Here is a 121,896-nt window from a genome sequence, read left to right on the forward strand (position 1 = left end):
AGGGCAAAACCCGAACTCAGAACAATCTACATACATATACCCGTGAAAATTTACGAAAACATATATATATATATATATATATATATATATATATATATATATATATATACATACATATACATATCTCACATACATACATACATACATACATACATACATACATACATACATATATGTCACATGTTTTTTTGCTGAATTTGAAAATTAAGGGAGACTAGGATAGATCTATTTTGGCCTTATTTTGGCTTCATCAGCTAGCCATACCCACTGGGACTTGAACCTGCAACCTTTGCCTTGTAAGGCAGAGAATTATCCTCTAGGCTACAGTATCCAATCCCTTCAGCTCTGCACCAGGGAAGGGTTACATATATATATATGCTTTTAAAGGTTTGTTTATTTAAATAGTATAATCCAGGTTTGGCTTTAGTTCCCCCAAATCTTAAGTCTCAATGAGTTAATTCTATAAATGCTGCTTTTCTTAAGTCTCAATGAGTTAATTCTATAAAACCTGCCCCATAATTTATATAGTGTGATTTAATGAGTTTACTTTATACAGTAAATTTAATATTCCAGGAAACTACAGACCTATCAGCCTGACCTCAATACCAGAGAAGATTTTGGAAAAGATAATCAAGCAACAAATCAACGAATATCTAGAAGCAAACAAAATAATAATCAAAAGCCAACATGGGTTTGTCAAAAACAGATCATGCCAGACTAATCTTATAGCACTCTTTGACAAAGTAACAAAATTAGTGGACTAGGGGAATGCTGTCAATGTGGTTTACTTGGACTTCAGTAAGGCTTTTGACAAAGTAGACCATAACCTATTATAAATAAAGTAGAAAAATGTGGGATGGATAGCAACACCACCAGATGGATTCAAAACTGGCTAACCAAGTGCACTCAATGTGTAGTGCTCAATGGATCTACATTTACATGGAGGGATGTATGCAATGGAGCATTCCAAGGCTCTGTTTTAGGTCCACAACTCTTCAACATTTTCATCAATGACTTGGATGAGGGCATAGATGAGGAACTTATCAAATTGCAGGAATAGCCAACACTGCAGAAGATACGTACAAAATACAGAAGGATCTTGACAAACTTGAACAATAGGTGCTATCTAACAAAATGAAATTCAGTGGTGAAAAAAGTAAGGTTCTACATTTAGGCAAGAAAAACAAAATGTATATGTGGTACATTGCTCAACAGTAGTAACTGTGGGAGGGATCTTGGAGTCCTGGTGGACAACCATATAAACACGAGCCAGCAGTGTGCAGCAGCTGCCAAAAAAGCCAACACAGTTCTAGGCTGAATTAACAGAGGGATAGAATCAAGATCACGTGAGGTGTTAATACCACTATATAATTCCTTGGTAAGGCCACACTTGGAATACTGCATTCAGTTTGGGTCGCCACGATGCAAAAAGGATGTTGTGACTCTAGAAAAAGTGCAGAGAAGAGCGGCCAAGATGATTAGGGGACTGGAGGCTAAAACATGAAGAATGGTTGCAGGAACTGGGCATAGCTAATTTAATGAAAAGAAGGACCAGGGCAGACATGATAGCAGTGTTCCAATATTTCAGGGGTTGCCACAAAGAAGAAGGAGCCAATCTATTCTCCAAAGCACCTGAAGGTAGAACAAGAAGCAATGGGTGGAAACTAAACAATGAGAGATGTAACTTAGAATTAAGGAGGATTTTCCTGACAGAACGGTTGGTCAGAGGAACAGCTTGCCTCCAGAAGATGTAAATGCTCCAACACTGGAAGTTTTTAGGAAGATATTGGATAACCATCTGAAGTAGTGTAGGGTTTCCTGCCTAAGCAGTGGGTTGGACTAGAAGACCTCCAAGGTCCCTTCCAACTCTGTTGTTATGATCTTCTTAAATCCAAAGAATTGATTAGTTAGCAAATAACATCTTTAAAAAATGTTTGCTGTTGCAAAATGGCACTCCAAAAGCAGTTTTTAAAATCTTTCATCTTGAGACAATTATTCTTCAGAAATCAAAAGGTTCAGCATCCAAGTACTTGCATGCTGAGGAAAAGAGGATTAATTGCTTTGTTAAAAGTTGGACTTAAGATCTGTTGATGTTGGACGTTGATTGAAATAGTTGAAATATATCTCAGATTGTTACTGATTGCTCTATGCAGTCTTTCTTTTGAATCTCAGGTCACACAACAGGGAACCAGATTCAAAATGATTCACTCCCAGGTTAAAGTTTCCTCTACCCTATGAGGACTGTCAGACACTAACACATACAGAAATAAACCAATCCATTACACTTCATCTTGAAACTAATAACCTACTTTCCAACAAACAATTCGGTTTCAGGAAAAAATTATCCTGCAATCTACAACTCTATAGATTTAAATACAAATATAATAATAATAATAATAATAATAATAATAATAATAATAATAATAATAATAATAATAATAATAACAACAACAACAACTCTTACCTCAGCGTTGGAAAGCGAGCGGGCGGTGGGGGCGCTTCGCTTCTGCCTTCCTGAGGCGCTTTTTTGGGGCTCCATGTCTGGCGAGTTTCTGCCTTGCCTTGCCTACTTAACGCGGCGGGAGAGATGCTAATTCCCATCCCAAACAGTCCGTCTTTTCCCTCAGGAGTGGGTGGGCGTTTTGTCCCTGGCACCACGTCAGCAGCATCAGGAGGACAATAGATGACTAATCCCGCCAGAGAACAAGAGAGAGAAAGCATGAGAGAGAAAGAAAATAAGAGAGAACGAGAGAGAGCAAAAGAGAGAGAGAGAGAGGTGCTTCTTGAAGCATATGGTAAAAAGCACCCAAATAATAAGAAAAAACCCCCAGCCCACACCTGTTTTTGAAAAGAATAAAAGAGGAAAAAAACCCAGCCCTCAACTGGTTTTGGAAATGGTTCAAGTGTGTATACACACACACACGCATAAAGGGGGGAGAGAGACAGGGATGGAAAAAGAGGAGAAGTGAGAGGGAGAAGGAATGAGGGAAAAAGGGAGGAAGAGAGAGAAATGAGAAACATGAGAGAGAAAAGGGGGAAAGTACCCAGAAATGAGAGAGCGGTATAAATTTGAGGAGGGATGATTGATGATTGACTGTATTTATAAGAGGATGTTACATGGGATTGTATATATGAGGGGTTATTTATGTATGTGTGTGTGTGTGTGTGTGTGTGTGTGTGTGTGTGTGTGTGTTTGTTTATTTATTTATTTATTTATTTATTTATTTATTTATTTATTTATTTATTTATTTATTTATTTATTTATTTATTAGATTTGTGTCATTTTGGTTGGTGGTGTGCCCCAGGATTTTGTAAATGTAAAAAATGTGCCGCGGCTCAAAAAAGGTTGAAAATCACTGGGCTAGAAGACCTCCAAGGTCCCTTCCAACTCTGTTGTTGTTGTTGTTGTTGTTGTTGTTGTTCTTCTTCTTCTTCTTCTTCTTCTTCTTCTTATTATTATTATTATTATTATTATTATTATTATTTAGTGCTCTTGCTGACCTTAATAGGGACATTAAAATGACGGGTCAAGGTAGTTTTGATAATGGTAACTCAAATAAACGGGGTGGTTTGTGGTCCAAGATGAAGAACTTACTTTGGAAAGGGGAAATTGTGAAAGGCATTACACAACAGTCATACAAGAGGAACTATGTATCCATAGGGTTATCAGTGCATGCAACAAAGACATTTGCATGTGTAGGATTATCAGTCCTGCTGTGAAGCAAAACCAAGTACAGTATTTAATAGTGAGTGCCATACCATGTGCACTAATCAAACGGACAACAAGAAAGTAGGGGCAATTAGGCACACAGGTTATGTAAACAGCAAACACAGGGTCAATCAAAATGGACTCAAATGTCTGTACACCAATGCACAGAGTATGAAGAATAAACACAGTGAATTAGAAATTCAAGTAAATGAAGGAGGAAATGATATTGTTGCCATTATGGAAACTTGGTGGGATGAAACCGACAAATGTAATACACAGCTAGAGGGATTTAAATTATTTAAAAGAAATAGACCAAATAAAAGAGGAGGTGAAGTTTCACTATTTTAAAGAAATAACTACATCTCTACAGAAATAGAGCACAATAAGGAAAATTATCTTGAATGCATTAAAGGCGGGGATGACATTGCCATAGGTCTATACTATAGGCCACCCAAACAAACAGAGGAAGTAGATAAACTTTTTGCTACAGCTAACAGGTATGGAGGAAGCACATCATAATAGTAATGGGGGATTACAACTACCCTGACATCAACTGGGAGACAAATCTACATCAAGTAGAAGATCCAACAGGTTCCTAACAAGCCTAGCAGACAACTTTGTTTCCCAAAAAGTAGAGAAGGGGAAAGGAGATCAGCTATATTGGTCTTAATTCTTACTCACATAGGTGAAATGATAGAAGGTCTTGAAACTACAGGAACCTTGGGGGTAAACGATCATGAAAAATTGGAATTCAACATTATGCAAACACAAACAGTAGAAGAACATTGGAATTTAAGAGAAGTAATTTCAATAAACTTAGAGACAGCTTGGAAAGGATTCCATTGATGAGAATCCTCAAGGGGAAAATAACTCAAGAAGCTTGGGAAATTTTGAAAAGTGAGATTATAAAAGTCCAGTCTATCTGCATAAAGAACTCTCTGACAAATTGAAAGACAAAAAGGAGAAGTATAAGAAGTGTAAAAAGGGGGAATTAACTAAGGCAAAATATCAGCAAATAGCCCAAGCCTGTAAAGATGAAGTGAGGAAAGCTAATGAACAAAGGCTTGTGACAAAAGTAAAAAAAATAACAAAAAAAAGCTTCTTCCAACATATTAAAAACAAGAAAAAAGTCAAGGAAACAATTGGTCCATTACTGGGAGAAAGTGGCAAGGTGACAAGCAACAGGGAGAAAGCAAAACTACTTAATTCATTTTTTTGCATCTGCTTTTACACAAAGGGGAAAAACACTCCAACCTATCAAAAACACACCACAAAAAACATATTAGGAACACAAATTAAAACAGTGAAGAAAATGGTAAATGAATGCCTGTTTACCCTAGACGAGTTCAAATCACCAGGACCGGATGGATTATACCCCAAGGTTCTGAAGGAACTGGCAAATAAGATCTTAGAACCACTGTGCTATATTTTTCAAACCTCCTGGAGCACCGGGGAGCTTCCAGAGGACTGGAAAAGGGGGAATGGAGGAAACAAGGAAAACAAAATGCACAGGTACAGCATATGTGGTATAGATCATTTGAAGTGTTAATACCACTATATAATTCCTTGGTAAGGCCACACTTGGAATACTGCATTCAGTTTTGGTCACCACAATGCAAAAAGGATATTGAGACTCTAGAAAGACTGCAGAAAAAAGCAACAAAGATGATTAGTGGACTGGATGTGCAGAGGCCGAATCTAGCACGGGTGCGGGCATGTGCGCATTGGGGACATGGAGATGCATGCGCATCTCCATTTTTCCTACCAGGATGGCATACCAGACAGTCCGTGCAGCAGCCTTCTACTGCATTTTTGGTTCCAAATAGTACTTTTCCAAATATTCCGCCTACTCCAATAGAAAAAGTGAATATGTAGGGTTAGAATATGTATCTTGGGATTGAACTGTGGAATCCTTGGTGTTCTCTGAGCTTGGTTGTTTGCTTGTAGATGTTTCAGTACCCAATCGGGTAACACCAATAGTACCAACCTCATCTAGCCTATACGTCCTACTTACTGTCTTATCTCATTTTGCAGCATCCAGATTGTGATGCATTAGCAAGTTTATTCATGATGTTAAATCTATCTTATTTTCTAATTAAGGCTTTTGCAGATTCCTTGAGCTTCATAATTAGGGCCTATATGGAGAAGCAGGGTGAAGCAGGGAGTTCATGCATCATATCAAAAGTGGTTGCCTGTTGTTTATTGGACAATAAATTGTTCTAAGGCTGTTCATCCATTTCTGGTAGCATTGCTATGGTCACAAAGACTAATTGAATTCAGTTGTGCTGAGTAAGTAAGAGTCAGGCAAAAGTAAGCTGCTGTGAGGCACTTTTGACTTTGACAACACATACATTTGCAGATTTAATACAAATGAAGAAACTTAAGAGACTCGGAGAAAGAAAAATACTTTGTGCCATTAAGGGTTGTCAAGTCATTAATGGGCAAATAGAAATTATCCTAGACATTATTTAAAGTTTTCCAATGACATATTGAAACTGGATAATTGTAAGCATCTGGCTTTGAGTTTAAATTTAAAATGCATCAAACTTTCCTTACATCCCCCCCCCAATACTTACATACTTACTATATTACTAAAAATAAAAACTGATAAAGGTAGAAAGAGGTATTATTCCAGCAATTACAAACATGGTATTGAGAGAACCATAGCTTTTGCAGATGGACTCAGGTTAACGTTCTGACATCTCCTGTGCATGGGCACGGTGCCAAAAATTCTCAATATTTTTTTTTAAGCCAAAAACAAGATGGCAGCACAATGCAGGAAACTCAGCTTCTGCATATGCCCAGAAGAAAAAAAATGAGAAAAAAATGAGAAACCTCCCCCCCTCAAAAATTCCCCCCAAAAGATAGTGGTGCCCATGGACTGGCACCAACAGAACTGGTTCCATGATGTCACCATGATGTCACCAGCCATTTGCTACCAGTTCTATAGAACCGGTATGAATCGGGAGGAACCCACCTCTGCAGATGATTAGCAGATCACATCCATGAACACCAACTAGCATCCAGAAGACATAATGAAACTCCTTAATTTCACAACATATGGACAAACTTACCATAGTTTCAATTGGAAAACTGAGCATCCTAGATCAAACCAGGTCCAAAATGCTAGAGAATTCCTGGAATCCTGGCACTCTGATAAATCAACCATCAACAGGCACATAGAGATAAATGGCATCTACATATCATTTAAAAAAGAAAATCAAAAGGCAAAAAAGGAAACAAAAAGGCAAAAAAGGAATCAAAAAGACCAAAACACATTTTCATCAGCAATCAACCCTCAGATGAGCAGATATTAACGCCAACAATCAAGAATTAAACAATAGTACAATTAAAGACCTCCCACCAATACTGACAGCACTAGTAAAATGAAAGCAAACCCCACTCCCTAATCTGGCATTGCTGATGTTACCTAGTTTGGTAATGAAACATCTGCAAGAAAAAAAACAAGCTCAGAAGGCACCAAAGACCCCACAATATAAGTTAAAATCACATGATCTTTTACAATTGAATAGAAAACAATCACCTAAACATAAATTAAAAAGCAAGATAAAAATTTAACCACAACAATAACCACGGTAATGCCCTCTTTTAATCTTCTCTGTAATAGCCCGAATATATGTAGCTATTTCAACTATAAAGATGGCGGAATATCCATGCTTAAATTGTACAGATGTGCAAATGCTGTTAAATATTAAATGAGCCTTTTACATGACTCTCAAGGGACAGTAGAAAATTGTTCTTATGCTTTCTTCCAATCCAGTTCCTACCCCAACTGCTATTACTCATCCTGTATAGAAAACATCTTTGGAATAGAGGCAATTCCTATCAGGAATATTATACAAAAAGTTAACTATTTGGATGCTGCAATTCATTATGGACACCTAGGCCACACTATTTACTCATTTTGCAGTCATCTGCTATGAATGTGTGTGTGTGTGTGTATGTACACATACATACATACACAGTACATATGTGTGTGTGTGTGTGTGTACATACATAGTGATTGTACATACACACATGTATGTATGTATGTATTTCTATATTTATGTATGTATGTATATATACCCATATTTGGATATACCAGAGTGATTTGACAGAAAAATACATATAACTCTTCCATGGTACAAGCTAAGAGGAGAAGAACCTGTAGTTTAGAGGCTAAAGCCATTGCCTCACAAGGCAGACTGCAGGTTCAAATCCCAGTAAAGGTATGGCTAGTTGATGAGAGCATAATAAGCTCGAAATAGATCTGTACTAGTCTCCCCTTTTCATTATCAGCAAAAATATGCTATATGCACACATGGTTACATATTTTTGCTGATAAGTGAAAAGGAAGGGAGCCTACTGTAGATCCTTCGTGACCTTGCTATGGTCGTCAGCCAGACATACCCTTACTGGGATTTGAACCTGTAGTGTGCTGCATGCAAGGCAGGATATTAATCTTTGTGTTACAGGCTTGCCTCCGTATCAGCTTTTACCAGGAAAGAGCCATATGGTTGATTTTCTGTCGAAATAACCATAGTATCCCCAAATATGGGAGAAAGCAATTTTGCTTTTCTTTTGCCTCTCGGCTCCACCCAGAAGTCATTCCAAGGCAGATAATTCTTTTTTTATAGTTGGCAACTATAATTTTACATGATTACATATTTTTGCTGAAGTGAAAAGGAAGGGAGCCTAGAATAGATCTATTTCAGCATTGTTATGGTCTCATCAGACAGACATACCCTCACCAGGATTTGAACCTGTAGCATGCTGCATGCAAGGCAGGATTTGAATGCTACAGGTTCAAACCCACATATATATGTGTGTATATATTGAACAGAACAAGACCTAGAACTGAGGACTGAACCTTGTTTGGGACTGGTCTCTGTTAAGTGCCCCATTAATAATTACACCCATTAATAATTACACACTGAGGTCTATCCTTAAACCAGCTTCCTATCCACTGAACCACCCAGTGGTTAAGCCTTGGCATGTATAACTTTATGAAATTATGTAGAATTTTTATCAAATGCTTTACTAAAACTCAGAAAGGTTATGTCCAAAATATTTGTGACATAGTTAAGAAAGTCAGTCAGATTAGTTTGACACGTAAAGCAGTGTAGTTGTGCACTTTCAAATGTTTGTTAATCCAATTTTTCAGGAGTGATTCCATTAACTTCACTATTTACAGAAGTTAAGCTAACTGGTCTATAGTTTACAACGTCTCCTCTAGCTCCCTTCCTGTATATGGGTACAATGTTAGATGTTTACCAGTCCTGGATCTCTTCACCTGTTAGAAGAGACTGGTTAAACAGATCAGTTAATGGTCCAGCAAGCACACCTAGAATTTCCCTCAGAACTCTGGGATGAATACCATCCAGGCCCATTTAGAGAAAAAATAAGACTTTGGTCATCAACACTTCAACGATTCAATCAATAACTTTAAAAATATTAAATCCACTGTCCTTTATTCCATCTTTCCTAAACAAGATATACTACATTTGTTTTTCATAAAGAATAGTAATGTACTCTTCATTGGCATCCTAATTAAATATAGAGTATTTACACATATCCCTTATGCTTAAAATATAGAATATTTACAACATATTGAGATATTTAGAACTGCCTCACATATGTCTTTGAAACTTTAGAGGCTGGTTTGGAGGCTCCTTTGCTCTGGCCTTGATAGATAAGTAGCCACACCCAAAGAGACAAGATAAGGAGTAAGTTCCAAGGATGGCTTTTTCCAAGAAAGACTAACTTTTGATCAGGCACCCTAGTGAAGTAAAGGAAGGAAACTCATTATATGGAATACCACCGAAAGAGGATTTGGGTGAAGGAAGGCATTTGATAGGAGGGCTGAATGAAATAAACATATGGTATTTTGTAAAATGCATGGCTCACCCACCTAACAGTTTGCTGTCATCGCTCTTGAGTGAAGAATAGTTAACTTCATGCATTTGCCTGCTTCTTTCATCCCCATTCATTTGGTAAGAAACAAAATTCTAAGACTCTTTTCATAAAATTATTCACAAGAGAAACTTAATCCAATTTATTTTAGCAGCGAATATTGCAGTTTCTGAATAACAGTTATAGATTAAGAACCATATTCAATGTTATTTATATTATAAACTACAGTGGTACCTCTACATAAGAACGCATCTACTTAAGAACTTTTCTAGATAAGAACCGGGTGTTCAAGATTTTTTTGCTTCTACTTAGGAACCATTTTCTACTTAAGAACCTGAGCCCGGAAAAATTTCCCAGGAAATTTGAGAGCGGCATGAAGGCCCGGCCAGTTTCCTTTAATCCCGGCCATCTGGGCTGCCAGAGGAGTCTTTTGGTGGCACGTAAGGAGGCTTTGGCAGTCCAGAATGAACGAAACATTTTCCTTTCTCTGGGCGCTTGGACCTCTGCCAGAACTCAGAGAAAAGAAACGCTCCCTTCGCTCTGGGCAGCCAAGAAGTCACCACAGCTAAGAAAAGGCACCAGCTACAAAGCAAGTGAGTGAGAGAAGAGGGAAGCCCTTCAGCATGGGAAGGAAGAGGCAGCAGGTAGCAGCAGCAGCAGCAGCCAGTGTATGGGAGCCAGTGTATAGGAGGCAGCCTCGTGCCGGGTGTATTGGAGGCGCATGCCCCTCCTCGCCACCTCAGAGTTCCTCTTTTTTTCCAAGCCTTAAAGTTTTGGATTTTTTTGATTCCCCTCACCTCACCTTCTTCCTTTGGCAGCGACTCTCCTCCTCCTCTTCTTTCTCTTCCTCCTCCGACTCAAATTCCAAGCTTTTATTTCTTTCCTAATGGGTTTGCATACTTCCGAGTCTTCGGAGAGGGGTGGCATACAAATCTAATAAATTATTATTATTATTATTATTATTATTATTATTATTATTATTATTTTATTATTTGCTTTTACATTGATTCCTATGGGAAAAATTGCTTCTACTTAATAACTTTTCTACTTAAGAACCTGGTCACGGAACGAATTAAGTTCTTAAGTAGAGGTACCACTGTATTATCATGTTTTAAATAATTGTATTGCTTTTTTTAAATAGTTGCAATGCTGCTCTCCCACTCAAATTCTAATAGTAATCTATTCCTTTGGGTAGGGAAAAGTAATTAATTTTCAAAACAAGATGCTGATTTCTTTGTATCCTTGGAATAAAACCATCACTGTCTGCCTGTATTTACAATTTGCAAGTAAATATCTGTAATGCTTTAAATGCGTTAACCGATCTTAATTACTATACAGTATAGAATTCTGAGAATACCAGTAAATAGAAGAGCCCCTCTATCAAAACTGCCTTCCCCCCCCCCAAAGATGAGATGTAGCTTTCATTAGCATATTATTTATATTACATATTGTTATAAAGTCTATGTGAAGGAAAAACTATCTGGCCTATGGATTTATTTACCTATTGTATATTTTCTAGCTATGTCTGTTGTTTGCTGGTTCTTATAATATGAAAAAATGTGATATGTCTCAAGTGAGACTCCTATTTGTTTCTAAGGTCTACATATGAACTGAACACAGTATTCCAAATGTGGTCTCACCAGCACTCTATATAGCGGGATCATAATCTCCCTCTTCCTGCTTGTTATACCTCTAGCTATGCAGCCAAGCATCCTACTTGCTTTCCCTACCGCCTGACTGCACTGTTCACCCATTTTTTGACTGTCAGAAATCACTACCCCTAAATCCTTTTCTTCTGAAGTTTTTGCTAACACAGAACTGCCAATACAATACTCAGATTGAGGATTCCTTTTCCCCAAGTGCATTATTTTACATTTGGAAATATTAAACTGCAGTTTCCATACATTCTTATGGACCGTAAGTATCTGTCTGTCACTGGTGACTCTCTTGTCATGTCTCTGCAGTTTCCTTGGCAAAATTTCAGAAGTGACATGCCCTTAGGGCTGACTTAATGCAAGGGCCTGATGGGCACTTGCCCATGGACCACACAAGCATAGGGGTCCCATACTAATCTGTGTATGTTAAACCTTCAATGCACCTTGTATCATATAAATACAACAACATATTTATTACATTTTATTATATTTTTTTACTAATATTAACATGCAAATATATGATTAATTTTATCAACCATTTACAATTTATTCCTGTGAGTAGTTGCCGTAAGGGTCCCAGTACACTGCTTTTCCCAGGGCCCATAATGCTGTTAATCCTGCACTGACCTTCTTCCAGGGGGGTCCAAGTATTTCAGTCTTTGGTTTCTAACCTGGTGCCTTAATGCCACACTAAAATGGCACTTGTGGATTATATATGTGTAAAATACAAAATACATGCCTTATTGCTTGATTAAGGGGAGGGAGTCATGGCAAACCTTGAAGTCAATCATAGCTGTGGCTCTTAACTAAATCAGAATAGAGCACTTGAAATGATTCATTTAGAAGGGGTTAAAATGACGTGGGCAGAATGGACTAATAATTTTGAATCACAGCTTGGGTTTTCTAATGAGTTAGGATTGGAAGTGGGAGAGGGGCAGCATACAAGTCCAATAAATGAATGAATGAATGAATGAATGAATGAATGAATGAATGAATGAATGAATGAATGAATGAATGAATGAATGACATCTGTTCCTGCACTCGAAAAAAGTAGGATGACCCATACTGGTGACATGTTAAGCAGGTTCCTTATCCACAATCTTCAGAATCATAATATATCCTTATGAGTTACACTTAAAATAATAATGTCTGGATTAAATAATTTAAAGCATTGATTAACAATAACATTTTATAGTGTTAATGCAAGTTTAATAAATAGCTAAAATTGGGTTTTTTATTTTGAAAAGGTGGATATGATAATAGAGTGCATGTGATTGGATATCTCTGAAAACTTGTTATTCATGCATAAAAATAAAAATAACAAATTGTAAATGATTCAATTGTCTATTGAAAATCAAATCCAAGTTATAAGTTTTCACTGATTACATGTGCCTGGTCAAAACTCACAATAACGAGACAAAGCTCAAAGGACTGTGTTTTAGCATCTTATTTGACTTGTGAATCATATTTCTGCACCAGTGTTTGATTAAGTGAAGAATATGAATCAGTATTTTTATAGTTTAATTTTATTAATATAATTTTCTATGAGATTTGTAGTGAACTGTATGCTTCTTTTGTCATCTGAAGTAAAAAATAAGACATTTCAGGAAGATGAGTGAGACAATGAAACGGGAACAGTGGCTTTAAATTTTAACAAAAGATAGCTAAAGGTCCCGACAGGTCACTAAACCCCAATGAATCCACTTACTTACTTTGATGCGCATGAGTCATAGGTCCATATAAGATTGATGTATCTGAGTTATGCTTGCTTTATCTTTGTGAAGTCAGCCTTTGGGAGAATTACATTATTTAAGTCTTCTATAAATAACCAACACTAAATTTCTTTTGTTGGGTAAGAAGTCAATAATGTTGTTGTCAAGCAGAATTTTCAACTTAGCTTTAATAACCCGCAATATAAAGGAAAAAAACATTGGACTAAATTTAAATCTGGATTTTTGTTTTTAGTTCTATAATCCTGAAATAACCACAATAATTTAATTCAAAACCTTTAAAGCCAAAGCTGTATGCAAAAGAAGAAGGGATGGAAAGCATATCAGTCTAAAAAATATAGCAATATTGAAGAAGTGATATTTTTGAAATATTTATTAATATAGTATTGATTAATTATCTTATTCATCTAATATTTTATTATGGCTAGCAGATCTGAATTACAACAATCTGCATGAGTACTACTTCCCCCCCCCCCTTCCTTTGGCTCTAATCCTATGTAGTTTCTGCTCCGGTAATCTCACACTACTAACCAGAGCATACAAAACTTTCGCCAGACCAATCGTTGAATACAGTTCATCTGTCTGGAACACACACTGCATTTTGGACATAAACACTCTAGAAAATGTCCAGAGATACTTTACTAGAAGAGCCCTCCACTCCTCCACTCGCAACAGAATACCTTATGCAACTAGATTTACAATCCTAGGTTTAGAAAGCTTAGAACTATGTTGCCTTAAACATGACCTAAGCATAGCCCATAAAATTCAATTCTATTCTGCTAAATAGGGTATTATGCTGTCTGGGAATTGTACTGTAGTAGCAGAAACCATGTCAGGAAATGGTGTATTGAGATCACAGAAAAGAATTTTAAAAGATTTACAATCCTCCTAGGAAGACATGGTAATCTTCTTTGAGTTGAGCTATTGACTTCATAGAATCATCCATGTAGGGTTGTTTGGGGTTTGTTTTGTTTTTTTGTGTTAGGAAGACTCCAGAAAAGTTTTCAGTGTTTTTCCCATTTCTCAATCTAGTTTAAGATGATGGAATTTCCTAATAACCTTCCATCCAAATATTTTCCGTGCATATAACCTGTTGAGCTTTGCAAAATCATACAAGGCTGGTTAGGTCCTTTCTTCTAGCTAAACATTTGCAATAGATACGTACTGAGGAAAATGTCCATTTTAATTAAAATGTGTGAACCTATCTCAGTGATTTGAGGACAAATACATTATGTGAAGTAAACTCTTTATTTTCTTATTTTTTTTCTGGTTTCTTGGACATTAATTTGAGATTATGCTTCAATTAATGATGTGATTATCTGTTGACTTTTATAATCCTCCTGCTCCATAAACCACATGGGAAGCCTTTTAAAGCTTTTCATCTTGTTATAGGATGAGTTAAGCACCAGACATTAAAGAGTGAAGGGTTGCACTGAATAAAAGTGGCATACTACTGTATGGTTGTAGCCACAAGGCATTCAGAGATATTCCAAGATATATCGAGCTGCAAAGGGATAGAAAATATTTGAATCTACTGTTCCAACAAATTTATTGTAATTGTAGGGAATATGGTATACAGTGATCCCTCGATTATCGCGAGGGTTCCATTCCAAGACCCCTCTCGATAATCGATTTTTCGCGATGTAGGGTTGCGGAAGTAAAAACACCATCTGTGCATGCGTGCCCCTTTTCCATGGCCGCGCATGCGCAGATGGTGGAGTTTGCGTGGGCGGCAGGGAAACCCAGATCTTCGTCTGCTCGCTGCTGCTGCGGCCGCCCAGCAGCTGATCTGCTCGGCAGCGCAGCAGCAGCGAGCAGACGAAGATCGGGGTTTCCCCGCCGCCCACGCAAAGGGGAAACCCCGGCTCCTCGCTGATGCCCCCGCTCGCCCGCCCGCCCGCCGCCCGCCAGCAAGAGGGGGAGAGATAGAGAAAGAGAGAGAAGGAAAGAAAGAGATGAGAGAGGGAGGAAGAGAGTGTGAGAGAGGAAGAAGCAAGATAGAGAAAGAGAGAGAGAAAGAAAGATGAGAAAGGAAGGAAGGAAGAGAGTGACGTCATCGGGTGGGAAAAATCGCGATATAGCGTTTCGCGAAGATCGAGATCGCGAAAATCGAGGGATCACTGTAGTCTTAACCAGGAATATCTTAACGATGCTCATACAGGCAAATGACCTTTGGAGATCGATAAAATATTTTCAATGAATTGCAAATCAAGCTGTAATGCTAATATCATTCAATACTAAAAATGAAAGGCGAAATAGGGCAAGTCTGAAGTTTTATCAAATGGTTTGTATGATTTTGAGAGGGTGAGTATAAGATGCTAATCATTGAATTTATTTTAAGGTTGCATAGTCAGAAAACACGCAACATAAATGTGTTCCAAAAATATCACAAAGCATTGTTTTATGCTAATGTTAGTTAATAAATTTTTAAAAGTATATTGAAAAAACTTCCTATTGTCCTTGAAAGTGACATAGAAACCCTACATACAGTGGAATCTCGACATACGAGCAGCTCTACTTACGATAAGAGCTGGGAGGGGAGCGACATTTTTGTTCGCCTCCCGAGCTCACATTCGGGATACGAGCGCCAAGGAGCTGTCTCCTGAAGCTGAAAGCTAACTTCCGCGTTTGGCTTCAGGAGACAGCTCCTTGGCGCTCGTATCCCGCGTGTTTTAAAAGGTTGCAGCCGGCCTGGGGGGCTCGGGGGGGGTGCTGGCAAGCCCCCCAGGCCGGCTGCAACCTTTTAAAACACGCGCGCCGCTTCGCAGCTGTCTCCTGAAGCCGGAACGCTAACTTCCGCGTTCGGCTTCAGAAGACAGCTGCAAAGCGGCGCGCGTGTTTTAAAACATGGCAGCCGGCCTGGGGGGCTCGGGGGCTTCCCCCCGAGCCCCCCAGGCCGGCTGTGACGTTTTAAAACATGCGCGCCGCTTTGCAGCTGTCTCCTGAAGCCGGAACGCTAACTTCCGCGTTCGGCTTCAGAAGACAGCTGCAAAGCGGCGCGCGTGTTTTAAAATGTGGCAGCCAGCCTGGGAGGCTCGGCTGCCACATTTTAAAACACGCGCCGGCTGCCACGTTTTAAAACACGCGTGCCGCTTCGCAGCTGTCTCTGAACGCTAACTTCCGCGTTCGGCGGCAGCGGTTTTTTTTGTTGTTGCACGGATTAATTGACTTTACATTGTTTCCTATGGGAAACAATGCTTCGTCATACGAGCGTTCTGACTTACGAGCCTCCTTCCGGAACCAATTAGTCTTGTAAGTCGGGGTTCTACTGTACAGCAAATGGTCAACTACACAATAGTTTGCTAGTCCTGAATGCTCTGATTGCTAATTCAATTTTAGCTGAAGCACAAGGAATTTGTGATAATTTTTATTGTTACTGATTTGAAACTCTTAAAATCTAAGCTTTCTCCATATTCAAATCTTCTGAGGAGGCTGCTTTTTAGCACATATTTCAAGGCATTGGAGGATAAAATAACTCTATACTATGATACCCATCAATGCTGTGGCCTAGAGGTGGAGCTCTTGCCTCACAATCCGGAGGTTGTGAGTTTGATCCTAGGTAGAGGCAGATGTAGGATTACCTGCTTGGGCAAGAGTGTTGGACTAGATGATCTGCAAGGTCCCTTCCAACTCTGTTAATCCCTTCCAACCCTGTTAATTTCTTTACACAGGACTTACAACCATTCATTTCATTACGAGTCCACGGAAAGGGGCGGCATACAAATCTAATAAATAAATAAATAAATACATAAATAAATACATACATACATACATACATACATACATACATACATACATACATAAATACTGTTCAAAGTTACAATGGCACTGAAAAAGTGGCTTATTACTGTTTTTCACATTGTAGCATCCCCATGGTCATATGATCAAAATTTGGATGCTTGGTATCTGTTTATAATGGTTGCAGTGTCCCAGAGTTATAAGATCACCTTTTGCGACCTTCTGATAAACAAAGTTAGATTCACTTAACAATCATGCTACTAACTTAACAGCTGTAGTTCCCCTAACAACTCTGGTAAGAAAGGTTGTAAAATGGGGCAAAACTTAGTAGCAAAGGTTTTGAGCTTGACTGTGGTTGTGAGTCAAGGACTACCTGTACGGGATGCTTTTAAATAATTTTTTAAAAATAATTTAGTGTTTTGGTGATGCCATGGTGTATTGTTGTTGTGGATTCTAAAGATCGAGAGACAGGTGTGTTTTGATATCCTAGGCCAGTGTACTTGGCACCCGAGTCTCATAGCGAGGAGGTCGGAGAGGATGTGGAGTCAGAGACTGAAAGTCACTCAGGGTCTGTTACACCTCCAGAGGTGCCATGAGTGACTCAGGAAAAGAGGAAGAGCCTCTTCTCGATGCAAGAGTGTGCAGAAGTATTAGCAGGCAGGATTGACTGAACAGGAAAAGATCTTTGCGTGAATAGCTCTAACATATATAAGGGCATGTCTTGTGATGACTGAGTGCGGAAGTCAACTGTATAATGTGAATGATGGATTGATCTGAGTTGAATATGAAACTAATGGGTTTATTAGAAGGAACCTCTTATCTCTGGGCTGCCTGCCAATTCAAGACAGTACATTGCTAGCTGGGGAATCAAAGAAGAAATAACTATGAACTTTGATCTCTGTTCTCGGATGATAATTAGCTGGCACTTGTTGCTGCATTTTGAAAACCTTTCTGATTTATAAAATATTAGAATAATGTTTAAAACTTGTAAATTTTGGATGTGTGGACTTATTTCTTGAAGGGCTCATCGTGGGGTCAGATCAACTAGATGGTCAAATAAAGTGATCTTTTCAGGGAAACAATCCATTTATTCTGTAAAATGTTCAATTGTTGGCCATTACAATTGTCTACTCCCTTTTTTGTTTGAAACAAGACAGCTAGCCAATCAACTATTTAAATTTCCCAAATTCACAACTAGATAGATAGAATAGATAGATAGAATTCTTTATTGGCCAAGTGTGGTTGGACAAACAAGGAATTTGTCTTGGTGCATATGCTCTCAGTGTACATAAAAGAAAATATAGATTTGTCAAGAAACATGTGGTACTACACGTAATGATTGTCATAGGGGTCAAATAAGCAACGAGGAAACAATATTAATAAAATCTTAGGATACAAGCAACAAGTTACAGTCATACAGTCCTGAGAATTACATCCACTTCAACTCCCTCATTCAAGCCTGGTATCATTCTAATAAATACTCCTCCAAGCTGAACAGGAGCCATTAATGGGTGTGGAAACTAATTGGCAATTCAGCCAGCTATGAGCCTGTTTAACAGTATTATGTAGTGTTGTGGTTGGCTCTGGCCCAGCTCCTGCCCCAGGGAATGGGGAGGTGGATGCAGGGGAAACTTCAACATGTCACAGGCCTGTGTTATTGCCGACAGAATCAGTTCAGAGTTTAGTTTCCTTGGACGAAGAAGAAGGTGGGAGTGACTCGGCAGAGGAGGGCTTGGCACACAGCCAAGGCAGTCAATCTTCCTTATCTTCTATTGCTTCAGATGATGACATTTTGGACCCACGCAAGCGCAGAATTATGCGTAGAAGAGACCAAGTAAGAACACATTACAGGAAATAAGGGAGGCCACCTGTGTTTGGGTGGGGCTCCAGTAATTAGGGCTGCTGCTATAAATAGCAGCATGTGGGTTTGGCCATTGTGGAAGAATATCTGTTGCAGTTTGTCAGGAATCTTGTATGCTGGACTTTGTTGCTTTTTCACGCCTTTGAAACCAAAGCAGAGCAACGTGTGTGTGTCTCATTTTGTTGGAAGAAGGGGTGTGAAGTTTCTTCATAGCTGCTGACTAAGTACTTAATGACTGCTTAAGGGAAATTGTACAGACTCCCCGGTGGTTTTGGGAAGAGTGCTCTTTGCAATACAAAAAGAGTGCTTAGTTTATTTTGACTTTTGTGATAAAGAACATTGTTTTGAATTTTCAAACGTGTGTGTGTCTGAAATTTGTACCCTTGAATTTTCGGGAGGCTCCTATCAGAGAGCCCGGCAGAACATGTAGAACATATTTTACCATTATATGAACAAGTGGCATGAGGGTCTGTTATTAATGGGTAGAAAAATGCCTATTGAATTGCTGAAGACCTTGCCCAATATCAATGTCGAGCTGACTTTCTGAAACATCCTATTTCACAGCGGTTGGAATGGTTGAGAAATGTGCCTTGTCAACTTGGAACATTCATGAAATCCATCAAAAGCTTTGGCGATTTTAAAACTGTTGTGAGGAATATGAACTTTTTAGAGTCAGATGTATTTTATTATTTTTTATTTGAGTTTATATCATATCTTTCTCCAAAAGAGCTCAGTAGAATGCCTATGATTTTTCCACTCATTCCCAATCCCCATTTACCCTTACAATTACCTTCGAAAATTCACTGAGCGAAGACAGTAAAAGTCGTTTTTCTAAAGTTACTTATATCTGAGTGGAAATGTGAGCCTTGCTCTTCAAAATTCTAATAAATAACCATAATAATACATTCAAGATCAAGAGTGTATACAGTTTGGTACGTGTAAGATAAAAGAGCTATCTCTCCTAGTGTTTCCTTTCCTTAATTTTAAATACAAGCACAAAGGCTCTGAGAAAAGTACCCTTGAAATGGTGACCATGGCCAATCAAATTGCAATATACTATTGTTGTGTCAGTACTGGTATCTTTAAGCATATATCACCCAGCAATTTTTGATAATACCTTCTGGAGGCATTACTAACAATTTGAAAGCAGGTGGGTCTTCTTTCTGGGCAACGGATAGAACAGTCATATATTTTCTAAATAAAACAAAAAGACTTAATAATGAGAGGCATAATAGCAACAATGATTATGGTGAAATGCTAAGCCTCAGTGCCATTGCTCATCAGGATTTCACAGGATAATTATAAATTTACTTCATACTCTAACTTTGCAACATTACTTTCTTCTTCATATCCTGTCCAATGAAGGGCTACCAAAATTTTTACTACCACACTACGAGCGTGGCTTATGCAGGACACCCTGCATTTTCTTTCAACATCTTTCAGTGAAAATTGGGTGCTCCATTTTCGCTACCCCACTGCGTTCCCTCCCCCGTCTGGCCAGTAACCCACCCCTGATCCTGTCTAATAATCAAGAACTATAAATTGTAACTTTATTTTTCTGTTTCATTCAAAAACATCCATGACTTATCCTCATTCAAAAACATCCATGACTTATCCTATCCTAAAGAGAAAACCTCTGGTTTCAACTATGCAATTTTTAAAATCCTCAGAGTAAATATATGTCTCTGACAGTCTCAAAATGGATGAGCAGTGTGGTCGGGCAGTAGGAAAAGCAAGTAGGATGCTTGGCTACATAGGTAGAGGTTATAACAAGCAGGAAGAGGGATATTGTGTTCCCTTTATATAGAGCGCTGGTGAGACCACATTTGGAGTACTGTGTTCAGTTCTGGAGACCTCACCTACAAAAAGATATTGACAAAATTGAATGGGTCCAAGGACAGGCTACAAGAATGGTGGAAGGTCTTAAGCATAAAACGTATCAGGAAAGACTTAATGAACTCAATCTGTATAGTCTGGAGGACAGAAGGAAAAGGGGGGACATGATCGAAACATTTAAATATGTTAAAGGGTTAAATAAGGTTCAGGAGGGAAGTGTTTTTAATAGGAAAGTGAACACAAGAACAAGGGGACACAATCTGAAATTAGTTGGGGGAAAGATCAAAAGCAACGTGAGAAAATATTATTTTACTGAAAGAGTAGTAGATCCTTGGAACAAACTTCCAGCAGACGTGATTGGTAAATTCACAGTAACTGAATTTAAACATGCCTGGGATAAACATATATCCATTGTAAGATAAAATAGTATAAGGGCAGACTAGATCAGTGTTTCCCAACCTTTTTTGAGCCGCGGCACATTATTCATATTTTCAAAATCCCGGGGAACACTGAAAGGGGGGGGGCGGGGCGAGGGCTAAAGAAAAGTTTGGACAAAAAAACCCTCTCTCTTCCTCCCTTTCGCTCTATTTCTCCCTCTTTCTCTTTTCCTTCCTTCCCTTCTTTCTCTCTCTCCATCCCTCTTTCTTTCTTCCTCTCTTTTTTGCTCTCTTTCTCTCTCCCTCCTTCCCTTCCTCTATGTCTTTCTCTCTCCTTTGCTCTCTCTCTCTCTCTCTGTCTCTCTTGCTATCTCTTTCTTGCCTTTCTCTCTCTCTTGCTCTCTCTCTCTCTTTCACTGTCTTGCTATATGTCTCTTTCTTTCTCTTTGCCTCTCTTGCTATCTCTCTTTCTCTTTCTCTCTTTCTTTCTCTCTCTCTGTCTCTCTTGCTATGTCTTTCTTTCTCTTTCTCTCTCTCTCTCTGTGCCTCTCTTGCTAAGTCTCTCTTTTTCTCTTGCTATGTCTCTCTTTCTTTTTCTCTCTCTCTGCCTCTCTTGCTATGTCTCTCTTTCTCTGCCTCTCTTTCTTGCTCTGTCTCTCTCTCTGCCTCTCTTGCTATGTCTCTCTTTCTTTCTCTCTTTCTCTCTGTCTCTTTCTCTGCCTCTCTTTCTTGCTCTGTCTCTTTCTCTGCCTCTCTTGCTATGTCTCTCTTTCTCTGCCTCTCTTTCTTGCTCTGTCTCTCTCTCTGCCTCTCTTGCTATGTCTCTCTTTCTCTCTCTCTTTCTCTCCGTCTCTTTCTCTGCCTCTCTTTCTTGCTCTGTCTCTTTCTCTGCCTCTCTTATATGTCTCTCTTTCCTTCTCTCTCTCTCAGCTGACTGCAAGCGGGAGCCCTGACGGCGGCAGCTGGACGTGCTGCTGGACACCGTATATGCCAGGCCCGCAGCGCCAGCATGTACGACGTCTAGCAGCACGTCCAACCGCCACCGTCAGGGCTCCCGCTTGCAGTCAGCTGAGAGAGAGAGAGAGCGCTCCCTCTCGCCGCCGCCATCTCCCCACGACTGCCTGCGGCCACTGCGGCCGCCCCCGCCCCCCGCTCCCATCGCCAGTGCCCTCCCGCCGGGCCACAAAGGAAACTTGCCGTCGACGCAGGAGAAGCTCCAGCTGGGCGGGGCGCTGCCGGTACTTCCGTCTTGGGGCTCCCGCTCGCAGCTGTAAACCGGCTCCTGCTCGATGCTGCGGTTTTCGGCGCTCTCCTGCTGGGTCCCAAAGAAGGAAGGCGGGGAAAAGGCGCGAAGAATAGAGCTCTCCTTCTTTCTTCCTGCCTTCCTTCTTTGGCGCCCAGCAGGAGAGCGCCGAAAACCGCGGCATCGAGCAGGAGGCGGGGGACAGCTGCGAGCGGGAGCCCCAGGACGGAAGTACCGGCAGCGCCCCGCCCAGCTGCAGCTTGGCGGCACACCTGGCCATGTCTCGCGGCACACCAGTGTGCCGCGGCACACCGGTTGGGAAACGCTGGACTAGATGGACCATGAGGTCTTTTTCTGCCGTCAGTCTTCTATGTTTCTATGTATTTGAATACAAAATGTGCTAACTTTTTACCCATCTACCAGGCATGAAAACGTCTTGTTGTTCCCATTTCCAGTATAAATTTAAAGTGTATTTATATTGTATCTTCTGTTTAATTTCTTAAATGTTTAATGCTTCTTGTACTGTGAGCCACAAGTGTTTTTAGAGAAACTGTGGGTCAGTACTCTCAACATGGCGTTATTAGAGCTCCATTAACAATTTTTGTGCTTTTTATCAGCCTATAGTTGTTTGTTTAAAGTGAAATCTTGTCCCTCTTTAGATGTTAGTGCTCCATTGGCCTCTTTCCAAGTCTCTGGCATTTTTCCTCTCTGGAAGATAAAATTCAGTTTTTTCTACAGACTGTATCAGTGGATCCTCAAACCATTTGTAATGGTAAACATTGATAATCTATCTAGTCTAAAATTGATAATCTAATACTCTAAAAAGTATTATTATAGCTATAAAAAGTATTAATTAAGAAAGGTACCTTTCTTAATTAATACTTTGTATAGCTATAATAATACTTTTTATTCAAAACTTTGCTTTATTGTTTAAGTCCATTCATAATCCATTTCTGTTCGTTTGTAATCCTCAGTAAAATTTGTACCTTTAGATATTCATCCATTTTCTTCAGAGAGATAACACTTCCTTTAAACAAGCTGGAATAATATTGGTGAAATGCTTTTTGTATGTCCACAGTGTCTATTAATACTGTAACTTCCTCCTGTCATTTCATTGTCATTATCATTTTAATTTTTTTCTTTTTCTTTTCATAATGTAGATGCCAGAAAACTCAATAAGTTGCTCTACATACAGTAGTTCATTTTTACTTCCATTTCTCTTACTCTTATGATAATTGTTATTGTAGAAACTTAATTTATTGAGAAATACTTATTTTTTGGGAAATGTATTTTATTATTCTTTTCTCTTTATCACGTCAAAAATAGCCCGTTTTTCTTAACTCTTCTTGATTTCTCAGATGTGTTGTATACAATAACCTCAAAGACAATCTTTGTGTCCCAAACAATTCTTAAGTCAATAATTTAATATAAATTATTTTCTAAAAAGCCTTTTAATTTTTTTTACAGACCTCAATTATTGATTCTTTCTGTAGCAATGTATCATTTTGTCTCCATCTAAAAGAACAATTTCTTTTTTACACTCACAGGAGTATACAGTGTTCCCTCGATTTTCGAGGGTTCGAACTTTGCGAATAGCCTATACCACGGTTTTTCAAAAAATATTAATTAAAAAATACTTCGCATTTTTTTCCCTATACCACGGTTTTTCCCACCCAATGACATCATATGTCATCGTCAAACTAATAATTTTTGCAAATAAATAACAAAAAAATTAATTATTGTTAATAAATAATTATGTTTATAAATATCAGGATCACTAAGTGTCTTATTCAATGGTGAGTACCAGTAATAATGGTGAGTAAATGGTTGTTAAGGGAATGGGAAATAGTAATTTAGGGGTTTAAAGTGTTAAGGGAAGGCTTATGATACTGTCCATAGCCAAAAATGGTGTTTTTACTTCCACATCTCTACTTCGCGGAAATTCAACTTTCGCGGGCGGTCTCGGAACACATCCCCCGTGGAAATCCAGGGAACACTGTAATTCAAAAATTTATTTGGTAGTACAGTGGTACCTCTACTTAACAACTTAATTTGTATAATTTACCCTATAATAATAATAATAATAATAATAATAATAATAATAATAATAATAATAATAATAATAATAATTTATTAGATTTGTATGCCGAAGACTCCGAAGACACAGAAAAAAGCTCAGAATTTGGGTGGGAGGAGGAGGAGGAAAAAGAGGAGAAGGACAGTCACTGCCGAAAGAAGAAGGTGAGGGGAGGGGAATCAAAAAAATCCAAAACTTTTAATGCTTAAAAAAAATAGAGGGACTCTGAGGCGGCGAGGAGCACACACCTCCCATACACCTGGTGCTACGCTGCCTCCCATACACTGCGCCAAAGAGAGAAACCCAGGGGCAATGGCAGGAAACTGGCCGGGCTTTTGTACCTCTCCTAAATTTACTGGGAAAATTTTCCAGGCTCGGGTTCTTAAGTAGAAAATGGTTCTTAAGAAGAGGCAAAAAAATCTTGAACACCCGGTTCTTATCTAGAAAAGTTCTTAAGTAGAGGCATTCTTAGGTAGAGGTATCACTGTATCTCTATTTTTGAAATCATAGTAAAGAAATTCTTGAAAATCCATCCACTTTCAGATCACAGAGAAGGAGAGAAGAAGGTAGTGCTTTTTACTTATTGCATTTTGCTTTTTGCATTTTTTGAATTCAAGGAGAAGGGGCAGATATAACTGACTGTAACAGACAATTTTCAAACACAGACCAATCAGATTAGGCTGGGGCAGGATTAGACTGGGAAGTATAAAAGGCAGGAAAAAGCCATTTTAATTTGCACTTTCAGATCACAGAGAAGGAGAGAAGAAGGTATAAACCAAAATCAGCAAAGTTTGGTAACAATAGGGGTTATTGATTTTCTTGCTAAGTACTTGTATTTCAATACATTGTTAAGATGACTGGCTTGGTGCAGTGTAACAGTTGTTTGGCTGTTGTCTTCCGTAGTACCTTGTGGAACTTGGGGTACTGCCCTCTTTGCATAAGGACATCTAGGTTAGATGGCGAGATCTCTAGATTGCAGTCCTTAGTTTGTAGCTTGCAGTCGGAAGTGGAAAGATTGTCCCAGCCACGTGCTGTAATGCAGCCATGTGTCCAGCCTCCACTTCCACAGCGCCCCCCGAGGAGGAGGGCTGTGTGGACAACTGTTGGTTCAGGAAGATTGCGTGCAGTTGAGCAAAAACATAGCAATTTTGGTCTCTCTGTATCGAATTCCTATAATGTTCTTGCGGATTTAAATAGTAAGGATGTTGGAGATATTAGCAAGGTCCCTCAGGCAGAGAATGAGGGGATGTTCAAAGGGGAAGTTGTCGTAAATGTCACCAAACCATCAAGTGCAGTTAGAAATAAAAAGAGGACACATTTTCTTGTGGGTGATTCGACTGTTAGAGGTGTTGATTTGGGACAGAGCAAGGATGCGGTGAAGGTGCTGAGGTGTCTCCCAGGGGCCACTGTCAGCAGGGACAGGAGGCAGATTACAAACATTGTTGAGGCTGTGAGTAAAGGTAATAACGTTGATGTGGTGGTGCATCTTGGCACAAATGATTTGTCCCAGAGAAATGTTAATGTAGTAAAAAGAGATTTTCAATGTCTAAGTGTGGAGCTGGGTAAAATAACTGATTCAGTGACTTTCTCAGAGGTGTTACCGGTTTGTGGCCAAGAGGATAAAACAATGTGTATCAGAGAGTTTAATGTGTGGTTAAGGCAGTGGTGTAATGCTGAAGGTTTTGGCTATGTAAGTCATGATGTCAGTAGGTGGTCTAATAGGGAGTTGTTTAAGAGGGATGGTTTGCATCCATCATACAGAGGTACCCAGGTGCTCAGTGAGGAATTCAGAACTTTTTTGGACAGGCATTTAAACTAGGTAAAGGGGACAGAGATGTAACTGATGTGGGTGATTTCTGTCCCCGACCAATGAGGATAAAGCAGTTTTTGGAAGCTTATGAAAAGGGAGCTGCAAATGAAATAGATGTAGTTGTTGATGATAAGGGGCAAACTAATAATGAAAATAATGTTCTTCGGGTAATGTGCACGAATGCTCGAAGCTTGAGCAACAAGCTCTGTGAATTAATGGCCATAATATATAGAGATAATTTGGACCTGGTTGCCATAACTGAGACATGGTTTAAGGATTCTAATGAATGGGAAATATCCATACCAGGATATACACTGTATAGGAAGGATAGAATAGAGAGAAGGGGAGGTGGAGTAGCCATTTATATTAAAGAAAGTCTAAAAACAACACTAATTCAAAATACATATCAAGATCTAGAGACTCTCTGGATTTGCATGCAAAATAAAGAAGGTTCTGTCATTAGAATTGGGGTGAGCTATAGGCCTCCAGGGCAATCCGAGGAATATGACAACAAGATGGTGGATGAAATTACCCAAATGGCAGTAAAGGGAGATATTGTGGTTATGGGTGATTTCAACATGCCTGATGTTGACTGGAATATCCCCAGTGCCCTTACATGCAAAAGTAAGAATATAGTAGAGGCCTTTACAGGAGCAGCTCTGGCACAGCTGGTTAAGACACCAACTACAGGGGAGAATATTCTAGATTTAGTTTTTACGAATGGGAATTGGGTTTCAGATGTCAAGGTGGGAGAAAATTTAGGATGCAGTGACCATCTATGTTTGTGGTTTGATGTAAAAACTAATTGTGAGCAATCCTATAATGCAACCAAAGTATTGGATTTCAGAAAAACAAATTTTAATGCAATGGGGGAATATTTAGAAAATGAATTAAAGGGGAGGGATAAAATGGCAGGAGCGAGCACCCAGTGGACTGTATTAAAAAAGGCCATCTTAAAAGCCACTGGACTGTATGTAAGACAAATAACTAAAGGTAAAAGGAAGAAGAAACCGCTATGGTTTAGCAATGATGTAAGGGCTATAGTCAATGAAAAAAAGGCTGCCTATAGGAGTTATAAAGAGTCTGGAAGTATAGCTGATAGGGAGGTGTATAAAATGAGACAGAAGGAGGCGAAACAGACAATATATGCTGATAAAGCCTCAAAAGAGGAAGAAATTGCCAAATCTGTAAAGAAGGGGGATAAAACCTTCTTCAGATATATTAGTGATAAGAAGAAGAAAAACTGCGGCATCACGAAACTTAGTACCGGGAATAATACATGCATTAATGGGAATAAGGAGATCGCTGACCATTTCAATAGCTACTTCTGTTCAGTTTTCTCAAAAGACACCGTACAAAATAATACTATAGAGGGATATAGCATTGCTTCCAGCTGTACGGATTCAGCTCCAGTGATCTTAGAAGCCGATGTCTTAGAAGAACTTGAACGATTAAAGATAAATAAGGCAATGGGTCCAGATGGCATCCACCCCAGAGTTCATAAAGAACTCTGATCTGTCATTACTACCCCCCTGACTGATTTGTTTAACCAATCCTTGTTAACAGGAGAAGTTCCTGAGTATTGGAGAATGGCCAGTGTTGTGCCTATTCACAAGAAGGGCAGTAGAGAAGAAGCTGGTAACTACAGGCCAGTTAGCTTGACATCAGTTGTAGTTAAAATGATGGAGACTCTACTCAAAAAGAGGATAAATCAGCACCTAAAAAACAATAACTTATTGGACCCAAATCAGCATGGCTTTACTGAAGGCAAATCATGTCAGACTAATCTCATTGATTTCTTTGACTATGTCACAAAGGTGTTGGATGAAGGTGGTGCCGTGGATATTGCCTACCTGGACTTCAGCAAAGCCTTTGATATGGTTCCACATAAAGAGCTGATAGATAAATTAGTGAAGATTGGACTTAATCTGTGGATAGTTCAATGGATTTGCAGCTGGCTGAAGCATAGACATCAGAGAGTTATTGTTAATGGCGAGTATTCTGAGCAGAGTCAGGTTACAAGCGGTGTGCCACAAGGGTCTGTTCTGGGTCCTATTCTTTTTAATATGTTTGTGAGTGACATAGGGGAAGGTTTGGTAGGGAAAGTTTGCCTATTTGTCGATGACTCTAAAGTGTGCAATAGGGTTGATATTCCTGGAGGGGTCTGTAATATGGTAAATGATTTAGCTTTACTAGATAAATGGTCAAAGCAATGGAAACTGCAGTTTAATGTTTCCAAATGTAAAATAATGCACTTGGGGAAAAGGAATCCTCAGTCTGAGTATTGTATTGGCAGTTCTGTGTTAGCAAATACTTCAAAAGAAAAGGATTAAGGGGTAATGATTTCTGACAGTCTCAAAATGGGTGAACAGTGCAGTCAGGCGGTAGGGAAAGCAAGTAGGATGCTTGGCTGCATAGCTAGAGGTATAACAAGCAGGAAGAGGGAGATTATGATCCCGCTATATAGAATGCTGGTGAGACCACATTTGGAATACTGTGTTCAGTTCTGGAGACCTCACCTACAAAAAGATATTGACAAAATTGAACGGGTCCAAAGACGGGCTACAAGAATGGTGGAAGGTCTTAAGCATAAAACGTATCAGGAAAGACTTAATGAACTCAATCTGTATAGCCTGGAGGACAGAAGGAAAAGGGGGGACATGATCGAAACATTTAAATATATTAAAGGGTTAAATAAGGTTCAGGAGGGAAGTGTTTTTAATAGGAAAGTGAACACAAGAACAAGGGGACACAATCTGAAGTTAGTTGGGGGAAAGATCAAAAGCAACATGAGAAAATACTATTTTACTGAAAGAGTAGTAGATCCTTGGAACAAACTTCCAGCAGACGTGGTAGATAAATCCACAGTAACTGAATTTAAACATGCCTGGGATAAACATATATCCATCCTAAGATAAAATACAGAAAATAGTATAAGGGCAGACTAGATGGACCATGAGGTCTTTTTCTGCCATCAGACTTCTATGTTTCTATGTTTCTAATTTCAGAGGATCTATGTCTTTCAGAAAAGATGTATTCTCTTGTATTATCATTTTTCTGTCTCCATATATCAACCAGCCCTAAATTGTCCATCAAATGACAGAAAAGCTTTAGTAATTTGCCCTGGGTAATTTTAACATTTTTATCAGACATCCTACCCAGATGTGGGGAGATCACACCATTGTAATCCTAATCAAGTAAATTTTCTGTTTTACAATCTACTTAGGAAAAAAAGCAATGTCAGTAGCATATTTCATCTACAAAGAAACATATTTATTTAAATCTATTTGTCTTAACTAGATTGTGAATTGGGTTGACATATTTTGGTAATTACAGTATATATAAGTAAGAATGTTTACTCTACTCTATTTCTGTTTGGAAATATTTTTACTACTGAAAATGTGGGATAAGAAATTTACAGCGACATAAATAAAATGCCAAGTTTATTAATGCTATAAGCCAATTAAACCAAATAAGCGAACTAAAATGTAACTAACCAATTAAATATCCTAAGCATGCATCTATTCTGTAATTTTCCCAGAGTGGACGTAAGTGATCTCCCTAGCGCTTTCCTTGATATTAATGAGTGCTTGGCCTGGTTAGCGTAACAGATAGAATTACACCAATCAGCAATATAAAAATGGTACTGCAGCTTCTATTTTTAAATGGAATAGTTTCATCCTGAATTCTCGCTGCGTTAGTTTCATTTGGAAAGATTCTTATAAAATGTGTGGATTTATGACTGTAATGGATCCTGCTCATTATAGTCATAAGTTGTGGTGGTCCTCTCCTCCTCCCCCGCATCGTGCCTCACTTCACTTTTTTTTTTCAAAGTTCACTTAATGCAAGGAAAATTGAGTAATTGCAATTCTTATTTTCTAAGAATTATGAACACTTCCAAAATTGTGCCCACTTCCAGGGCGGACTCACACAGCTTCCGCATAGGAAGGCCAAAGAGTGGATCAGCTGTTTCTCTTTTCTAAGGGCAATATTCAGAAAAAAGGAAGCAAGATGTAATGGGGAGGACAGACTGGAACAATGGGATGAGGAGCAGGCCCAAGGCCCACAGATAATACAGCTGGGTGGAAGGTAGATCCAAGGGACTCAGCAGGGCAGGATGGTGGAAAAGATAGGTCGACGGGCTGTTGTATCATCCCTAGACCAGTCATAAGGGCAGGTGAATTGTCAATTGGCTGAATTTGTTGACATGACTGCGGAGATTCTATAACAGGCGTTACGTTCAGGTACAGGACATAAGTTTCTTCTTTCAGGGCTATCATAATTTCAAACAGTTGATGAATTAATGTGTTAGGGGTTATGACTTCCTGTATATTTACAATCTTTAAAGGAAGCAGTTGTGAGGTCCCTCCTCAAGAAGCCTTCCCTGGACTCAGCCTCATTGAACAAATACTGTCCTGTCTCCAACCTTCCCTTTGTACGGAAGGTTGTTGAGAAAGTGGTGGTACTCCAACTCCTGGCACCTTGGGAGAATTGGATTACCTAAACCCATTCCAATCTGGCTTCAGATCTACTACAGCATGGAAACTGTTTTGGTCACACTGATGGATGATCTCTGATGGGCCTGGTATAGGGGTCATTTCTCTATCCTGGTGCTTCTTGACCTCTCAACGATGTTCAATACCGTTGACCATGGTATCCTTCTGTGATGGCTAGTGGCATTGGGAGTGGGAGGCACCGTTTTACATGATTCTCCTCCTACTTCTCTGGCTGATTGCAGTCAGTGTTAGTAGGAGGACAGAGGTCGAGACCTAGGCCCCTCCTTTGTGGGGTGCCTCAGGGGTCGGTCCTCTCTCCTCTCCTATTCAATATCTACATGAAACCGCTGGGTAAGATCTTCCAATGACATGGGGTGAGTTACCAATAGTACGCTGATGATACTCAGCTCTATGTTTCCACCCCATGTCAGTTCAGTGAAGTAGTGGAAGTAATGTGCCAGTGTCTGGAAGCTGTGAGGGTCTGGATGGGAGTCAACAGGCTAAATCTCAACCTCAACAAAACTGAGTGGCTGTAGATCCTTCCTCCTAAGACTATTCCATCTGTCCGTCTTTGGTATGGGGAGGGGGAAAAGAAATTTCCCCCTCAGACAGGGTTCTCAATTTGGGTGTCCTCCTAGATCCACAGCTGAGGTTAGAGCAACATCTGTCAGCTATGGCTAGGGCTTTTGCATAAGTTCATCTTGTCTACCATTTGCAGCCCTACCTTGACCAGGAGGTGCTCCACACAGTAACTCATGCCCTCATCACTTCTCACCTTGACTATTGCAATGCGCTGTCCATTGGGCTACCCTTGAAGAGCGTTCAGAGATTTCAGCTGGTACAAAATGCTGTGGCACGTGCAATAATGAGTTACCAAGGTGTGCCTGCATTACTCCACCTTTACGTGAGCTGCACAGGCTACCAATCGGTCTCCAGATGCTATTCAATGTGTTGGTTATTATCTTTAAAGCCCTAAATGGCTCAGGGCCAGACTATTTATGGGATGGCCTCCTGCCTCGTACCTTGCTGCAACCAGTAAGGGCCCAGAGTCGTCCTTCTTCGGGTCCCTTCCGCCAAATAATGTCAGCTGGCGGGACCTCGGGGAAGAGCCTTCTCTGTGGTGCTCCAACCCTTTGGAATCAGCTGTCTCCAGAGATCCATATTATCTGCACCCTACCGGTCTTCCAGAAAGCTGTTATGACCTGGCTTTTCCAAGTGCATACTATCTCCATCCTACCAGTCTTCCAGAAAGCCGTTAAGACCTGGCTTTTCTGTCAGGTCTGGAATCATGAATGACTGAATGTATGCATGGTTTTTTAGGGTGTTATATATTTTATTGCATTGTTGTTTATTATAGTTGTATTTTTACTCTTTTAGTATTTATAACTATTGTTAGCCGCCCTGAGTCCTTTTGGAGTGGCGCCATATAAATGAACGAATGAATGAATGAAGAATGAATGAATGTTCCATTAAAAGTGACAAAAGTTGGCTATCCTGAATATTCTAACGGTCCCATCAATGAGGAATGTACATCTGGTGGGACCATAAAAAGGGCTTTCTTGATAGCACATCTTCATTGAGATGTGATTTGCCCTCACCCTGTTGCTTTTCCAAAAGTCCTAAAACATGGCTTTGTCAGCAGGCCCTGGGGGGATGAAAATGGAGTCAATCAAGAGGTAAATTTGATTGGCTGCTGCCATGGGGATGGTGGGGGGGGGAGGTAAGTCTATATTGATATTATTTTTAATGCAAGCTGCCTAGAGTCACTTATGTGTGATTTGGCAACCATATCAATTTGTTAAATAAATCAATATTAAACAAAATTTAAGTTCCAATATCTCAGTGTTTAAGACACAAAATGTACTGATCTGAACTTATAGCTAAAGGAAATTTCTGTCATAAGGCTATCACATTCAAATGGTAAAAGTCAATTTTCCTTGAGATGCTTGAATGGGAAGGAAATCACTTTTTCCCAGCACCATCCTAGACATTTTCAAAATTGTTATAACGGGGGTGGGAGGTGGGGGGAGGAGGGGGTGGGGGGAGTTGGTTTAAAAAAGCCATTTGATTCTTACCGCATAGATACATTTTTTTCTGCTTTTACGTCTAGATGAATTATAGTTAATAGTCTTGACAAGTATAAAGCAGATCACATTTTTCAAGTTTCATCCTTCTAATATAGTTGTGCTGGCTGATTTTCTGAATATAAGTGCTATCTCTTTAGTCCCTTGATGTTGCTCTCAAATGCTCAATAATAAAATCAAACATGATCTAGATAACTGCTACAGGCAGGATGACTCACAGCTCTTTGACACTGAGATTTCTATTTTACCTCCAGTTACTTAGCAGTTCAATGAACCCTGCATCTCTGAAGAATTCAGATATTTGTGCTCTAAAGTCCTTTAAATGATGGGGGGAAATGAGAAAAATTACTGGTGTAATTTTGTGACGTGTGCTATGTAAAGCTGTGTTACTTATACTGCCAAGAATCAATAATGATTGCACAGATAATACAATGTATTATATGCCTTGATCAAATGCAGAAATATCTTTAGAAAAATCACCAGAAAACTTGCAAAGTTTCTGTCTTTGGATCAGAAAAAGCGTAACTTAATCAGATATTATATATCCTGCATTAAAGAATAAATTTGAGGGAAAGATAGACTGATGAGAGATATTATTTCAGTAGTGTTGTGTTTGTTACTACAATGTCTATTTTGTCTTATTTCACAAACATATTTGAATTGAATATTCATTTATCCATAAATCTGTTAATCAAGGGAATATCACATTGCATATTTAGTGTTGAACTGCTTATTAAATATTCCTTTTATCATCAAAAATGCTTTACTTCCATCATACATTGCTTTTACTCTATTTAGAAATGGATTTGAGCGCCATATTAATTTCAATTAATTATTTCCATCCCGGTAATGGTTTCTTCTGAAGTTAACATATTAACTAATATGTTAATATGTTAACTAAAATATCACTGGCATGCATAAGAGAGTAAAACTGGTGAGATGGTGGTCACAGCATCAAGATCAAAGCCTTGTCCCTTTGCTCGTGTGCAGAATAATACAAACAATATGTACAAAAGGGATCATGATATTGTGATTGCTTTCTTGCCTGTTTTGAAATATGCACACAAGCATGCATACACACAGGTACACACAAACCCCTATGACACTATGTTAATCTGGTATTCTCACACTTCAGTTTCATCAAATTTTATTTCACTACCTTTGTGGTAATGAATTCACTCCTTTTTTAGATATGTATCCCCCACATTGGAAAACATTTATTTTATTCCTATCAAGAATCATACTGATTTTCTCTTCTACTTTTAATTTTAAACAGTCCTTGCTCTTTTTGGCTACATTTTTCTTCTCTATATGCACATTACACAATAGCTTTCCATGCTTTTGCACCAATCATATTCCTTAAGTCTCTTTTCTCATTCACATTCAATCCCATTATATTACATTATATTATATCAAGAATCCTTCATCATACCTCCCATTAATGTAAATTAGTACTTCTGTGGATTTTGTAATGTTCTTTTAATTATAACAAACATCATTTACATCATTGTTCTATATATTAATTTTCAATTCATTTTATTTGAAATTATGTTAAATACTGTTTCATATAGAACTCGCAATTATTCTTTTACAGTGGTACCTCGAGATACGAGTTTAATTCGTTCCGGACCTGGGCTCTTAAGTCGAGCAGCTCTTATCTCGAACGACTTTTCCCCATAGGAATTAATGTAAATAATTTTAATTGGTTCCAGCCCTCAAAAAACTCACAAAGTTAGTCTAAATTATGCAGAAAGACATGTTTTTAATGAAGAAATGTACATGTACATATAAATGAATAATGAAGTTTCTTTCACTTAACTTGTAAACTTTCTTAAACTTTTAAATTTACATATGTTCAACTTCTCTGCCACCCAATCCTGTAGGACAGAGGTCCCCAACCCTTTTTGCACCAGGGACCGGCTTTAAGCGATCAAGAGAGGAATGGGTGAATGAATGGACGGAGGGTGGGAAGGAAGGAAGGAAGGAAAGAGGGAAGGGACAGGAACAGAGGAAGGAAGCAAGGAAACTTATGAAAGGGGAGAGTAAGAGAGGAATGAGTGAAGGGAGGGAGGGAGGGAAGAAGGTGGGAAGGAGAAAGAAAAGAAGAAATAGAGGAAGGGAAGGTAAAAGAGAGAAAGAAAAAGAGCAAGAAAGAAAGCTGCAAGCACCCCCCCGAGCCCCCCAGGCCGGCTGCAACCTTTTAAAACACGCGCGCCGCTTCGCAGCTGTCTCCTGAAGCCGAACGCGGAAGTTAGCGTTTGGCTTCAGGAGACAGCTCCTTGGCGCTTGTATCTCGAATTTGGGCTTGTAAGTAGAACAAAAATATCTCTCCCCTCCCAGCTCTTATCTCGAGTTGCTCTTAAGTAGAGCAGCTCTTATGTCGGGGTTCCACTGTATTTTTATTTATTTCACTTTCTTCCATGTTTTTCCAAAATCCACTTTTACACCACTAAAAGTTGTACACTCTCATCAACCTTGTATCGTTCACTACATCTCTCAATCTTTCATCACACATAATCAAATCAATCAAATATATAGATGTATGCTTAACTCATGGATTTGAAGTAGATTTTTAAAAAGCAGATGATCACCAAAGAATTTGAATTCTCATTAATTCTTGTTGTTTCAAATATCACTTTTTCTTTACCCTCCCTTGTTATTTCCACCATCCATTCATTATTGCCTAATAGAGTCACTCTCCTCATCATATTCATTAATAATATACTACATAATTTCATCACTGCCACCCAAACACATACCAAAATCAAACCTGGTACTAATAAACAAATTTACACCAGTATAGATGGTCGGAGTGGAAAATCTAAAAGTCAGTGTAAACATCAGGTACCATGGGCTGATCTGGAGAGCAGTGTTCTATGTATTATCTGTTGTGGCTCTGGAACAAAAGAACAAATAAACAATTATTCTAATTCTTTAAGTACAACATTGATGAATCCAATTTTTGTTAATTTAGTAAAATAAGTGTCTGATGGAATAAATTCCATTATCTTATAATTCCATTATCTTATAAATTCCATTATTATATTCTACTTTACCAGCTTACATATATTTCATAAGATAGGCCCTATCTATCAATATCTGATAGAATTTGCAAACACATATTTCATAATTTACTGCAATCCAGATCCACTGGGATAGTAATATAATTTCAATTCAGATAGAAGGTGCCATGTTAAAGAAAGCTGATTTAAATTATCAACTTTATAAATTCCTTCTGGATTTAGCCTGCTATAGTTCTGGGAAGCCAAAGCAATCTCATATCGATGTTAATTTGAGATTATTTAACTGATGCTGTGTTCTTATTTATTTATTTTATTTATTTATTGGATTTGTATGCCGCCCCTCTCCGTAGACTCGGGGCGGCTAACAACAATGATAAAAACAACATGTAACAATCCAATCCAATACTAAAATAACTAAAAAAAAACCTTATTATAAAAACCAAACATACATACAGACATACCATGCGTAAATTGTAAAGGCCTAGGGGGAAAGAATATCTCAGTTCTCCCATGCCTGATGGCAGAGGTGGGTTTTAAGAAGCTTACGAAAGGCGAGGAGGGTGGGGGCAATTCTAATCTCTGGGGGGAGTTGGTTCCATAGGGCCGGGGCCGCCACAGAGAAGGCTCTTCCCCTGGGTCCCGCCAAACGACATTGTTTAGTTGACGGGACCCGGAGAAGGCCCACTTTGTGGGACCTAACTGGTCACTGGGATTCGTGCAGCAGAAGGCGGTCCCTGAGATAGTCTGGTCCGGTGCCATGAAGGGCTTTATAGGTCATAACCAACACTTTGAATTGTGACCGGAAACTGATCGGCAACCAATGCAGACTGCGGAGCGTTGGTGTAACATGGGTATATTTGGGGAAGCCCATGACTGCTCTCGCAGCTGCATTCTTCACGATCTGAAGTTTCCGAACACTTTTCAAAGGTAGCCCCATGTAGAGAGCATTGCAGTAGTCGAGCCTCGAGGTGATGAGGTTCTTACACGGATTGTAAAGATCAAATCCCATTAATATACTGGGACTTATTTTTGAGTCCATATGCTTAATGGATGCAGAACAAATAACATAAAACTGTGACTCATTATTTGTTGGTATATATACCATGAAATAAATGTTACTTACATAATCTTAGTTCCCATTCTCACAAGGCAATTGTCTTTGCTCATTACTCTGCTGGCTAAAAATTCAGTTTGTTTTCATTTTCTCCAATTGCTTTGCTTCTATGTTCCTAATGAGTATGACTGTGGTAATACTTGAAGAACAGAAGAGTTCTATTTGCTTTCTTGGAAGGTCTGTTAAAGGCTCCCAGTGTTTTCATTACAGAACTGCAGTAGAGATGAAGATCACAAAAGTATCTTTTCAGAATACGAAAAAAAAGGGAACAAGAGAAAAACTTTGGCAACTACTCCACAGATCACATCCAAAGTTTCAGCAACTGCCAATCTAGGTTGTGCCCAGTATCTATATACAGTGGTACCTCGAGATACGAGTTTAATTCATTCCGGACCTGCGCTCTTAAGTCGAGCAGCTCTTATCTCGAACGACTTTTCCCCATAGGAATTAATGTAAATAATTTTAATTGGTTCCAGCCCTCAAAAAACTCACAAAGTTAGTCTAAATTATGCAAAAAGACATTGCAAGAATAAATGTAACTTTACTTATTAATAAGATGATAAGCTGAGAGCTTTCCTTCCCTTCCTCTTTTTACCCAAAACAATCAACATGGCAAACTTTTATTTTTATTCATTAAACTGTAGTTATTTATTCAACTTCACTGCCACCCAATCCTGTAGAGGGAGGAAAGAAGGGAGGAAGGAAAAGGAAAGCAAGAAATGGAGGGAGGAAAGGAAGGAAGGAAAGAAAGGAAGGAAGGAAGAAAGAAAGGAAGAAAGAAAGGGTGAAGGGACAGGAACAGAGGAAGGAAGCAAGGAAACTTATGAAAGGGGAGAGTAACTTCACTGCCACCCAATCCTGTAGAGGGAGGAAAGAAGGGAGGAAGGAAAAGGAAAGCAAGAAATAGAGGAAGGGAAGGTAAAAGAGAGAAAGAAAAAGAGCAAGAAAGAAAGCAAGCAAGAGAGAAAGAAAGAAAATGAAAGAGAAATAAAAATAGAGAGGGAGAATTAAAGAAATGGAAGGAGGGAAGGAAGGAGAGAAAGCAAGAGAAAGAAAGAAAGCAAGAGAAAGAAAGAAAGAAAGAGAAAGAAAGAAAGAAAGAGAAAGAAAGAAAAAAGAATGAAAGAGCAAGAGAGCAAGAGAGAAAAAGAAAGAGAGAGAGAAAGAAAGAAAGAAAGAAAGAAAGAAAGGCAACTTCAAAGAAAGGCTCACTGAGCATCTCTCACTCTCTCTCTCTTTCTATCCCTCTCTTTCTCTCCCCCCTCTCCCCCCCTTTCCCTCTCTCTTTCTCTCTCTCCCTCTCTCTTTCTCTCCCCCCTCTCCCCCCTTTCCCTCTCCCCCCCCAGGCCGGCAGCGATGTTTTAAAACAGCCGCGCCGTTTGCGAGCTAACTCCTGAGGTGCGGAAGTTCGCCTTTGGCGTTTGGGCCACTCGGAATGTGAAATTCAAAACAGCGTTCAGATCCCCCCACCCCCAGCAGAAGCCAAGGACCCCCAGAGTGGGGCGGCAGGGGAGGCGACCGCCTCTCCACTCACCAAGTGCCGGGATACGAGCCGAGAAGAGCCGGGCTGGCTTACTTTCCTTCCTTCCCGTGCTGATGCAGAGCCACTCGAACAAAGCGTCACGCCCCCCTGACGCTTTTGGCGGCAAAAGAGCCCAGCGTCGCTTCGGAAGCCGCCGAAAGCATCAGAGGGGCGCGACGCTTTGTTCGAGTGGCTCTGCATCAGCGCGGGAAGGAAGGAAAGTAAGCCAGCCCGGCTCTTCTCGGCTCGTATCGCGGAGAGGGGCGGCATACAAATCCAAGTAATAAATAAAATAAAATTAAAAAATGTCTCTCCTCTCCCAGCTCTTATCTCGAGTAGCTCTTAAGTCGAGCAGCTCTTATGTCGGGGTTCCACTGTACAGCTATTCTTGTTTTGTTGTGTCCAGTAACTTTACATGGTTTTTACTTCTTTTGATACAGAAAGTTCTGCCATCTGAAATGTGTAATTCTTATTAGGGTACCATTGGCTCTCTCATGCTGTAGGTCTTGGCAGCTGAGTGAACTATTTTCTGGCTGAGCCAGTTGACAGCAAAGCCAGGTTAATCTGCTGCTGAAGTAGAGTAAGCAAAGAGCTCACTGCTCCAAGGTCCCTTCTCCTCAAATTCACTTGATCTGATAAGCAGTTTGTCCCAACTCAAGCAGTCAGATAACAATATGCTTCCCACAATTAACTGTCTAAAGCTACTCTTTTATTCTGATGTCAAGGAAAGCCTTCTTTTTCCACCCAAGGAATCATTATCCCCTTGACTATCCTTAGGGAGAAGAATGAAGGACCTGGTGCACAGTGAGTGAGTTGTTCTTTAGACAGCTGAGCCAGGATTTACTACATTTTATCAATCCTAGAAGAGAGGTACTGATGTGCATATAGTTTACACTTACCCAGAACAGACCATCTCATCCTTGGATGTCCCAGAGTTCTGCCTGTGATTGGTTTCTGGGCTGCAGTACGAAACTTGCATGTTGGCTGCAGAGAAGGTGGAATGTATGGTCCAAAGCTTGTGAAAGGAACTGGTGGGGAAAATTAAATTATGTTATGGGAAAAACAGTTTGTCATTAAAAGTTGTGCTTTTGAAATTATTTCCACAAAGTGTTAATTCATTTCCTCAAGATAAAGTTCTGAGATGTTCGATCTTTTTAGATGTTGTAATGAGATAATGAAGGAACAGTAAGCTCTGGGGTTGATTTGTGATCAATGTGGGGTCTGCAATGATTTCACCTTCCTGTATTTCCATCAAAAATGAAATATTTTCCAGTAGAGGCATATGTGACAAAATTAAAAGATTTTCAACCTTTATGCAACTTGCTTTGTGCTCCAGAGGAAAGAAATATTTCTGTTTCAGCCAGTGCGGGCTCAATTCTCTCCCCTAAAAGTATGTGGGAATCTGCTGCATGCTGCCCCTATATTTAAGAATTAATTCAAGGATGGTCAAGCTGTAATCCTCCTTACTCACAACCCTCCAGTTCAGTAGGTATTTTAGTAAATATTTAACAATTGGTTCAATTGGCATGGTTGTTGGCACACTTGCTACAGAATAATTGATTGGGGTACAGGTGTGGTATGTTAGCTCCACTTTCAGTCACACAAAACTCCCCAAAATTTAACAAGTGGCTCTCACAAGCTGGTACAAGTTGAGCTGGAAATATCACTGCTCCTATCTCCTCATGATTGGTTTGCCTTAATTGTGAACCAGTAGTATAAGTGGGTTGAAAACTGTGTAATGACAGCCTCTGGTTTAAATGTACCAATCCTCATCCATGGTGTATGAAAAGCAGTAAATTTCTATAATTCTCAGCCAAGCAGCTACTTCACAATCTTTAAGCAATCTCTTTCTAAAGTAAGCATTTAACAGAAATGAGGACAGCTGCAAAAGACGGTGGGGAGTGGTGGAAAGAATTGGGGCACTTAGAAGCATCCTCCTTAATTTAAGTAAGGAGATGGAGCATTTAGCATGATTAAGGACACCAGTCATAGTAATGTTACATTTATTAATTGGTTAAAAAAAGCCCATCCATTGAATAGAACAGGACTGATGTTGAAGGATAAAGAATATTGGGGAAATGGAGGAAGATAGAGCTGTCCATGAGAGCTTCTGTCCCCACCTGTCATGGAAGATATTAGGGCATTGTGTTGCCAGGGCTGGAAGACAAGAGACCTGCCAATGTTTTCCTTCTGGCAGTATAAATGTCTTGAGTCATCTGCAGCTGAGAATCAGACATTTTAGCCATTTGACTGCATAAGCTTTCTCCATTTACGGCAGTATGATGATGAGCCCCACTTCTAGTTACTTCATGGCCCTGCCATTACTGTAGTTTGATAAGAACAGATTAACAGAGTTGGAGGGACCTTGCAGGACATCCAGTCCAACCTCCTACCCAAGCAGGAGAACCTTCATCTGCCTCTACCTAAGATCGAACTCACAACCTCCTGAATGTGAGGCAGGAGCTCTACCTCTAGGCCACAGCAGCTGGGTAAGAGGATTGATGTGGTTTGCCATTAGCTTCTCCTTGAATTTTTTAAATTTTCCTGGCTAACCTACAGGGTCAATCTCCTGTTAGACTGCTACCCAAACTAGCTGCCCAATCCAGCCAAATCTCCACCTGTTGAAGCAGTCTTCCTTTATGTGTATATATTATATTATTAATATTATTTCTAATGTCTATTCTAGGCAATTTAAAGTAGCAAGAGTCAAATAGTCAAAATGAGATAATAAGAAATTATTACTGGAATATTTTCTCAAAAATCTTGGCTCAAAAGAAAGTCTGCCTTCTTTCCAGAAAGGGAAAAGCTTGGATGATGAGAACAGTTTAGAGAAATTGTATTTCATAGCCTGTCTATGCCATCTTTCTTTGTTGCTCCTCCTTCTCTATAAAACCACAGATGACATTTCTTTGGTCTCACTGTCCCAAATGTATCTCTCTCTCTCCCTATCAAAACTGACTACTGCAGTAAACAGTAGTGTGATGGCCAAAAAAAAAAAAAAATACAAGGCAAAAAAACCCACATTACTCCAATAGCTAAAACAACCTCTAGACCAAGTGCAGTATACCATCACAGGAAGATGGCAATTAAGTAAATTTTAGGGATATGCTAGCATTTGACTATTGTTTTATTTTTTATTTTATTTATTTGTCAAACATGTATAGGATAGTAGTAGTTTGTATAAATGTAAGTAAAAAGTAATGATAAAGGAGAGCAGTAGGACAGGGATGGTAAGCACATTGGTGCGTTTATGCACACCCCTTACAGACCTCTTAGAAAAGGGGGGGAGGTTAGAATGCAGACAATCAAAGGTTAAAGTTTTGGGGGTTTGGGGAAGATTGTTTATTCACTTTTAGAAGCTCTTTGCTATGGAGGGGAGGGGGGAAACAGTGATAGGATGCCAAAAATTTTACTGCCATACTATGGGTTTGGCTTATTTTGTGGTTGTGGCTTGATGGCCATATGACCGGGTAGGATGGCTTGCCAGCCATATGACCGGGGTGGCTTAAAGGCCATATGACTGGATGGGAGTGGCTTACCAACCAAGATAAGTTTTCAAATATGTGCTTGGACTCTTTCAGTTGATTAAGTCACATTATTTGAATAACCACAAAAAGGACAAATGATAGATATTACTATATTATTGTTTTGAAGAGCACAGTAACATTTTAAGATTTTATACTGAACCTACACGGTTCAGTATGATAACAGATTAGGCAAGTAGCTCAATTTTCTTTAATTGCTGTACAAATTCAGTTCTAGATAATGATTAAAGCATCTATGGGTAAAAACATACTATTTAATTATTTCCTATATTAAAAGTAAGGTACTAGAGAAGGACAAGAAAAAACTAATAACTAATAAGTATTCAATTAATAGTGCATAAACTTACTACCCCCACTGCGTGCCCCTTCCTCCCCGGGGGCAGCAGCCCATTACTGGGGGGAAACCTATTTCAACTTTGGAAGAGCCATAACTAACTAATAGTTTTCACCACAGTTGGCTTGGTTTAGGACGGGTAGGCAAAGTTGGTTCTTCTATGACTTGTGAACTTCAACTCCCAGAATTCCTGAGCCAATCATGCTAGCCCAGGGATTCTGGGAGTTGAAGTCCACGTGTCACAGAAGAGCCAACTTTGCCTACCCCTGGTTTAAGGATAAAGAGAGCGGCTTGAAGCCCAAGACCAAATTCCAAATCCTGGAAGTTAAAACGTCCCTCAATACCGAGCCCACCAAGACGACGCACCCTTCAGGCGCAGCTTTTCCTTCGAGAGCGCCCCCTAGCCTCCGGCTCTAGCAACTACCATTTGACCCTCCCCCCAGCAGCATGCAAGGAAGGAAAGCGGGCGCGCAGGTCACGTGCCTGGAGAACTCTCCGAGAAGCAGCCCGGAGCGAAGGCGGTTTAGTGCTGAGTTCAAAACACGCGCCCGAAGTCGAAAGCAACACACGCTCGGGCCAAATTCCAAAACGGACTTGCTCGCTAGCAATGAAAAATCACTGCAGGAACGGCAGCGCACCAAGATACACGGGAGCGATTACGTTCGCAAGGCAGGGGAGACGGGAAACCCTCCGGCTTAGCTCGCAAGCCTCTTCCCGCTCTTCCCCCGCGTGTGCGAGGGCCTCTGCTCCTCTCCAGACGGAGGGCGGTGGGTGTCCTCCTCTTCAGTCCACCCCACGAGCTCCTGCTCTCCGGCCGCCGCTTCCAGGCGTTCCCCGAAATGATGGACAGCTGAGGATCCGAGGGCGGCGAGCTCTGCTACTAGAGCGGAGCAAAACAACCCTACTTACTTAGGCGGGGAAAGAGATCCGGAGCGCTTCTTCACTCTTGGCGGGTGGGAGAGGAGTTGATTTTTTTTTTTTAACCAGGCGCCTCTCCCGCCGCCCCCCTCTCCCATTTCTCTGTAGTGATTGCAAAGAGAAGAGGGGCGGGAACCCCCGAGCAAAGCAGCGGATCCAGAGCCGTGGGGACTGGGATCTCGCGTGTCGCCCGGCCTCCCGGGGCAGGGAGCTCGTCCGGTTGAGCCTTCGGATTCCTTCAGCTTTTCCGCCTCCCCCTCCCTCGCCGTTCGAAGCACGTAGGAGAAGACCGGCTTTCCCTCAGTATCGCAGCCACGCGTTTCGCGGAAGGGGGGGACCCTCTTTTCCGAGGGGGGGAGGAAAAACAAGAGCCCCCCCTCAACTCCTCCTCCGCGAGCGGACTGTTCTCGGCGCTTGGTGGTGGTGGAGCCAGCAAAAAGGGGGAACTTCGTGAGGGAAAAAAAGATCGGCTTTCTTCGCAAAACTTTGTTTTCAAAGCTGCCCTCCGCCGGTCGCGGTTTCTGCTCCTCGTTGTAAAAAAAAAAAAAAGGAAGCGCAGCTACGGCATCCTCCGGGCGAGACGCGGCCCGTTCCGCCCTCCAGGGTAAGCGGGGTTTCTAAAATATCCTTTTTTTATTCATTTAAAGACAGTTTCAACAGCCGCCGCCGCCGCCGCAGGAGAAACAGAAAATGGGGGTTCCCGCCTCGGCTGAATAGCTTGACGTTTCCTCCCTCTGCACCACCAACTCTCTTTCCGATTCTTTGAGGATTTCTTAAACCGAGGCGGGGTGGAAGGAAGCGCCAGTTAGAGCTGTACATACTTTTTTATTTATAATAATGCACCGCTTGGGAGAGGTGAAACCTGCCTGCCTAATGGGAAGTTACATTTCAAATCAAGGCTTTGCCATCGCGGAATATGTTTATCCTGTTTCTTTTTATGTTTTCTCCTCCCCAAACCTAGGAAGTTAAGAGAACTGCTTTGACCAATACTTTATATGGAAAAACAGGCTACTTAACTCCCTCTTCCACTGACCTCATCAATTTGAACTTGCTGGAGTGGGAGGAAACTGGCAGAGGGACCATGTGGGAATGGGGGGTCACTAAAGCACTGTTGTTGTCTGATTTTTTCCTCCAGATACGCAGATTGTGAGAAAGAGCTTTCATTTCCTCTGGTCGTGATGCTAATCCGAAAAGTCTTGCTCTTCCTTCAGTGCTACTGGCCTTCTTTGCTGCTTCACTGGATGCTCCATCCTATGTGGGGCTTCATTCAGGTAATGGAAGAACTGGGGTTTCCCTCCCACTCCCCTTGGCCAGGGTGCATTTCTCAGGCTTAGTCATTGACTGAGTTCCTACGCCATCCTCGACTTCTGCAGAAAAGTACTTCACAAACTGCTTAATGAAATTACTTTGGCGACAAAATATCGGAATGGTTTCAGAAATAAGGTGCAAAAGTGTCTGTTGATAGTAAATTCAGTTATTTCCAGGGTAGAGAGAAGAGCTGTTATATGATTTTAGCAATGTTGTTGTACTTTCTGTCCACGCATCCCTTGCTTTCAATTCTTTTAAAAAATTGCACCATATCACATATCTTTGCACAGCTAATAGTGTGGAGTGGAAGCTGGTTGACAGATCTTGATCAGGCTGTTAATTTTTAGAAGTGCCACAAGTTTCATATTTGTCAGTACAACTGAATGTGGTTATTACTTTAAAAGTCATAGGTTTTGAAGATAAAAGAAAACTTTCTCAAAATCATTGCTGATTGGGTTAAGAATATTTGAAGTGCTTGGTACTTTTGTTACTTCTCAAGTGATTCATTCCACATATCTTCTATTGCTGCACTTAAGGCTTTGTGACTTAATATGTCAGAGAAAGTAGGATTTTGAATACCAGTTTTGATCCTTACAAATAAGCGTCTAAACCTACTGTAAGGAGGAGCAGATTTGCAACTATAGCAGCAAGCTTGGATGATGTGACTGAGCACAGATGAGGAGAGTATCCTGAAACTACTTTCACATATTTCTGTTCTGGCATTTGCACCCCTCCCCTTCCAGTAAAGCTGTTGTTTGGACTATGGTGTTGACAGTGGAGGCACCGGAAATCAATCTAGTATGTGTCTTTGGCAGTGAAGATAGTTGTACTTGTTCCTTGGTGTCTTAAATTGCTCTTCTATTTGCTGCTTTGCACTTGAATGGTGAAGACCGATGTTAAAGCTTCAGGTTTACCACAGTCATATGCAATTTGGTTTTGTTGATTATAATAATCCATTTTGTTTTCATGTAGAAATCAATGAGAAATGCATATTTACACCCTATTTTTGAACAGCAGTTCAAGAGAACATGTGCAGTGATCCCTCCTCCTATTGATTCCCACCACAGCAGCACTATGAGATAGGTTGAGTTGAGAAAAGGCACCTGACCCAAAGATGTCTAATGAATTTCTCTGGCTGAGGTTGGTTGCACCCTGGGTCTTCCTCTTCCTAATCTAAACACTAAACTGGCTCTCTTTTAGGCTTAAGGGAATTTGGCTTGATTTAATGGAAAAGTAATTAGTAGTATGAATCCTAATTAGATTTATTCAGATGTAATTGTCATTGAGCCCAGTGACACTGTAAACTAAATATGATTAGGCTTGCTGCCTATGTGGTGTTAAAGTACCAACTGCGATTCTAGGCACACTTGTCTGAAAATCAGATGAACTGGATTAGATTTATTTGCAAATAAAATTTCAAAGGATTGTATAAAGATATAAAGAGAAGGGAAGAGGGCTCAAGAAGGATGGAAATAAGATAATCAGACCTAAAACTGCCATCAGAAAAGATTTTCTAATACTTCAGTTGATGTTTGGAGTGAAGTGGAGAAGTTGTTTTTTGTGTCAGGGAAGTGTTTCTGAATAGAGTTTTAAATCTGGAAAATGTTTGGGTTGATTCAGTTATATTTTATTTGACCTAGAAAGTTCTAAATATTTTAAAGTTTACAATGTTCAAAAGGAGACTATGGTTAGAAACATAACCTTTGGAATAAATTATATGAACCCCCTATCTAATTGTTTTAGAATTTATTCTTTATTAATTGATCTGTATGGCAAATGGCAAAATACTTAATAATTGAACTAAGATAAATTAGATGCTGTATGTGGGTAATGTTACTTAGGGAAGCTCCCATAACTGTATCACATATTTTTACACTCCAACATGCGCTTTTCAAATAAATATGTATAAATACTTATAAAACCACTTCTGGCATTCTTCCATTGATTTTAGGCTTTGTATATATAATTCAATTCTAATATATGTTGCATGAATCTATACATAGATAGTATTATATTGCCTTTATTTATGAACAATGCCTGTACATTTTATTTTAATTCTATTCCTGGATGCCCTTCACACTTTATGATAAATATTCATTGTTAATGCAATAAAAATATGGAGGATTATCTCAAATTTTCTAAACAAAATCCAAACCTCTAAACTATAGCATTGGTTGCCTCACTGAAAGGATGCAAGTTACAATATACAAGGGATCTAAGTCTTCCCCAGCATATTTAAATGCTCAGTGCTCAGTGCCTACAAAATTCAGTTTGTTCATTTGGAGCAGCACTTGATTGTGTTGACAGGAAGACGTCTTTCTAAGACTCATGACAATAGTGGCAGTGTGTACACAAAACAAAGTTTTCCAAGTAGCCTAATTTTATTAGCATTTTGGCACAAGATCTGATGCAACTATGAATTGAACACAGACTGAGTCAGCTTTGTCAGCTTTCTGGTTTCAGTTTGCCATGCAGTTTGACCTTGATATTTATATGTGGTGATGACTAGTGATCTTTATAAATACATATAGGGATAACGGTAAAGGCTTCAGTTATGCTGACAGTGTTTAATTCTTAATAACATCAGCAATAGTAAAGTAGCTAGCTGTTCAGAAATGAATCTGTTAGTAAGTAGGATACCAATAATCTATTTCAGGCAGCAGCAGTGTAGCTCGATTAATTGGAGTTGATTCTTTGCTTATAATCTGGCTTGATCTTGATGGGGTCACTGATACCTTGAGTACTTACAGGACATAGAAAACTTAAGTTTTAACGTGGCACACTATAGGTGTTAATATTGAAATTATTTGGTTTAACTTTCTCTCTGTTGGTCTTTAGATCTATCAGTTGTCCAACTGCTAAATAAGATCCTCACTTTGCTGCCTGTGATGCTTTAGAATATGGGTGGCTAAATTAGCTTATACTGTATAATTGAAAACTGGGCATGTTTACAAGGCAGATATAATTATAAAAAATAACTGCTTTTTTAAACCAACTACCCTTCAATCAATCATTAAAACTTACATAAGCTACTGTTATATAAGCTTTGTAGGTTATACTCATTATACAAAACAATAATATATTGAATTAGGTAGGAAAATCAAAGTATTTTAAAGTACACAATATGGGACAGTAACTGTTTTTATTTGCTTTTGTGCTTCTCCAAGTGCACACAGAGATGTATATTTTTTCTTGTTATCAAGAAAACTATGGTGAAATGTCTGTATCAACAGGAGACAAACTCAGCTGACATGAGGAGCCTTTAGTGCTATGCAAAAGTATTAATGGCATAACTTTAATGGGAATGCATACAGTATTTGGGCTTGCCTTCATATTATGCCTGGAAGAAAAGTACTGTATTTGCATTAGATTTGTGAAATGTTGTGATTTTATCAGCATAAGCATTTTTTTGGTTCATGTTGGATACCAAAATAAAATTAACCACCATACAATGTGAATTTGTGAACTAGATTCCTGTAAAATATAAATGACAGATTATCCCTGAGGTGCATGTACATATACATACAGGGATTATCCCACCAGAGGTGTGTGTGTGTGTGTGTGTATGTATCTATGTATCTACCTATCTCCTATCTATCTATCTATCTATCTATCTATCTATCTATCTATCTATCTATCTATCTATCTATCCATCCATCCATCCATCCATCCATACATACATACATACATACATACATACATACATACATACATACATACATACCATATTTTTGCTGATAATGAAAAGGAAGGGAGACTAGTATAGTCTGTTTCAAGCTATTTTGCTCTCATCAACTAGCCAGAGACGGAAAAACACATACACGTGGATGGGTGTGCAACATATTTTTTCTGATAATGAAATATATATGTACACTGCCCCCCCAAAATAAAGGAACACTGAAACAACACAATATAACGCCAAGTAAATCAAACTTCTCTGAAATCAAACTGTCCACTTAGGAAGCAACACTGATTGATAATCAATTTCACACGTTGTTGTGCACATTCAACTTTGTACAGAACAAAGTATTCAATGAGAATATTTCATTCATTCAGATCTAGGATGTGGTATTCGAGTGTTCCTTTTATTTTTTTTTGAGCAGTATAACATACACACACACACATACATGCCATACATACATGCCATACATACATACATACATACATACATACACACTACCTATGTATGTGTGTGTGTGTATGTATGTATGCATGTGTGTATATATATGTGGTATGTCCAGCTGACAAGATCATAACAAGCTCAAAATAGATCTATACTACTCTCCTCCTTTTCACTTATCAGCAAAAATATGTTACACACACACCCCACACACCATGGTACTATATGTATTATCTTTCAGATCAATGCTATACAGAATTGTGCGATATTCTTGATGTTCCACTTGAATAGGATACACTTTGATTAAAAAGGGGGTCAAGGACTGAATGCTGGTGGCAGGCCAAAGTTTCTAACTCCACATAATTTATTTCCCAGATGCTATTTGTGGCCCTAACAGCTTGCTGTAAGCTTTCTTTGGTGAATCTCCAAAAGATTTCTGTTCCCTTTTGCTGAATGCTAGGAGCCACCATGCTTTATAAAATCGAAAATATTGATATATTTTAAAATGTAACTGAGCATGTGTTGCTTCTCCTTCCATTGTTTGCTGTTCTTTATTGCTGCTCTTTTATGCAAACTTCATAATCAAGAACATATTTGTTATTTGGCAAAATTAAAAACATTAGAAATATTAAACACTTTAAAATGTGATAGTGACAAATGTGGTATTTTCCGTTCATTCATATCAGTTGAAAATTCATTTAAGATTACCAGCAGGGAAAGTCTGCAGTATATAATTTCTGTTATAGATACAATAATATGAAAAGAACAACAGGGGGCAGAGAATGAGTTTCATGCTTAATTTTTAGGTAAAATGCAGCTCCATTTCCTTCAGCTTTTAAAAAGGCATAACAGAGAATTTGAATCAGCACTAGGTTTGATGAGATCTTGGACATGATTTATTTATTTATTTATTTTATTTTATTTGTCAAACAAGTATAGTATAGTACATATTAACATAACATAACATAAGTAGATCGTAGTAATAGAAAGGATAATAAGATAATAAGTCTGTGGAGAGGGGTTGCATACAAATCTAATAAATAATAATAATAATAATAATAATAATAATAATTTTAAAAAAAAGACAGTAGGACACGGACATTAGGCACATAAGTGCACTTATGCACGGTCCTTACAGACCTCTTAGAAAAGGGGAGAGCTCAACTGTAGATAATGTAAGGTTGAAGATTTTGGGGTTGGGGGAAGCAACAACAGAGTCAGGTAATGAGTTCCAGGCAGTGACCACTCTATTGTTGAAATCGTATTTTCTGCAGTCAAGTTTGGAGCGATTTACATTCAGTTTATATCTATTACATGCTGTTGTGTTGTTGTTGTTAAAGGTGAAGTAGTCACTGACAGGGAGTACATTATGATGTATGATTTTATGAACAACAGTTAAATCAGTTCGGAGACGACGTAGTTGTAAATTTTCTAGATTTAGTATTTGAAGTCTGGAGGAGTAAGGTAATTTGTTACGTGAGGAGGAGTGAAGGACTCTTCTTGTGAAGTATTTCTGGACTCCTTCGATTGTATTAATATCTGATATGCAGTGTGGATTCCACACAGGTGAGATATTTTCTAGAATAGGTCTGACGAATGTTTTGTATGCTCTGGTTAATAAATCAGTGTTTCTAGAGAAGAAGCTACGTAAGATTAGGTTTACAATTCTTAATGCTTTTTTGGCAATGCTTTGGTAGACTCTTCCAATGTTACATGGCAAAACCAAACAGTGGAGATAGAAATTAACAGTGATAAGCAGTCATGTAATGAATGATGGTGAAGATGGCTGATGGAAGATGATATTCCATAATTCAAGTTTGCTTACATTCTGTGGGGCTATTACCATTTCAATTTTATAGATGACTGAATTGGATTCAATACTTCTCAGTGTAGGCATATTCCTAGAAAAATGGACTACAATAAGTATCAGTTATGGAGACTAGGAGTAATGATTCAAAAGTGCAAAGGCAGCAGTTCATCTTCCCTACCCAGCATTAAACTATATCATAAATTTACACAGATGAATTTGGATCATATACTGGGCCTGTTCTATTGCAGAGATGCTGAAAGCACTCACTTCCATTTTAAAAAAACAATTCCTTGTTACTTTGAAATCCATTGAGCTTCTCAAATTTCCCTTTTTTCCTTCTTTCATGTAGTCACAAGAAGTACAGAAGAAATGTTCCTTTTTATTTATAATAACCATAATAACCAAACTCCAGACTGTCTTTTCTGGCCAAATTTATCTCTTGTGTCACATATTTGGCTAGTCAGGAAGGGCTGCAAGTGTCCCTACCTTTTATGATATGAAGAGATGGTGTCCAAGACTGGGATGTGCTTTTTGATACTTTGGAGAATAGCTTCACTCCCTCTTTCTTTGTGGCAAACCCTGAGATATTGGAACACTGCTAACGTGTCTCCACTAGTCCTTCTTTTCATTAAACAAGACATACCGAGTTCCTGCAACCGTTCTTCATATGTTTTAGCCTGCAGTCCCCTAATCATCTTTGTTGCTCTTCTTTGCATTCTTTCTAGAGTCTCCATATCTTTTTTACATCGTGGCGACCAAAACTGAATGCAGTAATCCAAGTGTGGCCTTACCAAGGCATTATAAAGTGGTATTAACACTTTGTGCGATCTTGATTCTATCCCTCTGTTAATGCAGCCTAGAACTGTGTTGGCTTATTTTGATAGCTGCTGCACACTGTTGACTCATAAATGGTTGTCCACTAGTATTCCAAGATCCCTCTCACAGTTACTACTTTTGAGCAAGGTACCACATATACCGTACCTGTACATTTTGTTTTTCTTGTCTAAATGTAGATATTGAAGAGTACTGGGCCTAAAACAGAGCCTTGGGGGTACGCCACTGCATACTTCAGTCCATGTAGATGCAGTTCCATTGAGGACTATATATTGAGTGTGGTTGGTCAGCCAGTTATGAATCCATCTGGTGGTGATGCTGTCTAACCCATATTTTTCTATTTTTTTCTAGTGGTAGATCATGGTCTACTTTATCAAAAGCCTTACTGAAGTCCAAGTAAATTATATTGATAGCATTCCACTGGTCCACTAATTTTGTCACTTTGTCAAATAATGCAATAAGATTAGTCTGGCATGATCTATTTTTGACAAACCCATGTTGGCTTTTGGTTATTACTTTGTTTGCTTTTAGGTGTTCAGTGATTCGTTGCTTGATTATATTTTCCAGAATCTTTCTTGGTATTGAGACTTATAGGTCTGTAGTTTCCTTGATCTATTTTTCCCCTTTTTGAGAGAATGTCTCTATAAAAAATTCAGATGTTATAAATCTTCAAAAAGAAAAATGTGAACATGAGATAGTGTAACCTTGCTTTTATACTTAATTATATGAATATTAGTTAAATGAGTGCTTCTATCCAAGGATCATTTTCCTTTCTGGATATTATCTTTTTATTATCATCATCGTCATCATCTTATTTCTCTTCAGCTTGTTGTTTGTTGGGATATTGCTCAACAAAATGGAAACCTGGCAGCAAATTTTCAGGCTTAAGAATTCTTCTTTCTGGAAAAAATATGATTTATGCTATTTGGGAGGGAGGTTAAAATGGAAATAGAAATACATTCCCTCTCCAAATCATTCTAACCTTAAAATACCATTTGGGCAATTCCCAACCATAGTAAGCTTTATTTACAATGCCTTTTTACTACTACATCATTTTTGATGGTTACTGAAATCAACAATACACTACCACATGTTGTCAACTACCCATTATAAATGAAAGCATGCTATTAATTGGTTAAGTCATTACTTGGGATTTGACATCCAAAAACATAGAGGATATTTGCCATTGAGGAAGTGTGTGAGTGAATGTGTGTGTGTGTGTGTAGTGGGTGGTGTAGCACAGTGGTCCACAAAGTGGGTGGTACCGCCCTGTGGGGGACAGTGGGATGACTTAGGGGGACACTAAGAGGCAAGGGTGGTGGCAGGAGAGCACTAAGAGATGCAAGGGAGTGGCAGGTGGTTCGCCATACTGGTAAGGACAGCTGGCTGGCAATGGCTGGCAAATTGGTTTTGTCCCCACCTTCCCTGCCATCTATGTCTACCTAATCGCCCGCTCACTGCTTTTCTTGCCACACTTTCCCCAACACTCAGTGCTTCCGCCCACCCCCACCCCCAGCCTATATAACTTGTTCCCCTTTGCCACACGGACATTCGCTTCGCTGACGCATCGCCTCTCCAATGCTCCAGTAGCTGATCGTTCAACCTGCCCCATCCAGTCTCTGCTCTGCAGCTCGCCTGCCTGAAGCACTGCGCCCCTGATCTGCCTGCCAGGTAAGCCTGCAAAGTCATGGCCTACCTAGCTGCCCCTGCAACCCCCCACTATCCTAGCCTGCCTTTCCTACTCCATTCCATGTGGCCTGCAGCCTTCCATTAGGTCTTCATAGTATCCCTGTGACAAGCTTGCGTGTGGAAGGCAGGAAAGCATGTTGGCACAGTGCTGAAAAGGGGTAGCAGCCTACTCCCTTCCCCCCAGCCCTACCATGCTTAGCGGCCTTCCAAACAGCCTTCATGGTGGTCCCCCATGCCCGCTTGTCTCCCGAGGTCAGGATCCAGCCTGGCCCGGCCAGTGGGTGGGCAGGTGTCCCTTGGAAATGCAGATGCTGAGGCGGGCGGGCACATGTGCAGCAGCCATTTCTGCAAAGGCAGAGCCCCCCTCCCCCTTTGCAGGGCGATCCAAAGAAGGGAGGATGCTACTACAGAAAAGGCCGTCTTCAACCAGCCTTCTGTTTTTGCATATCAGTCCAGCCAACCGGATGAGACAACCCACTCTGGCTGTTATCTCCTCCCACTAAGGAGAATGGTTTCATTATACGTATAAGGGTGATGTGGTGGTTGTGTGGTGCTGTGCGATATTATAAATCACTAGTAAAGAAAAGGCCAGTTTCCTGTAAGTTGGGTTCACCACTATATGACAGATTCAAACAAGTCAAAGTAATCTTTATTATTTTTATAACTATTCTGCTTTGAAGGCTATATTGAACATGTCTTTAAATGTGTCTTTGCATTTTAAATGCAAATTGTAGCTGCAGACTGAAGTAATTATTAGGATTGTAGCAGACAGAGAGAAAGAGTAACAATGAATTAGCTTAATCCTTCCTCACAAAAATGGCTCCTGGGGCCTGCTATTGCACTGAAAGAAAATCCTTTGTTGATATTGAAAGAGTTTTTTTCCTTTAGCAACTAAAGCAAGTCCTTTTCCTCAGGACTGTAGCAGCTGACATTTGTATCTTTTAAAAAGTACATATAAAATATCTTCACAACTACCTGTGTTTCCCCCCAAATAAGACTTTGTCTTATATTTTTTTGAACCTTGAAATAAGTGCTTGGCCTTATTGCCATGTACTCAAAAGCCCAATAGGGCTTATTATCAAAGGATAATAAAGGATGTCTTATTTAGGGGAAAACAGGTTAATTCAAACCAGGGGAGAGTTCCAAATTACCTCTGTCAGTTTGCTCCCTCCCGTGCCACGTGGGTATTCCTCAGTTCACATGCAGTAATAATTAATAATAATAATTAATAATAATTTATTAGATTTGTATGCCACCCCTCTCCAAAGACTCGGGGCGGCTCACAACAATAATAATAATGTTACAATGGAAACAAATCTAATATTAAAAAACAGCTAAAAAACCCATCATTTAAAAACCATGCAACACACCCATACCATACATAAAATGTAAAAGCCTGGGGGAGGTTTCTCAGTTCCCCCATACCTGGCGATACAGGTGGGTCTTAAGTAATTTGCGAAAGACAAGGAGGGTGGGGGCAGTTCTAATCTCTGGGGGGAGTTGATTCCAGAGGGCCGGGGCCACCACAGAGAAGGCTCTTCCCCTGGGGCCCGCCAAAACGACATTGTTTAGTTGACAGGACCCGGAGAAGGCCAACTCTGTGGGACCTTATCGGCTGCTGGGATTCGTGCGATAGAAGGCAGTTCCGGAGGTATTCTGGTCCGATGCCATGTAGGGCTTTAAAATTCATTACCAACACTTTGAATTGTGACCAGAAACTGATCGGCAGCCAGTGCAGGCCACGGAGTGTTGGAGAAACGTGGGCGAATCTGGGAAGCCCCACGATAGCTCTCGCGGCTGCATTCTGCACGATCTGAAGTTTCCGAATACTTTTCAAAGGTAGCCCCATGTAGAGAGCGTTGCAGCAGTCGAACCTTGAGGTGATGAGGGCATGAACGACTGTGAGCAATGACTCCCTGTCCAAATAGGGCCACAACTGGTGCAGCAGGCGAACCTGGGCAAACGCCCTCCTTGCCACAGCCGAAAGATGATGTTCCAATGTTAGGTGTGGATCGAGGAGGACGGCCAAGTTGCGAACCCTCTCTAAGTGGGTCAATAATTCCCCCCCCGGGTAATGGACAGACAGATGGAATTGTCCTTGGGAGGCAAAACCCACAGCCACTCCGTCTTATCAGGGTTGAGTTTGAGTCTGTTGACACCCATCCAGACCCCAACAGCCTCCAGGCACCAGCACATCACTTCCACTGCTTTTAATAATTAAAAAAAAACAAAAAAAAGATGGCGACCACATGTACAGTGCTTCTGCGCATGCTCAGAGGGGGGGAAAATATTTTTTTTAAAAAAATTAATGGTAGCACCCATGGACCGGCACCAATTGATCAGGTTCAGTGACATCATTGTGATGTCAACACTGGGTCGCTACCAGTTTGGGTGAACCAATCCGAACCGGGAGGAACCCAATCCTGGTTCAGACTGTGTACACAAGCAGAAAAAAGTGAGCCAGGAGTGAAGGAAAGTCTTATGGAGGCACTTGATTAAATACTGCTATTCTCTTTCCCTTAAGTTCAAATTAGTTTCATGGCACAATGTAATGCTAAAGCAAAAGAGTCTACATTTGGTGGAAGAAGTGTTGGGGGAATGAGAAAAGTCAAAGTGATTGCTGCAAAGGCTCAGTCATAGACGCCATCTTGACTTTTGTGACCCACATTCTGCATTGTTTCTTACTACTTGCACTCATCAGTTAATAAATAGTGGCTTCTTTTTAAAACATCTTAAAATATTTGTCCTTTCTACTATTAAATTTGTACTGATGAAGTGTAAGATATTTTTTTAACATGGTTTGTTTGTTTGTTTATGGTTCAAAGCACTATTTTAAAGACTATTTTTTACATGGCTCAAAACACTAATTTAGAGTTTTCATTGAGATAGCATTTACCACTTGATTTTCTCTGTCATTCTTTCAACTGGTTTGCACTGGAAACAGTACAATAACTAATACAGTAATACCTCGTCTTACGAACTTAATTGGTTCCAGGACAAGGTTCGTAAGGTGAAAAGTTCGTAAGATGAAACAATGTTTCCCATAGGAATCAATGGAAAAGCCAATAATGCGTGCAAGCCCTTTAGGAGAATCCAAAATATTAAGGCTTTAAAAAAAAAAGCGGTGGCCAGCCAAAGCTGAGGCAAACATAGTGGGGGGAGGGAGTCCCAACGAAGCAAGGTGAAAAGAGCCTCTCTTGAGCTCCATGAGTCCCTGCCTCCCGTTTTTGTCCCCCCGCCACTCTCCTCATCTCCCCCACACCTTTCTCCTCCCTTGAGCTCCATGAGTCTTTTCTTCCCGTTTTTTACCACCCCACTCTCCTCATCTCCCCCACACCTTTCTCCCCCCTTGAGCTCCTTGAGTCTTTTCTTCCCGTTTTTGTCCACCCCACTCTGCTCATCTCCCCCACACCTTTCTCCTCCCTTGAGCTCCATGAGTCTTTCCCCCCCGTTTTTGTCCACCCCACTCTCCTCATCTCCCCCACACCTTTCTCCTCCCTTGAGCTCCATGAGTCTTTTCTTCCCGTTTTTTACCACCCCACTCTCCTCATCTCCCCCACACCTTTCTCCCCCCTTGAGCTCCTTGAGTCTTTTCTTCCCGTTTTTGTCCACCCCACTCTGCTCATCTCCCCCACACCTTTCTCCTCCCTTGAGCTCCATGAGTCTTTCCCCCCCGTTTTTGTCCACCCCACTCTCCTCATCTCCCCCACACCTTTCTCCTCCCTTGAGCTCCATGAGTCTTTCCCCCCCATTTTTGTCCACCCCACTCTCCTCATCTCCCCCACACCTTTCTCCTCCCTTGAGCTCCATGAGTCTTTCCCCCCCGTTTTTGTCCACCCCACTCTCCTCATCTCCCCCACACCTTTCTCCTCCCTTGAGCTCCATGAGTCTTTCCCCCCCGTTTTTGTCCACCCCACTCTCCTCATCTCCCCCACACCTTTCTCCTCCCTTGAGCTCCATGAGTCTTTTCTTCCTGTTTTTGTCCCCCCTACTCTGCCCAGCAGAGTGCCCGTTTTTGCGATCCTGGGATTCCCCTCCTGGGATTTCCCTACAGCATTGCAAAAATGTGGAAGTCAGGAGGTGGGGTTTCCCATGGAGGGGAGCCTCAGGGGATCCCAGGATCGCAAAAACCTTCGCTTGGCTTGCAACGAAAGTCCGGAGGCGGGGCATCTCAGTGGCGGCGGCGGCAGGTTCGTAAGGTGAAAAAAGTTCGTGAGAAGAGGCAAAAAAATTCCGAACCCTGGGTTCGTATGTCGAAAAGTTTGTATGATGAGGGGTTCGTATCACAAGGTACCACTGTATAATTAATCCTGTTAATAATGATATGTTATAGAATTTTATCTAAAGGGGGATTGCAGAGTGCAGGAGTTTTATGAACAAGTTGAGAGAGATGCAGACATATTGGGTGTGCAGTCTCAGCTGGCTGATTTATTCTAATAGTGAGCAGAGGTGGCACAGTGGGTAGAGTGCAGTTCTGCAGGCGATCTGCAGGTCAGCAGTTCAAATCTCATCACTCAAGGTTGACTCAGTCTTCCATCCTTCTGAAGTGGGTAAAATGAAGTGGGTAAAATGAGGACAAGGATTGTGGGGGCAATATGCTGTCTCTGTTTTTAAAATGGTGGTATTGCTAACATGTTGTAAGCTGTCCTGAATCTAAGGAGAAGGGTGGCATTAAAAAAAAAAAACAAATAAATCAACAAATAAATAAATAAATAAAATATAGGATGAAATTGAGTATCTGCCAAGGGTTCACTTTAAAAAAAATGTCCCAAAGCCCCCTAGCTATTGTCATAACTGTTCCACATTAGCGGAAATTTGGCATCGCTCGCCAAACCAGCAGCAATGACCGGCGGTCCACACTCCTGAACCAGTCCTCCAGTTACAGCAGATTGCAAAAAAATCCCTCTGTGCATGCACAAAGGCTTCTGCACATGTGTAGAGGGTCATTTCAATTAGTCACACATGAGTGAACTGAGCGGGCACACAAAACATGCACTTTCATTGAGACGCGAACCAGTGACGAAGGTAAATAGTACACATCCCTGCTGTTCCAGTATAGGAGAATCCTCATAAACATCATAGTAACCCCTTTCGGACCCTCATAATTTATTAAAAGTCATAAGCACTCAGTATTGCACTTCACATCAACAGGTGGTTATGCCTTTTAATAAAATGTGTGAACAGGCTACCTGGCTCCTGGTTTTTGGCCTGATAGACTAAAAGGGTTAATTAGTCAGTGTCAAAGATGCTAGGACAAAATGGTAATTGTTGGGTAATGCAGACATCTCCCTCAGAATACCCCCCTAAATCTGTCAAGAAGTTACCATAATTTTGAAGGAGGTACCCACTTGGCTGTTCGCACCAAGGAACATGATTAAATACCCAGGAAAGTTTCATACCTGTTTCATTTAATTTAGGGGGAGGAAAGGATAGAGAAACCAACTTTGAAGGAGGAAGGCCATGTACAACACGGAGGGGAAGAAAGACAGTTGTGGATAAACATTCAAAATGGCCGACTTAATTTAGCAAAATGAAGGACAGGTTCTTTATATAAAACGTAATTAAATAGTGAATTTTGCTACCACCACATGGTTACTAGTTTTAAAAGGAGTTAGGTAAATTGATAAAATAAGGCTATGCACTGATATTCTAATAGTTACATATGGCACAAAGTAATATAAACTGTTTATTTTTTTTATTTTTCCCTCTTTATTGCATTTTTACATCTCAATAGATTATATTGTTTCTTTACAGTGATATTTTTAGAGTATTAATAAATAGTAGTAATAATAATAATAACAACAACAACAATAATGTTAAGATTTTGTTAGTTGAATAATTCAGAGTAGTGTTTTTAAAGCATAGTCCTGATTCTCCTGGGAGTCCAACAAGACCTCAGTGGTCTGCAAATTCAAATTATTTGCTAAATTGAAAAACAGTACAATATTAAAATCCCAACAAATGTTCATGAGAAGTGATAGTGGCAACCAAAGTGTTAATTTAAATTTTTAATATGAAAAAACAAATATAACCCAGCTAAACAAAAGCTTCTTAGGGATCCTCCAGAATATTTAAAAATGAGAAGGTCCTGAGAGAAAAAGTTTTAAGAAACATTGATTTAGAATATTAAATATAAACACAACATATTCTGTCAGTATTAATAAGTTTAGGTTATCACTAAAACAGCCATAAAACTATTCAACTTTTTATACAGGAAAATTTCTAAGATAATATTAAGAAAAACACTACTACATATTACTGTATAGCTAAATAATTGTTGAATAATAAAGATTTCAGTGTTGACTGTTGAATGCATATTAGAGTCTCTCTCTCTCTATCTGTATATATATATATATATGTATGTATATGTGTGTATGTGAATATATATATATATATAAATGGCCCTGGGTTGGGCCTAGAGGCAAAAAGGAACTATGACGTTCCTTCAATATACCAGGGTGATCCGACATAAAAAAACATATAGCCCCTCCCTGATACAGAGCTGAAAGGGATCAGATCTGGTGGCCTAGAGGTTAATTCTCTGCCTTACAAGGCAGAAGCTGCCGGATCAAATCCCAGTAAGGGTGTGGCTAGCTGATGAGGCCAGAACAAGGCTGGAATTGTGCCATCCTAGTCTCCCTTAATTTTAAAAATTCAGCAAAAAAACATGTGATATATACACACATATGTATATACACACACACACACATAGAGAGAGAGAGAGATAAATAAATAAAATAGAATAAATTTATTGAAGATTAAATACCAAATATTATTGAAGAAAAAGAAAAGGGGAAAATTTACTAGGTTTGTAAATTCTTCCCCGCTCTTTTTCTAAATACATCTGCTAACTTGGAGTACTGCGTTCAGTTTTGGTTGCCACGATGTAAAAAAAGATGCAGAGACTCTGGAAAGAGTGCAGAGAAGAGCAACAAAGATGATTATGGCACTGGAGGCTAAAATATGAAGAACTGGGTATGTCTAGTAGGGGAGACATGATAGCAGTGTTCCAATATCTCGGGGGCTGCCACAAAGGAGAGGGACTGAAGCTATTCTCCAAACCAACTCGGAGTTAGACAAGGAGCAATGGGTGGAAACTAATTAAAGAGAGAAGCCCCGAGTCTCCGGAGAGGGGCGGCATACAAATCCAATTAATTAATTAATTAATTAATCAAACAATTAATTAATTAATTTAGAACTAAGGATAAATTTCCTGGCAATTAGAACAATTAATCAATGGAACAACTTCCCTCCAGAAGTTGTGAATGCTCCAACACTGGAAATTTTGAATAACCATTTGTCTGAAGTTGTGTAGGGTTTCCTGCTAGGCAGGGGGGTTGGACTAGAAGATCTCCAAGGTCCCTTCCAACTCTCTTATTCCATTCTATTCTATTCACCATATTGTACCCAATATGTAAAGGTCAGTATGAGTATTTCATTTTCACTTTCATTTCAGCTTCATTTAAACAGAGTTTCTGAATGAATGTGGTATTGGCCTTGATGGATATTAGGTAGTTCCCAGTCAGTCAACAAAGTACGTTTATTTAAAATATTATAATTGAATAATCAAACTATATTGTCAGCAGTTGATAATTTGTTAAGCACAACTATGTGAATCACAATAAAGGAGTTCAGTCAGAACAAGTTTGCAGTGGAACAAGTTCAGTATTATTTCCTCTGGTAAGAAATGTCACCGAAACATCTAGGGAGCAAATTCTAATCAGTAAGTAAACACACAGTTATGGCTTCATGCAAAAGAATTCTTCCTTTAGCAGTAAGTTAAATGTATTCTGTTTATATACTGTGTTTGCTATTAGACATTAAAGGTCAAAATGAGCTATATGATTGGGAACAGACCTATGTTTAGTAAAATCTTTCATTAGAAGGAAGTGCTATGAGGCCTTCTTATCTACCAAAAGTGGAGATACCTTATGTGTGCGTTGTGTGTGTGTGAGAGAGAGAGAGAAAGAAAGAAAGAAAGAAAGAAAGAAAGAGAGAAGCAGTAATAGATACTATGAGTCATCATGCTTTGTCAGATTTCTACAATAATGTACAGTATATTCAGTTTTAAATAAAGAAGCTGGCATAGAGTTTTTTCCCACTGTTTAAAAATTAGCAGAAACTGAATATCTATATAAGATTGTGGAGTTGGAAACAGCCACTTAGGCCATCAAATCCAATCACCCTCTCAGTGCAGAAATCCATATTAAAGCTTCCCAGACAGATTGCTGTTTAATCTCTTCTTAAACACAGTTGAAGTTACTCCACTACTTTGGGGGGTAACTGGCTTCATTATTAAATTCTCTTTTTTTAAAAAAAATTAAAACAAAACACACATATAAAAACACACAAACATAAAACACACACATCCAGGATGATTTACATCCCAATTTTTGTCAGAAGCACATTCGGAGCTGTATACATTTTTACATTAATTGAGAACATTTTTGTCTATATTTACTGTAAATACTGTACATTTCATAAGAAAACAAAAATTCAAAAAAGAAAAGAAGAAAAGACATAGAAAAATCTAATTTCAATTAAAAAGATAAACAACAATTATTGATCTTTTGAACTTTACAATTTATTTCACTTAATTAGCTATTTCTTTGTTTTAACCCATTGTAGAATTTATCTCAAATTCTATAATAATCCGTTTTCTCTTTCCCTTGTAATTTTTTGGTTAACATATCCATCTCGGCACATTCCATAACTTTTAAAATTATAATTTCTTCTCTTGGTAGGTCCTTGCTTTTCCATAGTTGAGCATATGTTATCCTAGCCCCTGTTAGAATATAGATAATCAAATACTTATCTTTTTTTTATATATACTTTATTAAAAATCTCTAATAGAAAAAAATCTGGCTTTTTCTCTACTTTCTCCTTTAGAATTTCTATTAACCATGTCCTTATCGTATTCCAGTAGGTTCTTGTTTTAGTGCCCATTCACCATAAGTGAAAAAAGGATCCTTTTTCTTTTCTCAATTCCAAAACAACGATCATACATTTGGAAACATATTTGAAATTCTCTGGGATGCTAAATGCCAACGGTAAAATACCTTGCATTGTGTTTTTTTAAATGTATTTGACCTGGTAATTTGCCAGTTAAAGGACCACACTTTTCCCCATTTATCGAATTAAATCAAATATCCAAAATTTCTTGCCCAGCTGCTCGTAGTTTCTTTAACTATCTCCACCTCCATTTCATAGTTGATTAAAAATTTATAAATTTTACCAATTAGTTTTGTATCTGTTCCCATGATTATCCTATCCAGACCATTCTTTTCTACTTGGAACCCAAGTCCTGCCTTGTCTTTTTGATATATATCCTGTATCTGTAGATATGTCCACCAATCCAAAATTCTCCCTTTTTCTTCTAATTCTTCTTTTGTTTTTAATTTGAATTGCTCTTTCAATAATTCTTTATAGTATTTATAAAGTATCAAAATTAAATCAGGCCTTGGATTTATGCTCCCAGCTTCCTGCATTAAGAGTGAAGAAACTTTTTGTATAGGTTGTACTTTTTCAGTCTGTATTATTTGTAAGGGACATGATATTGAAGTGATGGCATCACCAAAGATGTAGAGTAAAAAAATTAAATTCTTATTTATTGATTGATTGATTGATTGGAGTTTGAATAAGGGATAGGGCAAAAAGAGTCTACACCTATTTCAACCTTTAAAAAAACCCCACAACCCTCCCCCAAACTTCTCTACTGATAAATACTAATATTAACAGCCCAGTTTGGAAGGGGGGGGAGTAGGATTTGGAGCTCATAGGATGTCCAATTAAATATTTGGCCATGCAAAATTGTACGGAAGATCTAATACTCAAATAATAAAAGAATATTGTCATGTATCTGAAAGTATGTCAGTAATATTTTGTATAGAACAGATAATAGGAATAAATTTCAGAAAGCAGTTTGCAATTGAAGTGCCACTTAGCAATGGAACAAGTTACTCCCAAAGATGGGTGTGTATTACTCTCATTGCAGGTTTCAAGCAGAAGCTAAAAAAATATGTATGCAGGATATCTACTCTTTCACACTTTCTTAGAGAGAAGGCAGGCTCATCCATTGTAGAATTAACTTATTTATTTATTGGATTTGTATGCCGCCCCTCTCCGTAGACTCAGGGCGGCTAACAACAGTAATAAAAAACAGCATGTAAATCCAATACTAAAACAACTAAAAAACCCTTATTGTAAAACCAAACATACATACAAACAAACATACCATGCATAAATTGTAAAGGCCTAGGGAGAAAGAATATCTCAGTTCCCCCATGCCTGAAGGCAGAGGTGGGTTTTAAGGAGCTTACGAAAGGCGAGGAGGGTGGGGGCAATTCTAATCTCCGGGGGGAGTTGGTTCCAGAGGGCCGGGGCCACCACAGAGAAGGCTCTTCCCCTGGGCCCCGCCAAACATCCAATTGTAGAACAACTCCTAGAATTCCTCAGCCACATCTACAAGTTTACACATGTTAAAGCTGCTGAGGTTGAGAAACACTGATCTATACAGCATTGTAGAGTTAGTTACTATTTGCATTACTATTTGCTTTGTGTTATGCCACTTAGCTTCCATATTTCTGTCTACAACAGTCTCTACTACACCTACAATTTTATGTATAGTATGATAATTATTTGCTGTGTAAGTGAACATTGTTTAGATATAATACTGAGATATGGTTAAAATTAGCCATAAAATACAGTACCTCAGTTGTGTGGCTTGTTCCTGCTTTTTTGAATTCTGCTTAAGAGATGAATACTGTATTGGCAGTATTCAAACAATGCTTCAGAGTACTTGAGGGCTCCCTAATGAAATGGCTTTTTTAATTTACCTTAAGAGAAGGACTGGCACACTCTTTATGAATAAATTTGGTTTCTCTAAGTTTAGTAATAGGTTTCAACATGCAGTTTTAAAGCACTGAAGATTTCTTACATGTAGAGTTTCAAGTTACATGTAGGGTTTCAAGCCTGCCATTTAAAAAAATGCCTATCTTACCTCAGATACTTATGATATAAAATGTTACCTCTAAGGGATCAAAGGAAAAATATTTTAAATTCCTTCATCTGCCCATGTGATGATTTGCATTGTGGCAGGGTACTAGTAGAAACATAGAAACATAGAAGATTGACAGCAGAAAAAGACCTCATGGTCCATCTAATCTGCCCTTATACTACAGTATTTGTTGTATTTTATCTTAGGATTGATATATGTTTATCCCAGGCATGTTTAAATTCAGTTACTGTGGATTTACCAACTACGTCTGCTGGAGGTTTGTTCCAAGCATCTACTACTCTTTCAGTAAAATAATATTTTCTCACATTACTTCTAATCTTTCCCCCAACTAACCTCAGATTGTGCCCCCTTGTTCTTGTGTTCACTTTCCTATTAAAAACACTTCTCTCCTGAACTTTATTTAACCCTTTAACATACTGGTAGATTTCTTAAGCGGTTCCTCCTCCTCTTTTTTCTCTCCTTGAATAGAGGAATGCACAGCTGTATGTATAATTTTGCTGCTGTATATATCATCAAAGTAATAGCAGTGATTTCTTTTCAATGGATTAATATTATAGAGTAATCATATAATGAGCTAAATAAAATAACTACAAGATTAATTGCTAATATTCTTCATGTTTTCTAACTTTGGGCAAATGGAGTTGATATGTATGTGTGTGTCTAATTTCCTATTGAGTCATGCATTAGTTTCATACTTCAGTTTAGTAACATACTAATCATAGTACAGTGATACCTTGTCTTACAAACTTAATTGGTTCCGGGACAAGGTTCTTAAGGTGAAAAGTTTGTAAGACGAAACAATGTTGTCCATAGGAATCAATGGAAAAGCGGTTAATGCGTGCAAGCCCAAAATTCACCCCTTTTAGATTAGATTTAGATTAGAATTATTGGATTTATATGCCGCCCCTTTCCGTAGACTCGAAGGGAGCATCAGTGAAATTGCAGCATCGCAAAAACACTCGAAACCCCACCTCCGGAGCTCTGTGTTTTTGCGATGCTGCGATTTCACCGAGGCTCCCCTTGCTGGGAAACCCCACCTCCGGACTTCCATTGCCAGCAAAGCGCTCATTTTTGCACTGCTGGGATTCCCCTGCTGGGATTCCCCTGCAGCATCACAAAACCACGGAAGGCCAGAGGTGGGGTTTCCCATGCAGGGGAACCTCGGGGGAATCCCAGCAGCACAAAAACGGATGCTTCGTTGGCAACGGAAGTCCGGAGGCGGGCATCCCAACGGCAGTGGTGGGTTTGTAAGGTGAAAATAGTTTGTAAGAAGAGGCAAAAAATCTTAAACCTCGGGTTTGTATCTCAAAAAGTTTGTATGATGAGGCGTTTGTAAGATGAGGCATCACTGTACTGTATTTGGCAAAATAAAAACTTTAGCAGATTTTCATAAACTACTTTAGATATTGATTGTAAAATATTGATTGTATTGATTTGGCTCTCAATACAATCAATATTTTATAACCCAACAAGAAAGAAACAGACTTCAGAGAATAATTAGAACTGCAGGAAAAACAATTGCTACCAACCTGCCTTCCATTGAGGACCTGTATACTGCACGAGTCAAAAAGAGGGCTGTAAAAAGATTTACAGACACCTCACATCCAGGACACAAACTGCTTCAACTTCTATCCTCAAAACGGCACCACTATATACCAAAACAACTAGACACAAGAATAGTTTTTCCCGAACGCCATCACTTTGCTAAACAAATAATTCCTTCAACACTGTCAAACTATTTACTAAGTCTGCACTAGTATTAATCTTCTCATTGTTCCCATCACCCATCTCCTCCCACTAATGACTGTATGACTGTAACTTGTTGCTTGTATCCTTAAAATTTACATTGACTGGTTCCTAATATGATTTGATTGCTTATTTGTACCCAAATTATCATTATGTTTTCTACTTATGATTCTTAACAAATGTATCTTTTTTAATGTACACTGAGAGTATATGCACCAAGACAAATTCCTTGTGTGTCCAATCACACTTGGCCAATAAAAAATTCTATTCTATTCTAAACTATTTAAAAAAATAGAGGAACCTTAATTCTGCTATCATGTGGTCTTTACGTAATCCTAAACATGTTGATGCAATTAAGTTCTGTCTTCAGAGTTTTATAAACGTGCATCATGCTTCTTGCCTCACTTTCAGGAAGCACGGCTGAAAGTTGTGCAGTATACCCATTGTGGTTCTCTTTGTATTGTCATTGCCTTTTCCCAAGAGTAATGACTGACAGCAAGCAGCCTTCTCAGAGTGATATCCTTCTAATGTGTTATTGGCTGTGAGTTTGGGAAGGGCTCTGTACCTAGAAAGTGTAAATAACCCTATCAGGAATGAAATCAAAACTAATCAGCTGTACGTCTTGTGAATATATTATTCAAATATATTATGCAAATATATACAGTACTTACAAACAAGCAAAATAAAATTAGGACTGTATAGTAATAGATTCTGGAGCTCTGCCATAAATATGTCATCCAACTTACAAAATGTCAGTTGATCCATGGTGTGAATTTTGGTTAATTTATTGGTGGAAATATATACTATAAAATAGAATGGGGAAAACAATTTTCATTTTTTTCCCAGGTGATATATGAATGTGAAACAACAAGCATAGTTTAGGACCAATAGTGCTAACTAGGAAGCAACTCTTCTATCTTTAAAATAGGGCCTGCAGTTAATTTTTATATACATTAATTTTTTTTAAACTTATTGTATATACTTGTGGCTAAGCCAAGAATTTTAGGTGCCAAAATACATCCCAAAAGATGGTTTTTGGCATATCCGCAGGTAGGCTTACTTGCTAGTATATTAGCAAGATACCCATCTAAAGATACCCACATATTCCTATATACCTGTGGATAAGCCATCCATGAATAAGCAGACTCTCCAATTTTTAATCAAACTACCATGAAATATGTATCAATTTATCTGTGGGTGGTTCATTTTTCATGATATTTTTGTTAAAAATTAAATGGTTAGTTAGAATAGAATAGAACAGAATAGAATTTTTTTTTGGCCAAGTATGTATTGGCCAACACAAGGAGTTTTTCTTTGGTGCATATGCTCTCAACGTACATAAAAGAAAAGATACATTTGTCAAGAATCATGAGGTACAGCATTTAATGATTGTCATAGAGTACAAATAAGCAATCAGGAAACAATCAATATTAATATAAATCGTAAGGATACAAGCAACAAGTTATAGTCATACAGTCATAAATGGGAGGAGATGGGTGATAGGAATGATGAGGAAACTAATAGTAATAGTAATACATTTTATTGATTAGGTATTATTTAGGTATACAGGCAGTCCTTGACTTACAACAGTTTGTTTAGTGACCATTCAAAGTTACAACGGCATTAAAATAAGTGACTTATGACCATTGCAGCAGATCCAAGGTCAGTGACTTAATGATCATTTGTTTAGTGACTGTTTGATGTTACAATGAAATTTTAAAAAATGACTTCATGACTGTTTTTTCACCCAACTGTTGCAGCATCTCAGAGTCATGTGATCGTTTGTGAATATCTCCAGGACTGCCGGGATATCATGTGAATATCTCCGGGACCGCCTTCTGCCGCACTAATTCCAGCGACCAATTAGATCCCACAGAGTTGGCCTTCTCCGGGTCCTGTCAACTAAACAATGTCGTTTGGCGGCTGCCAGGGGAAGAGCCTTCTCTGTGGCAGCCCCAACCCTCTGGAATCAGCTCCCCCCTGAGATTAGAACTGCCCCCACCCTCCTTGCCTTTCGTAAACTCCTTAAAACCCACCTCTGCTGTCAGGCATGGGGGAATTGAGACATCTCCCCTGGGCCTATACAATTCGTGTACGGTATGTTTGTGTGTATGTCTACTTTAATAACGGTTTTTTAAATGTTTTTAAATTATTAGATTTGTCTTGAATTGTTTTATTGTTGTTGTGAGCTGCCCCGAGTCTATGGAGAGGGGCGGCATACAAATCTAATAAATAAATAAAAAAATTTATGACCGCCTGACAAGTCAGTGGGGAAGCCAGATTCACTTAGCAACCATGTTACTAACTTTACTCCAGTAATCCGTTTAATAACAGCCGAGGTGGTGCAGTGGGTAGAGTGCAGTGATGGGCTACCAAACGTTTTACTACCACACTGTGGGAGTGGCTTATGCATTTTGTTTCAGCATCTTTCAGTGCAAATTGAGTGCTCTTGGGTGGAGCTCCATTTTTGCTACCTCACTGTGTTTTCCCCCATCTGGGCAGTAGCCCACCCCTGATTATCTGCTATATAAAGTGTATGTACACGCACACAGCTCTTCTAAAATTATACACATTCAACCTCATTTACTGCGATAGGAAAAACATACTCAGAGCCCAGAAGGGAAAAAAAGGGGGGGGGAATCAAATTTTTGCTACCGGTGCTGTGTACCTGACCAAAATTTTGCTACTGGTACTGTGTACCTGACCATACCCGTAGGAGCCCATCATTGGTAGAGTGCAGTACTGCACGCCACTAAAGCTCACTGCTAGATTTGCAGGTCATTGGTTCAAATCTCATCCCCGGCTCAAGGTTGACTCAATCTTCCATCCTTCCAAGGTGGGTAAAATGAGGACCTGGATTGTGGGGGCAATAGGCTGGCTCTGTTAAAAAGTGCTATTGCTAACATGTTGTAAGCCACCCTAAGTCTAAGAAGAAGGGCGGCACAAAAAACCAAATAAATAAATAAATTGTGGCAAGATTGTTGTAAAATAGGGTAACTGCTTAGCAAAAAAAACCTTTGGGCTAATTGTGGTCCTAAATCAAGGACTAGCTATAAAAGAAAATTGGGGGAGGAAACTATTTTAGAGCAAAAAGGTAAGGCAACAGAAGCTATATGGCCAAATTGGGAATATCAAGCCATGCAGAAAGTAATTCTTTTTTTCCCCCAGTGGCAAATGCAAGAAACTTTACCCAGACTGGGGCTGTAGGGGAGACAAAAGATTACCATCTATTTCCCACCACAAAACCTATTCTGATTCTTATCAGAGAACTATGCCCTCCATTTACCCAGTTACAAATTCACTTCTTAGAATAGAAGATAAAATTCTTTATTGGCCAAGCATGATTGGACACACAAGGAATTTCTCTTGGTGCATATGCTCTCAGTGTACATAAAAGAAAATATAGATTTGTCAAGAAATATGTGGTACAACACTTAATGATTGTCATAGGAGTCAAATAAACAATGAAGAAACAATCAATATTAATAAAAATCTTAGGATAAAAGCAACAAGTTACAGTCATACAATCCTAAGTGGGAGGCAAAGGCTGATAGGAATGATGAGAAAAAACTAGTAGAAAAAAAGTGCAGACTTGATAAAAAGTTTGACAGTGTTGAGGGAATTATTTGTTTAGTAGAGTGATGGCGTTTGGAAAAAAACTGTTCTTGTGTCTAGTTGTCTTGGTGTGCAGTGCTCTGTAGCGACGTTTTGAGGGTAGGAGTTGAAACAGTTTGTGTCCAGGATGTGAGGGGTCAGTAAATATTTTCACCGCCCTCTTTTTGACTCATGCAGTATACAGGTCCTCAATGGAAAGCCGGTTGGCAGCAATTGTTTTTTCTGCAGTTCTGATTATCCTCTGAAGTCTGTGTTGGTCTTGTTGGGTCACAGAACCAAACCAGGCAGTTATAGAGGTGCAGATGACAGACTCAATGATTCCTCTGTAGAACTGTATCAGCAGCTCCTTGGGCAGTTTGAGCTTCCTGAGGTGGCGCAGAAAGAACATTCTTTGTTGTGCTTTTTTGATGATGTTTTTGATGTTAGGTGACCATTTTAGGTCTTGAGATATGATAGAACCTAGAAATCTGAAGGTCTCTACTGTTGATACTGTGTTGTCTAGTATTGTGAGAGGTGGAAGGATGGAAGGGTTTCTCCTAAGGTCTACCACCATTTCTACAGCTTTGGGTGTGTTCAGTTCTAGATTGTTACTGTCACACCACAAGGTTAGTTGTTCAACCTCCCATTTGTATGCGGATTCATCATTGTCTCAAATGGGGCCAATCACTGTTAATTATATCGTCTGCAAACTTCAGTAGTTTAACAGATGGATCGTTTGAGATGCAGTCATTGGTGTATAGAGAGAAGAGAAGTGGTGAGAGTACACAGCCTTGGGGGACCTGTAATTGTACAGGTATCTGATGTGATTTTTCCTAGCTTCACCTGCTGCTTCCTGTCTGTAAGGAAGCTTATGATCCACTTACAAGAGTTTTCAGGTACCGCTAGCTTGTATTCTTGTATTCTAGAAAGTAAAAAAGGAATGAGAGAAAGTGGAGAACACAATGAAGAGTTTAGAAAGAAATGAAAAGAATGCTGTATTCTGTTTCCCCCACAAACAGAAAGCTACTATATGAATTGAAAAGAAGTTTAACTTACCGTGTTTGAGGGCGCCATGTATACAAATGTGAAAAATGAATTGTGGACTAAGTTATTAGACATGGACCTGATTGTTCAAGTATTGAAGAGAGATAATCAGTTGAATGCTTGTTCATTCTTTGCAGATTACTCAGGGCGAACTCCAGAAGTCATGTGCTAAGCCTCTAGTAGAGAAAGCTACAGATAATTGCCAGCATATCTGCCAATGCAGACCACCTCCATTACCACCACCGCCACCTCCACCGCCGCCACCAAGGTTGCTTGGGGTTTCATGTAAGTAGAGGTTACCACTATTTCTGTTTATATTCAATAGGAGCATCTGAAAGATGATTAAATCACTGATTGGGAAGAAGACAATATTTATTTAATGGGTAGGTAGTAATATCGTTTTAATGCAGAATGGGGAAATAGTCATGGCTCAGATAAATGTTGATCGTTTAAAGCTGTTTCCTTAAACATGCAAGTTAACATGCAAATCCTTGAATAATGCCACATGGCAAGAATGCTGTGCAATGAGGATTCCATGATCTAGCATGTAAATAAGTTTATAATTTCCCCGTCTTATATTCTGTCAAATTTAATGTTACACACAGCTTTGGGTGTGAATCCATCTCCTGGAGGAAATACAGTAGATTATCTAAACCCCTTCAAGTCAAATTTCAGCCCTGGATGACTTGTATTTACATCATCAGTATGTGAATGATGTCCAGTTATATATCAAGTCTTAAAGCGGTCAAGATTGGAAAACCCTGGTATAGAGTACCGCTTCTCAAATAGTGATGGAAGTATCAAAGTTCCCTTACATAATCTTTCTGCTTTAAGAGACCCACTTGATATTAGTTGGATTGAATTGAAAATGCTAGTTCTCATGTTTAAAGGATCTGGGTATCCATAGGATCAAATTCTCCCTATGGTTTCTCTCCATGTGGTAGCATCAAAAAGGGTAGGCTGTCTCTGGTTCTCTTCTCTTAGGCATTGTCATCTCCAGGGGCCACGGAATAATACATCTTTTTCAATTTTAATCACCTCGTTTTTGGAACAGCATATTTCCCAAGATAGACAAACTCCCATTAACATAAGGCTTCTTAAGAGAGCCCTGGAGTGGAACTATTACATGTAGGTTTTTTTGTTTGTATGTTTGTTGATGCTTAATTTTCCTCAGTGCTGAAGGTTTTATAATTGCATGCTGTTTATTCTGATGCTTATCTTTGATTCTGTAAGAGGGAAATGGAAGTTGCTCAGGGTCCTTCTATGGCAGGGCTGTCAAAACTCCTGGTCCGCAGGCCAGATGAATCATGTGCTAACCACACCCATGCCCGATTTAGTAAAGAGGGAAAAAGTCCTGATATGTCATGTGACGTTGTCATGACGATGTGAGTTTGACACCACTATTCTATGGTAAAGGAGAATTATATAATATTTGGGAATTTCTATCCAAGTCTTATGATATGAGGTGACTATTTAATCTTAGGTTTATGTAAATAGTTTTATCTTCCTAGGTCAGTGATGGTGAACCTTTTTTTTCCTCGGGTGCCAAAAGACTATGGGCATGTGCTATTGCACATGCCCAAGTGCCCACACCCATAATTGGAAGTGGAAGTGATGTGCCGGTGCCTGGAGGCTGTTGGGGTCTGGATGGGTGTCAACAGGCTAAAACTCAACCCTGACAAGATAGAGTGGCAGTGGGTCCTGCCTCCCAAGGACAACTCCATCTGTCCATCCATTACCCTGGGGGGGAGTTGTTGACCCCCTTGGAGAGGGTCCGCAACTTGGCCGTCCTCCTCGATCCACAGCTGACATTAGAGCACCATCTTTCAGCTGTGGCGAGGAGGGCATTTGCCCGGGTCCGCCTGGTGCACCAATTGCGGCCCTATTTGGACCGGGAGTCACTGCTCACAGTCACTCATGCCCTCATCACCTCAAGGTTCGACTACTGCAACGTTCTCTACATGGGTCTACCTTTGAAAAGTGTTCAGAAACTTCAGATCGTGCAGAATGCGGCCGTGTGGGGCTTCCAAGATCTGCCCACGTTTCGCCAACACTCCGCAGCCTGCACTGGTTGCTGATCAATTTCCGGTCACGATTCAAAGTATTGGTAATGACCTATAAAGCCCTACGTGGCATCGGACCAGAATACCTCCGAGACCTCCTTCTGCACGAATCCCAGTGGCCAATCAGGTCCCACAGAATTGGCCTTCTCTGGGTCCCATCGACTAAACAATGCCATCTGGCGGGACTCAGGAGAAGAGCCTTCTCTGTGGCGGTCCCGGCCCTCTGGAACCAACTCCCCCCGGAGATTCGAATTACCCCTACTCTTCCTGCCTTCCGCAAGATGTTGAAGACCTATCTATGTCGCCAGGCATGGGGGAAATAACTATCTCTTCCCCCCCACACCTTTTTTTCCTGACTGTAATACACGAGAATGGTGTGATTGTGCAGTAATGATTGTTTTTAATATCTATGGGTTTTAAATTTTGATTTTTAATTTATATTGGATTTGTACTCTGTATATTGTATTGTTGTTGTGAGCCGCCCCGAGTCTTCGGAGAGGGGCGGAATACAAATCTTCTAAATCTAAATCTAATTCAATGCCTGAGGAGGGCGAAAACAGCTTCTCCCACCCCCCGGAAGCCCTCTGGAGGCTGGAAACGGCCTGTTTCCTAACTTCTGGTGGGCCTAGTAGGCTTGTGTTTCGCCTTCCCCAGGCTTCAAAGCCAAAATAGCTCTCCTAGAGGCTCTGTGTGAGCCAAAAATCAGCTGTCCGGCACACACATGCACATTGGAGCTGGGCTAGGGGAGCGTTTCACGTGTCAGCAGATATGGCTCCAAGTGCCACCTGTGGCACCAGTGTCATAAGTTCGCCATCACTGTCCTAGGTTAATTCTAGATTAATAGCAAATGTAGTATGCAGCTACTTACTAGCTTCAGGAATGCTGAATAGGTATTTTAAAAACAAGCAAAAAGGCCCATTTTATTCCAAGAAACCTCTGGAATGGTTCAGATGATTGTCATTCACATTTAGGAGAGTTTGGGATTTAAAGTACGTGGCTAATTCAGCCCTTTTTTCAATACATTTTTGTTGCCTGCCGCTGGGACTTATTTAGTCTCTTGCAAGACCCTGGATCTCTGCCCGTGTCTAAATGTAATGATATCATTACTGTATTTTTCAAAGTATAAGATGCACCAGAGTATAAGATGCACCTTAGTTTTGGGGGAGGAAAACAAGGAAAAAAGGCCTCTGCCACCCAGCAATTTGCCAAACATCAAACAGCACTGATTATATACACTGTTGTGTATTTCTGTGTATGAGTGCCTCACCCATAGAAATAGCAAAGAATTGGAGAAATGTACATTATGGCAGCATATTAATGCCAGAAAGGTTTCTTAAATGTAATCACAATAACTCCTCCCAATTATTTATATAGATCTACTCCAAACATGATTAAGTCGGGATTTAACTCAGCTGCTTTATCTTAATGCTAAACAGGACATTGTTACATTTCAGACTATAGTTGTACAGAGCTGTTAAAATTAGTGTGGCTTTCTTGAATTGTACATTATTCTTTGATTCTTAAAAGAAGATACAATAGCACTTGGCTTATTCAGATCAACCATTTATTTTTAAAAGCTTCTTTATTTTGTTAAACTGTCTAGACTAGAACAACATAAAGCAATCTTTTCAAAATAAGTCTCAGTTTGAACATTCTACAGACATTTATAATTATTGACTGATCTCCTTGCATCCAGTTCAGCAGAAAATAAAAATCTGTGTGCGATTTGCCTCCTTGTAGCTAATTTCATTTTCAGTTTAGCACGTGGCCTCAAATCAGCTGAGAGTCGGGAAGCTGATAGTGAGTTGTTTGGCTTAACAGGCAATGTTCTGTTTGTTGCAAGGAGGAAAATTGCCGGGGGGCAGAAGCCAAAGGGTGGAGGTGGCTGGGTCTACATTTGGTGTATAAGACGCACCTATTTTTCGGGGGTGAAAAGATGCGTCTTATACTCTGAAAAATATGGAAAAAATATGGTACTTACGCCGCTGGAGTGGTGCAGCAGGTAGAGTGCAGTACTGCAGGCCACTGAAGATGACTGTAGATTCTATAGGTCAGCAGTTCAAATCTCATCATCGGCTCAAGGTTGACTTAGCCTTCCATCCTTCCAAGTTGGGTAAAATGAGGACCCGGATTGTGGGGGCAATATGCTGGCTCTATTAAAAAGTGCTATTGCTAACATGTTGTAAGCCGCCCTGAATCTAAGGAGAAGAGTGGCATTAAAAAAATCAAATAAATAAATAAATAAATAAAATTTCAACTTGAGACACGATTTGCTCATTTTGTTAGTAAAAATATAAAATATATTCTGATAGTATACTATGATATCATCTATATATTAGCTACTGCAAGTTGTTGTATTGTTTCAGAAGAGTTTGTTTTAACTTCCAATTTTTAAGAATTTTGTGAGAGCATAAGAGAAAATTCTACAGCCAGATTCCCACAGAAAAATGCCTTTCCTTTCCCAGATCTTAACTGATATGCAGGATTATATGGGAGACAGCAATATTTTACTGTGGCATTTCAATAAACATCTTATTTAAAATATTAGATACGTATTTTTCCTTAGAAACATAGAAGACTGACAGCAGAAAAAGACCTCATGGTCCATCTAGTCTGCCCTTACACTATTTCTGCAAGATAATTCTTTCTACAAGATAATCAGTTGTCAGAATTGAAAAATCTAAATATGTAAATTATACACAGACATAATATAAAAAGTGTTTGAAGTCTTTAGAGACCTGAGTTTCAGGCCTGCTCGTTCCAATAGTCACTGTACAGGAGAATAGATATATATATGCCTAATATAAAAAAAGCAACATTGAGAATTCGTTGGGAGACAATCTTATCCTCCCAGGATAATATTTTATTTGTTCCACTCAAAGTGGCTATGCTTCAACAAAAAAGGTTCCAAAGGGACACTGCAGTGCAAAACAACTAAACCAGAATTTATTTGCATATGTAATTGGATGGTATTCCAGCACAGATGAAATGGGAATTATCTTTCCTGCTATGGAAAATGGTTGTCCTCTTTTTGATGTCTGATTAACATGATAAGAAAGGCAATACAGTGATACCTCGTCTTACAAACGCCTCGTCATACAAAATTTTCGAGATACAAACCTGGGGTTTAAGATTTTTTTGCCTCTTCTTACGAATTATTTTCACCTTACAAACCCACCGCCGCCACTGGGATGCCCTGCCTTCGGAGGTGGGGTTTCGAGGACTTTGATGTTTTTGCGATGCTGCAATTTCACTAATGTTCCCTTCGCTGGGAAACCCCACCTCTGGACTTCCGTTGCCAGAGAAGCACTCGTTTTTGCACTGCTGGGATTCCCCTGCAGCATCGCAAAAACACAGAAGTCCGGAGGTGGGGTTTCCCATGGAGGGGAGCCTCATGGGAATCCCAGCAGCGCAAAAACGGACGCTTCGGCTGGCAAAAGGGGTGAATTTTGGGCTTTCACACATTAATCGCTTTTCCATTGATTCCTATGGGAAACATTGTTTCATCTTACAAACTTTTCACCTTAAGAACCTCATCCCGGAACCAATTAAGTTTGTAAGACAAGGTATCACTGTATATTTAATATTTATTTATCTAATTTATATTACTGTCGATCTCATCAAAAGCAACTCTTTTGAGCTTTTATCCTATCTTTAAATCTGTTAGTGAGCAAGTCTGATTGTGTTTCATTCCGTGGAATCTGCGGTAGGAAAAGTTTGAGCTTGCCTGAGGTTCTGTAGTAAAAGCCTCCATTTAAAAATCTCTACATCTGGATGTTTTTTCCACTGTACTCTTTTTTTGTTTATATTTTGGTTATTTTCAAGGCAGAGATTCTGGGCATCCTGCCAGCTCTACCATTTATTTTTAACACAGTACATTTTTTCCAAGTAGTAATGTTTGAAACTGTCTTGTAATTTTCAGTATAAGAAGAGAGATGAAACCACTGTGCCTTCCCTTTTGGGAAATTGTCAAGTTACTTGAATTTCTTCTTTTACTTTTACTTATACAGTGGTACTTCTACTTAAGAATGCCTCTACTTAACTTTTCTAGATAAGAACCGGGTGTTCCAGATTTTTTTTTTGCCTCTTCATGAGAACCATTTTCTACTTAAGAACCCGAGCCCGGAAAAATTTCCCAGGAAATTTGAGAGCAGCACAAAGGCCCCGCCAGTTTCCTGCCATTCTCCCTTTAATTCAGATCATCTCGGGCTTTTCTGGGCTGCCAGAGAAACCTTTCGGTGCTGCTTAAGGAGGCTTTTGCAGTCCAGAGTGAACGAAGCATTTTCCTTTCTCTGGGCACTTGGAGAGGGAGTAAACCTCTGCCAGCACCCAGAGAAAACAAACACTCCCTTTGCTCTGGGCAGTCCAGAGCGAACAGAGCATTGTCCTTTCTCTGGGCGCTTGGAGAGGGAATAAACCACTTTGCTATGGTGACTCCCTCACGCTGCCTCCCACACACCTGGCGCAAGGTTGCCTCTCGGAGCGTCTGGGCAAAAGGCAAAAGGGGGCGCTTCGCCCTGGCTAGGTCATCTCGGCTTCAGCCAAACCGAGGAGTCACCACAGTGAAGGAAAGGCGCCGGCTACAGAGCAAGCAAGCGAGAGAAGAGGAGAGCCCTTCAGCATGGGAAGGAAGAGGAAGCAGGTAGCAGCAGCAGCCGCCTTTCTGTCAAAGGAGTGGGAGGTTCCCCCCTCTTGCCCGCCTGGGTTTCTCTCTCTGGTGCAGTGTATGGGAGGCAGCCTCGTGCCAGGTGTATGGGAAGCACGTGCTCCTCCTCGCCACCTCAGAGTCCCTCTTTTTTTTTTAAAGTCTTAAAGTTTTGGATTTTGTTGATTCCCCTCACCTCACCTACTTCCTTCGGCAGCGACTGTCCTCCTCCTCCTCCTCTTCTTCCTCCTCCTCCTCCTCCAACCCAAATTCCGAGCGTTTATTTCTTTCCTAATGGGTTTGCACACATTATTTGCTTTTACATTGATTCCTATGGGAAAAATTGCTTCTACTTACAAACTTTTCTACTTAAAAACCTGGTCAAGGAACGAATTAAGTAGAAGTACCACTGTATATACTTCCTCTTTTTCTCTTTCTCTTTTAGGATTCTTTTTGTCTCTTTAATAAATTGTCTCTTTAATAAATTTAAGAAAACTATAAAAAAGTCCTGGCTTTTGAACTTTTACATGGAGTCTAAATTTGGTTTCCACTTGCATATTATCTGCACACTTCTCCTTTGGACATTAGAAAATTCACAAGCAGTTTGTTATTTCAACTTCAGCTTTAGCTTCAAGGAGCTATCAGTGGTTATTTTAAAGTATTATGTTAAGAATAGTATATGCAATAACATCTGTAGAATTTAATAAGTAAGCAAACATAGTTAAACAACACTGTTAATGTGTAAATGGAGACAAAGCAGTGACTTATTTGTGGGATGTGTTTTCTGTATAATAATTTCATTTTTTTGAATTCTTTAAAGGCCTGTTATGTTATTTTGGTTAATTAATGAAGTCCAAAAGGAATTATATCATTAGCTAGGATTTTACTTTATAAACTATAATTGAACTATTTTTTCCTCTTTATGTTTTTTCAGAAGGAATTCATTTTGCCTTTAGTATTTAGAATTCAAAGTCTTCAGTTTCAGCCAATATCATGGACTTAAATTGTTAGTTATTTGTACTTGAAGAAGTGCCAGTGTTTTTTTAAAAAGGCATTTGGCAACTGTTCCAGTACAAAGTGTACTGTTTTGTGTGTTTACCCTGAAATTTTATCTAAAAGAAAGCTTAACTTGTCAACCATCCCAAAAGGCCGATTTTATTAAGGTCCAAGAGTAGTAACTTTGGGGGGGGGGGGTGTTTAAATTTTTTTCCCCTCCATACAAACTTTTTCAATACATTTCAAAATACCTTCATATTACAATAAAAACAGTATTGAATTAGTAAAACAAATATAATTGCCCCAAAAAATTATTAGTTCCAAATTAATTAATTCCGGTATTCATCGATCCTCCCAACCTTGGCCTCTGCTTTTGTCATCTAGATATCTAATTTTCTTCTAATTTAATTTAACATTAATTTCCTTTTAACCTTGTTAAGCTAAACATCCTCCTGCAAATTCAGGTATGCCATCATGCCTGCTCCTCCATCTTAAAAATTCTCCAAACCCCTTATTTAAAATAGACTTATCAACTATAAAGAAAAAAAACAGATTATAGTATTAAGAAAGAAGAAAACTATTAAAACTAGAAAAATCAACAAAACAAAGAATATACAAAAACAAAAAAAAACAGATATTAATCAATCCATTATTTTAAATCCTCAATTCTTAAGCATTTATAATGATATTATAATCATGTGATATTATTGTAAAAGTCTATCAAAACTTCAATATGTAAATAATACCTTTCCACATTTGTTTTTCTATTATTTCATTCAATATAATAATTGTTCTGCCAGCTTATGACACAAGCCTTCAATTAAAGGTAAAAGTAGCCAAAACAGACACACACGCGGGAAAATGCAACAATAGTTTCTTTATCCAAAGAAAAATAGAAGCAAAACTCCCTTTTTAAATTCAAAGGGATTTCTTGTAAAAACAAAACACACTTGAATGCAGTGAGATAACAAAGACAATAAAACTCCAGTAAATTATCCAGTAACTGTGAAATTTGTCACAGCCACTACTCTTCAGACGTTGTAAAACTCACTATGATTTATGGTCAAAGTCCTGAAATCCAAACAGAGTCCTGAGAACAATCCTGAACGGCAAGTCAAGGTCCACAAGTACGATCAGATAATCTTCCACACTGTGAGGCCGGCACGCTGCCCATTTAACAGCAGCCCTAATTACTTGAACCCCACCCAACCACAGGTGGACTCTCTTATCGCCTGTAATACTTTTGAAGCCGTTCTCTCCTATGCATAGCTCTATGCATGCATGGGTCTATCATTGTTTCCTCATCAGAGTCTATCGAAGATAATGAGAACTGGCTTCTTCCTGGGCTGTCTGCCAGGCCCCCCTCTTCCATCTCACAGACACTTCCTTCTTCAGATGATAATTCACTGGCCGACTCTGTCGGCAGCAAAACAGGCCTGTGACATTTGGATGTTTCCCCCACATCCACCTCCACAGTCCTTGGGGCAGGAGCTGGGCCAGAGCTAACCACAACAATAATCAGTTAATATTCAAAAACTTATCATTTCTACGGAGTCTACGGCAAGGGGTGGCATACAAATCTAATAAATAATAATAATAATAATAATTTCATTATCATTAACTTTTACCAATCTTTTGCAATTTCAATAATCTAAATAGTCTATCTATTCTACAGTATTTCTATATACTTCTATGTTTTAATAAAATTTCATAAAGTCATACATATCTTAAAACAACACCTAAATGTATCTAATTACATCATTCCATAATCAATGCATATTTAATAATCTGTCATCCCTCCTCACAGTGCCATCTTTGCAAACCCCCAAGGAATTTCTTTCTTATCATTTTGTAACCCATTGTTTTCTCCTTTCCTCTCTTGAGTATCTTTCCAAACTTTTTTTTATTTCCGTTCTAGTTCCTTTTTACTCTGCCTATTCCAGGATGTCAGATCACATCTATTCTTAGTTTTATTGGTGCTTATTTTTTTTATACTCATCATCATCAAGAATGTGACCCTCAACTCCCTCTTCAGTCAAACCATTTTCTGATTCATTTGTCTTTTTGCATCCCTTGCCCTCCACTTTCAACTTATTAAATATGAAATCGTCTATCTTACCAATATTATATCCTTTAATCTGTCCCTTTTGAAAGTGCCCATCTAGTGACACTTTTATGTTTTCATCCTTGTTTCCCTGTTAGGAATGAAAGACGTTGCCGCAGCGTTAAAAAAGGGAGGGTTTGCAGTTGACGTTGTTGGAATTTATCATTCAGTTTTGGAGAGAGACTTCGATGCATTGTGGTTTCATGTTTGCTTTGGATATCTTTAAACATTCTCACAGTCAAGTAGTGAGTAATTGGCTGACGTAAGCCAGAAAGGCTCCTGTTCCTGGCTTGAGTGATTAACTCTGACATTTTGGACTAATAAACTAGCATTGCTCTTGCAGTCGTAAAGGCTTGCAGCCTTTTGTACATAAAGAAAAACCTTTTTGCTTTTTCCCAAGCCTGTGAGTGTGTTTGTGTTTGTATAATTGCCTCGTTTTGGGTGGCCCTGCGGCCAGGAAGAACAGTTTCCATCCATAAAGAAGTCTAATATGGCTGATTCCCTAGTTCTATTCTCTACTTTTGGGGAGATGAAAGTTATTTGCTAGGTTTGTCAGGAACTATTAATCCTCCATTTGTTGCAGAATTTGTCTTCTAGTTGATGTTTGGATAGCTAAAAAGTCCTCTGTTCCTATTGTGATGTGCTTCCTACATATCTTAGTTAACTGACTAGCAAAAAGTTCATCTATTTCCTCTATTTGGTTGGGTGGCCTATAATATACCCTTATGGCACTGTCATTTCCCCTCCTTTTATATTGGCTTAATGCATTCAAGATGGTTTTCATCATTGTTCTGCTCTATTTCTGTAGAAATGTGGTTATTTCTTATATACAGTGCAACTCCACCTCTTTTTAAATCCCTCTAGCTGTATATTCCATTTGTGAGTTTCATTCCACCAAATTTTCATAAAGAAAAGACAACAACAGTTACAATTTTATATATACTTACCTAATGCAAATATTATTCCAGGATGCATATAGTATTTTTAATACATGTGTGATATTATTTATTAATTGGATTTATATGCCGCCCCTCTCCGAGGACTCTTAGTTATCTTTTTAACATAGTGTTTTTCTCTGTAAGTTAGTTCCATTTTTCATTATACTTGTCTATACAAATTTTCGTTCAGTCCCCAATCTTCCCTTTCTAGTGGTGGAGAGAATGGTTGCACAGCCCCTTCAGAGAACTTTGGATAAAGCAAATTGTCTAGCCTCCTTTCAGTTGGGATTCAGATCTGGGTTTGGGACAGAGACAACACTGATCTCACTCAAAGATGACCTCTGGCAGGAGTGGCATCCATACTGGCTCTTCTTGACCTCTCAGCTGTGTTTGATCCCATTGTGGGCTGATTTGGGGAATTGGGTGTCTATAGTAATGTATTGTGCTGATTTTCCTTCTTCTCCAGGCCAATTCCAGTTTGTTTGTTTATTTATTAGATTTGTATGCCGCCCCTCTCCGTAGAGTTGGTGTTGGTGTTAATAAGGGAGAGAGATCCAGTCTCCAGCCCCTACTGTAGGATGCCTCAGGTTTTTAGTTCTCTCTCCTCTTCTGTTAATATTTACATTAAGCCACTGAGTGAGGTGATTTGTTGCTTTGTGGGTGACATATCATCAGTATGCAGATGACACCCAGCTTTATATCTCTACCCCAGGCCTCTTAAGTAATGTTCAGTTATAGAATATTAGAAGGTATTTTGGAGGTCTTCTAGTCCAATCCCTGCTCAAGCAGGAGACTTTTTGAGATGGTGAACCTATGGCACGCATGTTAAAGATGACATGCAGAACCATATGTGAGGGCACACGAGACTTTTCCATGTTTCAGCTCCAGCGCACGTATGCACTGGCCAGCTGATTTTCAGCCTTGGGAAAGGCTGTTTTGTCCTCTGGATGCTTCAGGGAAGCTTCCCTGAAGTCCAGGAGGCAAAAAAGTCCTCCAACAGACAAACCAGAATTTCAGAAAAGCAAATTTCCAGTTTGCCCTGTTTGGGCATTTTTTTTTCACCTATCGGCAGTGGTGGGTTCCTACCAGTGCGGTCCAGAGTGCCACATCGGTAGGAACCCACTGATGACACAATTTTCAGCGATTTCTTTTCTGGCGTCTCCTGAGAAGGAGCTTCTCAGCTGTGCTTCAGACAAAGAATAAAGGTTGGCATTAAGACAAGGGCGGGATGGAAGGCTTCTTCCAAGATGGAGACACTGGAAAAAAATCTAAAATTGCATCTTCAGTACAATAAATAGAGAGGCTTCAGAAAGGCCTGTGCGCATGCGTGGGGGGGCAGCAGGTGGGGGGTTGTGCATACGTGGGAGTAGGGAAGGTGTGTCGGCACACACACCTCCTTTTGGCACGTGAACCGAAAACGTTTCACCCTCACTGCTGTGTGCCATTTCAGACAAGTGGCTGTCCAGTCTCTTCTTAAAAAGCTCCAGTGATACAGCATCCTCTTCAGGCAAGCTCTTGCACTGGTTAATTGTCCTTCCTCACAGTTAGGACGTTTCTCCTTAACTCCAGGTTGTTTCTCTTCTTCATTAATTTCCATCCATAGTTTCTTGTCTTCCCCTCTGGTGCTATGGAAAATAAGTAGACCTCCCTCTGCTTTGTGGCAGCCCCTCAAATACTGAAACATTGCTATCATGTCACTCCATGTACTTCTTTTCTCTAGAGTAGCCCTATCCAATTTTTGCAACCGTTCTTCATACGTTTTAGTCTCCAAATCCTTAATCATCTTAGTTGTTCTTCTCTGCACTTTTGCCCAAGTCTCAATATCCTCAATATTCTCACCACCGGAATCCAGGTGGTGGCCAAACCTGGCTTCTGCAATCCAGATGCAGTCTTACTAAGATTTTATAAAGTGGTACTAGTACTTCACGTGATCTTGGCTCTCTGCCTCTGTTTATGCAAGCAAGCATTGTATTAGCTTTTTAAGATGTTACTGTACTCTGCAAGCTCATATTTAAATCATACAAGTCATGGATTTCCTACCGCTGTGTCTGGAGGCTATGGGTTGAAACGGGCTCTGACTCAACCCTAGCAAGATATTTGGATCCTGCAGAGACAAGATTTTTCCATCTTTGTTTCTGGTTGGGGACTCAGACAAACACAAGCACAATGTAGAGATTTTTCTACACTTGCAGGTTCTGCTTGAAGAGTAGATAGCAGCATGTCTCAGAGAGCCTTTACACACCTTTGCGTGGTGCTCCAGTTGCACCCATTCCTAAACCAGGAGACCCTGCACACAGTGACTCATGCTTTTATAATATCTTGTTTAGAGTACTGCATCATCTTCTAGTCCGACCCTCTGCTCAAGCAGGAGACCCTATACTCATGATGGAGAAGCTATTGCCACAGGTGGTACGCAGAGCCATATTAGAGGGCATGCGAGACGTTGCCCTATGCCAGCTCCAGCATGCATCCAACCCCTCACCAGCTGATTTTCGGCCTTGAAGAAGGCCTTGATTAGTTTCCATCCATTGTTTATTATCTTGCTATCTGGGCCTTTAGAAAATAAGTTGACTTCATAAGAACAGAAGAAGAGCCATGCTGAATCAAGCCAAAGCCCATTGAGTCCATCATACTGTGTCACACAGTGGCCCACCAATTGTCCATGGGGATCTTGAGCAGAAAGAGAAGGCAGAGCCCACCCTTTCCCTTGACCCCCAACAAATGGTACCCAAGGGAATCCTGCCTGCCTCATCCAACATAGGGGAGGCACATGGACATCTGTTTCAAGAACCACCGATACACTTGGCATCCATGAATCTGTCTAATCCTACCTCCTCTTTCCTGTCTTTTCTTCTCTCCCAAACTGTATTTTAAATAAGCATTTTACTTATTGGTCTCCAACGAAATGCTGCTCTTGTCTTTTACTGGACAAGTATATTGGATTGAATTGATTAAGTTGATTAAATATTTAATTTAATTGTAAATGTATTCTCAAAATTGAAGAACCCCGTAGAAATTTTCTAAACAATTTATTTTCTGAAAATATTTTCCATATATAACACATTTAGTTTTATATATTTTCTAGATTTATTCTGATTGTGCTTGTTTTATAATAAAGATCTATGTCATTATATATGAATTATTAAATCTTAGGGAAAGCATTTTTCTTTTACATTGTATTGCAGTCTATTATACTCTGACTCACCGATCCCATGGGATATTACTACCAATGTGTATCGTCTCCTATTATTTCCTCGTTTCTTTAAACAAATGCTCTGGATTTCACAAACTTCTGTAGTTTTCAACAGGAGTTCATTGTTGCCTCCCTGTCCGACATCTCTGTGGTGAATTCCTAATGCATAGGCAGATACTCCAACACAAAGCTTAATTATTGGTTTGGGTACCTCGCGATATACTGTATGTGCAGATTATCTGAAAGGAAGGGGCATATGCATGGAGGTTGGGGTGTGTGTGGATGGATGGATGGGCTAGATAGATCAAATAAATAGGGGGGTAGTTCAAATGTTCGTTGAGTGGAATGAATTTTTTTCTCTCTTTTGATCTCTGTTTAAATAGTTACATTGAATTCTTCAATTAGCTTGCTTAGAGTTGTTTTTTCTTCTTTTGTGATGCTTATTCCATTTTGGTTTTAAATGTTTCAATTTAAAAATGTTTACCCTGTTTGCTTTGTTCAGATTCTTCAGAGAAAGTTATTGATGAGTCAGATGCTGTTGATTTCTATCCAAAGTAATCTTTAGACTCTCCTGGCAGCAGGAATAAAGCACTGTCTCAGTCCAGCTATACAATAAATGGATCTTAATTGGCATAAGCCTAAACCCTTTAGAAGCAAGATCCAAGCCATTGTCCTCATCGTCCCCTGCCCGTACAGACTGTTCTGACAGAGTTCTTTAATTGTTTCAAGCATTTTTTTAAATATGAAAAATTATGTCATATTCAAATTCAGTAAATAGGCTTATGATAGGAATCCTTTAATCATTGAAGTGGTAAAGCTAAACATTTACCAAAACATTTACTGCAAAAAATGTAAATCAGAGTGAATGTAGGTCTTTTTTCTTTTGGAGTTTTATGGTAATGCATAGGTTATACAGATTTTCCCCGTTTAAGGAGTTTAAAACCACAATGTCCCATCATTTCTGTCCAGTCAATCCTTTTTGTTTTGGAAGATTGTTTATAGAATTGGCTAGTTTGAAGAAGGGAAGAAGAATGGTATATCCCACATCATCACAGGAAGGAGAATAATATAATCCTTTTGGAAAATACTGTAAAAATAAAAATGAAAGCAACAATAGAAACAACAGTAAAAAATCAAAGCAGTATCTCATTCCCTAGTTACTATGTTGCATTAAATTAAATTTTCCAAACTGGTAGACTGAAGATATTTTTAAAATATTTAAGCATTTCCCTAGATTGAATTTCTTAACAAATAAAAGCAGGCTTTGGATTTGTGTTGGTTTTTCCCCCCAGAACATGTATTAAATTTAGTTTCAGAACTTCTGTTACTTGTCTTTTAGTTATCACCCAGTCTGGTTCATGGTTCATATTTAGCAGATCAGTTTCCGAAGAGTGACAGCGGTTGCAGATAATTTTGTTATATTGCACAAGTTTCCTTTGTACTCCATAAAGAAATTATAATAAGGCCTTAAGAAAGAGTAATACTTAGCTATACTGCTGGAATATCCTTGATGGCTATTAGATATCTTTGAGTTTCATAAGCCTGTAGGAGTAGAATATGTTCATTTTAAATTTTTCTATGAGCAAAGACTTCTTTGAAAAATTAGAATAGTTAGAATTAAATAGTTAGAATTATTCTGTGACATCATTCAGATAACATCAAAAGAGAGGTACTAAATCATTTGTAAACTGCCTGAAAGCTTTGGCATGTCATTTAATAGATAAATCACTGGTCCTTGTACCAGTGTTGAGAAATCTAGTCAATTGTTTGGGGATACAATTGTATTATATTGTCTATCTGATTCCCTTCCTCCCTCCTTCCACTCTTCTTTTCCACTTCTACTATCCAGGCAATGTCTCTTTTCTGAACTGTAAAGCTCTTTCTCTTAAAATTGTCAGCCTTGCACTTTTAGATAACATAGCATTTATCCTTTAAAAAGAGAGAATGAAAGTCCACGTATCATTCATTATATTTATTTTTAGATCTAACATGGGGACTTTCACTGACAAAAATGGAATCAATGGATGTCAAAAGTATACTTTTAATAAATGGCTTCAGATTTGTAAAAAGATTGCGGCACTACACTGCTACCCATTTGGTAACAGAATTGCAAAATTAATGTCATGATTTTACTTGACAGAATATATTGTTTAATTCAGCTTTTCCCATCAGAGGCTATCCAGATGTGCTGAACTGCTATTCTTTACATTCAATCAATGGAATCACGTTCATAAAGATTATTGGGATAGTAGTCATATACAGATGGTGGGCACCTTGCTGGGAATTGATTAAGGCTTTCCTGGTTTGTTCTTTTTGATATTCAGAATGAATGGCATGCATAATTTTCTAATGATCTTTTAGGATAATATTATGTATTAATGTGCATTGATTCCAATTTATGAAAGAATATCCAGTCTATGCTAATATACCATGTTTTTCAGAGTTTAAGACACAACTTCCCCCCCCCCCTGAAAACTTTTTACCTGAAAATTTGGGTGAATGTAGCGTTTCCCCCCCCCCCCAGCTCTAACAAGACGCTAATGATCTTCCCAGCTCTTATGGGCTTGTAGGCTTTTTTTCATTGCTAATCACTCCAAAGAATTTTTTTCCAGCCCTAATGGGGCACTAATGATTTTCCTAGTCCTTACCAACTTGCAGGCTTTTTCGTTGCTACTCTTTTCAAAAATGTTTTTTTCCAGCCCTTTGCAGGCTTTTTTCATTGCTACTTGCTTTGAAGAATGTTTTTTTCCAACCCTAGCCAGGGGATAAAATAATGTGCTGAAGCTGACCATACTAAGGATGCTAGCCAGATGAATACCTGGTAGACAACCCCCCCCCCCCAATTTTCCCCCAGCAACTAAGGTGTGTCTTACACTTACGCCTTGTACTCCAAAAAATACAGTAGATTTCTGAATGGATATCCATTCATTTTATTATTTATTTATTTATTGGATTTGTATGCCACCCCTCTCCGTAGACTCAGGGCGGCTAACAACAATGATAAAAACAGCATGTGACAATCCAATAATAAAACAACTAAAAACCCTTATTATAAAACCAAACATACACACAAACATACCATGCATAACTTGTAATGGCCTGGGGGAAAGAATATCTCAACTCCCCCATGCCTGGCGGTATAAATGAGTCTTGAGTAGTTTACGAAAGACAGGGAGGGTGGGGGCAATTCTAATCTCTGGGGGGAGTTGGTTCCAGAGGGCCGGGGCCGCCACAGAGAAGGCTCTTCCCCTGGAGCCCACTAAACAACATTGTTTAGTCGACGGGACCGGAGAAGGCCAACTCTGTGGGACTTTACTATTTATATATAGTTAATTGGCTGGTACTTGTCTAATTCACAGATCAGCACTCCATAATATTTTACTGAGTAGTTCTGAATATGCTTCCTTGAACAACAGGTCAACTGTATCCAATAGACTAGTTTTAAAAGCATACCAACAATTTTATATTGGGAAATATCTATCTGCAGCCTGTATACTCACAATTTGAATTATTTGATCATTTGTAAGATCTTCATATAAATAAATGAGATTTGTCTTAATTGAAATCCATGTTAACTGTTATTTAATTGTTTTCATTAGGTAGTCCAACAAAAGAAGCAAATAAGTAACACTGATCTTTAAAACTATAAATTTATTTTTGAAAACTAACTCAAGCTCCCTCAAACTTTCCAGCAGTGCTTACTTGATAATAGTTATATGCAGTAAGTTATAAATGCTTAAGTTTCAAACATAGCTTTATAGGTATTTATAGGTAATCGGTATAAAACTCTGAGACACCAATGGTAAACTTCAGTCTGTAATTTAAACTATATTGCCTACCCATCCTGTGGGATCATGGTGATTCAGCAAAGGGGATCCACTCATCCTGGGAACCTTGGATGTCGTAATGTATGGATATAGTATATGTGCAGATCTAACAATATGGCCTTTTGTAATTGACTAATGGAAATTTTGTCAATACACAAGTGCCACCCAATTTTGAGGGGGAAGTGTATGCCATCCAATGTGCTGATAACCATTGGGACCACTAAACAACTGATTTATGCAACCATTTTTCAATTTTGATTTTCAGAGCTTAATACTTTGTGATCTCCAATTCTTTGTCTTCTCTTCTGCTAACTCCTGGGATTGCCACATCAGTTATCTACCCTTTCTTCTTTTCAACCACAATTAAATCTGATGTGTTATGTCCAAGGCCTTTATCAGTTAGCATTTAAAAATCCCACTATATTTGAATTGCTCATTTTCAATTACTTTTCAACTGTACGTTCCCAGCAATTTTTCATTACTGGCACTTTATAATTTTTACATATATTCCAGTGAATCATTTTGGCAATTGTGTTGTGCCATTGCTAATTATTACATGTTGTCTGATTCCTATTTTTCTGGGTGGTTGCTAGGAATTTACATTATTCAAGTTCCATGGAAATTCCACAGAAAAAAATAAAAAAACATGGAAGCTTATATTTTTGTAGTATATAAAATGCATTTTTACCAAAGTCACTGCTTTCCTTCTATATGTTAAATTACAGATTTAACTATTATGAATATGAACTTTATTAAAAAAATTCCTGACAGTTAGAATAATTAATTTGTGGAACAGCTTGCCTCCAGATGCTGTGAATGCTCCAACACTGGAAGTTTTTAAGAAGATATGGGATAACCATTTGTCTGAAGTGATGTAGGGTTTCCTACCTAAGCAAGGGGTTGAGCTAGAAGACTTCCAAGGTCCCTTCCAACTCTGTCATTCTATTCTAAAAAGGTTATTGAATGTGAGAAGGTTCTGCCCAATGTGTCTATTATTCCTTTAAAACAAAGATTGAAATTCTTGGGAAAGAGAGATTTCTCACAGAGAGCCCAAAATGATACCGCATTTTTCCCATTACATTTAAATTGAGAATAAAGAATTGTCACAACAGAGAGGGTAAAATAATTTCGTCCTGTTTAATCCCAGGCCAAGGATTACATCATAGAAAATCTTTAGGAATATTGGGGAAGAAAGCAACTTGGCATAGCTGTTATGTTTTTGCTGAGGAAATAACTACATCTCTCTAGGATAAAGCTCAGCTTGAGGAATGATTTTTACTCTTTTGTGGAATGCACAAAATTTTCTGCACAGTTTGTCTTTCTCTCCACAAACCTGTTTGGGCTGAGACCTATTATTTTCTGGATGTAAGCCCCCAAAACCCTAGCAGAGGAGCCAGGGTTTTTTTTGAATGCCTAACACTGATCTGTCTTTTCACAAATAATTGTTTCAATCTGGTGCCCTGTGCAGAATTGTTCATTGTGAGCCATATATTGAAAACCAAAATGCTGTTATCAGTCTTTCCTCTTGCTATAAAATTTGATCTATGTCTTTCATGACTGCCAACTGCATTTCCAAGGGTCAGAGACAATGAAGCGAAGCTGATGTGATGACATTCTGGATATGCCAAGGAGTTGCTGAAGTGCATTCATGAATACTACATAAGACACATATATTTAAAATGATCCCCACTAATACAAATGTTAAAGATACATCATTTCTTTAAAGCTGAATTCATTTCTTAGATGGCATACGTTCAGATGGCCTTTGTCTTTTTATTTGGCCTAAAGCATATTTAGACAATAACAGAATTTATAATAATATGTCAATTATAATTCCTCCCAAATAAATATTGTTTAAAAATTGCCCAAATATATGATTTGTGCTATTTTAAAGTATATTTTGTGTGGCATATCCATAATGTTATAAATAAAATATAATATTTGCCCTGAATAGGGCCAGACAATATCATTATTATTTGTCATAAACAGAGAACTTGGTGCCATGAAGGATGATTTGATGTTTACCAAGTCATCTTTTTTGGGCCATGGCAACTTCCAGGAATATCTTCTGTAGAAGATGCCACGGTCATTCACTGTCCTCTTAATAGACCATATATATTTGAATTTCAAAAGTGTAATTGGTCTGAACAACTAGTAAAAATAAATGGAAAATGGACTAACTTTATAAGGAGAAAACTACTTTTTATGTATGCTACAAAAAAATAAAATATATTTAACAGTACAAGTAGTTTGGGGTTTACAACAGTTCATTTAGTGATTATTCAAAGTTACAAAGGCACTGAAATAAGTTACTCATGACTGTTTTTCACACTTAGGACCACTGCAGCATCCCCCATGCGCAAAAATTATAATCAAAATTCAGATGCTTAGCAACTGACTCATATTTATGATGGTTGCAGTGTCCTAGGATCATGTGATCTTTTTTTGGTGACCTGACAAGCAAAGTCAATGGGGAAGCCAGATTCACTTAACAATCTTGTTACTAATTTAACAATTGCAATGATTCACTTAGCAACAGTAGCAAGGAAATGAATAAAATGGGACAAAATTCACTTCACAACTGTGTTTCTTAGTAACATAAATTTTGGGCTCACTTGTGATTGTAAGTCAATTAAAGTAATCTCCCGAAGATACTATTCCTGAAAAGTAATTAACAACATATGTTGTTTCCCTTTAATGTTTCACAAGAAATTAAACCCTCTTTGGGAAACAAATAATATATAAATACCTTTTATACCTGTGATGGCGAACCTATGGCACGTGTTGCCACCTGTGCCATATTGGAGGGCACATGAGACTTTGCCCTGTGTCAGCTCAAGCCCGCATGCACGTCCTGGCGGGCTGATTTTTGGCTTTGGGAAAGTCTGTTTCACCCTCTGGACGCTTCAGGGAAGCTTCCCTGAAACCCCAGAGGCGGGTGGGCTACTGCCCGGACAGGGGGAACACAGTGGGGTAGTGAAAATGGAGCTCCACTCCAGAGCACCTGATTTGCACTGAAAAATGTTGAAAGAAAATGCAGGGCATCCTGCATAAGCCATGCCCACAGTGTGGTAGTAAAACTTTTGGTAGCCCTTCACTGCCTGGAGGCAAAAAGATCGCCCAATGGACAAACTGGAAGTTCAGAAAAATGCACTCCCAGTATACTGTTGTGCTGTCTTTTGCACTCCGGAGGGTTCAGGGAAGCTTCCTGAAGCCCCGGAGTGCAAAAAACAGCACAATGGGCAAACCGGAAGTGCATTTTAGATCACCTACCAGGCTTTAGTAACACATATATGGGGGGGGGGACGTGGGGGATGTGTGCGCATGCTTGGGGAGGAGGGGAGAGGTGTGGGCATGTACATGCATGCTAGCACACACACACACAGCCTTTTGGCACGCGAACCAAAAATGCTTTACACACTCCCCTGAAAAATATTTCCCACTGAACTCAGGTTTAATTTTAAATATATAAGTTCATGAATTGGGTTTGATTGGGACAGTTTTGGATTCAAATCTCATATAAAGACCTGTAATGTGTTTTAGGCAACTAATTATATAATTGTCATAAATTGATAAGGACTAAATTCAGTAGCCGTGTTTATGCCACTTTGACCTTCATAATAGAATGAAATAGAAATAATATTTTAGTTAATACGGTATCAGTACAAATACACTTTTTAGAGCTGAACCCCTTCTTTATATATATATGGTTTGGAAATCCTAATTTCCAGGTGCTTTAAAAAGTGACTAAAAGAAAAGAACTTAACAAGAGTTTGGGGAGTAGGAAGATTATCCTCAGAATCTCTGTAAAGAAGTCTCCACATGCAGTTATTGTAACAGTGGTTGCATGATTTGACATTTATGTTTGATGTGTTTCTCTTCATTGGGTTTAATATGTTGATATAGCAGCATGATTTTACTTGGTAAATCAAAGATTGGTTGTTTGGCAGCTGCTAAGAAATGGGACTTCCATCCATATTAAGACATTTTAATTTCTGATCTTCAGGTGTTTTACGAGTTAGAGATAAACCTTTAGCTTAGTCTTCAGAGAAGGGCAGCATACTAATCTAATAAATTGAATTGAATTGAATTAGTGCCACAGCATGTGTTTCATTTGCAGAAAGCATTGGCATCTCCAGATACGTCTTGGACATGCTCTTGCTGAACCCACCAGAGCTATTGTCAATAGTTTGTATATCATGTTATGCCTGATTTGGTTAACAATAGTGAGCCACAATTCGCTAAATATACTGAGCATATTAACCCCCACCTCACCCCTCAAAAATCCAAAGTCATAAACCACAGTGGCTGGACTCATACAACACTCAAACTAAATGTTATTTACATTGAGTTGCATGGACCAGTGAGAATTTAAGATAGCTTTATAGCAGTTAGCTACTGCTGAATTCAATATAATATATAGCGAGAAAACACCATAGAGTTTATTACCTGAGGTAGTGGAGAATGTTCTATGGCAGTGATGGCGAACCTATGACACAAGTGCCACAGATGGCACGCAGAGCCAAATCTGCCGGCACGCTAGCCATTGCTTTAGCTCAGCTCCAGCACGCATGTGCACACCGGTTGATTTTTAGCTGTATGGAGTCTCTGGGAGGGCATTTTTGGCTTCCGGAGGGCCTCCGGGGGGATGGGGAAGGCATTTTTGCCCTCCTCAGGCTCCAGGGAAGCCTCTGGAGCCTGGAGAAAGTGAAAAATTGGCCTACCGGGCCCTACAGAAGGCCCCTGAGGGGACAGGGGAAGCAGTTTTTGCCCTCCCCAGGAATTGAATTATGGGCGTGGGCACTCGTGCAGGCATGATAGTGTGTGCGTATGCACTTTCGGCACCCAAGGGAAAAAAGGTTTGCCATCACTGTTCTATGGTATCAACTGACTTTCTTGGTAATTTCCTCCTTGCTCTTGGTTAATAGAGCTCCTCAGATCATAAACTTTGTGTTTGGTGGGACTCAATTAAGTGTGTTATCTTTTACAGCTCCCACCGTTCCTATTTGCCCTGCTGCAGCACCCTGGCCAAGTCCAGCTATAATCATTGCCGCATGCTGTGCCATACCGGTGTTCCTCTTTCTAGTTTTCATCATTTGCTACAAAGCCATAAAAAGGTAAGACTGTGTTAGCATACTGAAGCTTGATGCTACAAGATGAGCTGTTTCCTGAATATACCAGCATGGAGATGCTGCAGTGTTGCAGATTATGCAGTTCTTTAAAAGGAATACCATAGTTACAATTTCTGAATTTACTGATAACACACGCACACAGAAGTTTTCCCTTCCTTCCTTTCCCTTCCCTTTCTTTTCTAGCTCATAAATCTTAGACACTGTTTTCAATAATTGAAAGATCAGAATAATCAAAAATAAGAACAGAGCTATTGATTTTAGGATGACTTGAATGTACAGGAGGATAGAATGAGACCTCCTAGTCCCGAGGGAAGAAGCTGCAAGTTATTTGGGAGGAATATACAGCACCACAAGTGCCTCTAAGTAAGTGGTTCTCAACCTATGGGTCGCAACTCCGTTGGGGGTTGAACAACCCTTTCACAGGGGTCACCTAAGACCATTGGAAAACATGTATTTCCGAAGGTGTTAGGAACCGAGACATCATTCCTCTATCCATCTCCAGGTGGGTCCACCCACATGAAAATAGACTAGTGCAATGTCTATTATAGATGTCTATTATATGTCTATAATAGACTAATGCAATGTCTATAATAGACTAGTGCAATGTCAATGTCTGTATGTTTGTATCAAATGATTTTGCTGATTTTTTTTAAAATAAGGGAGAATAGCTATATCCTTACTGGGATTTGATCCTATAGGCAGAGAATTAACCTCTGGGCCACAGGATCAGATTCCTTCAGCTTTGTACCAGGGAGGGGCTATATGTTTTTTTCTGTCGGATCACCCTGGTATATTGAAGGAGCGTCACAGTTCCTATTTGCCTCTAGGCCTAACGCAGGGCCATTTCAAGGCAGTTAATTTATTCATAGCCGACAAACTATATTCTGTATGTATCACATGTTTTTGCTGAATATTTTTTAAAATTAAGGGAGACTAGGATAGCACTACTTCGGCCTTGTTCTGGCCTCATCAGCTAGCCATACCCTTACTGATATTTGATCCTGTAGCTTCTGCCTTGTAAGGCAGAGAATTAACCTCTAGGCCATGGGAACTGTTCCCTTCAGCTTTGTACCAGGGAGGGGTTATATGTTTTTTCTGTCGGATCATCCTGGTATATTGAAGGAGCGTCACAGTTCCTATTTTTGCCTTGTAAGGCAGAGAATTAACCTCTAGGCCACAGGATCTGACCCCATGGCAACCTGAGCATGCGCAGGAGCAGAATTTCCAGCACTGCACATGCATCACCATCTTGTTTTGGGCTTTTAAAGAAAATTTTAAAAATTTGCATTGCACATACATGTGTGTGCAAAGCACAAGTGCACCTATGAGGCGCAGCCACGCAGCACAGGAGGAAGTGGACCAGCAGTGAGGTAAGTTACAACCCACCCCTGAGACTTCTAATAATTTTATTATTTTATAGTTGAGGGTCACCACAACATGAGGAACTGTATTAAAGGGTTGCAGCATTAGGAAGGTTGAGAACCACTGCTCTAAGTGGTTAATACTGGCGGAAGGAAGGAGGAGAGCCCTAGCATGGGCTGCTCCAATGCGGTCTGGACTTTGTTACAGAATACTGGAACAATGTTAAGTTATGAGAGCCCCAACTTCACTGGAGTTGTATAAGAACCAGGCATAGAGGAAAAGCCTTCACTGAATTAGAAAGTGCTACCTGTGCCCTCTAACTGGAAAATCATACATTATAACTTTGTGTGCATTTATTTTTTTCCCCACTTGCACACAAAATTAGCATATGTGGGAAGTTCAAAACAAAGTAAAAGGTATGTATCTCTATCATTCAAAGCCTGCTGAGAGAAGTTAGGTTGTGATTGTTTTTTGTGGTATGTTTGACTTAAGTGAAAAGAGCATTTTACTGTTTCACTAAATTCTTCCCAAAAATGCTCCATTAAGCAGTTTCCTCAGGCTATTGGCAATAGCTTCAGTAGGCTCTATTAACTATTTGTGATTTTTAGGGAAGTAACATTTCCTCCAGTTTGATCTTTCAGTACAACAAATTAAATTGTAAAACTTGGTGTTGGTAGAATGAACTGTAATGCTTCATTTTGCATATATGGAATTCTATTTATTCCTATTCCTTTAAATTAAAGTTTCTTCTAAATGCAGAGAAACTTCTGATTTTAGCTATTTTTAACATAAAAATTAATATATAGTTCGATACTACTGTCTTACAATCTGAAATGGGACTGTCTGCTGTCCCAATTCAAGATTTCTTCACCTCATCCTGCTCTTATATACATACATTATAAACACATATTATAGTAATAGCATTTAGACTTATATAACACTTCACAGTGCTTTACAGCCCTCTCTAAGCGATTTACAGGGAGCAAGTATATTGTCCCCAACAATCTGGGTCCTCATTTTACCAATCATGGAAGGATGAAAGGTTGAGTCAACCTTGAGCCTACTGAGATTCAATCTGCCAAACTGCTGACAGCCAGTGATCAGCAGAAGTAGCTTGCAGTACTGTACTCTACCCATTGTACCACCAAGGCTCTTCAGTGGATAGGTTATTAAACTTAATGGTTTTTTTAATTGAAATCAAAATATCCACCCTGTCGATCCTACTTCAAAACACAGACACATAAAATTAAAGCCTAGAATATTTTGAATTTGGGTAGCCTTCAGAGCGGAATTAAATTTTCTTAGTAGAATTCTTGCTTATATGAAGCTTTCTATGCTTTAGCAGCCTGTTTTTAGTTGAAAAATGGGAATTGTTGCTAGTACCATTAAACAATCACTAACCTCTTTCAGGTCACCCAAATGTATATACTATTCTACATTCTTCATATCACCTTATATAGATCACATCTTATTCTGACAGAATACTGGCAGTATTAAATGTTCAGTTTGTGGTTAGTATTCAGTCTATTTCAGATGTAGTTCTATCCATTTTTTGTAGCACTTTGTCTGAAATAAAGCCAGAGATTGAACTTAATCAAGATTTAGAAAGTTTCTTGTGCACTTTGAGTTAGAGACATTAGATTATCTAAGGAATGGAGAGATATCGCTGCAGTTCAATTATTTTGCAGCAAAATTTAGTGTTATAGCCTGCCTTCAGTTGTATAGTTCTTATTCACGACAGAATATTGACTCACTTGGGTATTTATGAAGCAATTAAAACATTTTTTATTTAACAAGCCTAAAGGGTCTGAGGTGTTGAATATGTCATTCCTTCAAGGGAGTGTTGTATATAATTTGACTGTTTTCTAATGACTGTATTTGTTGAGTTGTATTCAATAATTTATGTTCTTAATATTGTGTTCAATAAGCCACTCAGAATCAGTTTAAGACTAGAGTGGCATATAAACCTAAAATAAATCTTGAGGCACTGGGGGAACAGTATGGAATGCATAAACCATGCCCAGTTGCCCAGTTCAGATTTTAGTTAAAATAACAAGAAAGACAATATTTGTAGCTCATGTCATATTGTTGGAATTCTTACAGCTTATTTTGAGGATGTACTGTACTGTACTGCACTGGAAGGAGAGTCCAACATGGGTAATTCCTCTAGTCTTATTGGTAGGGACTGAGTTTAAATTAACATATTAATGAGGTACTGCCCCCTAGCTGCCCCAGGAAGTCAGTTTTAAAAAACTCAGTCTAGTGTAGGGATGTTATGAGTTTGCTCTCCAATAAATCCAGATTTGGGTTTGTGTAAGGTTATTTATTTCATTGATTGTATGTATTATATGTATTAATGTTATCTTACTTTCCAGGTGGTGCAGGATGGGGTCTCTGCCCTCCGCGGGCACCACCCCCAACAATTTCCCCTTATAGGGCATCTTCTCTCCAAGAGAACTGTCCTGGGGAATGGGATTTCAGCCCTTGGTCACTGGCCTCCGTGGCAAAACATGGCTGCCAGCTTAAGGTGGGGGGGTCCATCTCCCCCATTAGGAGGCTGTAACCACATCTCGAGAGGAGCACAGCGGCAGAAGACAAGCCCCTCAGCTGTGTAATTGCCGTGTTGTCAAGGATTCCTCACCGCCCTGGAAAGCCCTCTGAGAGCCGCGTCACAGCTGAGCTGATAGCAAGATCGACATTTGGATAACAACCCGGAAGCGCGGAGGAGCTGAGTGGCTCCGAGAGCGTGGGAGTTGAATAGACCGAATCTCGGGAGGCAGCTGGGAATGCTGCCGGTCGGGGCCATCGTGGCTGTCATTTTGGGGCAGGCGAATTGCGCCCAGAAGGATTTGAGCACGCACACCATTTTGGCCAGAGGTTTGGCACAGAAAAAACACCTGGGGAGGCTAATGCGCAGGCGTGGTGCCCCCGGTGGACCCAAGCCGCCATTTTGGCGTGGTTTCTCCCAGGAGACAGGAGGGGCCTTGGAGGGCGAAGTTCACGCCATGCCTCTCAGCTGTTTGGCGCGAAAACACCATCTTGCACCTGCGCAGTTGTCATCCAGAGCTGATTGTCCATTCCAAGAAGAAGGAATCGTTTTGCCACTGGCTGCCAGAGACTTATTAGTCCACCTTACGGATCTGTCAGTACTATGGAAAGACAGGAACCACTGGGAGAGAGAGCTGCCCCCTCCCCCGCGGCTGCCAAACCCAAGGAGAGGGCCCACGCCAGTAGGGCAAAATCTAAGGCTTCCTCCCTCAAGGAAGCAGAAAATAAAATAAAGGCCCTTGAACAGAAACTTGAAGTAGCCTTACATCCAGTTGCCCCAAACCCCTTGGGCCTATCCCCAACAGGGCCACCATTTCAGCACACTGCCACAGCCTCTGGGCCTGGCTTCCCCCCAGACCCTCGTGAGACCAGTGGGATCTGCTACAGAAGGAGACTGGTCTCCTGACCGACATTTACACCCCCCCCCCCACCAACTTCAGCAGTCTTCTCACCTAGCCTCAGGCCTGGAAGACCTAGACCATCGAGTCACCCCATGCACAGCAGTACTATTTCTCCAAGGGGCATCCACCCTCCAGCCACGTTTACGCCCACTGCTGCGGGATTGCGGTCTCAACCTGATACCGGGCAAGGTCTACCCCATGCCCTACAGGACATGATAACAAACGCCTATTCCCAAGGCATGGCGACGGGGGCGCAACAGCATACTTCCCAATACCTCCGCCAAATCCAGTCCAGAGACCTGTGGACAGCACCACCGCCCCCTTCAGGATTAGAGGCCTTGGCAGAGGAACCACCTCCGGAGGAGGACAGCGACAGGGACTATGACTTATCAGAAGATGAGACAGCTCCTGAACAACTGCCATTTTCCGGTCTAAACACATCTAATGTCCAGTTAGAGTCTTCGGGTGGCTTTGGCGGCGTCCTTCAATAGGGTGTCAATCATGTAGATCCAAGAGATGTAGGCAAGGCTGGGGCCTGAGGATGCCCGCTGGAGACAGGACCTGAACAAGTTAATGGCCATGGCAGAATTTTCCGCTGATGCCACTTTAAATGCAGCAAAGTTCTCCTCCAGGGGCATGGCAGCCACGCTGTCTTAGCGACGCCTTCTCTGGTTTCGTAATTAGCAGGCGGACATGAAGTTGAAATGGAACCTGGCTTCAGCTCCATTTCAGGGATCCGACCTGTTTGGGGAGGCACTAGAACCCGTCCTTATAGAAGACAAGAATAAACAGAAGGTCCTCCCTAGGACTCACAGACGGCAGGAACGCCACGCTACCTCTTACTTCCGAAGGCAGCCCTTTCATTGGGAGTCTTCCTTAGGCATAACCCAGCAACCGAGGTCATATTCCCCGGGTCATTACAACCAACTCCCCTTCCAAGGTGATAGATCCAGCTTTCAAGACAAAGCTAGAAACCATCAACAGTCAAGATGCCCCTTCAGAGGCTCCAACCAGAGAGGCTGCAGGCATAACAAGTGACTCCTCCGGGGCACTCCCCATAGGAGGCAAACTTCAGTCCTTCAGTGCCTCCTGGGAGACTACATCTTCAGACAAGTGGGCTCTAGCCACAGTGTCACAAGGACTGCGGTTGGAATTTATTCAAACCCCACCCAACTGTTTTCTTCAATGCCCCGTAACTATAGATCCCCAGAAACGGGGGATCCTGAACCAGGAAATTTCCCATCTTTTAGACATTCATGCAATCGAGAAGGTACCACTACAACTAGAAGGCATGGGGTTCTATTCAATAGTCTTCCTCATTCCCAAGGCATCGGGGGCTTCAGACTAATCTTAAACTTGAAACAACTAAACATCTTCATTCGATACAGAAGGTTCTAGATGCACTTCCTACCGCTCCATCTTACCCTCAATTTCAGACCGGGACTTGCTTACGTCAATAGACCTAAAAGAAGCGTACCTGCACGTTCCAATCCACCAGGCATATCGAAAGTTTCTCCGCTTCTGTCTGGAAGGAACACATTGCCAATACAGGGCAATGCCCTTTGGTGTATCGTCTGCCCCACGGACATTCACAAAGTTGCTGGACGTCCTCATGAGCAGTCTCCGCTCCCAGTCCATACAGTTGATGGCCTACTTGGGCGACATAATTATATTGTCCAAGTCCCCACCAAGGACCAAAGAGAACCTACAACGTACTATACAGACACTACAAGAACATGGATTCACCATCAATCTACCCAAGAGCCAATTGTCTCCCACTACAAGCCTCTTGCATCTGGGCTCAATCATTAACACAATCTCAGGTACCGTTTCCCTCTCTCCAGAGAGGCAAGCCAACATCAGCCAGATGGTATCCAGTTTACGACAATGATGCAGAGTACCACTTTCCCTCCTATCAAAGCTGCTCGGGACCTTAGTCTCGTGTATAGACATTGTGCCATGGGCTCGCCATCATATCCAAACTCTTCAGTGGTTCCTACTACCTTTCCAGAAGGCAAGGATCAGCCACTCACACAAACTAGTCCCCCTAAGCAGGGGGGTTCGAAACTCTCTCAGATGGTGGATTTCTCCAGCGCTATACCGGGGATCCTCATTTTGGAACCAAGACCATGTTATGATCACAACGGATGCGAGCCTGACGGGCTGGGGAGCGCACGTAAGCTCCCAGATGGCGCAGGGAATCTGTTCACATGCAGACTTAAATTCAGTCAACATCAACTTCTTGGAGCTCAGGGCAGTCTTCCTGGCCCTCCAGGCAGTTGCAGCAATGATAAAAGACAGGCATGTCCTAGTACTTATGGACAATGTTGCAACCAGGGCCCACCTGAATCACCAGGGAGAGACGAAGTCCTGCAGACTCATGCAGGAGGCGTCTGCCTTATTCTGATGGGCCGAGACGCACCTAGCATCCCTGTCAGCGGAACACATAGCTGGAACTTGCAATGCAATATCCAGGCCCACTGGCTGAGCAGGGCAACCTTGGATCCAGCAGAATGGCAACTGGAACCAGAACTATTTCAGAGGCTGGTCTACCGATATGGCAACCCCAAGGTAGATTTCAAGGTTTTTCTCCTGGTTCCCATCACCAGGAGCGGAGAGGATCAACGCCCTGCGCTCACCTTGGCCCCAATGCCTACTGTACGCCTTTCCGCCAACATGCCTCATTACGAAAGTTGTGGACAAGATTCTGGCAGAACGGGCCGAGGTTCTACTGGTAGCGCCCCACTGGCCGCGCCGTCCTTGATTCTCCAACCTAATGGAGCTGTCGATTTCCCTTCTGTGGAGGATTCCAGATCAACTGGTAGCCCTCAGCCAAGGGTTCGTTCTCCACCCAGAGCCTCAGTGGTTCCAGTTAACCGTCTGGCACTTGAAGGGAACAGATTGAGAAGCCATCAACTTCCGGACAAGGTGATCTACACTATGCAGGCTGCCCGACGCCCATCTACAATGAGGATTTAGCAGGCGACATGGTCCACCTTCTGCAAGTTCTGTACAAAACGACAGATTGTTCCACAAGATGCCACCTTGATTCCAATCCTGGAATTTCTCCAAACCGGTCTGGAAAAAGGACTGGCTCCAAATACCTTAAAGAGACAAGTGGCGGCCCTATCCACAATCCTGAAGGCTGAGGATGGCCGTTCCCTAGCCCACCACCCGTGGATCAAGGACTTCCTTCGAGGGGCTTCTAACAAACACCCTCCTCCAGTTCGCCGGTTCCCTACATGGGACCTCTCACTTGTCCCACAAGCCCTCACTGGACCACCATTTGAGCCATTGCATACAGTCTCTCTCCGTTTCTTAACTATTAAAACAGTCCTCCTCATAGCTATAACCTGGGCCCGCAGGGTATCAGAGCTGTCAGCTCTCTCGGTCAGATCAGACCTTTGCATCTTCCAACCGGATAGAGTCAATCTATATCTAGATCCGACCTTTATGCAGAAGGTCAATACATTATTCCATAGGAGACAAGACCTCATAATACCGTACTTTTGTACGCATGGTAGCCACCCATCAGAACTTAGGTGGCACAAAGTAGATGCCCGCAGGGCATTGAAGATTTATATTAGACGGACTAAAACCCTCAGGAAATCCGAGGCACTGTTTGTCTCCTTTTCTCAGACTAAGATGGGACTCAAGGTTTCACCACAGACACTTAGCCGTTGGCTTCGCAGCTGTATAATGGAAGCCTTCTCCCTTCCATGGAATTTAAACTTGGGTATATCCCATGTTGGACTCTCCTTCCAGTGCAGTGGAGAAGAACCGTTTTACCTACCTGAACGGTCTTCTCGATGCACTGGAAGGAGAGTCCAAACCCTCCCGGCCAGTTGGCCCCGGGGGCGAATATTCATTCCAGTTCAGTTGACAGTTACAAGTTACTATTGTTGAATAAATGTTGTTTAGTTTACCTATTCTATTGCCTTCGTTTTTTAAAACTGACTTCCTGGGGCAGGGAGGGGGCGGTACCTCATTAATATCAGTCCCTACCAATAAGACTAGAGGAATTACCCATGTTGGACTCTCCTTCCAGTGCATCGAGAAGACAGTTCAGGTAGGTACAATGGTTCTTACCTTGCTATGTAGCATAATCAGTGCAGGAATTTTTAGAGACATGACCTTATCTAGGTCCTCAGCAGTCTGGATTCAGGCCCGGCTACAGCACGGAAACTGCTTTGGTCGCGTTGATGGATGATCTCTGGCGGGCCCGGGACAGGGGCTTGTCCTCTGTCCTGGTGCTCCTTGACCTCTCAGCGGCTTTCGATACCATCGACCATGGGGTTGGGAGTGGGAGGCACTGTTCTTCAGTGGTTCTCCTCCTACCTCTCCGGTCGGTCGCAGTCGGTGTTAGTGGGGGGTCAGAGGTCGACCCCGAGGTTTCTCCCTTGTGGGGTGCCTCAGGGGTCGGTCCTCTCCCCCCTGCTATTTAATATCTACATGAAACCGCTGGGTGAGATCATCCAAGGGCATGGGGTGAGGTATCATCAATATGCCGATGATACCCAGTTGTACATCTCCACCCCATGTCCAGTCAACGAAGCAGTGGAAGTGATGTGCCGGTGCCTGGAGGCTGTTGGGGCCTGGATGGGTGTCAACAAACTCAAACTCAACCCAGACAAGACGGAGTGGCTGTGGGTTTTGCCTCCCAAGGACAATTCTATCTGTCCGTCCATTACCCTGGGGGGGGGAATTATTAACCCCCTCAGAGAGGGTCCGCAACTTGGGCGTCCTCCTCGATCCACAGCTCACATTAGAAAAACACCTTTCAGCTGTGGCGAGGGGGGCGTTTGCCCAGGTTCGCTTGGTGCGCCAGTTGCGGCCCTATTTGGACCGGGAGTCATTGCTCACAGTCACTCATGCCCTCATCACCTCGAGGCTCGACTACTGTAACGCTCTCTACATGGGGCTACCTTTGAAAAGTGTTCGGAAACTTCAGATCGTGCAGAATGCAGCTGCGAGAGCAATTATGGGCTTCTCCAAGTATGCCCATATCACTCCAACACTCTGCAGTCTGCATTGGCTGCCGATCAGTTTCCGGTCACAATTCAAGGTGTTGGTTATGACCTATAAAGCCCTTCATGGCACCGGACCAGAATATCTTCGGGACCGCCTCCTGCCGCACGAATCCCAGCGACCGGTTAGGTCCCATAGAGTTGGCCTTCTCCGGGTCCCATCGACTAAACAATGTCGTCTGGCGGGACCCAGGGGAAGAGCCTTCTCTGTGGGGGCCCCGACCCTCTGGAACCAGCTCACCCCTGAGATTAGGATTGCCCCCACCCTCCCTGCCTTTCGTAAACTCCTTAAGACCCACCTTTGCCGTCAGGCATGGGGGAACTAAAACACCTCCCCCTTGCCCATGTTGTTTTGTTGATTGATTGACTGTGTGCCTGTTTTTTATATATACTGTACTGTTTTTATGAGATTATTAATTTAAATTGCAACTAGATGGGTGGGCATTGGATTTGGTATTATGTACTGTACTGTTTTTTTATTTATTTATTATTATTGTTGTGAGCCGCCCTGAGTTTGCGGAGAGGGGCGGCATATAAATCCAATAAACCTAAACCTATTGTTTGGTGCAATTGTATATTCTTATTATCTTGCCTACTTTACCTGTTCTTAGACGGAAAAGTCCTGTGGTTAGGTTTTGTTTTTTGCAAGTGACTTGCAGATGCCTTGTTTTATTTATTTTATTTTGTTTATTTATTTTGTCAAGTATGTAATTGTAATATACATATATGTATATAACATTGTTTATATATATAAAATGGGTACTGATAAGAGGGAACAATTGGACAAGGATGGTAGGCACGCTGGTACACTTATACATGCCCCTTACTGATTTCTTAGGAATTGGGTGAGGTCAACAGTGGACAGTCTAAGAGTAAAGTTTTTGGGGTTTTGTGACAAAACCACAGAGTTAGATAGTGCAGTGATTTTCAACCTTTTTTGAGCCTCGGCACACTTTTTACATTTACGAAACCCTGGGGCACATTGAGCGGGGGGAGGGTGGGGGCTAAAAAAAGTTTGGACAAAAAATCCTCTCTCTCTCTTCCTCCCTTTCGCTCTATTTCTCTCTCCCTCCCTCTTTCTCTCCCTTCCTTCCTCTTTCTTTCTCTCTCCATCCCTCTTTCTTTCTCTTCCTTCCTTCCTCTCTTTTTTACTCTCTTTCTCTCTCCCTCCCTACATCCCTCTATGTCTTTCTCTCTCTCTCTCTCTCCTTCCCTCCCTCTCTCTCTCTTGCTTTCTTTCCCTCTTTCTCTCTCTTTCTTTCTCTTGTTCTTTCTCTCTTGCTTTCTTTCTCTCTTGTTCTCTCTCTCTCGCTCTTTCTCTCTTGCTTGCTTTCTCTCTCTCTTTCTTTCTTTCTCTCTCTTGCTTTCTTTCTGTCTTTCTTTCTCTCTCTCTTGGTTTCTTTCTCTCTGAGCTTCGCGGCACACCTGACCATGTCTCGCGGCACACTAGTGTGCCACGGCACAGTGGTTGAAAAACACTGAGATAGTGAGCTCCAGGCATTAACCATTTCGTATTTTCTAGTCAAGTTTGGGGCGGTTCACTTTGAGTTTGTATCTGTTGTGTATTGTATCTCATGTATTGTTCTCGTTGAAGCTGGAGTAGTCGCTGACAGGTAGAACATTGTAGCAGGTAATTTTATGAGCTATGCTTAAGTCATGCCGAAGGACCAGGATTTCAAGTCTGGTTGTGTAAGATAGTCTGTTGTGAGTAGAGGAATGGAGGCCTCTTCCAGTAAAGTATTTCTGGACACTTTCTAATAGAAACATAGAAACATAGAAGACTGACGGCAGAAAAAGACCTCTTGGTCCATCTAGTCTGCCCTTATACTATTTCCTGTATTTTATCTTACAATGGATATATGTTTATCCCAGCCATGTTTAAATTCGGTTACTGTGGATTTACCAACCACGTCTGCTGGAAGTTTGTTCCAAGGATCTACTACTCTTTCAGTAAAATAATATTTTCTCATGTTGCCTTTGATCTTTCCCCCAACTAACTTCAGATTGTGTCCCCTTGTTCTTGTGTTCACTTTCCTATTAAAAACACTTCCCTCCTGAACCCTATTTAACCCTTTAACATATTTAAATGTTTCGATCATGTCCCCCCTTTTCCTTCTGTCTTCCAGACTATACAGATTGAGTTCATTTAGTCTTGCCTGAGACGTTTTATACTTAAGACCTTCCACCATTCTTGTAGCCTGTCTTTGGACCCGTTCAATTTTGTCAATATCTTTTTGTAGGTGAGGTCTCCAGAACTGAACACAGTACTCCAAATGTGGTCTCACCAGCGCTCTGTATAAGGGGATCACAATCTCCCTCTTCCTGCTTGTTATACCTCTAGCTATGCAGCCAAGCATCCTACTTGCCTTTCCTACCGCCTGACCACACTGCTCACCCATTTTGAGACTGTCAGAAATCACTACCCCTAAATCCTTCTCTTCTGAAGTTTTTGCTAACACAGAACTGCCAATGCAATACTCAGATTGAGGATTCCTTTCCCCAAGTGCATTATTTTACATTTGGAAACATTAAACTGCAGTTTCCATTGCTTTGACCATTTATCTAGTAAAGCTAAATCATTTACCATATTACAACCCCTCCAGGAATATCAACCCTATTGCACACTTTAGAGTCATCGGCAAATAGGCAAACCTCCCCTACCAGACCTTCCCCTATGTCACTCACAAACATATTAAAAAGAATAGGACCCAGAACAGACCCTTGTGGCACACCGCTTGTAACCTGTCTCTGCTCAGAATACTCGCCATTAACAATAACTCTCTGATGTCTATGCTTCAGCCATCTTGAAATCCACTGAACTATCCAGGGATTAAGTCCAATCTTCACTAATTTATCCATCAGCTCTTTATGTGGAACCGTATCAAAGGCTTTGCTGAAGTCCAGATAGGCAATATCCACGGCACCACCTTGATCCAACACCTTTGTGACATAGTCAAAGAAATCAATGAGATTAGTCTGACATGATTTGCCTTCAGTAAAGCCATGCTGATTTCGGTCCAATAAGTTATTGTTTTTTAGGTGCTGATTTATCCTCTTTTTGAGTAGAGTCTCCATCATTTTAACTACAACTGATGTCAAGCTAACTGGCCTGTAGTTACCAGCCTCTTCTCTACTGCCCTTCTTGTGGATAGGCACAACACTGGCCATTCTCCAATCCTCAGGAACATCTCCTGTTAACAGGGATTGGTTAAACAAATCAGTCAGGGGGGTAGCAATGACAGATCTGAGTTCTTTAAGAACTCTGGGGTGGATGACATCTGGACCCATTGCCTTATTTATCTTTAATCGTTCAAGTTCTTCTAAGACATCGGCTTCTAAGATCACTGGAGCTGAATCCGTACAGCTGGAAGCAATGCTATATCCCCCTATAGTATTATTTTGTAAGGTGTCTTTTGAGAAAACTGAACAGAAGTAGCTATTGAAATGGTCAGCGATTTCCTTGTTCCCATCAATGCATGTATTATTCCCGGTACTAAGCTTTGTGATGCTGCAGTTTTTCTTCTTCCTATCACTAATATATCTGAAGAAAGTTTTATCCCCCTTCTTTACAGATTTTGCAATTTCTTCCTCTTTTGAGGCTTTAGCAGCATATATTATCTGTTTCGCCTCCTTCTGTCTCATTTTATACACCTCTCTATCAGCTATACTTCCAGACTCTTTATACCTCCTATAGGCAGCCTTTTTTTCATTGACTATAGCCCTTACATCATTGCTAAACCATAGCGGTTTCTTCTTCCTTTTACCTTTAGTTATTTGCTTTACATAAAGTCTTGTGGCTTTTAAGATGGCCTTTTTTAATACAGTCCACTGGGTGCTCGCTCCTGCCATTTTATCCCTCCCCTTTAATTCATTATTTAAATATTCCCCCATTGCATTAAAATTTGTTTTTCTGAAATCTAATACTTTGGTTGCAGTGTAGGATTGCTCACAATCAGTTTTTACATCAAACCACAAACATAGATGGTCACTGCAACCTAAATTTTCTCCCACCTTGACCTCTGAAACCCAATTCCCATTTGTAAAAACTAAATCTAGAATATTCTCCCCTCTAGTTGGTGTCTTAACTAGCTGTGCCAGAGCTGCTCCTGTAAAGGCCTCTACTATATTCTAATGTACAGTATTTATGTCCAATATGCAGTATGGGTTCCAGACAGATGAGCTATATTCAAGGATTGGTCTGGCAAATGTTTTGTATGCTCTGGTTAGGAGTGTGATATTACCGGAGAAGAAGCTATGTAAGATTAGGTTAACAACTCTTAAGACCTTTTTGGCAATATTATTACAATGGTCTTTGGCACTTAGGTCATTTGATATGAGTATTCCAAGATCTTTGACAGAGTGAAGGACATCTGTAAGGTCTTGTCTATTCAGCTTGTATTTGGTGTTCTGATTCTTTTTGCCAATGTGCAGGACAGAGCATTTGTTGGGTGACTTGCAGATTGCCTTGTGGGTAATATTATTTGACTGATAAGGTGGAAGTTCTGTCTTTAATTTGTGTATTAGTGGCTTCTTGTGTGATCAGTAATATTGATAGCTGTTTCAGGGAACAGTTAATTTGGAGGATGCTATTCTTTTTCTGCCACTAAATTTTAGTTCTGTTTAGGTTATTAGCTTGATAAGGAGTTAGAGGTAGTTTATTTAGGTGCCATTTGATTGTTTGAGAAGATAGAATGTTTAAGCTAATTGCTAAAATTGTGTCTTTGATTGTTTTGTAGGCCATGTGTGCCTGTTAATTCTGCTTGCTGTTGCGATCTGAAAGCAGAGTGAATAAGTTTTTAAAATGTCTGTGGAGATTCTCAGTCATCCAGGTCATGATTGTCCCCAAAGTGCTTTTTCAAGAGGCAACTGGAAAGAAGCAGGCCACCGTTCAGTCAGAGCTGAAGAAGCTTCTTGGAAGAGAAGTGAAACGTCATCAAAGAAAAACAAGAAAATCCAGTTGCCTCTTGAAAAAGCATGTTGGGGAATTTTAAAAATGCTTGATTTAAAAAATATTATAAAGAAAAAATCTATGTATAATTAAATTTGTCCCGCATTTTGTGAAGTAGGGTTGGGGTTTTTTAATACAACACATCATAAAATTCAGCTTAAGTGTCTTGTTATGGCATTAGTACCATATTGGAACCATACTTTCGTCTTATTTTAAAATTTAGGGTTTGGATAATACTCTGCTTCAGATTATTTTTAACCTAATAAGAATCAGTTTTCTCTTGTCTGAGAAATTTAGAATAACTTTTTGGTTTTGCTCTTCTACCTTGCCTTTATGTTACTAAAGACACATCTTAAGCAAAATGATCTAAAATTGGCTCATGTATTTATTTATCTAATCCCACTTTAATAATTTTTATAAATAATTCAATATAGTGAATACACATACCCCTTCCTTCTATTTGTCCCACAGAAACAAGCAAACTGGGTTCGGCTGAGAGCGAATGATGGTCCAAGGTCACCCACAAGCTTTCATGTTTAAGACAGAACTACAATTCACAGTCTCCTGTTTTCCATTAAATTCATATTTTAAACAGATAATACAATCTGCTATCTGTATAACAAATGAGTATCCTCCTAATCCTCTAAGGCAGGGATCCCCAACCTTCAGTAATGAATCAGCTGCAAAGCTGATGGTGAGCAAAACTGAAACCATACCCTCCTCCCAGTCCATGGCAAAATTGTCTTCCAGGAAAACCAGTCCCTGGTGCCAAAAAAGATTGGGAACTGCTGCTCCAAGATGCAGAAAATGTTTTTGTGCCAGGTGGTCACATACAGTGCAAACCTTACGTTGAAAATACTGGTGATCTAGCTTTTCGTAATGAAGTTATTATACATGCAATAGCCTTCTTCAAATCTGTTATAATTTAATGTCTTTCTGTAACTCATCTATTGTTCTGTTAATCAGTTTGTCATATAAAATTAAGTAAAACAAAAAAAAAGGTGAAGTTGATTTATCAATTTTTTGTTTACTCAAGAGGCAAAGCCTATTTGATGGTTAAGTTGGTCTTTTGGTCCTTCAAAGGTCAAAAGCCAGTGATTCTTAGTGGATTTAGCAACTAACAAAAGGAGAGTCTCTCTTTTCCTTTAAAGGGAAAGGCAACATTTCCCCCCTCATCCTTTCCTTCCCCTTGCCCTTCACCTATCTTCTGCTGCCAACCTTATTTTCCTTGAAAAGTTGCAACATAACTTGGTTGATACTTGGGATATCACAGCTGTAGGCTAGAAAGCAATGGTATTGCTGCCCAGAGGAAAGGAAAGGTCCATTTAGTTTTCTTTACTTTTTTATTCCTTTCTACTAACAGAATTCCAAGCATACCATACCATACAAGTATGGGTAGTGTTCATTATAAATGTGTTATCTTCTACGTAATCATTCATTGAAAAGCCAGAGAGAATCTCAGTTGTGACCTGGCAATCTGTTAATTAGTTTCTCATTGCAGAACCTTAGAATTACTGAAATTCAGAACCAACCCTCTTGTTTTCACCCATTGAATTAAAGTCAATCAGTGTTAATGCTTGAGAATAGAAACAATTATGTCTAAAAAAGAACAGCACACAAATTATATGATAAAAAAATTTCACATGCCAGGCAGAAAATAGCCCTCTAAAATTGTGAAGATTCTTTACTTTCTTTTTTGATAGACTAGTTATAATGTTATTAAGCATTATTTTTGTTTAAAAGAACTATGAATAAAGTAAGGCAAGCTTGTAATTTTTGTATGAGCACAGACATCTGGGTAAGATAATACAGTTACATCTTTTTGCCCTTGGGTATTATAATCCCACAATTCTCGAGGGCACTACTATACAATGAGAAAACTGGCCCTGCTCCATAGTGAAGCTCATCATTCTATTTTAGGCCTCAATATGCTGTCAAATCTTTATCTGATGTCTGTACAGATCGTGATAGTCCAACTTGTAGTGTCTTTTTATGCTCTTGGAGACATATAGACTGAAAAATAAAAACTCGGGAGTGTTTGGCTTGTTTTCAGACACAATAAAGTATGTGGTAATGTATTACCATATATAAAGGCTGCTTCTCATAAACTCTATGAGAGATAGTGCTCATTTTCCTTCAGAGGTACACATTTAAAAAGTATAATTCCAGGGCTCCTCTTTTTAAAAAAATAAATTTTATTGATTTTTATAATATAAACGAAGACACACAACACAAAATAGTGCACAGTGATATGTTTTCCGCCACCCAACAACAATAATTTGGTCCCTCCACCAAATGAGAGTGTACTAATTTATAAAAGTTTAAAACCAGGAACATCAACATATTTACAAAGTGTAGAGTGATTCCAATTTGTTCTTTATGGCTCGGTCTCGAATTCTACTAGCCATAAAACCTCTGACCCTGTTCCATCTTCCCATCAGTTTTTTCACTTTATTTTCATCAATTGTATTTATTTTAATTTCCATAATTTCAAATTGAATGTATTCCACCATGTACCGATACCAGTTTTGTATTGTCCATTTTGTTGCATCCTTCCAACCTAAAATTATTACCGCTTGGTGTTCTGTCTGGGTTTTCCCAGACCTCAACACCAACTGAGAAAACAGCCAGACACTCTGGTAAAAGCCAAAAGTATTTTATAGCTGGAAAAAATAAGCACAAAGGAAAACCTGTCTTCACAACAGACAGGCTATAATACGTTACAGCAGGGTCCTGATGTCCAGTCAATACCACAAGCTTCTTGCTGGCACCCCCCCCCCCAAGGTTTCAATAGTCCAAGGCACAAACCAGGATTGTAAGCCACCAAAGTTCACAGACAGGTCTCACGAATCTCCAAGATAAAACTCCACAAGCCAGGAAGGGTGGGTCCGCCTTTTATCCTTTCCCAAGAGCACCACACCCAAACCCAGCTGTGACCTCTAATGCTGGAAATACTTAGCCAATTGAGTCTGTCTCTGATTAGCTCTCCTTTGTCGCATGTCTATGATGTCTTGAGCATTTTCCCCTAAGGAATCCAGGCTGCTTGCTGGGGAGAGCTCCCCCTGGTGGGACTCTGGCTGTCCTTCTTCTCCAGCCTGGGATTCCTCTTCCTCGTCCGTCTGCACCTCCTGTTCCTCAGCCTCTCCCTCTGAGCTGGAAACCGACAGAAGGTCAGCCATTCCCGGAGGGGTCCCAGACTGAACCACAACACTTGGGCACTTTTTATAGCTGCTTCTTTAATTTCTCTGAAGTCACCCATATCCCTCCTCATTAGTATGCTATCTCCTTTGTAATCACCTATTTTATATTCAGCATCCTATTAATCTCATCTTGCATCTCTTTCCAAAATTTTGTACTACCGGACACTCCCAAAACATATGCATAAACACCCCTCTCTCCTGACATCCATGCCAACAATGTGCCTTTACATTCTTAGAAATATGTGCAAGTTCCAGGGCTCATCTAGACTGGAAGGGTAACATTTTGGTGGCCAAAGCTAGATTTAATGTTTTGGAGACAGGAAGAGGTCACAGTGGACAAATCTTATCACTCGCATGGGTAGGACCAGAATTTTCCCATGCTTGAGTAGCCTTTGTTTTTTTTTTAAGCCATGTACACTTATTTTAGGGTGTGTCTGTGTGTTTCCTTCAAACTGATGGAATTTTGTGACAATACTGGTGATGGAGCCACTGCACATATTGCAAAAAAGGAGGTTGGGAGTTGGAACCTCTTCCAGTTCATATGGAAGACAGTTTCTATGGAAGAGACCTACATGTTTTTTTGGAAGTGCTTTGTAGTGGAATAACTAACAAGTAAATACAAATACAATAAATAAATAAAGCAAAGTTGCAAAAAAAAAAAAACCAAACAAACCAGAAAGCCTACCAAAGGAAACATATCCTAAAGGCTTCAGAAACAAAGACTTTGCACAGCATTGCTATCCCTGGGTAGCCTTTTGCTAGGTTGGACTCCCAAGTGTGCCTAAAAGAAAAAATCAAACAGAGAAAGGCCTTCATTGATGTTGGTTAAGAGTGGCATATTCTTGCAGCAGAAAGCATTCTCCAAACCAAATGGGACAGAATGATTGTTAAACATAAAACAGCAAACTGTAAATTCATCATATTCTAAACAATGCTATTTTGTCCAGCATTAAGATCAAATATGTTCTTGTTTAATGCAATCTCATTTTAGTAGTACAAGTATGCATGGATGCTGTATGGATTCAAATTCTTTAACTTTGTTTTGTAACTTTTATTAAAGTTTGTTGCAAAAATAAAAACCAGAAGCACACACAGATGACTGATTCAGCTGCGGAAGGAATGCTACTGGTAATAGCTGTTCAACAGGTTAAAAGACTACCTTAGAAAGTGTAGATTGTCCTGCTTTAAAAGTGTTTTGGCTATCAAGAATCCTTCACTTGGTCAAAGACCGGACAATTCCTTTCTAGACCTTACATTCTATCAATGATTCCATCAGTTTAGAGCCCAAAAAAATCAAGTATACATACAAATCAAATAAATAAATAAATAAATAAATAAATAAATAAAGTTAAAAGCAAGTGAATTGTTTAAATATTAAGAGGATTTGAGGAGATTTATATTAAATCTCAGTGGTGACCCTGAACGATTTGAAAGGACATATAATAAGCATCTAGTTCCAGAGGAAGAGAATAGGTGAGTATAATTCAATTAGAATTACAATCAATGACAAAATGGAAAAAGAAATATTAAATACATGAGACAAACCCCTTCATCTTAATTAATTTCAGTAATTTTTAATTTAATTTAACTTAAAACTTAATTACGATTAACATTTTCTTCTTTGAAAAGAGTCAATCATTTTTGCTATTTAGCGGCCATTTAAAATTACAACACTGAAAAAAGTGACTTAGGACCAGGTGGGGGTTCCTGCTTAACTCCGCTACTGGTGCAGTTGCATGCACAGCTCTGGGTGCGCATTGGAGCGAGATTTGGCTTCTGTGCATGCACAGGAAGAAAATCTCGTGAGAAGATACGCGGGCGTGCACAGAAGCAGAAAATCACTAAAATCTCATGCGCCCATGCATCCTCTCACAAGATTTTACTTCCTGCGTATGCACAGAAGCCAAATCGTGCTCACCCGGCGCTCCATTTTCATTACCAGATGCCTCCCCCACCCCCGCCTAGGTAGGAATCTAATACTATTTAGGACCATTTTTCACCCTTAATGACTGTTGAAGCATCCCTATGGTCACTTGATCAAAATTCAGCTGCTTGGCTATTGACTCATATTTTTGATAGTTGCAGTATCCCAGGGTCATGTGATCATCTTTTCAACCTTCTGGCAGGCAAAGTCAAAGCCATGTTTCACTTAACCATGTTAACAACTGAACTCTGCAGGGATTTCACATAAAAACTGTGGCATTTCACATTTTATGTGAAATGGAGCAAAAATCACTTAACAGATACCTCACCTAACAACAGAAATTTTGGGCTCAGTTGTGGTTGTATGTTGAGGACTACCTAGAATTGTCTAAAATAGAACCGGAGGTAATATCTCTAGCCTTTCCCATCCAATATTTCATAATTCTTCTTTCCTACCATCATGGGTTTGTCAGAAACAAATCATGCCAAACGAATCTCATATCATTTTTCAACACCATAACCAAACCAATGCAACGCAGTAGACCTAATATACCTGGACTTCAGTAAAGCTTTTGATAAAGTAGATCACAATCTCCTAATCCACAAATGAGGTTTAAATGACTAAATCATCCGTCCTTTTTGGTCCCTACCTTCAGTTTCAAGCAACACTAAATAAATGGTTAGATTTCAATGTAACATAAGACTGACCATGAAAAACAAGCATTGAAAGAATTTGGCATTATTAATATATATGGTAATTAGATTCAGTTACAACCTGTTCTACTGTACTTTCTTCCCATAGAAATAGTTGCAACATTTTCCAATGGTTGTGGCCCATGCTTCTCTGTCTTTCTCTCGTAGTTGCTTTGCTGTCTGAATGGGACAGATAAATAAGAATAGGATGTATTTAACTGAACATTTAAAAAATAATATTCTCTTGGTTTTTTGATGCAGGAAAATGAGAGATGGAAAGGTTATAAATTTGCACTCCTATTTCATTTCTTTGCTCAACATCATAAAGTTTCATTTGTTTAGCATAAAATTGCTCCTTTCATTTTAAAGCAATTTTACAAAGTGCTCAATCAGTGATTTGCTAATTAGCAAAACAACTGCATGTAGAAGATTTCATAGTAGACATGTTAATGAGTTACTTCTGCTTCTGGCATGAATTTGGAGTGGATTTGCATGGAGCGAATATTATGAATTTAAAGAGCACTTAACATAAACCAGTACTAATTGCAAAACAAATGGCAATTTAAAAATATGGAGCAGAATGGAGAAAAAAGTAGAACAGAATTGGAGTAATGAAGATTGAAGAAATATTTTTAAAAATAATTAGTTTTGTATATACATATATTTCAGATTTAACAAGTAATTGGAGGCTATAAAGAAAATTTGCACTAGGACAGTAATGAGGACTTTAGATTGTTTTATCTACGGTGCTTTCTTTTGTTTTCCTAAATATATAACATACACTAAATTATATTATAAGCAAGCTATAAAACAGGGTGGTCAGAAGTTAGGAACATTATTTTTGAAAGATGCATACTTTTGAAAAACTCAGTTACACATAGACCTTGACTTGCAACCCCAGAATCTATCACTGGGTGAAGTGGTCATTAAATAATATGCCGACATGACCACTTCACTCAACAATCCTAATCCCAGCTCCTCTAGTTGTAGTCATTATGTGAACAGAGCAAAAGAGCTCCATGGGTGGTCTGGAACTCCTGTAGTAGGCTGCAGAAACAAATTTTGAATCTTTGGGATCCAGGTTTGTTTCTGCATCCCACTGAAAAAATTCATCTCCTTTCCATGCATGGAACAGAACCCTCTGTGGTGGGCTGCAGGAACAGAGTGGGATCTTCAGGATCTGAACTCCCTTTTTACACCCCTCCCTTTTGCACAAAGGGAACCTCCTTTAAGAGACTGCACAAAGATGGTACTGATCTTTGGAACCTGACCTCCATTTTTGCAATCCACCTGAAGAGTTCCTCAGTAGGCAGCCCTATTACTCTTGAATCTCAGCTTCCTTTTCATCATCAAAGAACTACCTGCTTGACAGAGTCTCATCTCCGTGGCAGGTGGTAGTAGCTTGTAACCTTCCCTGCTGACTACCCCATTGACAATCTAGAGCAGTCCTTCTCAAATACTGTAGTGCCCTTCTCATATCAATGCCGGGGGGCATATGTGACCTGGGTAATGTGTGTGGTCCCTCTCAATTGATTCCCTGGATAGGGAGTGTTTTCCCAGTTGCACGCTGCTCTGAGCCCGGAAAAAAAGGTGGCGGGGTAGCTGCATGGGTTCTTGTTATCGGTGGGCGCTGCAGTAGCCATGAACTTAAGCTGGCCTGGCCCCGTGTAAAAAAGAGAGCCCTAACCACAGTACTGTAGACCTGCTTAACCAAAAACAGGCTCCACTGAGTTCAGTGTGACTTGCTTCCAGGTAAGTGGATAGAACAGCCTTCCCCAGCCAATAGTTTGCTTGCAGCTTATAATAAGTAAAATAATAAATATTGACACTAAAATTCCATTGGGACCCAGATCAGAGAGTTGGGGGGGCACGAAATGTTTACTTCTTCTTTTGGGGGGGATGTAACAGAAAATAATTGAGAAGCACTGATCTAGAGAAATTTGAAAATGGTGATCATATGATTGTGGAGTGCTTGGAAACTGGTCTTAAGTGCAATATTATGGCCATGGGTGGGGGAAGGAGCAGCATAATGTTTTATGACAGCCAGAAGTGCATATTTTAAACAGTGTGTGACTATTTTGACTATTTTTTGATGATCCTGAAAAATATGGATATTATTATTATTATTATTTTTATTATTATTATTATTATTATTTATTAGACTTGTATGCCGCCCTTCTCTGAAGACTCTGATTAATACTTTTGATCAAAGTAAATTAGTTTATAATTAAAAATATCTGATTAAGTAGAAATATATAGTAATAAGCACTATGCTTAATCACTGATAGTTCCTGTAAGCTATCTTTATATTCCATCCTTCCAAGGTTAATAAAATGAGGACCCAGATAGCTGGGGGCAATATGCTGACTCGGGAAACCTCTTAGAGAGGGCTGTAAATCACTAGGAAGTGGTATATAAGTGCTATTGCTGTTACAATTCACCTGTGACAGTACTGAAGTCACAATTGACATTAATAAACCATAGTTCATGTTTGCCAGGAAACAAACATATTTTATGAAACTTAATACATTGTAGCTGAATTGGATTATCATCATGCTAGAAGTCATCTTAAATAATATAACTGCGTTATTGAATAGTACATTTTATGTAATTGTATTGCTTTTTGAAAGTTTTATAATAATTTATACTAATTGTAAGTCTCTGTATTATATTGTTGTGCTTTCTGACTCAGAGACCATAATAAAGATTTGATTGATCATCATACAATCAGTTATCATAAATTCTTCATTTTGTGCTTACTGAAACAGCATTATAATTGTTGGATTCTCTCCCCTTCCATCTTATAGCTAGAATTTAAAAAGCAGAGTTCAAAGTGATCTCTGGGGCTGTATGCCTTATAAAGCAAATTTGAATGTCATAAATTGGTTAGTATTGATTGTTGCAAAAGTCTAAATTGTATACACGTCAGGGGAAAATAGGTTAAAATTACAAACTTAAGTATTCACGTAAAAGCAACCTCTTTAAATTGGCAGTTTAATGTTAGCAATAATAATGCAACAGTGGCTCTCATCACGCCTCACAGCAAGGAGTGAACATGCCCACATCTGCATCTCCCAGAAGAAAGTAAAGCCAAGGGTCTATACAGGGGTGCCAAACTGGCGGCCTGCAGATCAGATGCTTCACATGCAGACCATGCCCACCCCAGCTCTGCAAATGGGAAAAACACTGCGAAATGTTATGTGATGACAATGTGACATTGATACCCATCTGATTGATTTAGAAACAACACTGTTTTTCATTTGTAGACACTTAAGCCAAAACTTGTTTGTTTGTTTGTTGCATTTATGTGCCTCTCACCTCTCTATCAAATGATTGTGGTATACTGGGGTTCTGTAATTATGTATGTATGGTTTGTTTTTCATACCTAGATATTTCTGAATGTTTCTGAATAGAGTAGCTAGATGATAGGTGGAGTAGAAAAAGGTGACAGAAAATAGTCCTTTCAATCAATTATTGCCTTGCATTTCCCCCCTATTTTCCTTGTTCATGAATATGCAACCTGCTGCTCTCTACATATTTATCATTGGCAGTCTTGCTGTTATTGATGAGAATTGAATATCTGGAACTATCTGGGTGCTCATCCCTTTTTTCTGTCATCAGGCAGAAAATTCTTTAGTAATTCATGGTGTGGATAAATAGTCCAAATTTGAAGATTTGTAGAATTGCACAAAGTTGTTGGTGGAATGAGATACAATATTTTTAGTTTCAAGAATCCTTTTTTAATTAATCATTTGTACAGAATGTTTTTCAGCATTTCTAATGTAATTCAGTATAGCTAATGAATTTGTTTTTGTCTCCTTTCTTTTTAAAATATCACTTTGATTGGGCTTCAACGAAGGAAACCTATGAGAACAGAAGAGAATGGAACAAGTCAAGCTGAATATGCAATGACATCCTGTCAAAACAGCAAGACAGTTGATGCTAACAATGCAGTGGCGTAATTTTCAAAATCACGTCTTGAATAGTAAACATTAAAAGCACACGTGGAATATGCAAGGTGGGTGAAATGGAGCATCAGGAGAAGACTTATGGCCGAGGACTTCCTTTCAGAAATAGCGCACGCTTCAGATCTTCTGAGAAGAAAAGCAAGTGACTCCTCTGGCTTGCTGAGTGTCACAAAAAAGTGGGATTATATCGGGGGCGACTCTGAAAAGGGGATTCACAGAGGCCTACTCACTGCATGCTTGTTCTTTTGAAAGCAACATTGCAGTGCCCCTTCTTTCTTCCTCATCTTTGATTGACTGTTTATTTTTTTTGAAAATGCTTCAGCGATCCTTTGATGATTAAGAGAGTGATCTATTCAAGACGGTAAAATGCCATAATTGGGCTTGCAAACTCAAGCTTTGCATTTTTCTGTTCCTCTACAATCTTTTTAAGACCCACCCTTTATGATGATCATATTGTTAAAGTGGAAAATCTCCATTCACTGAAAGGGAACATCCCTCCCTGCCCAGCTGCATGATTTCATGGAATGTATCCCCTCCTACACAATCTGATGGTCAGATATAGATGCCACTACTACAGACATAAAGAAATTCAGAATGTCTTACAGCAATTAGCTTTACTGATTGAAAGAAAAGTGTTACCTAGGTTAACATTTTTAAAGTGTTTTAAATACTGTTAATCCATAGTTCAAAAACATTTTGGGCCTTAGTGTAAAAAAAAAATCTATATTTGGGTACATCTATTATTGTTTTGCAGTTTTGCACATATATATCCAGCACACTAATCTGTAGACAAGATCTCTAGAATGATCTAAAAATGTTTGACTCTGGAGGACAACAAGCTGCAATGGAAACAACTCCTTAAAGACTTTCCTATTCCTTGAGTAGCTCCTCCAAATGAGTGCTAAATAAAGAATTTTCTGTTGTAGGGAAAAAGCTGTGATAGATCAGTCCCGTCTTTAATAAGGGGCTGCCAATAGTGCCACGATTGTTCTGTGTTGTATCACTTTGTGATAGAGTACCACAAACAGTTTAAAAGCAAAATCCAACTCTCCATTGTCATAGTGTCTTGTTAGGCACAGTCACTTTAATTTGTAAAAAATGACTGATGCTATTGTCCATACCTTGATTAAGAACTTAAAATATGGTTTCTGTCTTTTCTTTTATATGCCTTCATTTGTCACAGTTCTACCAGCAAAACAAAGCAAAATGATGTGTCACGATTTGGCTTCTTGTCTTGCTGTCAAGCTTCAGTGATATTCTGTCTTTGTAAATTCAAACAGTCTAAAAGAAGCTGCAGCAGTTCTGTAGTCTAGAATCTTGGTATTGTGTCAGTCCTAAGTCCTAAGAAGCTGGTATGCTGGCTGAATGTAGCTAGGTTTGTCTCCGAGTATAATTCCAACTTATAATCAGTTTTTTTCAAATAAGAACTGAAGACCTTTTAAAAGTGAGGGATGGGGGACATCTCTGCATTGAATTCTGATACTCCCTCACTTAGACAAAGTCATTGTATAATGTTGTCCCAGTTAAATATGAAAAATGGATGGGTGAGTGAGTGAGTGAATGAATGAATGAATGAATGAATGAATGAATGAATGAATGATCTTAGAGCCTTTGGCCCATCAATAGTATACAATAATACTTAAAAATAATATACCATATTTTTCAGAGTATAAGACACAACTTTTTACCCCCAAAAGACGGTGAAAACCTGGCTGCATCTTATACACCAAATGTAGCCCTACCCAGCTACCCCCATCCTTTGGCCTCTGCTTCCCAGCAATTTACCTCCTTGCAGCAAACAGTGCAGAACCTGATTAGCACAAGCAACTGATTATCAACCTCCTGACCCACAGCTGATTGAGGCTACAGGCAGGCCATGTGCTAAAACTGAAAGTGAAACTAGCTGCAAGGAGGCAAATTGCTGGGAGGTAGAGGTAAAGGCAGAATTTTATTTTCTTGTGTTAATTAGACTGCTGAAACTGGATGCAAGGAGGTAAGTCAATAACTAAATGTCTATAGACTGTTTAAATTATTAGACTTATTTTTTAAAGACTGCTATTATTGTTCTAGACAATTTAATAAAATGAAAAAGCTTTTTAAAATAAATACTCGATCAGAAGAGGCCCAGTGCTATTTTATCATAACAATAATGTATACTTCCAGAAAGCCACATAACTTTTAACAACATCTGTACAAGTATAAACTGAATGTAACAGAATCCTGTTTTAGTATTAAGATAAGGCAGCTGAGCTAAACCTGACTGTGATGTTTGGAGTAGATCTATTTAAATAATTGGGAGGAGTTAGTGTGACTACATTTAAGAAAACTTTCTGGCATTAATTATGCTGCCGTAATGTACATTTCTCCAATTCTTTGCTATTTCTATGGGTCAGGCACACAAGCACAGAAATGCACAGCAAACCGTGTATATCATCGGTACTCTTTGCTGGCAGGCAAATTGCTGAGAGGCAGAGGCAGATTCCCCCCCTTGTTTTCCTCTCCTAAAACTAAGGTACATCTTATACTCCAGTGTGTCTTATACTCTAAAAAATACAGTAGTTAGAGCTGTTGCAGTAACAATAATTTGCCTCTTAATAGCAATATAAAATACTTTTGCAACCATTTTAGTTGTCTGAGCTGGCATCAGCAAGGCAGTAAGTTACATAAAATAAATAACCTATTCCTAGGAATCTTAAAAAGTAGTTGTAATTGGGTTGTATTTTTTCTTTATATCCCAGTAGAGGATACAGTACAAAAAAGCACGTTCCCAAGGAGTGTAAGGGTTGCCAGGGTGTCTCACTAGAAAATTGGTTCCTTATAAATCTCATTTCTAAGATGGATGAGGAAAATTCATTTAAACAGGACTTGCTGAAAGAAATCCTAAACATTCCTGTTCGATATGATAGTGATCAAAATATCTTTTATATGATTTCCGGTAAAGATTAGTATATTTCTAGAAGGCTGTCATCAGTCACTGGAGAAATAGTCATTTCTGGCAAAGCAAAATAGGTGATATCAACATATTATTAAAAAGGCCCATATGTATTTGTCAGCACGGGACAGCCAAATCATTCATATAAAAATTGAACAAGATTGGAGTCAAGAAAACACCCTTCTCTAGGTCTATCTATAGTAGGAAATATATTAGTTAAAGTGCCATTAGGACAATATGTAATCTGCAAAAAGGATTTAGAATAATTGCCTTCTTATCAATTCTGTTTTCCATAGTAGAACCCTGAAACAGATGAGATGAGCGGCACATAAATCCGATAAATAATAAATAAATAGAATTGAAAACTGCTCTAAGCCATTAAAAATTATGAAAAGATTACACATCAATCCCCAGAAATATTTCTCAATGGGATCGAGATGGCAAATCGTGATGGCATGCGTGTAACAAGTGGCATGCCAAGCCATATATAAGGGCACACGACGCATTGCTCTATGTCAGTTCCAATGCGCATTCTGGCCAGCTGATTTTCAGTCTTGGGGAAGGCTGTTTTTGCACTCCAGAGGCTTCAGGAGGCTTCCCTGAAGCCACCTGAGTGCGAAAAATGGCCCAATGGGCAAAACAAAAGTCCATTTTTCTGAATTTCTGGTTTGCCCGTTGGGCCATTTTTGGAGGCTTCAGGGAGGACTAAGGGTAAAAAATGGCCCAACGGGAGGGGTGCATGTGCGGGGATTCACACAAGTGCAGTCAGGCATGCATGGGGATGGGTTATGTGCCGGTGCTGTAGCGTGCATGCACTCCCATTTTGGGCACAAAAGGGAAAAAAGGTTCACCACCACTAGTATAAGACCATATGCAATCCAGTGTCATCTGAACCCAATCTGCTCAGTCCCCAAGATGTTAGGATCTGCCAGCTATATCTTTAACTCATTTAAGAGATTCATAGTATACAGTTTGCCTACTCAGGGCTGTTTTAATGCCTGGGCCTGATGGGCACTTGCCCCTGGACCCCACAAGCATAGGGGCCCCTAATCTGTGTCTGTTAACCCTTCAGTGCACCTTGTTTCATATAAATACAGCAATATATTTATTACATTTTATTGTATTTTTAAATTAATGCTAACATGCAAACATGTTTAATTTTATTAACCATTTACATTTTTATTCCCGTGAGTAGCTGTTGTATGGCCCCAATACACTGTTAACACAGCCCTGTGCCTACTGTTGATAACATGGGTACTATGATGGGATTTGTCTGTAGAATTCCCTTCTATTGTTGATAGAAATTTTTAAAACAAAACAAAATTAATAAGGAGTAATGCCCACCATTT

The 121,896-nt window shown here is 39.7% G+C and overlaps 1 protein-coding gene and 1 long non-coding RNA gene across 3 annotated transcripts; one reads left to right on the forward strand and one right to left on the reverse strand.

Moving 5' to 3' along the window:
* Nucleotides 1–34,271: 34,271 nt before the first annotated feature.
* Nucleotides 34,272–43,534, reverse strand: LOC139168088 (uncharacterized). The gene is made up of 4 exons (XR_011559230.1): nt 42,977–43,534; nt 39,088–39,216; nt 36,676–36,878; nt 34,272–35,425 (listed from the first exon to the last, which is right to left on the reverse strand). It is a non-coding gene; the product is annotated as an uncharacterized lncRNA (long non-coding RNA).
* On the forward strand, nt 42,521–119,098 carry PRIMA1 (proline rich membrane anchor 1). Of its 2 annotated transcripts, none has more exons than XM_070753419.1 (5): nt 42,521–43,589; nt 44,121–44,256; nt 70,285–70,432; nt 92,904–93,030; nt 117,507–119,098. In XM_070753419.1, exons 2-5 carry the CDS (start codon nt 44,164–44,166, stop codon nt 117,607–117,609), a joined length of 471 nt encoding a protein of 156 aa, XP_070609520.1. In that variant the 5' UTR covers nt 42,521–43,589; nt 44,121–44,163; the 3' UTR covers nt 117,610–119,098. The 2 variants fall into 2 exon arrangements, with proteins under 2 accessions (XP_070609520.1, XP_070609529.1); XM_070753428.1 differs by lacking the exon at nt 117,507–119,098 and adding an exon at nt 108,303–108,831 and having other exon boundaries at nt 42,585–43,589.
* Nucleotides 119,099–121,896: the final 2,798 nt, after the last annotated feature.

This window comes from Erythrolamprus reginae, chromosome 1 (assembly GCF_031021105.1).
Source record: "Erythrolamprus reginae isolate rEryReg1 chromosome 1, rEryReg1.hap1, whole genome shotgun sequence".
Lineage (NCBI taxonomy): Eukaryota > Metazoa > Chordata > Lepidosauria > Squamata > Dipsadidae > Erythrolamprus > Erythrolamprus reginae.

What these genes read in the sequence shown, in the direction of transcription:
- PRIMA1 (XM_070753419.1), top strand. Translation starts at nt 44,164, where the DNA reads ATGCTAATCCGAAAAGTCTTGCTCTTCCTTCAGTGCTACTGGCCTTCT. An exon ending in CTATGTGGGGCTTCATTCAG is followed by an intron (nt 44,257 to 70,284) that starts GTAATGGAAGAA and finishes CATTCTTTGCAG; the next exon opens with ATTACTCAGGGCGAACTCCA. An exon ending in AAGGTTGCTTGGGGTTTCAT is followed by an intron (nt 70,433 to 92,903) that starts GTAAGTAGAGGT and finishes TATCTTTTACAG; the next exon opens with CTCCCACCGTTCCTATTTGC.